At 42.9% G+C, this 135,576-nt stretch overlaps 2 protein-coding genes across 3 annotated transcripts; one reads left to right on the top strand and one right to left on the bottom strand.

Moving 5' to 3' along the window:
- The first annotated feature begins 4,201 nt into the window (after nt 1–4,201).
- ky (kyphoscoliosis peptidase) lies at nt 4,202–11,475 on the top strand. Its single transcript, XM_029725626.1, has 7 exons — nt 4,202–4,305; nt 5,359–6,141; nt 6,413–6,527; nt 7,272–7,389; nt 7,542–7,733; nt 8,458–8,648; nt 8,917–11,475. Exons 2-7 carry the CDS (start codon nt 5,392–5,394, stop codon nt 10,227–10,229), a joined length of 2,679 nt encoding a protein of 892 aa, XP_029581486.1. The 5' UTR covers nt 4,202–4,305; nt 5,359–5,391; the 3' UTR covers nt 10,230–11,475.
- A 37,639-nt stretch (nt 11,476–49,114) lies between these two features.
- gfra4b (GDNF family receptor alpha 4b) lies at nt 49,115–135,359 on the bottom strand. Of its 2 annotated transcripts, XM_029725606.1 has the most exons (8): nt 134,913–135,359; nt 66,745–67,020; nt 65,533–65,613; nt 57,464–57,809; nt 56,553–56,662; nt 55,195–55,329; nt 52,761–52,924; nt 51,054–52,434 (listed from the first exon to the last, which is right to left on the bottom strand). In XM_029725606.1, exons 1-8 carry the CDS (start codon nt 134,953–134,955, stop codon nt 52,294–52,296), a joined length of 1,296 nt encoding a protein of 431 aa, XP_029581466.1. In that variant the 5' UTR covers nt 134,956–135,359; the 3' UTR covers nt 51,054–52,293. The 2 variants fall into 2 exon arrangements, with proteins under 2 accessions (XP_029581474.1, XP_029581466.1); XM_029725614.1 differs by lacking the exons at nt 51,054–52,434; nt 52,761–52,924 and adding an exon at nt 49,115–49,301.
- Between the last annotated feature and the right edge of the window lie 217 nt (nt 135,360–135,576).

The following is a 135,576-nucleotide window of genomic DNA, read 5'->3' as shown; positions in this document are numbered from 1 at the left end:
TGTCTCTGTTATACTAATCCAGTAGTTCCCAACCTTTTTTGGTTACTGTACCACCAACTAAATTTTGCTCTGCCAGAAGTACCCTATAGTACCCCCTCGTGCATTTTACCAGTAGGCCTATGGTCTCTAAACTACCCCCTGTGGATAAGCCAAGTACCCTCAGGGGTCCTAGTACCCTGGTTGGGAACCACTGTACTATAATGAGCCATTAGCTGATCAGTGGGCAACGGCCGGCCCCCCTACCAAGATGGGCCAGCTGAGCTGAGGTTATGCAAACTCAAATACAGCATCAGTAAAGAGACCTGCTGAGCCTCTGTCATCGGAAAGGGTGCCTGTAAACATTGAAAGAGCACATTCTACATTGTCATCTCACTCAAAACGTCCTTTTTGGGAGGCTAAAACCATGATTTGGTCAAACAGTAAAGTGCATTATCCTCCGGATTCCTGTAATGAAAGTGTCTGCCTTGCCCCCTCGCCTCCTCCCCCACCCATGCGCTTGAAAGAAAAATGTGTTCCGATCATGTAACATTTCAAAATGCATTACAGGAAAAAAACAGCTTTGGAAGCTTCGCCCCCTTGTCCCTGTCGAAGAGAGGAGGGCCTCAGCTTTCTGTAGGTATAATTTGCATTTCTCAATATTCAAGTCAATAGCAACTCTTTTACAACCAAGATATTTTATATGGCTTTGAGACACATTATGTCCCAGTCCACCCCTGAACATTCATCAAAATACTCCAAACTCAGTCCATATGTCTTACTTGACTGCTGACAATTAACAAGCTTTCAGAAATAACCCATATTCAGTGTTTCATAGTGTTAATCATCATTGTACTTGAACCATCATCAAGTCGTTGTAGACCGTGAGATACACAATTCTCTCTTACCTTCCAAAACACTACTGGCTGTGATGAGTACGACCCCCGGCTCCTTCTCAGTCTTCATCTCACTGTCAAGGTTGTTGTTTTGTCGTTTTGTCAGTCACTTCAGAGTCAGAGGTTGCTGGACACAGACCAGAAATGCTATGTGAAGCTATGAGACGGTGTGACAGAGACTCGTGAGGCTTTGTGGGATGTGTAGCATGAGTGGTTACTGTCACAAAGCCAGCCAGGCCCCACAGGTAGAGAGGACAAGGGACTATCAATGAATAACATTTCACAGTCTTCTTAACCATTCACAATGGAGTTAGTCACTTATGCTTGAGGTAAGAAGGGGGGGGGTGTCACGACTTCCACTGAAGTCGGCTCCTCTCCATGTTTGGGCGGCGTTCGGCGGTCGATGTCACCGGCTTTCTAGCCATCGCCGCTCCATTTTTCATTTATCCATTAGTTTTGTCTTGTTCCCTGCACACCTGGTTTTCATTCCCCAATCACACTACATGTATTTATTCCTCTGTTCCCCCTCATGTCTTTGTGTGTGATTGTTTCATGTTACGTGTCATTTTTGATGCGCTATTTCTGGTGTGTGTTTATTCCGTGTTTTATATTCACAAGGTATGTTTATTTGTTTGTACTTTATTATTGGGACTGTTTGCGCGTTTTCGCACTTTGGCAAATTGGATGGAGGTTTTGACGCAGTGGCGTCCGTCTGTTGGTTTCTCCTGCCTAAATAAAGTGTGCGCCTGTTCACAACTCTCTGCTCTCCTGCACCTGACTCCGCTCCCAGTACGCACACCATTGACAGGGGGGGCACCTTTGATATTCACATGTTACACTAAATGTTCTGCAATGGACCACCTTGGTTGTGGCTGCAGGACCAACTGCTACAATGGCATTTAGCAGCCTGTGATGTAACAACTCCTAAATTCCATCAAAGACACGCTTTAAAGGGTGGGGTGTGCAGCCATATACACTGCTCAAAAAAATAAAGGGAACACTAAAATAACACATCCTAGATCTGAATGAAATAATCTTATTAAATACTTTTATCTTTACATAGTTGAATGTGCTGACAACAAAATCACACAAAAATAATCAATGGAAATCCAATTTATCAACCCATGGAGGTCTGGATTTGGAGTCACACTCAAAATTAAAGTGGAAAACCACACTACAGGCTGATCCAACTTTGATGTAATGTCCTTAAAACAAGTCAAAATGAGGCTCAGTAGTGTGTGTGGCCTCCACGTGCCTGTATGACCTCCCTACAATGCCTGGGCATGCTCCTGATGAGGTGGCAGATGGTCTCCTGAGGGATCTCCTCCCAGACCTGGACTAAAGCATCTGCCAACTCCTAGACAGTCTGTGGTGCAACGTGGCATTGGTGGATGGAGCGAGACATGATGTCCCAGATGTGCTCAATTGGTTTCAGGTCTGGGGAACGGGTGGGCCAGTCCATAGCATCAATGCCTTCCTCTTGCAGGAACTGCTGACACGCTCCAGCCACATGAGGTCTAGCATTGTCTTGCATTAGGAGGAACCCAGGGCCAACCGCACCAGCATATGGTCTCACAAGGGGTCTGAGGATCTCATCTCGGTACCTAATGGCAGTCAGGCTACCTCTGGCGAGCACATGGAGGGCTGTGCGGCCCCCCAAAGAAATGCCACCCCACACCATGACTCACCCACCGCCAAACCGGTCATGCTGGAGGATGTTGCAGGCAGCAGAACGTTCTCCACGGCGTCTCCAGACTGTCACGTCTGTCACATGTGCTCAGTGTGAACCTGCTTTCATCTGTGAAGAGCACAGGGCGCCAGTGGCGAATTTTCCAATCTTGGTGTTCTCTGGCAAATGCCAAACGTCCTGCACGGTGTTGGGCTGTAAGCACAACCCCCACCTGTGGACGTCGGGCCCTCATACCACCCTCATGGAGTCTGTTTCTGACCGTTTGAGCAAACACATGCACATTTGTGGCCTGCTGGAGGTCATTTTGCAGGGCTCTGGCAGTGCTCCTCCTTGCACAAAGGCGGAGGTAGAGGTTTCTGCTGCTGTGTTGTTGCCCTCCTACGGCCTCCTCCACGTCTCCTGATGTACTGGCCTTTCTCCTGGTAGCGCCTCCATGCTCTGGACACTATGCTGACAGACACAGCAAACCTTCTTGCCACAGCTCGCATTGATGTGCCATCCTGGATGAGCTGCACTACCTGAGCCACTTGTGTGGGTTGTAGACTCCGTCTCATGCTACCACTAGAGTGAAAGCAACGCCAGCATTCAAAAGTGACCAAAACATCAGCCAGGAAGCATAGGAACTGAGAAGTGGTCTGTGGTCACCACCTGCAGAACCACTCCTTTATTGGGGGTGTCTTGCTAATTGCCTATAATTTCCACCTGTTGTCTATTCCATTTGCACAACAGCATGTGAAATGTATTGTCAATCAGTGTTGCTTCCTAAGTGGACAGTTTGATTTCACAGAAGTGTGATTGACTTGGAGTTACATTGTGTTGTTTAAGTGTTCCCTTTATTTTTTTGAGCAGTATACATTGAGCAAACATTAACACCTTCAATGGCAAAGATGGTGCCAACAGATGGCGCCTCGCATCGAGCTGCTAAATAACGTTCTCTTTTTTCTAGTGCTTTTCTCAAATGTTCTTACTCAGTTTGTTTTGTGCATTACTTCATACACCTGGGCAGAAATATTGGAATATGAATCGCTGGATACTCACTGTCCACCCGACTGTAACAAATTCCTGGAGACGGCGGAATAATGGTCACAGTTGTAAATATGTATATATTATAATTATTGTTATTATTATATTATATTTTTTATTTTTCTTGTTTCATTCACACCTCCACTGTTGGAGCTTGGATCTGAAGTATTTCACTGTACACTGCAACTACATCGGCGACCGTGTGCGTGTGACTAAATAAAATCTAATCTAATGCTTTCAACATACTTATGATGCCACCCATGGAGTTTATCTCCCACACGTGAAACCTTTCTCAGATAAAACTACAGCTCTGTCAGCCTAAAATACAGTACTTTCAAATTTACCACAATTGAAGTAAACAAACAAAAAAATTTGTTAGCATGAACCCAGGTCACCTCTAACCTCCCCAAAATCTCACACCTTTCCCAGAGCCCCCCCTGGGCTCCCTTCTGCAGACCTAGACACTCAGCCCACTCCTACCCCTGGAGGGTAGCGCTCGTGGAAAGTTGTGCCATTGGTCTCTATCAGCTGCTTTGTAGTATTTTTAGGTCTGTCATCCCCTCGCCGTGGAAACCCTACACATCCCAGCCCTGAGGAGAGACACACAGAGTATAAAACAGACACAGGTTCGGGAGGTGAGATCTGCCAAGACATAGATGGGGGAGAACACAGACAGACAGCCAGACAGATTTACCATTGCTGACAAAGCATCAACACCAGGTAGGAATATTTTATCTTTATTGGGATCCCCATTAGCTAACACCATGAGGACAGCTAATCGTCCTGGGGTCCATAAACACAACAAAAATACATTACTCTCTTACCAATCCCTTTTTTAGGATTTATTGAGATCATCACTTGAATATGAGGCATGGCGTGTGTGTTTACTTCTGGGCATTATTACGATTAATTTGCAAGTTATTATCTGTATAGTTCAGTTTGAGGTTATCATGAAACTCTGCAAGCTGCTGCGATAAGACAAAGGGCTCAATTCAATCTGTTGCGCTGAAGATCCACTTTATAGTGCGATTGACAAAGGCAATGAAACTGCATTCACGGTAAACGCTGCATATGTCGGCTCAATCGGAAATTACCAATGCATTTGAATGTTGATCTTCCCGGATACCTCGGCGATACGTATTGAATCCAGCCCTAACATAGACTAACATAAGACTAACTGTACAGACTGCCGCTACTGTATATGATTAAGATTGCACACTAAGACAACATCGTCTGCACATAGCACAAATAATCTGCAACTCACATATTGCTGTCACATTTTCAGAAACACACAGAGAAAAAGTTGTATTTTACCTTAATTAACATGTCAAGTGCAATAGCATGGTCTCTCTTCGTAATGACTTCATCTGTCATTTATTTGATGCGTTTACAGAAGTATATTTGTGTGTATAAAGGGCATATGAGTTCAGATGTATGGAGGAAGTAGATATCATAAAGCTACTATTTACCCACACTATCAATAGCAACCATCTGCTTTCAGGTATAATTTGATGCCTATTTTTTTTCTTTAGCAGCATTGCCTTGAGTTAGCCTAGAGTGTGAACCTTCTTTTTTACACCATTGTCTTTTTTGAAGATACCAAGTTTCAGTCTGAATTTAGTATTATTTGCCCTTCACTTCACAGTGCAGAGGTGCAGATTCAAATAACTTTCACTCTTATTGCAGTGTTATTATTTACACCTCTGTGTCCCAGGATCAGTTTTAATTGGTTTAATATTGAGTCTTTAATTAACAGTTACTTTTCTCTCTCAGTTTTCTGGTCCGATATAACCAAAACTGGAAACGATGGGCAATGTTCTTCACATGAGGTCTGTAGAGGTCCCTTTCCCAAAGAGATCCCTCAAACTCTGCAGCATCCATTGCCCCCTCCCTACCAACATTCACCAACAGCACTACTGCTACAACAGCAACAACAGCAACAACACTAAAGTGACCGAGGAGGAGTCCTACCCTCAGGCCACACAGAAGACCTCAGGTCAGGAGGTCAAAACTGGGGAAAGTGGTGAAAAGAAAGCCTCCAAACCCCAAGATGGCCACTCTAAAAACACCTCAAAAACAACGTCAGACGACGAACAAGGTCCGTCGGTTGTCCAGCAAGAGTGGAAGCTGGAGGTTCTGTCACTAAATAACAGCAATATCATGAAAAGCCACAAAACTGTAGAAACCGAAGCAACCAAAACGACAGTGGCAACTGTTGCCGGTGTGGCCCAGTCCAAGACTAGTTCTGTGTTTCAGAAATGGGCTGCCATGGAGTTGGAGGTCCAGAGACCCATGACCAAGCGACAGCTGTCAGATGAGTGCGCTGCCTACTCCCTCAGGGTGGTGAAGAAGAGTACAGTGAGGAGGGAGGAGGGTGACGTACAGAGGGATGTGGAAGGACAAGCCCCGGTGAAGCCCAAACTCCAGCCAAGGCCAAGGCAGAGCTCCAGTTCAGTGAAGAGTGGAAGCGTCTCCAAAAAAAAGCTCAAAAAGGAACTCTTTGCCACCACAGAAGTATTCAGCAGGGTGGATAACCATGCCATCAATACTGGAAAAGTCTGTTTCTAATACTGTATTATGTGTGCGTGTAGGATACTACTGTGTGTGTATGTGTGTCTATGCGTATATTTGTGCATCTTAGCGTGCGTGTGTATATTGTACATGCTTTTGTATATTTGTGCACTTAAATGCTTGTGTGTGTGTGTGTGTGTGTGTGTGTGTGTGTGTGTGTGTGTGTGTGTGTGTGTGTGTGTGTGTGTGTGTGTGTGTGTGTGTGTGTGTGTGCATTTAAGTTTCTTTTTCTCCATAAATCCTGTTTGTTTTGCAGTTGCGCAGTCAAAAGATCTTCTCAGTTCCGACCATCACCCAGACCATCACAGAAGGTGCGCAGAATGAGCTGGAGAAACTGAGAGCCATCTGGATCTGGCTCTGTCACAACATCGGTCAGTAACACACACACACACACACACACACACACACACACACACACACACACACACACACACACACACACACACACACACACACACTTTTAACAGCCGTACACTCCTACACACCTTCTCAATTATCCAACCCACGGCTTACTCACGACAGCGCAGCGACACTGCAGCAAACTGCCAACAACATAACACCACTTAGAACACTGTGCATCAGAGAGCTTTACTCTTGAGCCCCATACTATTCGGTAAGAGTTGGTCTCATTAGGCTCTTTACCATACTAGATATACATCCCAAACTTTCCATCCCTACACAGCTGTCCTAACAATGCTACCCTAAGGTCTTTCCACTGCGTATATACAGGGATCAGCTGTTGGTGGATGGGACCTTGCGGTTCAACCAAACGAGGACAGACGTTCATTAAAATAGACATTCATTCATCTCACTCTGGGTCCACTGGAAATGTTAATGAAATAGCTGCACAGTTTCAGTCTGACGTGATAAGTGGCCTCGTTATCTAATTAAATGGGCAAGCAGTCCCGTGGTTATAGTGGGGGATTAAATCCTTATAATTCAATTTAAGTTACACTGTGTCTTTTTTCATATGTCCCAATGTTAGACATGGAGTCTTTCCAGGGAAGTTGATTGCAGAATACCTTGATAGTGACATTTTGAGTTATGCAAGATAGTGGCATAATTCTTGACATATCCTTCCCTAAATGTTATGGGGTGGGCGGTTCTTTTTGCAGAGTACGACGTGAGTGGCTACCTTGGCCTGACGGACAAGCTGTGCTCCCCAGAAAGGGTCATTGAGACGGGTCGGGGCGTGTGCTGTGGGTACTCCAGCGTCTGCATGCAGATGTGCCAGTAAGACAGCATTTGGTCCATTGAAAAATAATTCGTAAAAATAAAATAAAAACATCAAACACATTGACAATTGAGTGGTCTAAAACTGCATGCATTGTCAGTAATAAACACATCAGGCACTCCCCCCTTACATGTTTCCTGCATCGTTGCAGGGAGGCAGGAATCGAATGCCAAGAGGTGTCTGGCCATGGCAAAGGTATTGGGTACAGGCAAGGCCAGAGCTACCAAAACACCAAGTCCCTCCACATGTGGAACGCAGTGAAACTGGGAGGCCACTGGTATCTACTGGACGCATGTTGGGGAGCAGGGAGAGTAGACATGGACAACAAAGCCTTTATTAAGAGGTGAATATGACTTCCAAGTAAAGCAATTGGCCTACATGATTGGTAACTGTGCTAGCACAGAGTTAAGTACATACTATACTGTTGAGCACAACATTTATTATGTTGACAAGCTGCCAACAGATGCAATTGAATCACTAAGAATAGCAAAGAACTAGTGTCTGATTAGCTATTCTAAAATAAACCCTGTGGGTTATTTGTGCATGGAATGTTAAGAACCGTGTTACTTGATAATGATGAAAACAAGTAATGATGATTGCCACTCATTACAAAAGCTATTTTTGTAATGGACCAATTTTAACAAGGTGGTCCACAGGACCATACATACAACAGTGCTAGTGCCAAATAAGACTGGAATTATCTCACTACAATCATATAAAAATAGAGTTTCAAAAGGGTTCTTCGGCTGTCCCCATATGATAACACTTGGTTCCAGGTAGAACACTTTTTAGTTCCAGATAGAACCCTTTTGGGTTCCTCCTCTGTGGAAAGGGCTCTACATGGAACCTAAAAGAGTTCTACCTGGAACCAAAAAGGGTTCTTCAAGGGGTTCTGCTATGGGAACAGCCCAAAAAAAACTTTTAGGTTGTAGATACCATCTTTTTATCAAAGAGTGTGCTTTGATAAAACATTCTGAAAACTACTGCAACATCTCCCAAACATTGTCACTTTTGATTAGCATTAGCATTAGCTTTTTTGCTATTAAGCCATTCTCCTTGTCGTCCAGGTACGATGACTTCTACTTCCTGACAGACCCTGAGGACTTCATCAACTCCCACTGTCCAGATGAGCAGGAGTGGCAGCTTCTGGACGATCCCATCCCACTGGAGGAGTTTGAGAAGAGGGTTCTAAAGACCTCGGAGTTCTACAGACTGGGTCTGACCCTTCTCCATCCCAAACACTTCCTGCTGGTCACAGGTCAGTCCCGCATCCACATAAAACCGAAATGGCGGCACAGTCCATAAAAACCTGGAGACTAGTGCTCAAGGTTGAATTATACAACATAAATGGTAGGCTAACACTTTGTTGAAAGTGGACACTGTTCACAGCAGTTATTCACAGTTAGTCATAAAGTAGTTGTAGATGAATATGTCACTGAAGAGTTACCATTGAAGAGGTATCATCATTCAGGCCTATACTGTAAAATATGTTGATTTTGCTAATTGCTGTTTCTGTTTCTGTACAGAAAATGGTGAGGCCTCAGTGTCCATGAAGTTCACCAAGCCTGTCGACTTCACATACCAGATCTCTCAGCGGAACGGCTGTGAACCCAAAGCGGTCAACAGCTCATCTGGCCTGCTCACTGTGACCCGGGAGAGCATGAGGTTACGACTGCTGCCCCCTACAGGTGGCACGTATGACGTCATGATCTTTGCCCGGTCAGGCAACAACTCAGGCACGTTCAGCTGGGTGTGCTCTCTCCTGGTGGAGTGTCCAGAACAGAAACCAACTGAAGAACTCCCTGAGAACCCCTTCTTGTCCTGGGGTCTGCAGCGGAGCGCAGAGAGCCTGGGGGTGAAGAAGTGCAGCATCGGGGCAGAGGCTGTGCTGTCGGAGACTGGCTCCTTCGAGCTAGTCCTGCACACCTCCAGACCACTCATGATGCTGTGTGAACTGACCCAGAAAGACCTTGACCCATCCATAGCCAAGAGGTGTCTGGCAACTCAAATCCAATTTGACCGCCTCACCTGTAACGTCCTCTGTCCCTATCTAGGTTACTATCGGCTGTCTGTGTTTGTTCGGAACTACGAGCGGCCCCAAGACAGCTTCCAGAATGGAGGAAACTTCCTCTTGCACTGCACAGGAGGCGCTATCAACGTCAATGAGCTCTTTCCCCCTGCCCTTAGCACTGCTTGTGGGCCTGGCATCCGGACGCAAGACGCTGGCCTCTCCAAGTTCAGCCACACGGGGGCGGTGGTGAGCACCCAGCAAGGCAAATGCAACATTACCTTCCAAAACCAACAAGACCTGGAGCTCCACGCTGTGCTGTTCAAGGAACAACGCAAGAGACTGGGGCTCCCACTCTGCCGGCACGTCTTCTTCACCTACAACAGCAGCAAAGTTACAATCAGCGTGGCCCTACCCGAGGCCGGAGTCTACAAGCTGGGCCTTTATGCCAAAACCTCCACTGACCAGGACTTCAGTCTGCTATGTGACTTTGTGCTGCGCAACAGCTCAGAGAGCAGCTGGCCTCCGTTCCCCTGCACCTACACAGCCTGGCAGAGGGGCAGCGTGCTGTTCGAGCCCCGCGGGGGTCTCCTGGAGCCTCTGTCCTGGGTGCTCTTCAGGGTCAGGGTGCCTGGGGCCCAGAGGGTGAGCGTGGTGGGAGAGCAGCTGATGGAGCTGCAGCTCAGTAAGAGCCGTGTGTGGGAGGGAGAGGTGTTCACCGGGGCCAGCGTGTCCCAGCTCAAACTGGCAGCCAGCGGGGGTGGAGGGGGCTCCACTGACATGGCCATTATCATGTCCTTCGATGTGCTGAGCCAGCAGAATGAAATGTAAAGCGATAAGCAGGTGGGCGGGGAGGCGAGGGATTAATAAGAGACTGTATAAACAGGTATTTTACCATAACCTTGTTGAAGCACAGTAAAGCACGGATGGGTTAGGCTCAAGGAATAAGGTGCTCCATCAGAAATACCTTGGTTTGACAGAGGTACTGAATGCCATAAATGTGAAATCATATGTAGCTTTCGGTGCTGGTTCCGATTTGTTCGTTTGTTTGTTTAGTTCATAAGAAAATTATATCTGACTATGCCTCAAAGTTTCCTTTGCAAGGTGCTGTATGAAACACAAATTCATTCTTCCTATGTATAAATAATTATTAGTATGGACTTTGCTGCTCTGTATAAAAATGCATTTAGAATCATTATTGTTTGTCAGAATCCTATTAAATTAGTGGTAACATGAATTGCTGAACGCTTTATGAGCTATGCAATGATGGATGAAACAATTATTATACTTACAGTACCAGTCAAAAGTTTGGGCACGCCTACTCATTCAAGGGTTTTTGGTTGAGGTCGGGTGATTGTGAAGTCTTCACTATTATTCTACAATGTAGAACATAGTAAAAATGATAGTTATTTTATCCTGTGCAATACTTTGATCCTATATTGTCTGTGCCACGTTATTGACTTGTGTTTACTGCTAAAGAAGGTGCTAGTGGTTAGACTTAGTGTTATCAACTTTTCAAAAGGTTCTGTTCTCTTGAAGGTTAATAAAACCCTTTTAGATTACAAATCATTGTTGTTTCCTTTTTTATTCAAATCTTTTTTTGTCTAGATGGGTGTTTCTCTATATTAGACTCCCGTTGGATAGGATTTTTTTCCATTATTGACAGCTTATATGAGGGTGAAATCAGTGTCTGAAGCCCTTTACACCTTTAGCTTGTACTTGGCCTCTAGTACAGAAACTCATTTCATAATGAACACTATGTATTGATACTGTATGTCTAAGTAATGCAACACTATCTCATATACAGTCTTCTATATAAGCTGTTATGGACCCTGGCTCTGTGTACATTGTCACCACATCACCATCTATTTATTTTTGGTTTTATTTTACATCTGGCCTGTGGATCTCACCTTTTTAACTGTTGTGTCAGTTGCTATGTCAATAGCGAGCTCAGCATATTTTCCATTAGTCAGCCTGCCTGCTAGACGATGTCACGGCCTGGCTAAAGCCAGACATAGTCTTTAGATGTGTAGGATCTTAATTTGAGCCATTTTGCTATACCAGGAATATAATCCTGCAGGAAATGTGAATTATTATGTGGATTATAATAAATTGATATTTTTGTAGGGGTTGATATTTCAATGTGGAAATTAAAAACTTTTTTAAACCTCAAATACACTACATGTTTTAAATGTTTAAAGTTCTACTGCAACAGGGTGATCAAATTAAGATCCTACACTTGTAGGCATGGATCATGTTCATCCCTGTTCGCACCATTCCCTGTACCTGCTGTTCGCTCACGCAAATCAAAGACCATTTTTCCCCTCTTGCACTTCGCTTCACACCTTCAATATTTATACACCAAAGAGAATGACAAACATTTGTTCAGCCAGTCTGTAGTTGTGAGCATTGCTTGGCTACATCAAAGGTAGAGGCTAAGGCAAAGAGTATGAGACTGCATGTTTGAGACCTAGCAAGACACTGATCTCCATGAAATTGCTATTGTGGTACACAAGCAAACCATTCATGTCTAAGGGTGGTCTAGAGTCAAAGCCGCACAGTCTATTGTGATATACATCCAAGACTCGATAACAGCCAATTACAGGAGCAACATGTAATATTTAGTTGCACTTTCTATGAGATTTACACATATAATGCCTTATACAGTAAGTACATTTATAATGCCGTATAATACACTTATAGTTCCATATAATACTCGCTATAATATATCATAATTGCTCATAAGAAGTTATAGTATCATTATAAAACATTGATATGCATTATAAGTGCAGAAAGCATAATTCATTATATCCCTACTGATCGGGAAATTGTATTTTCAACAACATATATTTGGAAAAGCCGACACTTAACTTGCTATCTAATTGTTTGATAGGAGACAGTGAAGGAGGCTAACGAGCTAGCAGAAGCTAATGACACGACTGATGCTAACTATAAGAAAGCTTGCAAGCTGCCACTGCTATTGGGAAAGCAGTCAGTGCGTCTTTTCCAACCGAAGTTGGACACATTAGCCGATGTTGTTAACTTAAAGTAGCAACAGTCAACAAAATTGTTAAAATGTTTTCAAAACAATTCTAATAAATGCAAAAGTTGAACAAAGGATGAAGATACTTTTAATTTATAAATTCATAAACACAAAGGGGTGTAACAGGCCTGCAACCACAAAAACTTCCTCTGGCTAGGCCTACCTGCACCAGAGAGGAAAATGTGAAGCGAGAGGGATAACTGGGCCCAAAATCTGTCTTCTCCTGCAGGTGGCATTTTTTTATGTTGTTTTTTTCACTCACCAAGCAAGGAATTTTTGTATGGAGGTCAATGAGAATGTCTGTTTATATCCAGCTGCCAAAGAGAAGTAGAAAATTGGAAAGTGGTCAGAAATGTCAATGTAAAGTATACCTGTACCAGCCACATTATTCAAAGAATTTGTACAAATATTATCAATAAGGGTAGACCAATAAGACCAATAAGAAAGTTCCAAACCTCTCTGCCAGTAATAGCTGGTTTTCCATTTTCCACTCCCCACTCAGACCACTCCCAGAAAGTCCTAGCGGGGTTCCTGCTTGGGAGATTGCTCTTTGCTAAGAAGCTATTTTGGTTTATTTTTTTACCATCGTAACGTCATAACGTCGCAAAAAACAACAGGCACAAGCAAGAGTATGAAAGAGTCGTAGTAGTAAAATGAAAGCAATCAATCCAGGGAAATGTAAGTGACAAGTGGATCCTCAGATGGGTGGGGCATTGCTACTTAAAGACTGACCTGCCTATGCTAGCTAGCTACATTTTTTATAGTGGAGGGAAATTTGGTGGAAAGATTCATTATAGCCAAAACATGTAAATTAGATTGAACCCCATGGACATCAATAATGTCAGTGAAATTTTGTTCAGTTTTGGAACCAAGCGCAAGCTAGCTAAGTTACCTAACTAATGCCCATCAAGCTCTAGCTAACAGCCACAGCTAATTGACTAGTATTTACCCCCCTCCTGATGTAATAGTGAACTGATTAAACAAGTAAACATATAAATATGATTGATAGAATAAAATGCATCTGATGAGACTTCAATAAAACTCTCTCCACTGCAAGGGACTGAAAACCTGTCCCTTTAACAGACACATACACACCTTATTCAAGATGAGCAGGCGTCTGATTAGTTTTAATACATCCACCTCAATCAGCCGTCCCATTTGAAGTGGCTAGAGCTTCCATTAAAGCCTGATTCAATTGGGGCTCAGTAGTGACCAGCCAGTTGAACCCAGGCAAAGTCTATGTCTGGCTGTGCCATCGAGGGGTGTTGGTCTGCTTGACAATCTTCCACTTGATGGACTGATTATCACCATTCCCCTGAGGGACAGCACATTACACATAACGCAACCTACTATAGCCTACAGCACATAATGGCCTAGTGCTTACGCAATCTTCTATACAGCACGTTCTAGTGGCTATGTACTGTAGCATAAGGTTTGAAACTGTCAATGCTGGACTTTTGGTACCTCTAATGGCTTAAAGCTGGAATCTGCATGAGGGGAAGCAGCGCCACTGTCGGCCCCCCAGCACATCTGTTATTGTTTTTGTTTTGTTGATGAAATGGAGGAGAGGAGTGTCCAGCATCAAGGAGCGTCCAGCATCGTGGTAAAAACATGGCAATACATACTCTGCTGTTCTATCATGTGTGTAATGATGTGCAATGATGTGCAATGTTGTGCAATGATGTGCAATGAAGTGCAATGATGTGCAATGATGTGCAATGATGTGCAATGATTTCAGAGGGGGGAAAATACAGTGTTTGTTGTTTGAAGTAATTTCTTTGTTGTTGTAACATCACAAACGGACATGCTAGTTTCACCATTAAGGATTTAACAGTGGCTTTAAGTATAACTGTGGATATAGTGCTCGCTAAATAGTACACTATTTTGTATTTTGCCTTGTCATATTTCTCTGTTTGAATGAGTTAGAAGTCAATGACTGTCTAACGGTGTAGTACAGAGGGTACCAACATACATATTTAGCCCTTGGTTATGAAGGCATAATGTAAATGAGGACATTATGTGATCAATACATTTCATGTAGATGCATTATGCAGTGTACACATACTTGGTCGTCGTGATACAAATATGCTTGAGTAATACATTTATACTGTAGGGCTTAGCACATGCCCCTGGGATGGTGTTGCTGCCAAATGTTATCTGAACAACACTTGGAGTGTGCTCAAATTACAGTCAATTATGTGATGATACATCCATGTGCCAACGACAAGGATGTCCACACGCTGAGAGTATTACCTATTCTCCTCCTATTTCATCACTGACAATCACATTATTTAGATGATTATGTTATGACACAGATGTGTCCTCTTGTATATTGGGGTCCTCTGTATTAGAAAAGGACGGCGTGAATACGGGTGTATTTATCATCACAATTAGTGTCACTCACTTCAGTTGAATACAAGTACCCACAGCTGTCACTGCATGGTTGAGTTAAGCAATGTGAGAGACAATATAATCCAAAGCAGGTTCTAGATAATAAGGTCTATTGTTGCATCCATTCACCACAGAAAGGTTGTGCCGATATAAAGCAAAACAACTTTTAATGTGTGCATATCACACATCCAAAAACAGACTGAGAAAGAAAAAGGTGTAACTAGGTGTTCTTTTGTTAAAGATAATCTGTGTATAATTTCTGAAATCGTGCCAGTAAATTCAAAAGAAATTATAATAGAAATTGAGGTGCCTGATGAGCTCAGATAAATAGCATAACAATTGCCAATATATTTTACATGGAGATATCATTTCCCAATCAACGTATCATTGTTAAAATTCATTTTAGGATACTCTTGTCTCACACATAGCCTATACAATATCTTTGTCACTTTCTGGTGGATACACAGGCATACAACTAATGGTAAGTCTGTTTCTAAACGGTTGGTAAAGTCTGTTTCTAAACGGTTGGTAAAGTCTTTTTATAAACTAATGATAAAGTTTGTTTATAAACAGTTAGTATAGTCTTTATTAACGGTTGGTAAAGTCTGTTTATAAACGGTTGATAAAGTCTGTTTATAAACGGTTGGTAAAGTATTTTTATAAACTAATGATAAAGTTTGTTTATAAACAGTTAGTATAGTCTTTATTAACGGTTGGTAAAGTCTGTTTATAAACGGTTGATAAAGTCTGTTTATAAACGGTTGATATAGTATGTTAATAAACAGTTGGTAAAGTCTTTAGAAGCGGTTGGTAAACCATTACAGACATAGTTTGTTGACCATTCATACAGTTTGTAGAAATGTGTAAAGATGTTTGTCCTAATTTGTAAACAAATGTATTATGTGTTAACCATTTATTACAGGGTCCTGTAATCATATATGCATGAACAACAGGACTTAGTACACATATTAGCAAAAGTATAGTCATTTACACTGATCGTACAAAACATTAAGAACTCTTTCCATAATGTAGACTGACCAGGTGAATCCAGTGAAAGCTATGATCTCTTATTGATGTCACTAGTTAAATTCACATCAATCAATGAAGGGGAGGAGACAGGTTATATAAAGATTTTCAAGCCTTGAGACAATTGTGACATGGATTATGTATGTGTGCCATTCAGAGGGCGAAAGGGCAAGACAGAAGATTTAAGTGCCTTTAAACAGGGTGTGGTAGTGCATCGGTTTGTGTCAAGAACTGCAACGCCAATGTGTTTTTCACGCTCAACAGTTTCCAGTGTGTATCAAGAATGGTCCACCACCCAAAGGACTTCCAGCCAACTTGAGACAACTGTGGGAAGCATTTGAGTCAACATGGGTCAGAATCCCTGTGGAATGCTTTCAACACCTTGTAGAGTCCAAGCTCCGACTAATTGAGACCAAAATTCGTTGGGTATACTCAGTGTAAACAAGAAGTTGTTAAGCGGAAAGTCTTAGAACTCAATATTAGGAAGGTGTTCCTAATGTTTGCTATACTCAGTGTACACTAGCAGTTGTAAAGTGGAAAGGTTTACCACTTTCTTGTACGGTATTTTTAAGACGAACCCAAGGCCTAAAACACACTCCAGCACACACAATTACGTAATTACAACATAGACTTATATAATAATACCTCCCAAGATGAAAACTTTCAACAGTCTGAGAAATAACATTGTATTCATTTGATAAGCAGAACTTAGTCACAAACAATAACTTCACATTTGACCATGTGTGGCTTGGATGCGGCTTGGCAGAGTGAATGAACAAAACCATGGTCTCTTGAAGACAAACAGACATTTGGGTAAAGGTCAGCTGCACTATAAATAGCCCCAGTTCCCCATGTCCCAGGCTGGAGACAAATTACTAGGCAACCTCCCACTCAGAGAGAGGTGATTATTACACCACACTATCAGTTACTGTTTCACTCATTGTGGTTCACTCCCTGGATTGGCTGTTGATACCTAGCACTACCTAGCATGCTTGTTTGAGCGCACACGAGGGCTAAGCTAGTGGCTATCCAAATGATCATGCTATGTGGAAATCATCTTTAAGACAGATGTGAACAGACCTAGGGCTAGATTCAGTCCTGCACACTTCAAGGAGTAGGGCATTTAATGAATTGGTCTGATGGTCAAATGTGATGTCATCGGCCTTGCTTGAAGAACAATAGAGGAGCAATAGAGAACAAATAGGCATGTACAACAAACTGCAAGTGACAACCAAGTTAGCTTAGCTTGTAAGGAGACAAGTGACAGCCAGGTTAGCATTGCTGTAAGGAGACATGGTCCTGGGATTGCCCATGTAAATGTTAAACAAGTGAAATCTAACATCAAGTCCTGGTCTAAGCTAACATATGGAATTGTTTTAAGATGTTCATACCACGGACAATTTAGCTATTTGATTTCAAATTTTAGGTATCCAACAAAAAATGTCAATAAAATGTGCCCATAGAAACACATTGAATAACACATTCATAAATAGCAAAACAAGACAGTGAAAAAAATGATAAAGAATAAGGTTTTGAAGTGTCTGTCCTATGACATATAAAAAAGCACAGGAAATATGGCACAGTTTTGTCAAGTTGGCTGGATGTAGTTCTTGACACAAACCGGTGTGACTGGCACCTACTACCATTCCCCGTTCAAAGCCACTTAAATATTTTTCTTGCCCATTCACCCTCTGAATGGCACACATGCACAATCCATGTCTCAATTGTCTCAAGGGTCAACACTTATTTAACCCGTCTCCTCCCCTTCATCTACACTGATTCAAGTGGATTTAACACGTGACGTCAATAAGTGATCATAGCTTTCACCTGGATTCAACTGGTCAGTCTCTGTCATGGAACGAGCACGTGTTCATAATGCTTTGTACACTCACAGTGCATATTTAAGCAGGGTCAAGTAAAACGTTATGCTGTGGATGATGTATTGAACCACCCAGACAGATCAAAGATACAGTCATCCTTCTAAACTGAGCTGCAGGACAGGAATGAAACTGCTCAGGGATGCCACAATGAGGCCATTGATGATTTTAAAACAGCTACAATGGCTGTGAAGGGAGAAAACTGAGGATGGATCAAAAACATTGTAGTCGCTCCACAATAATGACCTAAATGACAGAGTGAATAGAATAATACAAATATACAGAATAAAATATTTCCAAAACATCCATCCTGTTTGCAACAAGGCAATAAAGTAATACTGAAGTTTTAAAAAAAAACACTGCAAAGGAATAAACTTTTTGGCCTAAATGCAAAGCCTTATGTTTAAAATCCAACACAACACATCACTGAGTAACTGCCTCTTTATTTTCAAGAATGTTGGTGGCTGCATCATGGTATGGGTATACTTGGTATGGGTATGGGTATACACACCTACTTATTCAAGGGATTTTCTTTATTTTTACTATCTTCTACATTGTAGAATATTAGTGAAGACATCAAAACTATGAAATAACACATATGGAATCGTGTAGTAACCAAACAAGTTTTAAACAAATCAAAATATATTTTAGATTTAAGATTCTTCGAAGTAGCCACCCTTTGCCTTGATGACAGCTTTGCACACTCTTCGCATTCTCTCAACCAGTTTCACCTGGAATGCTTTACAAACACTTGAAGAAATTCCCACATATGCTGAGCACTTGTTGGATGCTTGTCCAAGCAAAGCACCCCCACACCATCATACCTCCTCCTCCATGTTTCACGGTGGGAACCACACACGTGGAGCTCATCCATTCACCTACTCTGCGTCTCACAAAGACACAGGGATTGGAACCAAAAATCTCAAATTTGGATTCATCACACCAAAGGACAGATTTCCACTCTGGGTCTTCTTTTCCTGTGGCGTTCCACATGAGTGCCAGTTTCATCATAGTGCTTGATGGTTTTTTCGACTGCACTTGAAAAAACTTTCAAAGTTCTTGACATTTTCCTTATTGACTGACCTTCATGTCTTAAAGTAATGATGGACTGTCATTTCTCTTTGCTAATTTGAGCTGTTCTTGCCATAATATGGATTTTGTCTTTCACCAAATAGGGCAATCTTCCCTATATGTCCCCTACCTTGTCATAACACAACTGATTGGCTAAAACGCATTAAGAAGGAAAGAAATTACACAAATGAACTTTTAATAAGGTACACCTGTTAATTGAAATGTATTCCAGGGGACTACCTCGTAAAGCTGGTTGAGAGAATGCCAAGAGTGTGTAAAGCTGTAATCATGTCAAGGGGTGGCTACTTTGAAGAATCTCAAATATAAAATATATTTGGATTTGTTTAACACTTTTTTGGTTACTACACGATTCCCTATGTCTTATTTCATAGTTTTAATGTCTTCACTATTATTCTACAATGTAAAAAATTGTAAAATAAATAAAAACCCCTTGAATGAGTATGTGTGTCCAAACTTTTGACTGGTGCTGTATACAAATCTGTACTGAAACTTTCTGTTTCCATCACAGCTGTCATTATTTTTGTTTTATACGGTATGACTTTACATGCATAAAAACTGTGGGTGGAAATGTGGTAATGACAAAAAAAATCATAATTAAATTTATGTCAACCCCACTTTGTAACTCAACATAATGTGAAAATATCCAAGGGGGGCGGATACTTATGATACCCACTGTGAAAACTCAGAGTTTGAGACAGTGTAATTTATATTCAATTTATGTACAGCTCGAAAGGTTTGTATTGACAGTGGAGCACTATATCCTTATTGATGATGCACAGCCACGCACTTACACACAGCTATGCATCAAGAGGCTTTCAGCGTGTGCCCCATTGGCTGCTTTCCAGACAGGCTCACTGACAGCAGCGCTGGAGGTTCTGGGAAGGAACACAATGTACTCAACCAGGGAGGGAGGCCTTTAAGTAGCTATGACACAAATGTAACACATTATGAACCTGAATACATATTGGAGAGGACACTCACGTGGGAGATGTGTTGTGATCATGACAGAAACTAAACTAACTAATGAGAGTGATATAAGTCGGATTTTGTTGCTCACTATCTAGTGACTTTTTAATTATTTTGTATGTTTTTTAATTATTATTATCATTATTATTATTAAGTCATGAGATACTGAACTTAAGCTGGATTCAAAGAACCCACACTGCGCCGACATCGCACTGCACTTGACATTTAAAGGCAATTTCCCAGACGTTTGCGCGCCATTATATTTGCTGTTAACACTTGCAACGCCAGGATAGTGGGTTCAATTCCCGGGACCACCCATACGTAAAATGTATGCACGTATTACTGTAAGTGGCTTTGGATAAAAGAGTCCGCTAAATAGCATATATTATTATTATTGATATTAAAAGTCAGGTGCGATCGATGTTGGCACAATGCAGTTTGTTTGAATGAATTCTAGAAAAACATCTACTTTGATTTTCTTATTATGTTCAATGAAAATCTCTCAATCTTTCTCCCATCATGTCAGTCCTTTTTCTCCCATCACTTTCAGCGTCGTCTTTGAATTAAGACCTGCTCCCTTGCCAGCTCTATCCATGCGACTTCCATTCCAGTGGAATATTACAGGCAGTCGTACAGTAGGTGTCAATTGTCTGTAGCGAGCCAGGGTCCTGTGTCCAGATTAGTCAGCTGAGGTGTGTGTCTGCAAGCCGTCTGATCACTAGTCCTGACAGTGTGGGAAAGACCAAATAGCCTACTAACTGTAGCTGGGCAATCACATGATCTTGGAAGAGAAGAGTGGCAATGCATTAACAGGGTTGAACAAGTATTTTCAGTAAAACTTATGTAGTCCCTAGTCTACAGTCTGGACTGTGTGTAAAACTACATTACACAGCAATTAACCGTATACTGTAAGTCACGTTAAAGTTATAGCTAAGCCAAATGACAAATTCACATATTTGTTTCCGTTCCTTAAAGCAGATTTAGTCATGATATCCAACACAGAGATATTAGTGGTTGGAGGCAGTTTAACTAAACTAAAATGTGCATTACTGCCTTTATTTGTCCATAGACTGCTTTTAAGGTAAAGAAACAAATGTACACTTTGACTGAACTATCCCTTTAATAAGCAATATAAACAGTAGAGCTAATATTCTGACATGAAGAGTACGTAACATCCCATTCAATAGGACATTAGCACGTTAGCAAATGCCTCAGTAGAGGTAGTTGGCCAACTGGAGTGATGCCTTTATTAGCAGAACCAGTGGGTGAGTGGTGAAAGGGCATAATACTAGTGGTACACACGTGGCAGAGTCCAACTCTATAATCAGTGCTCATTAGTGTTAGAGGACTGAACCAGGACAAGGGGTTGCCAATCCTGCTACTGACCTGACTTGTACCTGACCTGTACCTGACCTGCACCTGACAAGTACCTGAGCTGACCTAACCTGTACCTGACCTGTACCTGACCAGTGCCAGTACCTGACCTGTACCTGACCTGTACCTGACCTGAGCTGACCTGTACTTGACTAGGTCCAGTACCTGACCTGACCTGTATCTGACCAGTGCCAGTACCTTACCTGTACCTGACCTGAGTTGACCTGTACTTGACTAGGTCCAGTACCTGACCTGACCTGTATCTGACCAGTGCCTGTACCTGACCTGTACCTGACCTGTACTTGACTAGGTCCAGTACCTGACCTGACCTGTATCTGACCAGTGCCAGTACCTGACCTGTACCTGACCTGTACCTGACCTGTACTTGACTAGGTCCAGTACCTGACCTGACCTGTATCTGACCAGTGCCAGTACCTGACCTGTACCTGACCTGAGCTGACCTGTACTTGACTAGGTCTAGTACCTGACCTGACCTGTATCTGACCAGTGCCAGTACCTGTCCTGTACCTGACCTGAGCTGACCTGTACCTGTACCTGACTAGGTCCAGTACCTGACCTGACCTGACCTGTACCTGACCAGTGCCAGTACCTGACCTGTACCTGACCTGAGCTGACCTGTACCTGTACCTGACTAGGTCCAGTACCTGACTTGACCTGTACCTGACCTGACCAGTGCCAGTACCTGACCTGACCTGTACCTGACTAGGTCCAGTACCTGACTTGACCAGTACCTGACCTGACCTGACTTGACCTGTACCTAACCAGTGCCAGTACCGGACCTGACCTGACCTGACCTGTCTAGGTCCAGTCCCTGACTTGACCAGTACCTGACCTGACCTGACCTGACCTGACCTGACCTGACCTGTACCTGACCTGTACCTGACCTGACCAATACCAATACCTGACCTGTATCTGACCAGTGCCAGTACCTGACCTGACCTGACCTGTACCTGACTAGGTCCAGTACCTGACCTGACCTGTACCTGACTAGGTCCAGTACCTGACCTGACCTGACCTGACCTGTACCTGACCTGTACCTGACTAGGTCCAGTACCTGACTTGACCAGTACCTGACCTTACATGACCTGTACCTGACTAGGTCCAGTCCCTGACTTGACCAGTACCTGACCTGACCTGTACCTGACCTGACCTGACCTGTGCCTGACCTGACCTGACTAGGTCCAGTACCTGACTTGACCAGTACCAGACCTGACCTGTACCTGACTAGATCCAGTACCTGACTTGACCAGTACCTGACCTGACCTGACCTGTACCTGACCTGTACCTGACTAGGTCCAGTACCTGACTTGATCAGTACCTAGCCTGACCTGGCCCATTCTTTTTAGTCCAGGACGAGGCTTAATCTAGGTTTGGGAAACCGGCCCATGAAGTGCTACCCAAACCTTTTTTCAGAATGCCATCAGTTGGCTTGCTGGAACAGGTCTATGTAACTGTTACAAAGAGGTATCAAATGTCTTTACGAGTTAATGAGAGAGGATGAGATAATCAGTGACTCAGGTTTGCTGAATTGTGCAGAGAATGGAGGTCTCCTTGGTGGCTGGTTAAAGGCCCAGTGCTGCCAAAAACATACATTTCTTGTGTTTTAAATATATTTGCACACTATGAGTTTGGAATAATACTGTGAAATTGTACAAATGATGATAATGGCCTGTTTGAAAAGATATGTTTGAAAAGACAGCCTAAAATTTTAGAGTTCCTAAACGCTCTGCAAATAACAGCTAGTTTTCAGTTTTCCCCTCCCCACACAGACTACTCCCATACAGTCCTAGGTACTTCATTGTAACCCATAAATTATTTGATACTGAGATTTAAAATAGGCTGCATTGGACCTTTAAAGCAAGACAATTGACGTGAATTGGGGTGAGTTGTGGACTGTGAGCTCTCAGAGACCTGAGGACATGATGTGACACAAAGGTGACATATTTGCTGAACTAGCAGGCCCAGCGCTGTGAAGCAGCACTAATGAGGCGACTGGAGGAACTCTTATCACTGCAGTTCAACCACACATCTGACCATTCATTCTCAAATGCACTGAACCGAGACTGATTGTTTCTGTTGGGATGATCATGAGTGTCATTCGGATAACTTTGACACGTATCATAACATTTGAAAATAAAACATATGACATTAGGATCAATCCAAAAAGGACAGTGGTGTGAGGTAAAGGCACAACATAAGGGAGTGAGCTTTATTTATAATAAGGGTTACATGGAGAAAGACAGACATCTCTGAATTGAAAATGGATGTCCCTCCCTTTAGCAAGATATATGTACAGTACTAGTCAAAAGTTTGGACACCTACTCATTGCAAGGTTTTTCTTTATTATTACTATTTTCCACATTGTAGAATAATAGTGAAGATATCAAAACTATGAAATAACACAGATGGAATCATGTAGTTGGCAAAAAAAGTGTTCAACAAATCAAAATATAAAACACCAGTCTCAACATCAACAGTGGAGAGGTGACTCCGGGGTGCTGGCAGAGTTCCTCTGTCCAGTGTCTGTGTTCTTTTGCCCATCTTAATCTTTTTTTATATTGGCCAGTCTGAGATATGACTTTTTCTTTGCAACTCTGCCTAGAAGGCAAGCATCCCGGAGTCGCCTCTTCACTGTTGACGTTGACACTGGTGGTTTGTGGGTACTGTTTAATTAAGCTGCCAGTTGAGGACTTGTGAGGCGTCTGTTCTCAAACTAGACATTCTAATGTACTTGTCCTCTTGCTCAGTTGTGCACCGGGGCCTCCCACTCCTATTTATATTCTGGTTAGAGCCAGTTTGTTCTGTTCTGTGAAGGGAGTAGTACACAGCGTTGTATGAGATCTTCAGTTTCTTGGCAATTTATCGCATGGAATAGCCTTCATTTCTCAGAACAAGAATAAACTGATGATTTTCAGAAGAAAGTTCTTTGTCTCTGGCCATTTTGAGCCTGTAATCGAACCCACAAATGCTGATGCTCTAGATACTCAACTAGTCTAAAGAAGGACAGTTTTATTGCTTCTTTAATCAGAACAACAGCTTTCAGCTGTGCTAACATAATCGCAAAAGGGTTTTCTAATGATCAGTTAGCCTTTTAAAATGATAAACTTGGATTAGCTAACACAACATGCCATTGGAACACAGGAGTGATGGTTGCTGATAATGGGCCTCTCTACGCGTATGTTGATATTCCATTACAAATCAGACTTTTCCAGCTACAATAGTCATTTACAACATTAAGTGCAAGCGAGAGGGATTGTTAATTGCACTACCGAACTGCCCCTAATCAAAACAAAACAAAACGGCCTAAACCTAGCTGTCAGAAAACAGAAAATGTAACTTTTTCAATGTGTCAATCCCTCTTGAGTCATCTGGGACCCACGAGCTAAGCCCAAGGGACTACTAGAGGGCACTTGAACATTCGTAGTGTCATTCCAAAAAGTGATCAAATTCAACATCTTCTCACAGACTCCAACCTTGACTTCCTCTTCCTTTCAGAGACATGGCTCCATAAAAACTCTTCATATGCTACTTTGATTGTGCCTGGCTACAATGTTTTCAGGAGAGACAGGATTGAAGGAAGAGGAGGGGTTCTGATGATTTACATTAAAGAACATACCCGATGTAAACAAATTAAGTGGTCATGTGATAATGAACTAGAATGTATTGGCCTGAACGTTACACTGTATCCCCAAATGTCTTATATCCTTATTGGAATGTACAGACCACCTTCCACCAAAAGTGTGTTTTTTTAACAATTTAATAACATGCTTAGGGAATGTGATTTTGGGAAAGAGGTCATCTTGTAGGAAAAGATCACTAATACCTTTGACCTTACACAGCTAGTTAAAGGGCCAACCAGGGTGACTTGTTGCTCTAAAACACAGACTGATTTGGTGTTCAGTAATAAACCAGAGAGTGACTAAATCATTCAATATGGTTACTGGGCTATCTGATCATAATCTTACACTTATAGCCTGTCACGTCCTGACCATAGTAAGATGTGATTTTCTATGGTAAAGTAGGTCAGGGCATGACAGGGGGTGTTTTGTGTTTTTCTATGTTTTCTATTTCTATGTTTAAGTTCTAGTTTTTCTATTTCTATGTTTTTTGGGGCGTTGATCTCCAATTGGAGACAGCTGGTCCTCGTTACCTCTGATTGGAGATCATATTGAAGTAGGGGTTTTTCTTCCTGGGTTTTGTGGGTGATTATGTTTGTGTAGTGTTTGTTCTCCTCTGCATCACGGTTTGTTTGTTTTTTTGTCTATTCAGTTATTTTTATGTATTGCATGAGTTTCACAGAGTAAATAAAATGTGGAACTATCAACACGCTGCACTTTGGTCCACTCTTTTAGACAGCTGTGTCATAGCCAGAAAGCTTTCTAAGAACAGGTTTAACCTCACTACTGTTTGAAATCCTGATCAACTCAGAATACCTAAGAGTGAATTACATTATTTTGAAAACGCAATTAAGGGACTTAACTGGAATGATCTCTTGTCCTTTCCAGATGTGGAAGCTGAGAGTCAGGTTTTTCTATCCACAATCCAGACTACAATAAATGGCTTCCTAAAGAAAATCAAATCCAAACCTGGCAAAAATAGCACTCTTCCTTGGCTAAATGGAGAAATCTGGAAACTGTGGAAAGAACGAGATTATGCTCTTAAAAACAGCCCTGAAGTCCAAATTAGAGCATGACAGATGTAGGTTTACCATGATGAGAAATAAGGTGATGAAAGAAATCAGACAGGCCAAGGCAAACCTTTTTATTAACATAGTTGGTGAAGCAAAGGGAAATTCTAAATTGATCTGGGAGAATCTAAAAAGTTAACAGGGAAAGACCATAGCAACACTGCAAAAAGACTAGAAATCAAAGTGAATGACAATCTAACACAGTATGCAGTCGAAATAGCAATAGCCTTCAATTCCTACTTTATTGACTCTGTCAGGGAACTGACACAGAACCCCTCCACTGGTTTATTGGGCTCAGTGCTAGTGAATGACACTCAACCTGTCTTCATTATAAGGGAGGTTTCTGAGTCAGTGGTGAACAAGGTGATTAACTCACTAAAGAACTCTAAAGCCAAAGATGTGTTTGGGCTGGACTCTACTTTTCTTAAAAACTACAAAGAGTCACTCATTGGCCCCATTACTAAGGTCACCAACACATATACTGGTGGGGGGTGTTTCCAAGGGTATGGAAGTCGGCCATAATAACGGCCATCTTTGAATCGGTTGACCCTGCTGACGTGAGTAACTACAGGCCCATTAGTATACTACCTGTGGTGTCGAAGGTTGCTGGAAAGTGTGTAGCAGAGCAACTGAATGCCCACATCAACAACAGCCCCTTCACTTTACACTCCATGCAGTTTGGCTTCAGAGCAAAACACTCCACAGAAATGGCCAACTGCTTCTTCTGGAAAATGTGAAGTCCAAGATGGACAAAGGGGGCGTTGTTGGCGCTGTGTTTCTGGACCTACGGAAGGCTTTTGATACTGTTAACCATGAGGTACTCATCACAAAATTGTCCAAGTTCAACTTTTTCCCCGATGCCTTGCGATGGATGAAATCATACCTTGAAGGCAGAACTTACTGTGTCAGAGTGAGCAATGAGCTGTCACCCACTCTTAGCTATGATGTGGGCGTGCCCCAAGGGTCAATACTGGGGCCCCTCCTGTTCAGCCTGTACTGGGTCTGAAGTTCAAATGTATGCAGATGATACAGTGATATATGTGCATGCAAAGAGCAAACAACAAGCTGCACAAGAACTCACTACTGTAATGGTCCAGGTTACAAAGTGGCTCAGTGACTCATGTTTGCATCTCAATGTGAAAAAAAACTATCTGCATGTTCTTCACAAAGAGAGCAACTGATGCTACTGAGCCAGATGTCTATGTGTCAGGGGAAAAGCTCCAGGTGGTATCTGATTTTAAGTACCTTGGCATCATACTTGATTCCAACCTCTCTTTTTAAAAGCAGGTGAAAAAGGTAATTCAAGTAACCAAATTCAACCTAGCTAATTTCCGATTTATACAAAATTGTTTGACTACAGAGGTAGCAAAACTGTACTTCAAATCTATGGTACTCCCCCACTTAACATACTGCTTGACTAGTTGGGCCCAAGCTTGCTGTACAACATTAAAACCCATTCAGTCGTCTACAAACAGGCTCTCAAAGTGCTTGATAGGAAGCCCAATAGCCATCATCACCGTTACATCCTCAGACAGTATGTGCTCCTGAGTTGGAAAAATCTTGTGCAATTCACCAATGCATTTCTTGTATTCAAGATCCTAAATGGCCTGGATCCCCCTCCACTCAGTTCTTTTTTAAACAAAAAACCCAAACATATGGCAGCAGATCCACAAGGTCTGCCATGAGAGGTGACTGTATAGTTCCCTTAAGGAAATGTACCTTTAGTCAATCTGCTTTCTCTGTGAGAGCTTCCCATGTTTGAAATACACTGCCATCAGACACACATAACTGCACCACCAATCACACTTTCACAAAAAACATGAAGACATGGCTAAAGGCCAATTAGATTTGTGAACAGTTTTGTATTGCTGCTTTCCATTTTGTCTGTAGCTTGTGAGGTGTGGAAACATTTTGTTGCTTTTATGGATTTTGTCTTGTTGCTTTGTGTGTGCTCACTGCTCAATGATTGTCTATATTGTTAATGTAATTGTTTTTAATAACCTGCCCAGGGACTGCGGTTGAAAATTAGCCGGCTGGCTAAAACCGGCACTTTTACTGAAATGTTGATTAATGTGCACTGTCCTTGTAAAAATAAAAATAAACTCAAACTCAAACAATGTCTACACTGTATTTTTTATCAATTTGATGTTATTTTAATGGACCAAAAATGTGCTTTTCTTTCAAAAACAAGAACATTTCTAAGTGACCCCAAACTTTTGAACGGTAATGTATAAACAGTGCATTCGTAAAGTATTCAGACCCCTTCACTTTTTCAGCATTTTGTTACGTTACAGCCTTATTTAAAAATTGCTGATTTTTTTTCCCTTGATCAATCTACACACAGTACCCCATAATGACGAACCAAAAACTGAAATATCACATTTACATAAATATTCAGCCCCTTGACTCAGTACTTTGTTGATGCACCTTTGACAGCGATTATAGCCTCGAGTCGTCTTGGGTATGATGCTACAAGCTTGGCACACCTGTATTTGAGGAATTTCTCCCATTTTTCTCTGCAGATCCTCTCAAGCCATCAGGTTGGATGGGGAGCGTGACTGGACAGCTATTTGTACGAGATCTTCTCTCCAGAGATGTTTGATTGGGTTCAAGTCCGGGCTCTGGCTGGGCCACTCAAGGACATTCAGAGACTTCTCCCAAAGCTGCTCGTGTGTTGTCTTGGATGTGTGCTTAGGGTCGTTGTCCTGTTGGAAGGTGAACCTTTGCCCCCAAATCTGAGGTCCTGAGCACTCTGGAGAAGGTTTTCATCAAGGATATTGCTGTACTTTGCTCCATTCATCTTTCCCAAAGTCCTGACCAATCTCCCAGTCCCTGCCACTGAAAACCATCCCAACAGCATGATGCTGCCGCCACCATGCTTCACCGTAGGGATGGTACTAGGTTTTCTCCAGACGTGACGCTTGGCATTCTGGCCAAAGAGTTCAATCTTGGTTTCATCAGACCAGAGAATCTTTCATCTTTATCTTTAGTTGCCTTTTGGCAAACTCCTAGCAGGCTGCCATGTGCCTTTTACTGAGGAGTGGCTTCTGTCTGGCTACTTTACCATAAAGGCCTGAATGGTGGAGTGCTGCAGAAATGGTTGTCCTTCAGGAAGGCTCTCCCATCTCCACAGAGGAACTTTGGAGCTCTGTCAGCATGACCATTGCCCTCTTGGTCACCTCCCTGGAGGCCACTGTGTTCTTGGGGACCTTCAATGCTGCAAAAATGTTTTGGTACCCTACCCCAGATCTGTGCCTCGACACAATGCTGTCTCAGAGCTCTACAGAGAATTCTTTCAACCTCATGGCTTGGTTTTTGCTCTGACATGCACTGTCAACTGTGGAAACTTATATAGACAGGTGTGTGCCTTTACAAATCATGTTGTCGTGTCTTTGGCATCATTACAACTGAAGACATGTTTATCAAATAACTCTCTGTAATTATTATTACGCGATTAAACTGATTAATCGTGTAACGGTAATTAACTAGGAAGTCGGGGCACCAAGGAAAATATTCAGATTACAAAGTTATAATTTTCCTAATATAACTTTCAGATATTATAATATCTGATATATTAGTCTTCTGATTAATGACGTATTAGTTACCTCGTCAGTCTCATTCCAAACGTCGTAAATTGTTGGTTACCTGCACGAACCCAGTCTTCGCTATGAGTCATCCATACATCAATTGTCTTAAAATCATTTATTTACTAACTAAGTAATTCACAGAAATGCATAACAAACAGATATTGTTACAAGGAAATGATAGAAGAATGTGCCCTAGTGGGCTAAACCGGCATGGCGGCTTGTTAGACAAAAGGGGAGTTGGGTCAGCGGAGAAGACACTACAGAGTTGATAAATATTAACAATTGAAATGTTAATCCTTTGCACATGAACGGTCACTCATTCGGGAACAATTGCAATCAATATATATATTTACGCTCAGTGTGTCGTCGGGATCTTTGTTGAAAATGTGTTTCTGTTGGAGAGTCTGTCCGCCCTCTCTCTTTCTCTCTCTCTCTCTCTCGGTTAGAATGGATATTTCAAAGTGACATTCATTAATGTTGTTATAGGACAGATGTTTCGTCGGTCTTCGCGTTCAATGATATCGAATTCCTAGCTGCAGACTAGTAATTAATATCAAAGACTTGTTATTATTCTGTCGGTATCAATAGTATAAGAGTTTAACCACGTGGTATGGTTAAAGTTCAGAACGAGGAATGCATGGTCAAACCTTTAGCCACTCGTAATGGAGGTAAGCTCGGTCTCATGATAGAAAATCTGGGTGGGGGTTATATTCGGAACATAGAAAAGGCTGTCTCATGACGCCAGGTCTCGTCTGGTCATGGGGGCGTGCCGATGACTTGGTGGGCTGTGCGGCCCACCAAGCATATGGTCTCACAAGGGTCTCACAAGGGGTCTGAGGATCTCATCTCGGTACCTAATGGCAGTCAGGCTACCTCTGGTGAGCACATGGAGGGCTGTGCGGCCCCCCAAAGAAATGCCACCCCACACCATGACTCACCCACTGCCAAACCGGTCATGCTGGAGGATGTTGCAGGCAGCAGAACGTTCTCCACGGCGTCTCCAGACTCTGTCACGTCTGTCACATGTGCTCAGTGTGAACCTGCTTTCATCTGTGAAGAGCACAGGGCGTCAGTGGCGAATTTGCCAATCTTGGTGTTCTCTGGCAAATGCCAAACGTCCTGCACGGTGTTGGGCTGTAAGCACAACCCCCACCTGTGGACGTCGGGCCCTCATACCACCCGCATGGAGTCTGTTTCTGACCATTTGAGCAGACACATGCACATTTGTGGCCTGCTGGAGGTCATTTTGCATGGCTCTGGCAGTGCTTCTCCTGCTCCTCCTTGCACAAAGGCGGAGGTAGCGGTCCTGCTGCTGGGTTGTTGCCCTCCTACGGCCTCCTCCACGTCTCCTGATGTACTGGCCTGTCTGCTGGTAGCGCCTCCATGCTCTGGACACTACGCTGACAGACACATCAAGCCTTCTTGCCACAGCTCGCATTGATGTGCCATCCTGGATGAGCTGCACTACCTGAGCCACTTGTGTGGGTTGTAGACTCCATCTCATGCTACCACTAGAGTGAAAGCACCGCCAGCATTCAAAAATGACCAAAACATCAGCCAGGAAGCATAGGAACTGAGAAGTGGTCTGTGGTTAACACCTGCAGAACCACTCCTTTATTGGGGGTGTCTTGCTAATTGCCTATTATTTCCACCTGTTGTCTATTCCATTTGCACAACAGCATGTGAAATGTATTGTCAATCAGTGTTGCTTCCCAAGTGGACAGTTTGATTTCACAGAAGTGTGATTGACTTGGAGTTACATTGTGTTGTTTAAGTGTTCCCTTTATTTTTTGGAGCAGTGTATATATATACACCCAAAATAATAATTAAAACAAAGTGGATAGCAGAGAACATGTCTACGGTTTCCCCTCACTACTAGGATAGACCAGATACTTAGATAGGCAGTTTTAGAAACTGTTCTTCGCGCTGTGATCACTTACATGGTAATACAGGACTTTTGATAGTGTACAGGACTGCGGGCCAGAAGATTGCAGGTTCGCAGACCACCATGGACAAGAGTAGGGGTGGAAAGATCTCCTTTATAGTAAAAGCATTCCATGAAACTATCATCGTATTTGCGGGTCCAATAAAACATAGCATAAAATATTTAATACAATTCTACATCCTTTTACAGGACTGGAGAATTTAGCAGAATATGTTTTAATACCACACACATGTTTTTAATTACAGACTAAGAATGGACAGAGAGATAGACCTATGCGTTCATCTTATCGTATTTCTCCATTTCCAAATCAGTGTGTCTTGTTTGCCACAAAACTGTCCCGGTTGGCAAAAAATGTAATCTGAAACATTATGAATCTGAGCATGGTACTTTCAAAAGTTAGGCCTACTCTTCCACCCCAGACAGAGTAGGCCAACCAACACAGAATAACGTAAGCTTTATCTGCTGGCTACTCTGCTTAACCCAACGAGAGAAGGTCACAAGTGTTTCCCTAAAAGCTGTCTGGGTTTAAACATCTTCTATTGTACAGAAAGTGAATAGCTTAATTAATTGATAGTGACAGAAATATATTACTTCCCAAGCAAAGTACATTTTTTGTCTCCTCGGCTATAGAAGGTTGTCAAAGAAACGAAACAATGATATCCCCATATGCATTGGAGTCACGGTCTTTCTAGAATAAAGCATCACGGACAAAAGTGCTCTTATAGATCCCTTTATATAATCAATCTGTTTAATTGTCTTCAAAATCTTAAGCTAAAAAGGGGTAGGTCTATGCTTTTTTCCATTTTCTGTAATAAAAGGTAGGCCTATAGCATACCCTCTCATACCCACTCAATTCGAGTCCTGGTTTTAACCTAATAGCCCTTCACTGACACTGGGCTAGGATATTATAGAGTGCATGGTAGGTGGAATTGGCCGACAAATCTATAGATAGCAGCCTATAGCCTAATTTTGTCTGTCAAACAAGTATAAGAAGAAATAGGCTTCAACACAAAGCCCTCTTGTTGCTAGTAAAGACAATTTAAAATTAAGACGGTTGAAATGAATTATGCATACTCGAATGTGCCTTCTTTTGCTACATATTCGTCGCCAAACCCACTGGCTCCAGGTCATCCACAAGTCTTTGCTAGGTAAAGCTCCGCCTTATCTCAACTCACTGGTCACCATAGCAACACCCACCCGTAGCATGCACTCCAGCAGGTATATCTCACTGGTCATCCCCAAAGCCAACACGTCCTTTGGCCGCCTTTCCTTCCAGTTCTCTGCTGCTAATGACTGGAACGAATTGCAAAAATCACTGAAGTTGGAGACTTATATCTCCCTCAACTTCAAGGATCGGCTGTCAGAGCAGCTTACCAATTGCTGCAGCTGTACACAGCCCATCTGTAAATAGCCCATCCAACCAACTACCTACCTCATCCCCATATTTGTTTTTTGTTTTTTCTGCTCTTTTGCACACCAGTATTTCTACTTGCACATCCTCATCTGCACATCAATCACTCCAGTGTCAATTGCTAAATTATAATTACTTTGCCACTATGGCTATTTATTGCCTTACCTCCTTGCTTCATTTGCACACACTGTATACAGATTTTCTATTGTGTTATTGACTGTACGTTTGTTTATCCCATGTGTAACTCTGTGTTGTTGTTTTTGTCACACTGCTTTGCTGTAACGCCCTGGCCATAGAGAGGGGTTTTTTGTTCTTTATTTTGGTTAGGCCAGGGTGTTACATTGGGTGGGCGTTCTATGTTCTTTTTCTATGTTTTTGTATTTCTTTGTTTTGGGCCGTGTGTGGCTCCCAATCAGGCACAGCTGAAGTTCGTTGTGGTTGATTGGGAGTCACACTTAAGTGCATGTTTTTCCGTTGGGGTTATGTGGGTAATTGTTTCTGTCATTGTGTTTCACCTGACAGGACTGTTTGGTTGTCGGTTTTTTCTTGTTTTGTTTGTATAGTGTTCTTCCTTAAATAAATATGACGAACACTAACTCCGCTGCGTTTTGGTCCACTCTCTCTCACGACAGCTGTTACAGAATTACCCACCACAAAAGGACCAAGCAGCGGAGGAAGGAGCAGCACCAGGAGAGCAGCATGATGGACTCATGGACGTGGGAACAAATACTGGACGGAGAGGGACCATGGACTCAGGCTGGGGATTATCGCCTCCCGCAGTGGGAGATCGAAGCGGCGAGAGCGGAGAGGCGATGGTATGAGGAGAGAGAGCGCAACAGGTACGAGAGGCAGCCCCAAGATTTTTTTGGGGGAGCACACGGGACAGTCGGCGGTGCCGAGGTCGGAACCAGAGCCAGTCGGGTTGACGTTGGAGGTGAGCGAAGGGTGGAAAGCAGAGACAGTGAAGGAGTTGATGGGGAGATTGGAGGAGAGAGAGATGAGAGACCTGCTGGTTTGGTGCATAAGGCACGGCATTCGCCCTACGGAGCGTGTCAGTGAATTGATGTCACCTGAGTCAGTTCTCCATACTCGTCCTGAGGTGCGTGCTGGCCGTCTGTTGAAGACTGTGCCTGCGCCCAGAAACAGCCCTCCAGTGGGTTTCCCCATCTTGGTTAAGCCTGTGCCTCCTCCTCGGACCAGGCCTCCAGTGGGTCTCCCCATCCTGGTTAAGCCTGTGCCTCCTCCTAGGACCAGGCCACCAGTGGGTCTCCCCATCCTGGTCCGTCCGGTGCCACCTCCCAGGACTAGGCCTCCAGAGTGGCCCGCCTGTTCGGAGCTGCCAGAGTGGCCCACCTGTTCGGGGCTGCCAGAGTGGCCCGCCTGTTCGGAGCTGCCAGAGTGGTCCGCCTGTTCGGAGCTGCCAGAGTGGCCCGCCTGTTCAGAGCTGCCAGAGTGGCCCGCCTGTTCGGAGCTGCCAGAGTGGCCCGCCTGTTCGGAGCTGCCAGAGTGGCCCGCCTGTTCGGAGCTGCCAGAGTGGCCCGCCTGTTCGGAGCTGCCAGAGTGGCCCGCCTGTTCGGAGCTGCCAGAGTGGCCCGCCTGTTCGGAGCTGCCAGAGTGGCCCGCCTGTTCGGAGCTGCCAGAGTGGCCCGCCGTGCCGGATCTGCCAGAGTGGCCCGCCGTGCCGGATCTGCCAGAGTGGCCCGCCGTGCCGGATCTGCCAGAGTGACCCGTCGTGCCGGATCTGCCAGAGTTGCCCGCCGTGCCGGACCTGCCAGGGTCGTCTGCCAGCCGGGCGCAACAAGGGACACCCGCCAGCCAGGCGCAGCCAGGGTCGTCCGCCAGCCGGGCGCAATAAGGATCGCCCGCCAGCCGGGCGAAGTCAGGGTCGCCCACCAGACCTTCGGCGCGGCCAGGTGCGCCACCTAAGAGGGCGACGCCAAGGGTGGGGCAGAGGCCACGTCCCGCACCTGAGCCGCCGCCGTAAGAAGGCCCACCCCAGGCGGGCCACTCAGGTTTTGCGGCCGGAGTCCACACCTTGGGGTGGGGGGGGGTACTGTAACGCCCTGGCCATAGAGAGGGTTTTTTTGTTCTTTATTTTGGTTAGGCCAGGGTGTTACATTGGGTGGGAGTTCTATGTTCTTTTTCTATGTTTTTGTATTTCTTTGTTTTTGGGCCGTGTGTGGCTCCCAATCAGGCACAGCTGAAGTTTGTTGTGGTTGATTGGGAGTCACACATAAGTGCATGATTTTCCGTTGGGGTTTTGTGGGTAATTGTTTCTGTCATTGTGTTTCACCTGACAGGACTGTTTGGCTGTCGGTTTTTTCTTGTTTTGTTTGTATAGTGTTCTTCCTTAAATAAATATGACGAACACTAACTCCGCTGTGTTTTGGTCCACTCTCTCTCACGACAGCTGTTACATTTGCTTTATCTTGGCCAGGTCGCAGTTGTAAATGACAACTTGTTCTCAACTGGCCTACCTGGTTAAATAAAGGTGAAATAAAATACAAAATGTAAAAACATGCGCTGTCCATTTCCAAATGATTGTGCTGCGGATGCCACTTCAAGTTTCAGCACCACTATGTACAGTAAGTTACTCAAATCTGGCTTATTGTGAGATCAATAACTCTGATAAATACATAATGGACAAGAAACATATTCTTTTTAATAAAATCTATTATAGTAGTAGCAAGTCATCAAAGTTGACCTCTGGTCCTCCTTCTCATCATCGCTCTATCCTTTCCAAACTGAACAGAACATGTGCACAATATTGACGTTTTTTGACTAGGTCTAATCAAAAATTATTTTTGTGAAGAAGCCTTGGACTTCTCCTGAACTGCCATTATAGGCCTACACAGTACAGACAATGATTAGGTAGCACAAAACACATTTTTGATCAACAAAAGCAGAGCAGGCGACGGTTACGGGTTGGAATATCCATTGAAGTGTGTAATGCAGCCTAGTTTTATTTACACCATACCAGCAGTGCAAAATACTTGGAAAGGAAGTATATTTTCTTAGAAATATAACTTTGCTCTGTGCTTCTCCGAGCATGCCCTTCGTAGTACTAAATCATACTACAATAAATAGCCTGTAAGCTCACTTGATATTGCACGCCCAGCAGAGAATCAGAGATGAGGGATGGCATCGGGCACACATTGATATGTAGCCTAATAAGCAACTAATTCAAAAAATGCTTTTATCAATTACAAATTACATGACCCTCCCCTGGACTAGATTAAAAAAATACTAAACCCTCCCCTTAACTGAAATTGAAAAAGCATAACCCTCCCCCTATTATGTACAGGTCCCCATTGTGTAAATTTCAAACCATCCCTTAAGCATCCCTTTCAAGTACTTGTGCCAGCTGAAGAACAATATTCAAGCCCCATACTCTCAGCCCCCTAAACCACACTTTCAGCTTCATAGCTAGTAACCTGGAGGTAATGTCTGTCAGGTTGCCTAAGAGCTGGAGGCCAAGGTCAGTGAGGCCAAGGTCAGTGAGGTTACGAGCAGTACAGAGTCCCATGTGATTCTGCTCCCACAGGGATCAGTGATAGTAAAGTAATAGCCCCAGCATGTGGCTTTCCCTCCTTCCCTCCTTCCCTCCCTCCACACTGCTGTACATACTGGGATAGTGTTCAGTGCCCTCTCCCACTCCACACCCCCAGATCAGAAGGTGAGTGCTGAGATTTAAGTGGCATGGCATTGTTGGTACACTCCAGCTGGTGCTGGGTGTACAACTAGTGATGCCACAACTTACAACAGTACCACAGTGCCATCTTGATGGTACTCCAGCAGGCCACTCCAGGATTACAATTCTTATACTTTCCAAAATCTGATTAGGATATCAGTGTTCTCTGATACTTTGTGTTGGTTCAAAAATGAATACATTTTCTGCATTAACTCAATTTTGAAGATTTACTTTATTTTACCAGGTAGGTTGGTTTAGGACTCATCCTCATTTACAACAACAACCAGAGTAACATGTGAAGAGAAGAGAAGAGAAGAGAAGAGAAGAGAAGAGAAGAGAAAAGAGGGGTCAAGCAGAGGTTTATCAGATAGCCATGGTAGTATCCAGGTTAGGAATTCCACTTGTGCACTGGGGTTAACGACGCTACTCTTGCGATATGTGCAATAAACTCTAAATGACCACTGATAGTCACACTCAGTGGTCGCACAATTTGCCAATCAGTGTTTCCCATTACTTTAACACTACTTCCCAGATGTCCCAGATGTCAGTATCAACTTCTGGTCCAGGCTTGCTTCTAATAAAAGCTATCAGAGCATTGTTTATGGTGACTGAAATGTACCACAAGAGAAATGCGTAATTTATTTCCATGAGATTACCTGGAAGTTCTATTCTAATAAGTGCAGTTTGCCATTTGCAGATATCAACCTTTGGTGGCCTGCATTAAACTTGACATTTCTTGATATGAGTGTCTGACCACCTGTGAAGGATGTCCTCTCTCCACCCCCTGGGTTACCATGACAGCAGTGAGGCTGATTGGCCACCTGCTGCCTAGCCCTAGAGTGTGCTTATTACAGACCTCTAATGTAAAAAAGCTACAGGGACTATTCCATAACCTTGTAATGAACAAATGACACACTGTGGTCAGCCGAGTCCATTCCAAGTAATTATGTTTTGAAATTTTCGAACTAAGTGATAAAAGAAAGCAAAATCCTTCTGAACTGGAGTGAACCCGGATTCAAAGTTATTATTGACTCACTTCTGTATACCATTGAATGCGATAGTTTGTTGGAGTAGGTCTGCAGTGCACTTTCTAAACAGAAGGGGGCAGTCTAGCAACAGCCTCGTTTTCTCCACAAACAGCTCCAGGGCTCTGTCGCAATAATTCCTCTCCTCGCCTCTCCTTCAACACTCCCATCTAAAGGAACTGACCAGGTGAAAGCTAACCTTATGAGCTTCCACTACATTGTTTTCACCTGTCCAGTCTTGATTAGGGGGAGGAGATGAGGAGAGGATGGATTTTCAAGCATCTGAGACAGAACACAAGTGTGTTATTCATATGAGTCACCCAAGCAAGAGCTCCTACCCTGTCTCCCTCTGTTTCTTCCTCCTTTTGTTAACTAAGGTCTTGCCTTTGAATAAGAGAGCATGGAAATTAGATTGTTGCCTGGGTATCTCAGCAAACAGCAGTAGCCTAAAGCGGACCTGTGTTGCTAAAGCGTTTAATGACCTATATCAGGGTTTGATTGTCTAAGGTACTCTACTGATTGCCTGTTCCGTGTGTTTTGATTGCTAATTGCACCCTGCCTGTGTTCTAACAAAAGTTCACGCCACCTGAACTTAGCTTAGCTGCGGATCATAATTACAATCATACAATTGAAAACATACAATGAGTATTGCCTTGCATCTTGACAAAAATATTGGCAAGCCAAAAGCATTTGTCATCTGTATACTGCACAAATCTGTAAAAAGAAGAAACAAACAATCTGATAAGGATTCAACACAATCAAATACAATCGGAAAAGTTTGCTTTTGGGGACCGGAAACGTGTTATTTTTACTAGGCTATCATCTTTAACATTAAGCTCGGTAATAGGTCATGAGTTGATATCAAGGCAGTTGGTTTCATTGTGTTGTGTAATGTCATTCTGGCTCTTGTTAGGTATAGAGCAGACACATCTGTTTAGCTAACCCTGTTTTCATTGTTAGCTCTAGGTGAGCCTGGGTCAGGCTCTTTATACATTACAGACAGGTGCTGGCTTTGGCTTGCAGCTGGAGCCATATGGATGGAAATACACGGCAGTGATTGATGTCTGTCTCAGAATGTAGAAGAGGGCGAGCGACAGAGTCAACATGCCAACCCCCAGCCCATATCTTTACCTATCCAGAGTCTTCGCCCTGGGCAAAATACTATGCCGGCTCCACTCAGCACAGCTTCCCTCATAACAATACTGACCAAGCGAGGACATCCAGGGGATGTCATGCGAACTGACATCCCCGTGCACTGACCTCACCAGCCTGTTGCGTTCAGAATGTCTTATTTCGCAACCAACCAGAAATGCACAAACAAAGCTCAAAAGAGATTTACGGTCAGCGAATCGTTTCGAGTCAAGACATTGAAACCGAAACAAAGGCTCTTTCTCAATTCATCTTTCCTTGATACCTCGTATTCTCTCTCCTTACCTCCTTATTAAAACGCATTGGAGAAGAATGTCCGAGGGGAGGGACCTGGGACCTTCAATTCAAGAGGCATGGCGATTATGCGATTGACTGTACTTGAATTCAGCCTGAACACATCAGTATTGAGTACCAGAACCTCACATTGTTTACTCCTTAAGTTCCCTATATAGATTGAAAATATTATAACAAATGTATAAATAGTGCAAGCACTGGCGATCAAGGAATCGTGGAGAGATGAATTGAGATTGAGCCACAGACTGAGAACTAGGTTAGTTATTTCTCTCTTTTCAAGCAGGAATAGCTCAAAGCCCACTGTTGATCTGTCAAGAGAGACGACAGATGTAGATTAAGCGATGAATTACTTGAGAAACTTCAAAGTAATTTCCCAATGAAGTATTCTAATGGTGGCTGGAAATCTCGACTTCCCACTTGAGAGTTGTGTAAAGTCAAGGGGTTTCTCAGCTTCGTCAGCCAATTAATGGGAGTCTGGGGCTTTTTCAACTGTCAAGCACGCTGTTGACATTCTGCTTCTCTATTCTTATGCTCAATTTGATGATACCGTGGTGCTTTCCAATTTAAATGTGCAAAACTGGAAGTCCATATTATCTGGAACAGAGCTCTTCAACACCCATCAAGGGTGTATTGACCCCTACTTTCGTCTTCTGTGAGATGAGAATTCCTGCGACGTGTCTCTATTCAGTCTGTTTATTGATTTGTTCGCACTCTTCTCGCTGGTTATTACAGTGCAAGCGTATGTTACCTTGGACCGGCTTAATTAGAGTGCACCCTTTCAGTGACACAGGTTTGACACATATTGCTATGCGCCTGTAAGCAACTCTTCTGAGGCAGAGTCAACGGTGGGAAAACAAGCAATACATATAATACAGAAGTCTCCAAGGACGTGAGGGTGGGAGTTGTGTTGATGTGTCGTTGGGCCTTTTGTCCTCTCCTGTACACAATGCAAACCAGCTATACGGAGCCATAGAGCAGAAATCTCACACTGTCGATGTGTTGTACCAGAATTCAGATGTCACTTTAATATGCACTACCGTGCCTTCTCGCCATGTCTTCACTCACAAAGACTTCACAAGTCTGGATTAAGGAAACAGCATCAATGTAAAACATTATTGCCACCCATTTCCAGGTAGCCATGCAATAGCTACATAGAAGCCTCATGAGTCTGGATGGTGATACTGTATTAACTGTACAGTGTCATGAGTCTGGATGGTGATACTGTATTAACTGTACAGTGTTCATGAGTCTGGATGGTAATACTGTATTAACTGCACAGTGTCATGAGTATGGATGGTAATACTGTATTAACTGTACGGTGTTCATGAGTCTGGATGGTGATACTGTATTAACTGTACGGTGTCATGAGTCTGGATGGTGATACTGTATTAACTGTACAGTATCATGAGTCTGGATGGTGATACTGTATTAACTGTACAGTGTCATGAGTCTGGATGGTGATACTGTATTAACTGTACAGTGTCATGAGTCTGGATGGTAATACTGTATTAACTGTACAGTATCATGAGTCTGGATGGTGATACTGTATTAACTGTACAGTGTCATGAGTCTGGATGGTGATACTGTATTAACTGTACAGTGTCATGAGTCTGGATGGTGATACTGTATTAACTGTACAGTGTTCATGAGTCTGGATGGTGATACTGTATTAACTGTACAGTGTTCATGAGTATGGATGGTAATACTGTATTAACTGTACAGTGTTCATGAGTCTGGATGGTGATACTGTATTAACTGTACAGTGCCATGAGTCTGGATGGTGATACTGTATTAACTGTACAGTGCCATGAGTCTGGATGGTGATACTGTATTAACTGTACGGTGTTCATGAGTCTGGATGGTGATACTGTATTAACTGTACAGTGTTCATGAGTCTGGATGGTAATACTGTATTAACTGTACGGTGTTCATGAGTCTGGATGGTGATACTGTATTAACTGTACAGTGTTCATGAGTCTGGATGGTGATACTGTATTAACTGTACAGTGTTCATGAGTCTGGATGGTAATACTGTATTAACTGCACAGTGCGTCACAAGGGCACCATGACATCACATGTCATGATTAATGAATGTACTGTAACCCAAAAGAGCGACAGTTTCTGGCTAAATGGCCCCTTGCAGGCAGAGTTTTATGTCTTGGGCTAGCCTGGTCGGCCCCCAGGGAGTCTCTAGTCTCAGATGGAGGGCTCAGGGGTAGTGTGAGTGGGGCCCCACAGGGACCAATGGGCCAGCAGAGAGAGAGGAAGAGGGAGTGGGCAGCCAACCCAGTCCAGCTGATCCCCCCCATGACTCCTCTCTGTTCAGGGACATAAGTGCATCTGCCACACTGCAGCCGCTGGCCGCTGTGATAAGAGCACCAGACACACGAATGCATGCATGCACGCACGCACACACACACACACACACACACACACACACACACACACACACACACACACACACACACACACACAGAGAGAGAGGGGAGAGAGATTGATAAACACAAGATATGCATGTGCATACACACCCACTGCCGGACACACACACAAGCATGTGCTCATATGGAGCCACTCTGACCCATTTGCTGAACCCCCACTGTAACCTGTGTGTGACTTTTCAACTTCTCACAGAAAGCCAGCTGGGAGACAGGAGACAGGAGACAGCCAAAAACACACACAAACATGGAGATCAGGGCTGCAAGACACACACACGCACGCACGCACGCACACACACACACACACACACACACACACACACACACACACACACACACACACACACATACAGTTGTTATTCATGAATGATGGATTTTATTGCCATACATGGGGGAGCACAGAAAGATTGATTATTTCACATACCCTAAACTTCATAGTCTTCCACTGACATGCACTTGTATTGAATACAATCTCTGTATTTGAGATGAGATTGACTTATCTTGGAGTTTGTACTTTGGGGACTCTTCCATTGGTTCCATTGCATCGGGCAAACCTGTCACATTGGCATGAAGGATCGGGAGACAGGCGCAGGAATGCGTAATAGGGGTTAAGCCCAAATTACGACGTGCCGTGTAAAGGCACGGGGACGAAAACCAAACAAACACGAAACAAAAACACAGGGTTGAAACCTAAACAAAAGAGCGAGGAGTACACTGAATAAATACACACACGCGCACGATGATTAACACACGGGATGAGACCCATAATCATCTGCGCAATCCAAAAGGCATGAAAGCCCAAAACACACAGCACAGATACTCACACGCACCAACGGACATTGTAGCAATAATCGCCAAGACCATGGAAACCAAAGGGCACAACTTATACAAGTACTAATCAGTGGGAATAGGGGACAGGTGTGCAAAATGAAAGTTCCGGAGAGATCCGTGACAGTACCCCCCCCCATGCGCTGCAATGACACCGGCCTCGAGGACGATCACAGGAATGTAGTGCGGGTCGATCAGGACCCGATGCAGCTGCAAAGTTGCGTAGTCGTTGGACAGACCAGTTGCCGCTGCCGAAGTTGCGGCGGCGTCAGACGGACCAGTAGCAGTGGCGTCGGACGGACCCGTTGTTGCGGCATCGGACGGGCTAGTTGCAGCTGCAGAAGTTGCAGCCGCGCCGGATGGACCAGTCGCAGCATCGTCGGATGGGCCATTCCCGCTGTCTCCCTTAATGGTCGATTATTCTGTCACGTTGGTATGAATGATTCGGGAGACAGGCGCAGAAATGCGTAATATGATTTTTTATTTAGCCCAAATTACGGCGTGCCATGTAAAGGCACAGGGACCAAACAAACACGTAACAAAAACACAGGGTTGAAAACCAAACAAAAGAGCGAGGAGTACACTGAATAAGTAACACATGCACACAATGATTAACACAGGACAAGACCCGTAATCATCTGTGCACTCCACAATGGCACAAAAGCCAAAACAACAAGGCACATGTACTCACACGACCAACGGACATTGTAACAATAATCGACAGCCCAATGGTGAAACAAAGGGCACATTTATACAAATACAATCAGTGGGAATAGGGGACAGGTGTGCGTAATGAAAGTTCCAGAGGGATCCGTGACAAAACCAAATCAAGCTCAGCACAAATATTTGAACATGCTTGACATGCATGTGACCCAGGTCGACTACAGTAGGCTGATGTTCCAAAAATACTTTGTTTCAAATGTCATTGAATGCTAGTTGATTGTTCCAGACTGTGCAGTGCAGTGACAGGTTTGCATTAGCCTCAACCCAGTCAGTGTTGAGGACTGAGCTAGAGCAGAGATGAAGCTCCTGCTTGGGAAACAGCAATGCCCTTCAGACAGATTATTAACACTGAGTTGGACTGATTAAAGCCAAACTGTGCAAACAGACTACAGTATGTGGATTACATTTTCAACCAAATAAAGCTCAAACACAAAGGCACAGCTTTACTCTGCGTGTCCTCCTTAGACAACTAGAGAAAATAGTTATCATAATTTATGATGAAAGCTGTGCAAAACACATAAAACTCACACCTTCTCAATGAAGTTCAATTAGTTATTTGAGTGTATGATGGAAATTTGATAAACTGTGCGAAGCAAACAGAACTCTCACCCATCTCAATGGACGACAATGAAAACAGGGGCATGGTTTTGAATGTGTTTTTTTTGTGTACGTACAAGGTCAATATAGTATTACCTTTCCCCAATTTCCAAATTGAGAGTAAATACTAAGTTGATGTGAGCATTTGTCACAGGCTTTAGAGAAGGCAAGCAATGGGGTTTACCTCTGTGTTTTATTGTTAGGGGTTGAACTCATAAAATGGCTACAAACAAGACATTACTCAGGAGAGTAGAGCTCAGAGAAAATTAAGTTGACATGTTTCATGAACACAGGCTCTACTTTGTTGCAGTGTTTACAGCAATGAGCTGGGCCAAATCGATCCCAATTCTCCTTTGCAAAGGCGGGCTTTAGAAGGTAATGGAAAAAGCAAGCAACTCCTTGGAATTCAAAAATATGATTGGTAAAAAACTCTGGGTAGATATTTGCAGGTGAACTCAGGACTCTGCAATAAATGGCAAAGGGTTGCAAGACTCCCAGGGCAATACTCGATTGTTTCCAATGATGGTGTCTGAATTCGAAACCGTCATTGGGTAGAAATTGAGGTGAATCGGGCATTGGCCCAACTGATAGTCCCAAAGGTCCCTGCAGCTTTTGGGGGGAATACATGTATATTGGAAGCAAGGGAATGGCAGAGGGAAAAAGTCAGGTACAAATAATTACTGTTATTTTCTTTCACCTAGCTGTTTATTATGTCAGTCTTCAATTTGTATTCTTATTTGTAATTCTAGATGGCTGCTTGGAACATGAAAGATTGAAGACGGTGGCTTGGAACACGAAAGATTGAAAGAGGATGGCTTGGAACATGAAAGATTGCGACCCCATTAGCTTTATTATTGTTCAAAATATTTTTCATCCCATCATCCTCTGGAAATTTGTAGGTCACTAGCTGCCACTGAGTTTCATCACTGTTGGGCAAAAACAAGTGCTGTGGCAATATTCACTCATCCTGTAGAGTACTGTATATAGGTTGTATCTTCTTGCAGAGGGTCATGTCATCACCATGTGGTACCTAAATCATAAAATATTAGACCCATCTTAAAGGGAGGCCAGAGCAGTGTCTCTGCACTGTCTGGTAATAAGTACTTGAGGGATTCCATGTGCAGCAAAATCAATCCATAACTGAAGTCATACCATGAATTGTCCATTAATTGCACATTCCTTTGGAGCTTTTACATGGGAGATAGCATAACCATTTCAATTACTTGTGAAGTTTGTAAGCCCCCAACAGACTTTGATTGCAGTTTTGCAGCTATCCAATTAGTTAAACTCTGCCCATATTGTTGTATTTCAGGTAACTCTTTAAAAATGTTTTTCCATATTGGACAAAAGAAATATGATACAGTGAATGTTTCATAGGATTCTTGGCTACACAAAACTACATATTCTGGTTTGGGAATCTTGGGATGAGTAATGTCTATCAAATTATATTTAAAAAAAGCAAGCATACATTTGATATTTGTTTACAGTTGTATATCCCAATGAATATTAAGCAATTTCAATGTCAATATGAATTGATTCTTTTATTTTAAAGTAAAAGTCTACTTTCGGCGACTTCCAACCAAGTTTTTATGTTGGTTCTATGGTTCTACGGCAGCGCTTTCAGTAAGTTCTCAGGGTTCAAAGACTACTCTTATCTCCTCCTCCCCTGACGTTTTTGTGCATTTGTGTTTGCAACGGAAGCTGAAAGTAAAACGGATCCACAAAAATAAATGGGAAACAGCCTATTCACATTCTCAGAGGACGGCTATTACTTCTGTAGTCTTTAAATGTCAAAAGCAATTTTCTGCTCAGTAAAAAAAAAATTGAGGCCTAGACTCATCATAAAAATTATAAATGTTCCTTTTATATTTCCTCTGATGTTGTGGGCTTTCTTCATTCTTTATCACGCCATACATGTTTTCTTGGGCTAATCAAAAGCATTGTCAGAGAGGATAGTGAAAGAAATGCCGACGCATACCTGGGAGTGCAGCCAAGTCCAGTGGTGTACGGTGATACAAACCTGGCAGCGCTGATATCCTCTCAACACCACACTTCCAATATTACTATCAGCCACATTCAGAATCATAGCCACACCATTGTTCTATTTTGTGGTGTGTTATGGCCGCATGGCATGATACACCACAATGAAAGGTCAGTGTAATTCTTTTTTTGAAAGAGAGAGAGACCTCTTTTCTGGGATACAAAATCCATTGAATACAATTGTAGCCAGGTCATTCGAGGTAAGCCATGTGGACCTGTTCCATGTTTTTCTCACGGAACGTTAAATTAAAAGCCATCAGTCATGCTATGTGAGGATTTGAGTATACAGTCGCACCAAGCCAATACATCCCTCTCACTGGAAATCATCCGAACCACTCCAACTGAGTATTCATATTGATTACTACAATCTGTTTCACATCAACAAAGTAGGCCTACAAATGCAAATATGGGTTTTCCCCGTAGTACTGTCTTTTGGAAGTCACCTCTTGAGAATGGTTAAACCGCTGATACCCTTGCCACAATCTCACATTGACGTAAACAAGGTATCCTTGATTTAGGGCTCTATCTAATCTGGATCGCTGAAGCGTTACAGATTGAGTGATAGAAGAGTAAGGTCATTTCCGATTGAGACGACATCTCGTTCCTCGTCTTCTTCAACGCGTCATTCTCCGCCAATGCCACCTGACTCTCCGCCGATGACGAGTGACTCTCTGCCAATACCACCTGGCTCTGGACCAATGCATCAGATGATTCATTTTACAATCATGGCTAAAGCGATTTAATTAAGGGTTTCAGTTAGGAAAATATGGCGCTGTACAGCGGGACCGGTCGGGAGTAGGCCTAAGCTACTAAGTGACTGCAAAAAAGGGCAAAATTATCCTAACATTTTCAAATAAAAATTAAATAAAGATTGATTTATCAAGACCAGTCCCCATGCTCTGTCATTCAGTAATATGTATTCCCTATTATCCTACTGATAGTTGAAACAAACATCTGCATTTTGAAAGAGTATTTTTATCATTACGTTATTAATGAAAGCATAAATACTGTACAGTATATTTATCATCTGACATTGGGGCGACAGCGTAGCACAGTGGTTAGAGCGTTGGACTAGTAACCGAAAGGTTGCAAGTTTGAATCTCTGAGCTGAAAAAGTACAAATCTGTCATTCTGCCCCTGAACAAGGCAGTTAAACTACTGTTCCTAGGCTGTCATTGAAAATAAGAATTTGATCTTAACTGACTTGCCTAGTTAAATAAACTTGAGGTTTGGAGTTAGAAATGTAAAACTTTAGAGTACATTGCAAGTTGGGGGTATTTTTTTTCACTCCTACAGTAGCCGAGCTATTCGATTATCCTTTTGTAAAGTTTGAAGACTCTATTATCCTGCTAATAGCCCATACTGGAAATGTTTTTTGCAGAATTCACAGCCTGCTACGCTTGTGAAAAACAAAATGCCTCCAGCTGTCCATCACTACTGTAAATAAAAACACAGACTATCTAAGGGGCTTTTATATAATTATACTGCAGGGTTAATAATAATAATAATTGTTGGATAACAGATCGGCTCTCGGAACTCAATAAGAGGCGGCTTCTATCTTCAATATAATCATTAATTCAGAAGGTTAAACCCATAGGTTTTTGGCCTGCAGTAGGTTATAATAAACGGAACATTGCGTGTCAATTCATAAACCATGTGCCATGGAATCGGTACATCGAAAATCTCTTCCCAACCATTCTGCAATCTATATGGCACAGCTGTCCATTTTTTGGTCCTTAAATGAAACTGGTATATATTTTTATTTATCACAATTTTCTTAAACCAATTTTGGTCTTTAATTGAGGGCCGACAGTTAAGTCGTCCGTTTTTCCCCCTTCCACTTGATAAAGGTTCCAATTGATAAAGTTTTTTCTTTATCAATTAGTATATTTGAGTTTAACCACAATATTTGTTGTATTATGTGTTTTGTCTTTTCTGGTGGATTAAACTGAATTTGCAACCAACATTCTATGGCTTGTTTAAAAAAGAATGATATTTTGGAGATGATTTCATTTTCAAATAACCAAAAGTGAGCGGTTGTAATCTTAATTAATAAAGGGAAAAAGGCCATTATTGAACATGGGGTGAGACATTCTTACTAATTTGTAAATAAAGGCAGTTCGTTATTTAGAAGGATTTTTTTCTGTTTTTAGAAGGAGAAAAACCAAAAGCCCACCGTGCCTATTTTTCAAAAATCATCAGTCCACATGTCAAGTGTAATTCCCCCATTGTATTTAAACAAGTTCTCTCTTAAAACTCCAGGATCGCCGACAGTTTCTGTTGTTGTTGCCTGATGCAGGAATCCAGTGCCAGAGAAGAGAGACTCTCAGACTTAAAATGCCTCCATTCCTTTACAAAAAGATAGTCAATTTGTGCCACAGTTTATACTATCAATAGATCAGCGCTCTAACTCCCCCTTGTGATAGTGTGGTGCAATAACAGAATGCCACCATCTACAACTAACGGTTGCGGCACAAGCTCGTAACTTTTAAAGGAAGAACCCTTGTATGCAGCGTTAACCGTGAATGCAGTCTCCGACAGAGTATGTGAGCGGAACTAGAGCAGAGCGAGGAACGGAGCAAGCCCAATTTGACTGGAGCGTGTCGGCCTTCTCGCCAACTCCAATTTCGCTCCAGTACCGCTTACTTCACGAGCTCAGGGCATGCCCGACCCAGCATGCATTTGTAGTGTACTTGTGTGCCGCTATAGCCCCTTGCTTCAGCTACTGTCTCGGAGTTCGCGAAATAGCATTATGGTGTACTTACTACGTGCACATGCTAACAGAAAGGAACGAGGTTGGTAGCTAACTAAGTTCATCATTGTATTTATAAATAAAAAATCTGATCTCTTAAAAGTTTAGTTAATTTTTGTTCTATTATCTATACAATAGGCCATAATTGATTTTGGCCCAATAGGCTTGACATCCCTGAGCAAGGCATACTGTTCCCCGGGCACCAATGACGTGGGTGACGATTAAGGCAGCTGATTCAGAGGGGTTGGGTTAAATGTGGAAGACACATTTCAGTTGAATGCATTCAGTTGTACAACTGACTAGGTATCCCCTTCCCTTTCCCTTTATTCCTACTTTCAAGGAGCTTTCCATTTTGATCGGGTTATACCTTTAGGTGTTTAGCATCCCCAGTGGCTCTGCAAGCATAGAGAGGATATTCTCAGCTGCTGGCCTGCTCTCTAGACACCATCGCATGAGCTTCAAGCCACAGACTCTGGCCAAACTCGTGTTTCTACAAATTAATTCAAAGGCACTGTAGACTGAGCCTAATAAGGCATTTTTTGTTTCATTTGTATTTCATTCTAAGTGACTATAATGATTTAATACAATGAAATGTTGAACTCCCTATGGTTGAGTTGATGTCCGTGCCTCCGTGGAAATCTAATTAGTATAATAATAATTAAAAAACATATAAATCTGTCAATTTAAACTAGAGATATCTGTTTTTTTTTGCAGACTCAGACCAGAAAACAGGGATGAATGAACCAAGATATTTATTGTAACAGGGAGAGATGAAGTGCGGATCCAGGGAAGTTCAGATGAGTTGTAGGAAACCAGATGTGGAGGCTGGGACAGGGTAAACAGGTCCGGAGGGGAATCCAGGGGAGTGATGGTGAGCTGAATCCAGAACAGGGTAGCAGGATGGTGAGATGTGGAACAGGAGACAGGAACCAGAGTCAGAGCAGCAAGACTGTAGTGAGAGGAGAAACAGTGTTAGGAAAGGAAACAGGGAACGCAGGATACAGGATCTTAAATAATAAAAAATAGCTAGAAGCATGACTGACTGAACGGAAATTACGATCTGGCAGAGTGGAAGTGGCAGGACTGAGTATTTGTAAAGGTCTTGATTATGGAATGGGTTGCAGCTGGTGGGGAACTGCTCTGACTCCAGCACACCTGTCTCCAACCACACAATCACACACAGAGAGGGAGAACTAGGGGAATGGCTGCAGGTCAAGGAGACATCAGATGTCCACTAGGGGGTATGGCAGGAGCAGATGTGACAACCTCCGCATCTGCGGTGAAATGTGGTTCAGATCATGAGACATCCCAAAAATCGGTCTTCTCACAAAATCATCTATAGCGTCCGAACGGTTTGGCCTTCAAACTATTATAACCCCTCTACGGATAGATGAGACTCCCACGAACACGATGGTGTTCTCTGTTTTGCTCTACGACTCATTTGAAGTTGGTACAGGCGATCTGCCAACTTCCGTCTCTAGCATCCAAACAGTTTGGGCTACACACTAATATGTCCCCTCTGTGTAAAGATGAGACTCTCACGAACACATATATGTTGGTTGTTTTGCTCTACACATGTCTAAAGGTCCCCTGGTACCAGTCGAAATTATGGAAGTATATATGGAGACTGTTTAGTGACAGAAATAAGGGGTTAAATACATGTAAATAAAATATATCCAGTATATGTTTCCTGATGTTTCTTATATCTCTCAGATATAGAATAGACACTTCAGAAAAAACTTCCTTTAGATTACCAGCCTAGTGTCGCACTCGCAAATGCTTCACAATGTATTTCTTTGTAGGCTATTGCCTTGAAATAATAGGCTCCCTGTCTGGTTCCTGACCTATTTTGAGTGTTTATATGCTGTTTAATATGATATGAAATGACGAGCGCTTCTTACATTCACCTTTTCATGTTGATTAAAATACTTTTGATTCATATGATATGGTTTTGTTTCAGAACTTCAAAACCAAATGGTAGTTCCAGGTAGTCACAAAAATAGATTGTTAAATTGTGATTTTAATGAATGGAGCGAATTCGGAGCAGCAGTTTTTTTTCATGTGAGCGCGGAGCGGTTTAAAAGGATGTGGAGTGCCGGAGCGTTCACACCGCTCCATTAGCGATGAGTGGGATTGTCTTTAAATTTCAATCACGCTGTAACCGTGAATTTCCGTGATACGGATAGAGCCCTTGCTTACAGTAGTAATACACAATGCCAACAACAAACCACAATGCCCTGGTTTCCAAATAATTTTTCATAGAAGAGCTGGCCACCAGACGGTTGTTTTTGAGAGTGAAACGGCTTGCATTCACCTGACTGATTCTACCTCACAGCTACTTCTCTGTTTATTTTCTAATCATGGCGCTCTCCAAGGCATCCTTCTCTTCCATTATTGAAATGTGCAGAATACTCAGAGTTGTCATTAGTGTTCTTTGCGTATACTGTGCCTGACAAGACCTCAACTTTTCAACTTTAATTAATCAAGCCGTTAATTGCGTCCAACCCATACCCCTATGGTCCAATTAATATTCGAACAAACATAAACAAATACACATATTACTGTACTCAGCAAAAGCTCTACGGGCTAGAAATCTGCTTGAAACGTCATAATCTAATTGCTTGTTTGAAGAACTGATAAGGATGTTTATTGTCCAATCACTGAACAGGACATTTACTGTATATTAGGAAAGAGAGAAGCATTGGATTTTCTGATAGCTTTTATTGGCAGCAATTCAAATGATTCCTATGACATTGGAAAATTTCCGTCCTCCCCATAACATCATTCATGACCATATTTTATTATGAACAGGTAACATATACCACGTTTCACACTATTGTGCTGACCCAAACTGTACTCTGCTATTGGCTCTGGCATTTTCTTTTCACATTGTGCATTCCAGCATGGTTTCAGCAACTATGGTGGCTGTGTAACAAGGCCAGCACAGTACAGCTCGGCTTCTCTTGGCTAGGCTCAGTAGTGTGAAAAGGGTCAAATTTAGCCCGAAATGTTGAGACACAAGTCCTTCTTCCTATATGGCACACCGATTCCGACACCCTTTAAACAATGTCCATCTACACAATGAGGAACAGAGGGCAGTGCTTCCACACAAACGCAGAACAATGGTACTGTACACATAAAGATAATCTGTTTGCTCATACAGTAACTTAATTTCAACAAAGGAGAAGAAAGTGTTTTATAATGAACACTTAGCTAATCATTAGCGAGAACAAATGAACTGGCAGTAGACAAAGAGCCCAATCTTCACTGCGGGCATGATAATCATTAGGTCCAGGTATTCTGAGGTGTCCACATCTCTTGCAGCCGACAGCACTCGGAATGATCTGAGTCAGTGTATTTGTCCAGAATGGCTGAATAAGCCATAGCTCCATTGTCCATCTCTACCATTCCAGTATTGATTAGAAATAATGTTCCTCCTTCAGTCAAGTCAAAGCGAACTGTATTAAAGCACTTATATCCTCAAGGGTCTTTTCCAATCAGTTTGTGCAGTTGAGTACCAAATAAAGACAAAGTTCGCAGTTCATTGACAACATTTTAGGTAAGAGCTTTCCATTTATATATAGATCTTAAAGGATAACCGAGTAGTTTCCAATGGTGCTTTTTAAATTCACTCTTGAAAACAATGGATGTGCTTGGATAGCTGGATGGTAGGTTAGTCCACATAAAAAGTACTTTTATCTTGACTTGAAGCGATAACAATGTACAAGTGTACAGATTGGTTTCAATCTGTCTCAGTCCCTCTCTGTACACTTAAAGGGCTCGCAGATGCAGTTGAACCACTAAGACACAAAAATATAAAAACGACTATGCTGTACATGTTTCGGAGGAAGAGAAGCCTATTGGCCAAAGAGTCAAATTTCTCTAGAGCCAACAAATCATCCCATCTGCTCTATGGGTGGTCCTTGACAGTGCTTCCTCCTTTACTGTCCATATAAGAGCAGAGGTAGGAGCACAAGGCCGGTAAAGACCGTTGGAGGCAGAAGGCCAAGTGCGGGGGCAGAGTTTGGGAGCCCATCCAATGGGAGGGTAGAATCTCCCCACAGTCGGTCATTTCCGCTGGCCTAAGGGTGAGAAAGAGAAATCAATGTTGACCAAAAAACATTGAAGCCCACATGGTTAGCCTGAAACAAAACAGAACAAAACTAGGGAGGTATTATTCACTGTCGAGGGCCAAATCTAAGATATGCTCCCTCATTCTGATTCAAATTTCAAAGGTCAAAGGTGATCAGGTGGGAGTACTGTAAATATGCAACTGTAACCTCCCTGAACTTAACTGGCAAAGGTTTCAACTCTTGGCAAATCAAAAAAAAAAAATTATACTGTACAAACAACTGAACATCTATTTTATCCCATTCTAGCTCTGACCCTGATGAAACAATCACCACACCTGTGTTGGTATAATTGGGTCCGGAACATTCCGTGTGGTCTCCACGGTAGCAGGCAGAGGGGTGGTGGCATGGTTCTCTCTGCCTGCGGCAGGGCTGAGCAGTCCCGATAGACTGGGAGTGGGCGCCATATCTGTCCCGCTCCCAAACGCCAGGAGGGCATTCCCTGTTTAACAAGATGACAACAGGCACAGTTTGAGAAGAGACAATTTGACTCAAAGCTCCCGAAATGGACCTGACACGTCTTCATCAATTTCCAATCACGCCCACATTCAGTTACTGCACAGTCAGGACCCATTCTGCATTCTGCCTGAGCGGCTTGGCTCGGGCAAGTTTGGATTTGCTCGGTGGAGAAGAAAAGGCGAATACTCAGTATTCTCTTCAGGTTTCCCCAACTGCACCTGCCTCTCCACATCCTCTCATTAACTCACAGATGAGTGGCATTGGCCAAACAAGCCTGGAACCTCACTCTGTGTCCTTTTTTTGTCATGGAGAGAAGAGGCCACCAAGGAGAGGAGAGGCCACTGAGGAGAGGAGAGGCGAGTAGAAGAGAGGAGCGGCGAAGCGAGGAAAGGAGAGGCCACCAAGGAGAGGAGACGATGAGGAGAGGAGAAGGAGAGGCCACCAAGGAGAGGAGAGGAGAGGAGAGGAGAGGAGAGGAGAGGAGAGGAGAGGAGAGGAGAGGAGAGGCTATCAGATGGCTTTAGAGTAACTGGTCGTCACTGTTTACCACAGTCACAAAGTCATAAAGCCTGCCTATTTCTACAATTTAATTTTAAACCTAACCTTAACCATAACCTTATCCATACTTCAAACCTTATGTCTATCTCTAACCTTAAATGAAGACCAAAAAGCACATTTTTACTTTGTGCCCATACTATCTAGTGGAAACCAGATTTACCGCGCTCTCCGGGAGGAAGATAGCCCGTCTGTTTAAACAGGTCAGATGAAAAACACTGTAGCAAAGTCAATAATAAGGACAATTAAGTATTCACTACATAGAAAGGGCATAAGCAAAATTGGAATAGAGATGGAAGACCATTAGGGTGAGAGAGAAAAAATCTCAGGGAAATGTGTGTACTGAGTCACGGTGCTGAGACAGGATGCTCCTGAAATAAAGCTGAAAGTGAAGGTCTGGTTCATGTGGTTGAAAGCACTCTTCATCTTCTACAAGGGATCATAAACATATCGCACAAGCACCATATTGTCTTTCATCCTTGTTTCCCTCTCTGTAAACCATCAGAAGGTGGAACTAGCTTGTCTCCCATCATGTGAGGTGATATTACATTTATTACATGTAATAACGCAATTATTACTGTGTCATTATGGGTTAAGTCTATAGGTTGAGTCTTCTATGCCAATATTTACATCAACTGTTAAAACAGGAATAAATGCACAAGCCATTAAGACGGAGAGGGTGAAATCATAAATAAGTGATTACTTTAGAATCCCAGGGATAACCTATTTCCTTTTCACTCGGGGAAGGCACTGTGAACACCCAGGTGGAATTACCAAGGATACAGCAGGTATTCATCAATGAAAATAGGCTAGGTTCAACAAGGAGTAACATCATCCCTTATTTCCATCATCAAGAAAAAACAAGTTGAATAATTCCAAAGGCATTGTTGCGCAGACCAATTATTGTAATAGAAAACCATAGTGTTGGATGAATCATTCCTCAGAGAGAAAATAAATCTAAGCAAAAATCTAAATCAAGTATAGTAAATACATTTACCAGTACATAGTTTGAAAAATAGGTGCTATCTAGAACCTAACACTTTTGGTTCCATGTAGAACCCTATCCCTAGAGGGTTCTACATGGAACCCAAAATAGTTCTACCTGGGACCAAAAAGGGTTCTCCTATGGGGACAGCCGAAGAACCATTTGGAACGCTTTTTTTCAAAGAGTGTAGGCTACCGCACATGAGACATGACAAAACACTGACAGGCAAAATCCCCAGAACTCATGGAGTTCTGATTTATCTCCTAAAACCTGCTACAGATGTCACACATTCACGCTAACAATCACTATGGCTATTCAACTGTAAATTATCACTACCTTCCATGAAACCGCCCCATATCATGTACCATTAGAACATAAGGAACAATACTTTATAGAAATAGCGCTTTTTGAGATACAAGATGATGTTGCTCTTGTTCTTTCCCAGTCTAAACCTTGCAAACATGTTCATTAGGGAACACCGTAGCAAAATGTTTCAAAATGTTTCCAAACGTTGAGATAGTACTTTGGGCTGTTTTCCTTCATTTCATGCCTAGTGAACACAACCCTACACTAAGGCTGCATCCCATATTAAACCCTATTCCCTATATAGTGCATTACTTTTGACCAGAGCCCTATGGAACCTCCAGCCTAAGTCACTGGAGACTGCTTTCAGTGATGACTTGATGGATTAGGAGCCATTGGGAGCCACTCACTGAGACAGACGTTGTCGGTGAAGTATTCCAGGAAGTCGGAGCACTCTTCTCTCTGGTTCCCACTGGCAGAGCAGGAGCACCATGGGGCCACGCTAGACGTGGAGTTATCCACATAGTTGGGAGTTATCGAGCTGCCTGTAGAAACAATGTGTGCTCAGTTCAGTATCAAATATTTATTCCCTCCAAAGACCGATTGTTACAAGACTGTTTTTACAATGTTATACAAACTAAAACATTTATGAACAGTATTTGCAATTCACAGTTCACTCGCACAATGTAAGGTGGAATACTGTTCAAGACATTAGCAGAAATGCAAGTGTGTTGAGGGTAATTCTTGCCAGTTATCTGTTGCTTGTTTTTATGAAGTCAAAGATGCTTCAATTTGTGCTTCCTTTGAAAACGTTTAAAAGTGTTTGTTGTGCCATTTCTCTCCCAAGTTCTGAAATGGAGTGGAAAGTTTTCAAGTGCTTAATAAATACAGGCCAGGAATGAAAATGCCAAGTGTTTGTTTGTGCTAGAGGGCACCATAGGAAGCTCTTGAAATGCATTAGGTCGCTATGTGCTCTTTTGAAGAGCATGAAAAAGAAACGGCCGTTCTTTGAGCGAGTGCATAAAACAAAGCTAATAGCTTAATCACTGATCAAGCAACGTTATGGACTAAACTTTGAAATCCTGTTGCTGCAGGATTGTTTTTCTACGACAATACGGTTCAAATTAAGATCCGACATCTGTACTGATTTAAACCTCCACAAATAAGATCTACTCAAATCCTACTCATACTCATTTATTATAGGCCTACAGTATTAAAGAAGGTACATCTAGCATTTCAACGTGCAAATAGCAAATAGTTTCCGTGTAGGTACATGCATCAGCATCTTCCTGTTTCATGATTGGTTCTCGTTCGTAAGGTTGCAAACATAAACAACATAACATTACGCCCATGCAGCAGATGTAATTTGGGTTATGATAAGGTCAGAAAGCTATTTATGCTATTTCTAAGATATACTTTGAAAACCACAAGGGAATCTGAATTATTGCTAAATTGTTACATGTAGCTCCTTTAAACAGCAACTTTCATTTCCCCTCCAAAGTAATAATTTCCTTTCACTATTTCTCCTGTTCTTTATTCATTAGTTTACATTTTCTATCCTTCCCCCACTCCTCATTTCCCCTGTATCTAACTGTTTTCTCCATTTCAGTACACTGTAGGCTAGTTACATTTCCTCCACTCACATTCTGTATGTTAAACACTTAATTTTCTCTTTCTCCTGTTCTTTATTCATCGATTTACCCTCTCCTCCACATGTTCGGCTTTCTCCCATCCGTTTCACATTCGCTCTCTCCATCTCTGTACCCACCTATCAGGCCTGTGTAGGCGAGTAGACAGGCTCCATAGTTCCCCTGCTTGCAACCGTTGGCAGACGACTCGGCTGGTTGGCAGTCGTACTGGAACTGAGCCAGGCGGGACCTATACAGAGCCAATACAACTAGTACTGTTTAGCAGTGAGCAAGGGCCGGACACCAATTACAATGATGGCATACCGTAAAGATAGCATGTTTTATTGAATGGTTTTCACTGGAGGAAGAGAGGGTTTCGCTATCTCTATGTGCTATAGATTTGGTACAACACTCGTATGTTTAAGGCTATGTGGCAAACTGCAGTGAGGGGCATTGGTTTATTTTATTTGTTTCATTCCACAAGCCAGAATCATTAGTTCAGCCCCAGAGCAGTAAAAGGGGTGGTGAAAATAATGTTCATGACCAACGATTGCAATGAGCGATAACTCTAATCCATCTTATGTTTTATCTGTGTTAAATATTTGATGTGTTATTGCAGCACACTCTCCAGGGGGTTTGGGGGTAGAATATTGAACCATTTTGTTGATTGAGTGGTTTGCTTGTTCTGTTTTGTGTGCTGATAGAGGGGTGGTTCCCAAATAATGGGTCATGGCCCTACTGGTTGGTCACAGCTGGTACTGTCTGGGTCAGGACTAAAGAATGTCTTTGGTTGAGTTGGTGGGTCACAAGATAATACAAACAACTACATTTTTCTTTCAAAGTGATAACAAGTTTGGAAGCCACTGTTAAACACCTTACACTGAGAGTAGAAGAATGGAAGAGATGAGCTGGCAGAGATCTACCTCTCTGGGAGCGAGCTGAGGCACAACTTGACCAAGAACAGAAAGAAGTGGTACAGTAGCAGCTCATTGTGCTCTATGTCCCAAAGGATATAAGTCATGATGTTGTGTTATTGGAGCGTCTCACTCACCTGCACACATAGTCAGCCTTGCAAATACGCATCTGTGTCAGGCAGCTGGGTTTTTCCGAGCCCTCGAAGGAGCAGCCGGGAACTATGGTCTGCCTGCGTCGCTCTGCGCACGCCGTGTCCGTGCAGGGGCAGAAGAGTAGCTCATGCGTGTAGTCTGGAGGGATGCGATCAAAGAACCGGCGTAAGGCCTTGTTGCACTTGGCCTTGTTGCAGAGGCCAGACTTGGCAGAGGGCTTGATGCAGGCAGATACGTACTCTGTGCGGAGCTTCTGGCACAGGTCGTCGACATTACACGCCTTGGCTGCATCCAGGCAGCGGTTCACCGTCACCATGCCAGCCTCGGAGTCTGTTAGCGGAAGGGGAAGGAGGGATCAGAGAACCATACAATAACAAGAGAAAGACAGAGAAATTATTTTTGGGTAAATGGTATATCACCTATCAGTGATACAGTGCCTTCAGAAATGTGACTTTCTCCACATTTTGTTGTGATACCGCGTGAACTTAAAATTGATTTCATTTAGATTTTTTGGTGCACTGCCCTATAATGTCAAAGTGGAATCATGTTTTTATTTATTTTTTACAAATGAATTAAAAATGAAAAGCTGAAATGACTTGAGTCAATAAGTATTTGACACTTTTGTTATGGTATTCCTAAATAAGTTCAGGACTAAAATGTGCTTAGCAAGTCACATAATAAGTTGCATGGACTCACTCTGTGTGAAATAATAGTGTTTAACACTATTTTTGAATGACTACCTCATCTCTGCATCCTACACATACAATTATTTGTAAGATCCCTCAGTCGAGCAGTGAATTTCAAACGCAGATTCAACCACAAAGACCAGGGAGGTTTTCCAATGCCTCACAAAGAAGGGCACCTATGGTAGATGGGTACAAATAAAACAAACAAAAAAGCAGATATTGAATATCTATTTGAGCATGGTGAAGTTATGAATTACATTTTGGATGGAGTATCAATACACCCAGTCACTACAAAGATACAGGCGTCCTTCCTTCCTAATACAGGCGTCCTTCCAACTTCCTAGTTGCCAGAGGAAGGAAACCGCTCAGGGATTTCACCATGAGCCCAATGATGACTTTAAAACAGTTACAGAGTTCAATGGCTGTGATAGGAGAAAGCTGCTGATGGATCAACAACATTGTAGTTACTCCACAATACCAACCTAATTGACAGAGTGAACACAATAAAATAAGGGTTGAAAAACATGCATCCTGTTTGCAACAAGGCACTAAAGTAATACTGCAAAAAATGTGGCAAAGCAATTCACTTTTTGTCCTGAATACAAAGTGTTATGTTTGCGGCAAATCCAATACAACATATTACTGAGTACAACTCCATATTTTCAAGCATAGTGGTAGCTGCATTATGTTACGGCTATTGTTGTAATCGTTAAGGACTGGAGCTAAGCACAGGCAAAATCCTAGATTTTGAGTTGGACCGCAGAGTGTAGAGGAAAACCTGGTTCAGTCTGCTTTCCACAGGACACTGGGAGATGAGTTCACCTTTAAGCAGGACCATAACTTAAAACACAAGGCCAAATCTACACTGGAGTTGCTTACCAAGAACACAGTGAATGTTTGAGTGGCCGAGTTACAGTTTTGATTTAAATCTACGGCAGGTCCTGAAAATCGTTGTCTAGCAATGATCAACAACCAATTTGACAGAGCTTGAAGTATTTTGAAAAGAATACTGGGCAAATGTTACACAATCAAGATGTGAAATGTTCTTAAAGACCTACCCAGAAAGCCTCACAGCTGTAATCGCTGCCAAAGGTGCATTTACTTACAGTACCAGTCAAAAGTTTGGACACACCTACTCATTCAAGGGTTTTTCTTTATTTTAAAAATGTTTTACATTGCAGAATAATAGTAAAAACATCAAAACTATGAAATAACACATATGGAATCATGTAGTAACCCAAAAAGTTTTAAACAAATCAAAATATATATTAGATTCTTCAAAGTAGCCACCCTTTCCCTTGATGACAGCTTTGTACACTCTTGGCATTCTTTCAACCAGCTTCACCTGGAATGCTTTTCCAACAGTCTTGAAGGAGTTCCCACATATACTGAGCACATGTTGTGTCACGTATACTCCCTCTCTGGCCTCTAGGTCAACAGGTTGCTTGTTATGGCGCACACCTGTCACCATCATTACGCGCACCAGCGCGTGCCTGATTACCTGCCCTATAATGTCACTCCCTTTGCTTCCTTCCCCAGGCGTTATTGTTTCTCTTTCAGTTTCCTGTCTGTGTGTTGTTCGTGTTTCCTGTTTTGTATTATGTTTCATTTATTTATTAACTTATTCACTCCCTGATCTTGCTTCAAGACTCCCTGCGCATGTTGGCTGCTTTTCCTTCACTCTGCGGTCCAACTCATCCCAAACCATCTCAATTGGGTTGAGGTCGGGTGATTGGGGAGGCCAGGTCATCTGATGCAGCACTCCATCCCTCTCCTTGGTCAAATAGCCCTTACAGAGCCTGGAGATGTGTTGGGTCATTGTCCTGTTGAAAAACAAATGATAGTCCTACTAAGCGCAAACCAGATGGGATGGAGTCTCGCTGCAGAATGGTGTGGTAGCCATGCTGGTTAAGTGTGCCTTCAATTCTAAATAAATCACAGGGTCACACTTCCTCCTCCATGCTTCACAGTGGGAACCACACATGCGGAGATCATCCGTTCACCTAATCTGTGTCTCACAGACACGGCAGTTGGAACCAAAAATCTCAAATTTGGACTCATCAAACCAAATGATAGATTTACACCCGTCTAATGTCCATTGCTCGTGTTTCTTGGCCGAAGCAAGTCTCTTCTTCTTATTGGTGTGCTTTAGTAGTGGTTTCTTTGCAGCAACACGACCATGAAGGCCTGATTCACGCAGTTGATGTTGAGATGTGTCTGTTACTTTGAACTCTGTGAAGCATTTATTTGGGCTGCTATCTGAGGCTGCTAACTGTAATGAATTTATCCTCTGCAGCAGAGGTAACTCTGGGTCTTCCTTTCCTGTGGCGGTCCTCATGAGAGCCAGTTTCATCATCGTGCTTGATGGTGTTTGCGACAGCACTTGAAGAAACTTTCAAAGTTATTGAAATTTTCCAGATTGACTGACCTTCATGTCTTAAAGTAATGATGGACTGTCATTTGTCTTTGCTTATTTGAGCTGTTCTTGACATCAAATCCAATCAAATCAAATTGTATTTGTCACATGCGCCCAATACAACAGGTAGACCTTACAGTGACATGTTTACTTACAAGCCCTTAACCAACAATGCAGTTTTTAGAAAATACCAACAACAAAAAAAGTAAGAGATAAGAATAACAAATAATTAAAGAGCAGCAGTGAATAACAATAGCGGGGAGCTACATACAGGGGGTACCGGTACAGAGTCAGCGTTGAGGTAATTGAGGTAATATGTACATGTATAGGTAGAGTTATTAAAGAGTGACTACACATAGATAATAACAGAGAGTAGCAGCAGCGATCCGGGGGGGGGGGGTGCAATGCAAATAGTCTGGGTAGCCATTTGATTAGCTGTTCAGGAGTCTTATGGCTTGGGGGCTTTGGACCTGGACTTGGTGCTCTGGTACCACTTGCCATGCGGTAGCAGAGAGAGCAGTCTATGACTAGGGTGGCTGGAGTCTTTGACAACTTTTAGGGCCTTCCTCTGACACCGCCTGGTATAGATGTCCTGGATGGCAGGAAGCTTGGCCCCAGTGATGTACTGGGCCATACACACTACCCTCTGTAGTGCCTTGTGGTCAGAGGCCGAGCAGTTGCCATACCAGGCAGTGATGCAAGCAGTCAATATGCTCTCGATGGTGCAGCTGTAAAACCTTTTGAGGATCTGAGGACCCATGCCAAATCTTTTCAGTCTCCTGAGGGGGGATAGGTTTTGTCGTGCCCTCTTCACGTCTGTCTTGGTGTGCTTGTACCATTTTAGTTTGTTGGTGATGTGGACGCCAAGGAACTTGAAGCTCTCAACCTGCTCCACTACAGCCCCGTCGATGAGAATGGGGGCATGCTCAGTCCTCCTTTTCCTGTACTCCACAATCATCTTCTTTGTCTTGATCACGTTGAGGGAGAGGTTGATATCTTTGCACCACATGGTCAGGTCTCTGACCTCCCTATAGGCTGTCTCATCGTTGTCGGTGATCAGGCCTACCACTGTTGTGTCATCATCAAACTTAATGACGGTATTGGAGTCGTGCCTGGCCGTGCAGTCATGGGTGAACAGGGAGTACAGGAGGGGGCTGAGCTCGCACACCTGAGGGGCCTCCGTGTTGAGGATCAGCATGGCGGATGTGTTGTTACCTACCCTTACCACCTGGGGGCAGCCCGTCAGGAAGTCCAGGATCCAGTTTCAGAGTGAGGTGTTTCGTCCCAGGGTCCTTAGCTTAGTGATGAGCTTTGAGGGAACTATGGTGTTGAACTCTGAGCTGTAGTCAAGGAATAGCATTCTTACATAGGTGTTCCTTTTGTCCAGGTGTGAAAGGGCAGTGTGGAGTGCAATAGAGATTGCATCATCTGTGAATATGTTCGTGCGGTATGCAAATTGGAGTGGGTCTAGGGTTTCTGGGATAATGGTGTAGATGTGAGCCATGACCAGCCTTTCAGAGCATTTCATGGCTACAGACGTGAGCGCTACGGGTCGGTAGTCATTTAGGCAGGTTACCTTAGTGTTCTTGGGGACAGGGACTATGGTAGTCTGCTTGAAACATGTTGGTATTACAGACTCAGATAGTGAAGACACTTGCCAGTTGGTCAGTGCATGCTCGAAGTACACATCCTGGTAATCCGTCTGGACCAGCGGTCTTATGAATGCTGACCTGTTTGAAGGTCTTACTCACATCAGCTGTGGAGAGCGTGATCACACAGTCGTCCGGAACAGCTGATGCTCTCATGCATGTTTCAGTGTTACTTGCCTCGAAGCGAGCATAGAAGTTATTTAGCTCGTCTGGTAGGTTTGTGTCACTGGGCAGTAGTACGATTCGATCTTAGTCCTGTATTGATCTTTGCCTGTTTGATGGTTTGTTGGAGGGCATAGAGGGATTTCTTATCAGCTTCCGGGTTAGAGTCCCGCTACCCTTTAGCTCAGTGCGAATGTTGCCTGTAATCCATGGTTTCGGGTTGGGGTATGTACATACAGTCACAGTGGGGACGACATCCTCGATGCACTTATTGATAAAGCCAGTGACTGATCTGGTGTACTCCTCAATGCCATCAGAAGAATCCCGGAACATATTCCAGTCTATGCTAGCAAAGCAGTCCTGTAGTTTAGCATCTGCTTCATCTGACCACTTTTTTATAGACCGAGTCACTGGTACTTCCTGCTTTAATTTTTGCTTGTAAGCAGGAATCAGGAGGATAGAATTATGGTCAGATTTGCCAAATGGAGGGAGAGGGAGAGCTTTGTACGCATCTCTGTGTGTGTAGTAAAGGTGGTCTAGAAATGTTTTCCCGCTGGTTGCACATTTAACATGCTGATAGAAATCAGGTAAAACTTATTTAACTTTCCCTGCATTAATCTGTTATGACTAGGGGGCAGTATTTTCACGGCCGGATAAAAACGTACCAGATTTAATCTGATTATTACTCCTGCCCAGAAACTAGAATATGCATATAATTATTAGCTTTGGATAGAAAACACTCCAACGTTTCTAAAACTGTTTGAATGGTGTCTGTGAGTATAACAGAACTAATTTGGCAGGCCAAAACCTGAGAAGATTCCAAACAGGAAGTACCCTGTCTGCCCATTTCTTGGCCTTCTTGATTATCTCTATCCAATACAGGGGATCTCTGCTGTTACGTGACACTTCCTACGGCTCCCATGGGCTCTCAGAAGGCGGCAAAAAGCTGAATCGTGGCTTTGCAGGCTCTGGCTGAAAAACATTAGCGCGTTTGGATAGTGGCCGGTCACAGTACTATGAGACTAAGGCTCGTGCACGAGTCGACTCCATGTTTACTTTCTCTCTCTCTTTGAACGAAAACCACCACTCCCGGTCGGAATATTATCGCTTTTTTACGAGAAAATTGGCATAAAAATTGATTTTAAACAGCGGTTGACATGCTTCGAAGTACGGTAATGGAATATTTAGAATTTTTTTGTCACGAAATGCGTCGTGCTCGTCACCCTTCTTTACCATTCGGATAGTGTCTTGAACGCACGAACAAAACGCCGCTGTTTGGATATAGCTATGGATTATTTGGGACCAAACCAACATTTGTTATTGAAGTAGAAGTCCTGGGAGTGCATTCTGACGAAGAACAGCAAAGATAATAACATTTTTCTTATAGTAAATCTGACTTTGGTGAGTGCTAAACTTGCTGGGTGTCTAAATAGCTAGCCATGATGGCTGGGCTATCTACTGAGAATATTGCAAAATGTGCTTTCACCGAAAAGCTATTTTAAAATCGGACATAGCGAGTGCATAGAGGAGTTCTGTATCTATAATTCTTAAAATTATTGTTATGCTTTTTGTGAACGTTTATCGTGAGTAATTTAGTAAATTCACCGGAAGTTTGCGGGGGGTATGCTAGTTCTGAACGTCACATGCTAATGTAAAAAGCTGTTTTTTGATATAAATATGAACTTTATTGAATAAAACATGCATGTATTGTATAACATAATGTCCTAGGGGTGTCATCTGATGAAGATCATCAAAGGTTAGTGCTGCATTTAGCTGTGGTTTGGATTTATGTGACATTATATGCTAGCTTGAAAAATGGGTGTCTGATTATTTCTGGCTGGGTACTCTGCTGACATAATCTAATGTTTTGCTTTCGTTGTAAAGCCTTTTTGAAATCGGACAGTGTGGTTAGATAAAGAAGAGTCTTGTCATTAAAATGGTGTAAAATAGTCATATGTTTGAAAAATTGAAGTTTTTGTATTTTTGAGGAATTTGTAATTCGCGCCATGCCCATCATTGGCTATTGGAGCAGGTGTTCCGCTAGCGGAACGTCTAGATGTAAGAGGTTTTAAAGACCCCGGCCACTAGGATCTCCCCCTCTGAATAAGCGTTTTCCTGTTTGCTTATGGCCTTATACAGCTCATTGAGCGCGTTTTTAGTTCCAGCCAGAGACCGATGTTTGTGGTGATATGTAGACAGCTACAAAAAATACAGATGAAAACTCTCTAGATAGATAGTGAGGTCTAAAGCTTATCATTAGGTACTCTACCTCAGGCGAGCAAAAGATAATATGGACTTGGTCTTTTACCAAATAGGGCTATCTTCTGTATACCACCAGTACTTTGTACACAACTGATTGGCTCAAACACATTAAGAAGGAAATAAATTCCACAAATTAACTTTTAACAAGGCACACCCGTTTAATTTAAATACATTCCAGGTGACTACCTCATGAAGCTGGTCGAGAGAATGCCAAGAGTGTGCAAAGCTGTCATCAAGGCAAAGGTGGATATAAAATAGATTTTGATTTGTTTAACACTTTTTTGGTTACTACATTATTCCATGTGTTGTTTCATAGTTTTGATGTCTTCACTATTATTCTGAAATGTAGAAAATAGTAAAAAAATAAAGAAAAACCCTGGAATGAATAGGTGTGTCCAAACTTTTGACTGGTACCGTATGTAAATGTAATATTTCAGTATTTCATTCTCAATAAATTTGTAATAATTTCTAAAAACATGTTTTCACTTTGTCATTATGTAATCTAATTTGAATTCAGGCTGTAACACAACAAAACGTGGAAAAGTGAAGCGGTATGAATAATTTCTAATCTAGTTCCTCTATTGGTCTGGTTCATTTTTCTTCTGTACTTGTCTTCCTCAAAATGAAATGATAAATCAGATGTAAATGAGGGTCTTTGAAATGAACATATAATTTGTAATATTGCTAATTGTGTTCAGACTCTTGGAAAATGTTTTCATTTTTAAGCATGCCTCCAGGACACAATGTGGACTATTCTATGCCTAAGGCTGCCTTCCAGGGGACCTAAACGATACAAGACGGGTTCTTTCTTTCTTTTCTTTCCTTTGGTTCATGGTGAAAAGGTTGAGATCAAAATGAACCGAGGTCACTGTACTTACCAGCCGTGATGGAGGCCAGACGAACGTAGTCGTAGTCTCTCTCCATGGCTTCATAAGGGTAACTCTCTACCAGGTTGAGTCCTGAGAGAATATGGAATGACACATTGCATGACACGGTAATGACACATTATCCCTTTGGAGCTAATGAACAGGATTCACACTAGGATTGGATGGTATACGGTATATACCGTATACCGGGTATTTGGAATAAGCCATGGTATGGTTTTTCAATACCGTCAATACCATTGAAACTATTTCTTTGAATTTTGTTTTTGACATTTGAATATTTGTAGCTACTTTTTAAATAAATACCTGCAGTCAACTTGTGCAATAGGAGCGAAAGAACATTGTGTTCTTAATTTCACCAGTCATTATTATGAAGCTTACGGTAGTCCCCAGTCACGTAGGGTTGAGACTAGAGACCGGAACCTTGTGAGTCACTCACCGTTGTGCAGCACCAGGTGATATAATTAAAGTATGGAATTCCCTACTAAATGTTTGCCAGCTGGATATCGTAGAACTATTAAGTTAACTGTCTAAAATGTGCTTAATCTCTGCAGTTGTGCATTTGACTTGCTAATTTAGTAGCTAGTTAGCTATCTAGCTAAGTGGTTAGCTTCTTCCAACAGCAGAGAATCCCCTCCTGGATCAAGAGCCTAGCTGGCTAATATTTATTTGGTGCGTGCAGCAAACTGTGAGTAGCATTTTTGAGTTACTTGTATAGTTTAGGTCAGAAACTGTACAAAATATTCGCAATGCGCTCATTAACATTTAGTTAGCATTCTCTATGGGATTTTACATGTAGTTGTTGGCATTGCTAACCTTCGGATTACAGAGTATCAATGGGGTTTGAAAATAGGGCTGGTATTACTGAATATCCCGGTATTGCGCAAGGTCAGTATGAAGGCATGACACTCTGGATAATGGCCAAGCCTAATTCACACATTATTAATTTCCTGTAGACGTTTACTAGCTCTCGTGCAGGTTAATACAGAAAAAAATACCCCTCTCCAAGGACCTTCAGTCAATTATTCCACAGTGACACCAGGTGTAGTGACTGATAGCTGACTGTTTGCCAGGCATCATGACTCAGCTGCATCAGCCACATTATGTTCTGGGTAGAGAGTTAAATCTGTAACCTGTGTTACATAAATGGACTTGGCCGCTGTCCCATCCAATACAAATGACTGAGCACCTGGCTAAATTGCTCACCGTGTATGACAGACTGATGGAGACTCCAGTAGATGCTGAGGCAGTTCTTCTCCTTCTTCATGCCTCGCTTGCACTGGCAACCGTGCAGGGGGCTGGAGAGCAGGGCCGACACGGCGTTGGCGCACTGGCTCCGGGCCCCGGGGCCCAGCTTCATGCTACCATTGCCCGCTACACACTGACGCAGGGTCCGCAGACGTGGGCTGCAGGTCTCATCGCTGGAGCACGAGTCCCCAGCCACCAGACAGTCTCTGCCTGCTGACAGAACTACCTGCAGGGCTACAGGTCAGAGGAAGGGAGAGGGAGGGTGGAGGGGAAGAAAGTCGGGGACAATTAAGATGTACTTTATAGATATGGTAAGAATAAGTCTTGATCTGAAACTGCTGTAGAGGAATAAAAAGACTAATCGAACGTTCAGTGCCAGTTCATAATGATACACTTATCGTAACAGATTATTTCAGGTCGCTGTTAATTTGGGAAACCTCATTTATCATTATGCAGATCACCCAATCCATCAACAAAATCATCGGTGATTACCTTGTATAATCCAATTAAATGAAAAGTCTGACGCTCGTGAAAACGTCTTGTAGAAAATATGTGGCTACAACTAAAGGCTGCAGTATATGTTGGTGTTTGTTGGTCTATTGCAACCAAAACCCTTTCTCTGTTGGTCTACTGTATTACCAAAAGACCCCTTTCTCTGTTGGTCTACTGTAATACCACCACAACCCTTTCTCGGTGGGTCTGTTGTAACATCACAGGAACCCTTTCTCTTTTGGTCTACTGTATAACCAGCAGAACCCTTTCTCTGATGGTCTACTGTATAACCACCAGAACCCTTTCCCTGTTGGTCTATTACCACCAGAACCTTTTCACTGTTGGTCATCTGTATTACCACCAGACCCCTTTCTCTGTTGGGCTACTGTATTAACCCGGAATCCTTTCTCTGTTGGTCTATTACCACCGGAAACCTTTCTCTGTTGGGCTACTATATTACCACCAGAACCCTTTCTCTGTTGATTTACTGAATTTTCACCGGAACCCTTTTTCTGACGGTCTACTGTATTACCAGCAGAACCCATCTCTCTGTTGGTCTACAGTATTACTACCAGAAAACCTTTCTCTGTTGGTCTATTACCACCAGAACCCTTTCTCTGTGGGTCTACTGTATAACCACCGGAACCCTTCCTCTGTTGGTCTATTACCACTGGAACCCTTTCTCTGTTGGGTCTACTGTATTACCAGCAGAACAATTTCTCTGTTGTTCTACCGTATTACCACCAGACCCCTTTCTCTGTTGGGCTACTGTATAACCACCAGAATCCTTTCTCTGGATCTATTATCAAAGGAACCCTTTCTCTGTTGGTCTACTCTATAACCAGCGAAAACCTTTCTCTGATGGTCGACTGTATTACCACCAGAACCCATTCACTGTTGATAATCTGTATTACCACCGGAAATCTTCCTCTGTTGGTCTATTACCACCGGAAACCTTTCTCTTTTGGGCTACTGTAATACCACCAGAACCCTTTCTCTGTTGGTCTACTGTACTACTAGCAGAACCCTTTCTCTGTTAGTCTACTGTATTACCACCAAATCCCTTTCTCTGTTGGCCTACTGTAATACCACCGGAACCCTTTCTATGTTGGTCTGTTACCACCAGAACCCTTTCTCGTTTGGTCTACTGTATTACCAGCGGAACACTTTCTCTGTTGGTCTATTACCACCGGAACCCTATCTCTGTTGGTCTAATGAATTACCACCGGAACCCTTTCTCTGTTGGTCTATTACCACCGGAACCCTTTCTCTGTGGGTCTACTGTAATACCACTGGACCCCTTTGTCTGTTGGTCTATTATCACCGGAACCCTTTCTCTGTTGGGCTATGACATTACCAATGGAAACCTTTCTCTGTTGGTCTACCGTATTACTAGCGGAACCCTTTCTCTGTTAGTCTACTGTACTACCACAAGACCCATTTCTCTGTTGGTCTACTGTAATACCACTGGAACCCTTTCTCTGTTGGTCTGTTACCACCAGAACCCTTACTCATTTGGTCTGCTGTATTACCACCGGACCCCTTTCTCTGTTGGACTATTACCACCGGAACCATTTCTCTGTTGGGTCTACTGTATTACCAGCGTAATCATTTCTCTGTTGGTCTACCGTATTAGCACCAGACCCCTTTCTCTGTTATGCTAATGTATAACCACCTGTACCCTATCTCTGTTGGTTTTTTACCAAAGGAACCCTTTCTCTGATGGTCTACTGTAGAACCAGCGGAAACCTTTCTCTGATGGTCTACTGTATTACCACCGGAACCCTTTCCCTTTTGGTCTATCACCAGCAGAACCCTTTCACTGTTGGTGATCTGCATTACCACAGGAAATCTTTCTCTGTTGGTCTTTTACCACCATAAACCTTTCTCTGTTTGGCTACTGTAACACCAGCTTAACCCTTTCTCTGTTGGGCTACTGTATTACCCCCAGAACCCTTTCTCTGTTGGTCTACTGTATTACCACTGGAACCATTTCTCTGTCAGTCTACTGTATTACATGCAGAACCCTTTCTCTGTTGGTCTACTGTATTAACACCGGAAAACCTTTCTCTGTTGGTCTATTACCACCGGAACCATTTCTCTGTTGGGTCTACTGTATTACCAGCGGAATCATTTCTCTGTTGGTCTACCATATTACCACCAGACCCCTTTCTCTGTTGTGCTAATGTATAACCACCTGTATCCTTTCTCTGTTGTTTTTTACCAAAGGAACCCTTTCTCTGCAGTCTACTGTATTACATGCAGAACCCTTTCTCTGTTGGTCTACTGTATTAACACCGGAAAACCTTTCTCTGTTGGTCTATTACCACCAGAACTCTTTCTCTGTTGGTCTACTGTAAAACCACTGGAACCCGTTCTCTGTTGGTCTATTACCACCGGAAATTTTTCTCTGTTGGTGTACTGTATTACCACCAGACCCCTTTCTCTGTTGGTCTACTATATTACCTCCGGAACCCTTTCCCTGTTGGTCTATTACCACCACAACCCTTTCTCTGTTGGGCTACTACATTACCACCGGAACCCTTTCACTGTTGGTCTACTGTACTACCACCAGCACCCTTTCTCTGTTGGTCTACGGTATTACCACTGGAACCCTTTCTCTGTTGGTCGATTACCACCGGAACCCTTTCTCTGTTGGTTTACTGTATTACCACCTGAACCCTTTCTCTGCTGGTGTACCGTATTATCATAGAAAAGCTTTCTCCGTTGGTCTACTTTAATACAACCGGAACCCTTTCACTGTTGGTCTATTACAACCAGATCCCTTTCTCTGTTGGTCTACTGTATTACCACCGTAACCCTTTATCTGTTGGTCTATTTCCAACAGAACCCTTTCTCTGTTGGGCTACTATAGGAACCATTTCTCTGTTGGTCTACTGTATTACCACCAGAACCCTTTGTCTTTTGGTTTATTACCACCAGAACCCTTTCTCTGTTGGACTACTGTACTACCGCTGGAACCCTTTCTCTGTTTGTCTATTAGCCCCAGCATTCTTTCTCTGCTGGTCTAATGTATTACCACCGTAAAACTTTCTCTGTTGGTCTACTGTTTTACCAGGGTAACCCTTTCTCTGTTGGTCTAATGTATTACCACCGGAACTCTTTCTCTGTTGGTCTATTAGCCCCAGCACTCTTTCTCTGCTGGTCTACTGTATTACCACCGGAACAATTTCTCTGTTGGACTAATACCGCCGGAACCCTTTCTCTGTTGGTCTATTACCACCAGAACCCTTTCTCTGTTGGTCTATTACCACCGGAACTCTTTCTCTGTTGGTGTACTGTATTACCACCGGAACCCTTTCCCTGTTGGTCCACTGTATTACCACCAGACCACTTTCTCTGTTGGTCTAATGTATTACCACAGGAACCCTTTCTCTGTTGGTCTATTACCACCGGAATCCTTTCTCTGTTGGTCTATAACCAACAGAACCCTTTCTCTGTTGGTGTACTCTATAATCAGCGAAACCCTTTCTCTGATGGTCTACTGTATTACCACCGGAACCATTTCCCTGTTGATCTACAGTATTACCACCGGAAAACCATTCTCTGTTGGTCTATTACCACCAGAGCCCTTTCTCTGTGGGTCTACTGTAATACCACTGGAACCATTTCTCTGTTGTTCTATTACCACCGGAACCCTTTCTCTGTTTGTCTACTGTAATACCACTGGAACCCTTTCTCTGTTGGTCTATTAAGATCGGAACTCTTTCTCTGCTGGTCTACTGTATTTCTACGGGTACCCTTTCCCTGTTGGTCTACAGTATTACCACCAGACCCCTTTCTCTGTTGGTCTACTGTATTACCACCGGAAGCCATTCTCTGTTGATCTATTACCACCGGAACCCAATCTCTGTTGGTCTACCATATTACCGGCGGAACCCTTTCTATGTTGTTTTACTGTATTACCACCGGAACCCTTTCTCTCTTCATTCAAATATTTTTTATTGAACACATACACAAGAATGGTGTATAGGTATAAAATACAAGTTTACAGTTCTTATCTAAACATAAGAGAACAGACATTAACCAAAAGACCCAGAGTTCTGGGCACAAAACAAATATTACAAAACAAGACATACCAAACAAGGACAGGTAGAAAAAAAAAGGGTCGATGTAGCCCCCCCAATTATACCCCACTTTATCCCCCCTTATTCCACCCTATTCCCCTCCCAACTGCTCGGGTGGCGGGGCCAGCACACGCTGCCCAAAGGTAGATTACCGTATGACAACTGAGAGTGCGTTAAGAGCAAATTCACAGCGCCGCCTGGTCCAAGTAAGAGAGGAAAGGCTGCCAGATTTGATCAAATGTTGATAATTTATTGTTCAAAATATATCTAATTCTTTCTAAGTGTACAGTGTTTGCCAATTCGCTGAGCCATAATTTGGTAGAGGGCGCTTCCCTCTTTTTCCAAAACAACAAGATTAATTTTTTTGCCGAAATGAGACTGTAAGAGATGAGTTTTTTGGGGGAGTTGGTTAATCCGTTTAGGGAATCGGACACTCCCAGGATTATCAGAAGCGGGTCTGGGTCTATTGAAGTCTCCAGAACTTCAGAGAGGACCCCAAAAATTCCACACCAATACCCATACAAGTTAGAGCATAGGGCAAAGCAGTGGAGTAGTGTACCCTGCTCAGCCTGACATTTATCACACATAGGGGATGTACCAGGAAATATCCTATGCAGTTTGGTTTTGGAATAGTGTAATCTGTGTAATACCTTGAATTGTATGAGACGATGTCTGGAGTTAATGGAGCAGGTGTGGATAGACACCAAGCTATCTTCCCAGTCTGCCACCGAAATGTCAGTCCCTAGTTCTTCCTCCCATTTTGCCTTAATGGCATCAGTAGAGGGTGCGCTAACAGATTGAAAAGCATCCTATATACAAGATATCAGTTTGTCTGAGGTGGGGCATATTTTTATGCATCCGTCAAACGTGGAAGGTTTAGCATTCCCAAATGTTAGGAGGTATTTTCTAACATAGTCTCTAATCTGTAGGTATCTGAAAAAGTTACTACTGGGAAGATTATAAATTTCCCTCAGCGATTCAAAGGAAGCAAAGGTTCCCCCTATATATAAATCCCCTATGGTACTTATCCCCAACTCTCCCCACCGCTCAAAGGTGTTATCAAGGTTAGAGGGGGCAAAGGAGGGATTCCTGGCAACAGGAAGCATGAATGATATTGGTCTAAGATCAAAGTGGACTTTAATTTGCTTCCAGATTCGGACTGTGCTATGTATAATAGGATTGTTACGGTAAAGTGACATCTCCAGATTGACAGGTGACAAAATCACAGCACCAATAGAGAAGGGGTGGCACTCCTCTTGCTCCATACTAAGCCAGCTGGATGGCGGGTGTGCGTCATCCAGCAGAAACGTAACAGCGCGGAGGTTGGCGGCCCAGTAGTAAAATATAAAGTTTGGGAGAGACAATCCTCCTTCCATCTTGGATTTACAGAGGTGTTTTTTACCTATCCTGTGTGTTTTATAATCCCAGATGAAAGGATTGATAATAGAGTCCAGTTGTTTATGAAAGGATTTAGGTATGAATATTGGGATGTTCTGGTATAGGTAGAGCAGTTGTGGGAGGAAGACCATTTTAATGGCATTAATTCTTCCGAGCAGAGAAATTGGGAGAGTTCTCCAAAATTGTATGTTTGCCTTAAGTTTTTGCATCAGAGAGGGGAAATTCTCTTTAAATAGTAAGGAGTATTGTTTGGTAACTACAATTCCAAGGTAGGTAAATTTATCTGAAGATAGCTTAACTGGAAGATGTTCTAGCCAGGAGGTGTTTTGCAACCGAATGGGCATTAATTCACTCTTGTTCCAATTTATTCTGTATCCCGAGAAGGTACCAAACAAATTAATCACCTCCAGAATAGCTGGAATACTATCTTGGGGTTCTGTTACATAGAGGAGAATGTCATCTGCGTTTAGGGAAATCTTATTTAGAGTATGTTTAGTATTATAGCCGTGTATTGCTGCATGAGATCTGATCGCTTGAGCGAGAGGTTCAATAATTATGGCGAAGAGCATAGGCGACAGCGCACAACCCTGCCTTGTCCCTCTGTGAAGGTTAAATCGGGGCGACAATGATTGGTTAGTGAGTATTCTCGCACAGGGGTTCCTATTTAAAAGCTGGATCCACTTTATGAACCCATCTCCAATATTACATTTCTGTAGGACCTTGAATAGATAGGGCCACTCAACTTGGTCAAAGGCCTTTTCAGCGTCAAGAGATATAACGGCTAGGTCCACGTTAGGTAACCTCTGAGAATACATAATGTTGAATAGGCGCCTGAGATTGAAGAATGAGTTTCTGTTAGGGATAAAGCCGGTCTGGTCTGAATGGACCAATTTGCCAATTAAAGTGCTCAGCCTGTTAGCCAAAGTTTTTGCTAAAATCTTTTGGTCTGTATTAACCTATTAGGGCTAGGGGGCAGTATTTACACGGCAGGATAAAAAACGTACCCGATTTAATCTGGTTACTACTCCTGCCCAGTAACTAGAATATGCATATAATTATTGGCTTTGGATAGAAAACACCCTAAAGTTTCTAAAACTGTTTGAATGGTGTCTGTGAGTATAACAGAACTCATATGGCAGGCAAAAACCTGAGAAGATTTCATGCAGGAAGTGGCCTGTCTGACAAGTTGTTGTTGTTCTTGCCTCTGTTTATTGAAGACTGAGGATCTTAGCTGTAACGTGACACTTCCTACGGCTCCCATAGGCTCTCAGAGCCCGGGAAAAAGCTGAAGGATATCGAGGCAGCCTCTGGCTGAAACACATTATCGCCTTTGACAAGTGGCCAATCAGAGGACAAAGGGCTTAGGCGTGTGCCCGAGTCGACCCCATGCTTTATTTTCTTTCGTCTGTTTACCTAATTGCAGATTCCCGGTCGGAATATTATCGCTTTTTTACGAGAAAAATGGCATAAAAATTGATTTTAAACAGCGATTGACATGCTTCGAAGTACGGTAATGAAATATTTAGAAATCTTTTGTCACGAGATGCGCCGTGCGCGTAACCCTTATTTACCATTCGGATAGTGTCTTGAACGCACAAACAAAACGCCGCTGTTGGAACATAACTATGGATTATTTGGGACCAAACCAACATTTGTTATTGAAGTAGAAGTCCTGGGAGTGCATTCTGACGAAGAACACCAAAGGTAATCAAACTTTTCTAATAGTAAATCGGAGTTTGGTGAAGGCTAAACTTGCTGGGTGTCTAAATAGCTAGCCCTGTGATGCCGGGCCATCTACTGAGAATATTGCAAAATGTGCTTTCACCGAAAAGCTATTTTAAAATCGGACATATCGAGTGCATAGAGGAGTTCTGTATCTATAATTCTTAAAATAATTGTTATGCTTTTTGTGAACGTTTATCGTGAGTAATTTAGTAAATTGTTAGTAAATTCGCCGGAAGTTTGCGGGGGGTATGCTAGTTCTGAACGTCACATGCTAATGTAAAAAGCTGGTTTTTGATATAAATATGAACTTGATTGAACAAAACATGCATGTATTGTATAACATAATGTCCTAGGGTTGTCATCTGATGAAGATCATCAAAGGTTAGTGCTGCATTTAGCTATCTTCTGGGTTTATGTGACATTATGTGCTAGCTTGAAAAATGGGTGTCTGATTATTTCTGGCTGGGTACTCTGCTGACATAATCTAATGTTTTGCTTTCGTTGTAAAGCCTTTTTGAAATCGGACAGTGTGGTTAGATTAACGAGAGTCTTGTCTTTAAAATGCTGTAAAATAGTCATATGTTTGAGAAATTGAAGTAATAGCATTTCTAAGATATTTGAATAACGCGCCACAGGATTCCACTGGCTGTTACGTAGGTGGGACGATTTGGTGCCACCTACACTAGAGAGGTTAAGGAGGGATATTGGTCTGTATGACCCTACCTCTTCCGGATCCTTACCCTTCTTATGTATAACTGTAATAAACGCCTCATCCAAAGTGGATGGGAGCGCTCCATCCTCGTTGGCCTGAACCAACATTTTGTGTAGGTAGGGAGAGAGCATGTTGCTGAATGTTTTGTAGAATTCACTCGGGTATCCATCTGGGCCCGGGGTCTTGCCACTCTTTAGAGATTTTATTGTTTCTCTAATTTCTTCAAGAGATATTTCCTTATTCAGGAAGTTAGTGTCTTCCTGGTTCAGGGCAGGAAGATTACAGTCCTCCAAAAAGTTTTGCATAATTAAGGGGTTAGGGTCCGCTTTAGATGTATATAAAGTCTCATAAAACTGACGGAATCTGCCATTTATGTCTTTGGGGGAAGAGAGTAATTCCCCAGATGCAGATTTAACTTTGTGAATCATTCGGTCACTCACATTCTTACGAAGTTGTCTGGCGAGTAGTTTGTGTGGTTTGTCACCAAACTCAAAATATTTTTGCTTGGCATAGAGAAAAGATTTAGCAATTTTAGCAGAGAGGATCTGATTGTATTTACATTTTAAAGACATAATTTGTTTATGTTTCTCCCTAGATGGGTGTCTAGCATTCTCCCTATCCAGTAAGTGAATTTGTCCCTCCAGTTCTACCAATTCTCTTCTGTTTTGCCTACTCCTGGCAGTCTGAAAGGAGATGATACAGCCTCTCAAATAAGCCTTCAGTGTTTCCCACAATAATGCTGGGGAAGTCTCTGTGTTGTCATTGGTATCAAAGAAAAATGTAATTTGATCTTTAAGATGTTCACAGAATGTTGGTTCTGTGAGGAGCTGAGGATTCAACCTCCAGACCCTCTCGTTTGGTACGATGTCACCCAATCTCAGGGAGAAGGTTAGTGGACTGTGGTCAGAGATTATAATATCATGATACCTCACATTACAGGTATAGGGGAGTAGTTTAGCATCAACCAAAAAGTAGTCAATTCGAGTATAAACATTGTAAACATGAGAGTAAAAGGAGTATTCCCTACCCGTAGGGTTAGAGATCCTCCATATATCAAATAAGTTCAAATTTTTTATGTAGGTATTCAAGAATTCTCTTGAATAGGAGGTAGGGGTTCGCCGGGTAGAGGATCTATCCAAATATTGGTCTAGCACACAGTTGAGGTCCCCTCCAATGACCAGGTTAGTATGGGAGATATCTGGAATCAGGGCAAGGACTCTTTTGAAAAAAGAGGGGTTATCAATGTTTGGCCTATAGATATTAAGTAGAGTTACAGAAGTAGAGTGGATCTCTCCTATTACGATCACATAACGACCCTCTTTGTCCACAATAGTGGTTTTATGTTGAAAGGGAATTCCTTTCCGTACCAGAATCGCTGTGCCTCTCGTTTTGGCAGAGAAGTTAGAGTGATAATTAGAACATTCATATAGCATACACAGACAAATAAATCATTGCTCCTTAAATAGATGTACACACAAAAATAATAGTTTAAAAAGAAACCATTAAAAAGTTCCTATCAAGCAACTGTAGTGAGAGTTAACTGAGCAAAACCTGCTGAGAGAGTTAAAACCAGATACTTACATTTAAGTCTGTTATGAGAATTGTTTTTCAGATGGGTTTCTTGCAAAAATATAATATCAGACGAGAGAGCTTTCAAGTGGGCTAGGACCTTGCTTCTCTTAATTGGTTCATTTAAACCCTTGACATTCCAGGAAGTGAATGTAAGCCCCGCCCTCCTCTCATTTGTAGTTCCTATGGTGGCCTGCATAGCATGTAAGTTACTAAAAAGGTAAGAAAGCGCACCAAACCATCACGATCAGCATATGTAGCACCTACACCCGAGCAGTATCCAACCCACCCCCCCCCCTGCAAGCACCTTTACTCTCCACCCTATTCCCCTACTTTCCCCAACATTTACCCCTCCCATCAACCCACATTTAACAGGCATACACAAAAAGGAGAGAAAAAAACATGAAAATAAAAATAATAAACACATTGTCTGGCCGATGCCAAAAAAGCACGGCGCGACCTCGAACAAGAGGTAAAACAAAAATAAAATCCCAACTGTACGTTCACCTCTCACTATCCTAGAACTTCTACTAACATCTGAACTGAGGAGGCTCCCGCGATTAAAGTGTTCAATTAGCATCTATTAAACCTAAACAGAATAAGTTGCAACTTAAACATATTGTGCACTTAAGCTTCATCTTGGGTCAATCCCTGAGATAAGCAAGATATAGCATCACAAGATTACATTGCTAAGCAATGCCGATCTAAACATAAACCATCAGCAACCGACATAGACAGCAGTACAATTACATATTGTGGGTTAGGAGATGGGAACAAGGATTTCGATAAATTGAACGTACCCCCCAATCAATTTTTTTTTTTTAATAATAATACAAATTTTAAAAAATACATTTTTTCCCCCTTCTAAATAAAATGTTTTAAATTATCTTTTTAATAACTAAAAAAACAATAGTGATATATATATATACACATACATATATATATACATACACACATACATACCTATATACACACATATACACACACACATACACACACACACACATATACACACACATATACACACATATACATACACACACACGCATACACACACATACATCCATACACATACACACACATGTACATATACATACATACATCCATACACATACACACACATGTACATATACATACATACATACATACACACACAGGCACATATATACACACACACACGTGCATACCTACCTACACACACCCATGCGCAAGTATATACACGCATACCCACATACGTACACACGTGCATACACATACACACACACATACGCACATACACATCTACGTACACATACACACACATCCAAAAATATATACTTATAGAAATAAATATTTAAAAAAATATATATACAGATACACACACACACACATCTACACCCCAGAATAGTTATATACACTAATTTCAAATATACACATTCCTAATAATAAAATGCTAAGAGAAAATAATAATAAAGTACACATAGTAATTATATGTACGCACACCTACACAGACACAAGCACCACAGAGGGCTGGTGGGAATCTAATCGTGAGAGCGGGCCAGGCTATGACAAAGGCAGAGCAGCACAAAACATGAACTTGCTATCCAGAGCCAGCCTCTATCCCCTCTGCCAGCCCAACAACGCGAAGGTTGTGACGTCTGGATCGGCCCTCCAGGTCGACCACTTTCACAGAACTATCCTGCAATGACGTGCATAGCTTCTCTAACTCGTCGATCCTACCAGCGTTGAATTCAGAGGCTTTCTCAAGGTCCACAATACTCTGGCCCTGCGAGGCGACCGTTCGAATGGTGCTCTCAATTTTAGTGGCCAGTTCAGCAATAGTAGCCTTAAGATCCTCAGCTATAGCAACACGTAGTTCTCCCAAAGCCCGGGTAAGTTCTGTAAGTGTCACGTTGTTACCTGCGCCTTCCGCCATGTCTGTCTCGTTGTTTGGTGGGGAGTAGGCCTCCGAAGTGGATTTATTGTCCTTTGGTCGCTTATTACTCGGCATTTTCACATAGAAAGTTACAATATTGTATTAGAAAGAAACGTTTGTTGTAAAAAGTGCTATAAAGTAGGTTAAGTTAGATTATTTCGCAAAATAGTTGCAGGAGCCTCTCACACACAGCCGTTCACCGAACCCTTTCTCTCTTGATCTATTACCACCGGAACCCTTTCTCTGTTAGTCTATTACTATCGGAACTCTTTCTCTGTTGGTCTACTGTATTTCTACCGGAACCCTTTCCCTGTTGGTCTACTGTATTACCACCAGACCCCTTTCTCTGTTGGTCTACTGTATTACCATCGGAACCCTTTCTCTGTTGAACTATTACCACCGGAACCCTTTCTCTGTGGGTCTACTGTATTATCACCTGAAACCTTTCTCTTCTGGTCTACCGTATTACAACCAGACCTCTTTCTCTGTTGTTCTACTGTATTACCACCGGAACCATTTCTCTGCTGGTCTACTATATAACCACTGGAAACCTTTCTATGTTGGTCTATTACGACCGGAAACCTTTCTCTTTTGGTCTTCTGTGATACCACCGGAACCATTTCTCTGTTGGTCTACTGTATTACCAGAGGAACCCTTTCTCTGTTGGTCTACTGTATTATCACCGGAACCCTTTCCCTGTTGCTCAATTACCACCGGAACCCTTTCATTGTTCGTTTATTGTATTACCAGCAGAACCCTTTCTCTGTTCTTCTACTGTATTACCACCGGAAGCCTTTCTCTGTTGATCTATTACCACCGGAACCCAATCTCTGTTGGTCTACCGTATTACCAGTGGAACCATTTCTATGTTGTTTTACTGTATTACCACCGGAACCCTTTCTCTCTTGATCTATTACCACCGGAACCCTTTCTATGTTAGTCTATTACTATCGGAACTCTTTCTCTGTTGGTCTACTGTATTTCTACTGGAACCCATTCCCTGTTGGTCTACTTGTAACGCCCTGGCCATAGAGGGGTTTTTGGTCTTTATTTTGGTTAGGCCAGGGTGTTACATTGGGTGGGCGTTCTATGTGCATTTTTCTATGTTGGTTTGTTTCGTTGATTTTGGCCGTGTGCCTTCCAATCAGGCACAGCTGTAGAGAGTTGTTGCTGATTGGGAGTCACACAAGTGCCTGTATTTCCGTTGGGGTTTTGTGGGTAATTGTTTCTGTTTCTGTTTAGAGTAATTTCCAACACGACTGTTCTGCTGTCGTGTATTTGTTATTTTTTGTAGTGTTCTCTTCGTTGTAATTAAAATTCAAGATGAACACTAACTCCGCTGCACCTTGGTCAACTCTCTCTCCCGACAGCCGTTACAGAATTACCCACCAAAAACGGACCAAGCAGCGGAGGAAGGAGAGGCACCAGGAGAAGGACTCGTGGACTTTGGAGAAGATGGAGAGGAACGTTCAGGATTCCTGGAGATGAAAGGAATTAATGGACGGAAAGGGACCATGGGCTCCAGCTGGGGAGTATCGCCGCCCGCAGTGGGAGATCGAGGCGGCGAGAGCTGAGAGGCGCTGGTATGAGGAGAGGGAGCGCAACAGGCACGAGAGGCAGCCCCCCAATTTTTTTGGGGGGGGGGGCACACAGGGAGTGTGGCGGAACCAGGAAGGAATTCTGGGCCAACTCCCAGTGCTTACAGGAGGCAGTGTAGTACTGGTCAGACACCATATTATGCGGTAAAGCGCACGGTGTCCCCAGTACGCGTTCAAAGCCCGATGCGCTACATACCAGCCCCCCGCAAGTGCCATGCGAGGACAGGCATCGAGCCAGGACGGGTTGTGCCAGCTCAGCGCGTCTGGTCTCCAGTGCGCCTTTTCGGGCCAGGGTATCCTGCAACGGCTTTGCGCACTGTGTACCCTGTATTACCACCAGACCACTTTCTCTGTTGGTCTAATGTATTACCACAGGAACCCTTTCTCTGTTGGTCTATTACCAACAGAATCCTTTCAATGTTGGTCGATAACCAACAGAACCCTTTCTCTGTTGGTCTACTGTATAATCAGCGGAACCCTTTCTCTGATGGACTACTGTATTACCACAGGAACCATTTCCATGTTGAACTACAGTATTACCACCGGAAAACCATTCTCTGTTGGTCTATTACCACCAGAACCCTTTCTCTGTTCGTCTACTGTCTAACCAGCAGAACCCTTTCTCTGATTGTCTACTTTATTACCAATGGAACACTTTCCTGGTTCGTGTACTACCACCAGAACCCTTTCACTGTTGGTCATCTGTTTTACCACCTCAAATATTTCTCTGTTGGTCTATTACCACTGGAAACAATGCTCTGTTGGGATACTGTATTACCACCTAAACACTTTTTCTGTTGGTCTACTGTATTACCACCAAAACCCTTTCTCTGCTGTTCTACCGTATTACAAGCAGGACCCTTTCTCTGTTTGTCTACTGTATTACCACCGGAAAACCTTTCTCTGTCGGCCAATTACAACCAGAACCCTTTCTCTGTTGGTCTATTACCACCTCTCACAGTTCTGGGTGACTTTAACCTCCCCACGTCTACCTTTGACTCATTCCTCTCTGCCTCCTTCTTTCCACTCCTCTCCTCTTTTGACCTTCCCCCTCTCACCTTCCCCCCCCTACTCACAAGGCAGGCAATACGCTTGACCTCATCTTTACTAGATGCTGTTCTTCCATTAATCTCATTGCAACTCCCCTCCAAGTCTCCGACCACTACCTTGTATCCTTTTCCCTCTCGCTCTCATCCAACACTTCTCACTCTGCCCCTACTCGGATGGTATTGCGCTGTCCCATCCTTCGCTCTCTCTCTCCCGCTACTCTCTCCTCTTCCATCCTATCATCTCTTCCCTCTGCTCATACCTTCTCCAACCTATCTCCTGATTCTGCCTCCTCAACCCTCCTCTCCTCCCTTTCTACATCCTTTGATTTTCTCTGTCCCCTATCCTCCAGGCCGGCTCGGTCCTTCCCTCCTGCTCCGTGGCTCGACGACTCACTGCGAGCTCACAGAACAGGGCTCCGGGCAGCCGAGCGGAAATGGAGGAAAACTCGCCTCCCTGCGGACCTGGCATCCTTTCACTACCTCCTCTCTACATTTTCCTCTTCTGTCTCTGCTGCTAAAGCCACTTTCTACCACTCTAAATTCCAAGCATCTGCCTCTAACCCTAGGAAGCTCTTTGCTACCTTCTCCTCCCTCCTGAATCCTCCTCCCCCTCCCCCCCTCCTCCCTCTCTGCGGATGACTTCGTCAACCATTTTGAAAAGAAGGTTGACGACATCCGATCCTCGTTTGCTAAGTCAAACGACACCGCTGGTCCTGCTCACACTGCCCTACCCTGTGCTTTGACCTCTTTCTCCCCTCTCTCTCCAGATGAAATCTCGTGTCTTGTGACGGCCGGCCGCCCAACAACCTGCCCACTTGACCCTATCCCCTCCTCTCTTCTCCAGACCATTTCCGGAGACCTTCTCCCCTACCTCACCTCGCTCATCAACTCATCCTTGACCGCTGGCTACGTCCCTTCCGTCTTCAAGAGAGCGAGAGTTGCACCCCTTCTGAAAAAACCTACACTCGATCCCTCCGATGTCAACAACTACAGACCAGTATCCCTTCTTTCTTTTCTCTCCAAAACTCTTGAACGTGCCGTCCTTGGCCAGCTCTCCTGCTATCTCTCTCAGAATGACCTTCTTGATCCTAATCAGTCAGGTTTCAAGACTGGGCATTCAACTGAGACTGCTCTTCTCTGTGTCACGGAGGCTCTCCGCACTGCTAAAGCTAACTCTCTCTCCTCTGCTCTCATCCTTCTAGACCTATCTGCTGCCTTTGATACTGTGAACCATCAGATCCTCCTCTCCACCCTCTCCGAGCTGGGCATCTCCGGCGCGGCCCACGCTTGGATTGCCTCCTACCTGACAGGTCGCTCCTACCAGGTGGCGTGGCAAGAATCTGTCTCCGCACCACGTGCTCTCACCACTGGTGTCCCCCAGGGCTCTGTTCTAGGCCCTCTCCTATTCTCACTATACACCAAGTCACTTGGCTCTGTCATATCCTCACATGGTCTCTCCTATCATTGCTATGCAGACGACACAATTAATCTTCTCCTTTCCCCCTTCTGATAACCAGGTGGCGAATCGCATCTCTGCATGTCTGGCAGACATATCAGTGTGGATGACGGATCACCACCTCAAGCTGAACCTCGGCAAGACGGAGCTGCTCTTCCTCCCGGGGAAGGACTGCCCGTTCCATGATCTCGCCATCACGGTTGACAACTCCCTTGTGTCCTCCTCCCAGAGTGCTAAGAACCTTGGCGTGACCCTGGACAACACCCTGTCGTTCTCCACTAACATCAAGGCGGTGACCCGATCCTGTAGGTTCATGCTCTACAACATTCGCAGAGTACGACCCTGCCTCACACAGGAAGCGGTGCAGGTCCTAATCCAGGCACTTGTCATCTCCCGTCTGGATTACTGCAACTCGCTGTTGGCTGGGCTCCCTGCCTGTGCCATTAAACCCCTACAACTCATCCAGAACACCGCAGCCCGTCTGGTGTTCAACCTTCCCAAGTTCTCTCACGTCACCCCGCTCCTCCGCTCTCTCCACTGGCTTCCAGTTGAAGCTAGCATCCGCTACAAGACCATGGTGCTTGCCTACGGAGCTGTGAGGGGAACGGCACCTCCGTACCTTCAGGCTCTGATCAGGCCCTACACCCAAACAAGGGCACTGCGTTCATCCACCTCTGGCCTGCTCGCCTCCCTACCTCTGAGGAAGCACAGTTCCCGCTCAGCCCAGTAAAACTGTTCGCTGCTCTGGCACCCCAATGGTGGAACAAGCTCCCTCACAACGCCAGGACAGCGGAGTCAATCACCACCTTCCGGAGACACCTGAAACCCCACCTCTTTAAGGAATACCTGGGATAGGATAAAGTAATCCTTCTAACTGCCCCCCCCCCTTAAAAGATATAGATGTACTATTGCAAAGTGGTTGTTACACTGGATATCATAATTTGTAAGATGCTCTGGATAAGAGCGTCTGCTAAATGACTTAAATTTAAATGTAAATGGAACCCTTTCTCTGTCGGTCCACTGTATTACCACCGGAACCCTTTCACTGTTGGTCTATTACCACCGGAAACCTTTCTCTTTTGGTCTATAACCACCGGAACCCTTTCTCTGTTGGATTACTGTATTACCACCTGAATCCTTTCTCTGCTGGTGTACTGGATTATCACAGAACACCTTTCTCTGTTGGTCTACTGTAATACCACCGGAAAACCTTTCTCTTTCGGTCATTTACAACCAGAACCCTTTCTCTGTTGGTCTACTGTAATACCACCGGAACCATTTCTCTGTTGGTCTGTTACCACTAGAACCCTTTCTCTATTGGTCCACTGTATTACCACCGGAACGCTTTCTCTGTTGGTCTATTACCACCGGAACCCTTTCTCTGTTGGTCCACTGTATTACCACCGGAACCCTTTCACTGTTGGTCTATTACCACCGGAAACCTTTCTCTGTTGGTCTACTGTTTTAACAAGGGAAACCTTTCTCTGTTGGTCTACTGTATTACCACCGGAACTCTTTCTCTGTTGGTCTATTACCACCGGAACCATTTCTCTGTTGGGCTAATGAATTTCCACCGGAATCCTTTCTCTGTTGGTTTACTGTATTACCACCAGACCCCTTTCTCTGTTGGGCTACTGTATTAAAACCTGAATAATTTCTCTGTTGGTCTATAACCACCGGAACCCTTTCTCTGTTGGAGAACTGTATTACCACCTGAATCCTTTCTCTGCTGGTATACTGGATTATTACAGAAAACCTTTCTCTGTTGGTCTACTGTAATACCACCGGAAACCTTTAACTGTTGGTCTATTACAACCCTAACCATTTCTCTGTTGGGCTAATATATTTCCACCGGAATCCTATCTCTGTTGGTTTACTGTATTACCACCGGAACCCTTTCTCTGTTGGTCTACCGTAATACCACCAGACCCCTATCTCTTTTGGGCAACTGTATTACCATCGGAATACTTTCTCTGCTGGTCTATTTCCACCAGAACCCTTTCACTGTTGGTCTACTTTATAACCACCGGAACCATTTCTCTGTTGGTCTACTGTAATAACACTAGAACCCTTTCTCTGTTGGTCTATTACTAAAGGAACTGTTTCTCAGTTGGTCTACTGTATTACAACCGGAAACCTTTCTCTTTTGGTCTACCGTATTACCATCAGACCTCTTTCTCTGTTGGTCAACTGTATTACCACCTCAAACCTTTCTCTGCTGGTCTATTACCACCGGAATTCTTTCTCTGTTGGTCTACTTTATAACCACCGGAACCATTTCTCTGTTGGTCTACTGTAATAACACTAGAACCCTTTCTCTGTTGGTCTATTACTAAAGGAACTGTTTCTCAGTTGGTCTACTGTATTACAACCGGAAACCTTTCTCTTTTGGTCTACCATATTACCAACAGACCTCTTTCTCTGTTGGTCAACTGTATTACCACCGGAAACCTTTCTCTGTTGGTCTATTACCACCGGAAACCTTTCTCTGTTGGTCTACTTTATAACCACCGGAACCATTTCTCTGTTGGTCTACTGTAATAACACTAGAACCCTTTCTCTGTTGGTCTATTACTAAAGGAACTGTTTCTCAGTTGGTCTACTGTATTACAACCGGAAACCTTTCTCTGCTGGTCTACTGTATTACCACCGGAACCCTTTCTCTGTTGGACTATTACCACCGGACCCCTTTCATTTTTGGTCTACTATATTACCACAATAAACTTTTCTCTGTTGGTCTACTGTATTACTAGCGGAACCCTTTCTCTGTTGGTCTACTGTATTACCACCGGAACCCTTTCTCTGTTGGTCTATTACCATCAGAACCCTTTCTCTGTTGTTCTACTGTATTACCACAGAAACCCTTTCTCTGTTGGTCTACTGTATTACCACTGGAACCTTTTCTCTGTTGGTCTATTACAACTAGAACCCTTTCTCTGTTGGTCTATTACTATCGGAACTCTTTCTCTGTTGGTCTACTGTATTTCTACCAGAACCCTTTCCCTGTTGGTCTACTGTATTACCACCAGCCCCTTTCCCTGTTGCTCTACTGTATTACCACCAGAACCCTTTCTCTGTTGGTCTATTACCACCAGAACCCTTTCTCTGTTGGTCTACTGTAATAACACTTGAACCATTTCTGTGTTGGTCTATTACTAAAATAAATCTTTCTCTGTTGGTCTAATGTATTACCACCGGAAACCTTTCTCTGTTGGTCTGTTTCCAACAGAACCCTTTCTTTTGGTCTACTGTAATACCACAGGAACCCTTTCTCTGTTGGTTTATCACTATCGGAACTCTTTCTCTGTTGGTCTACTGTATTTCTACCGGCATCCTTTCCCTGTTGGCCCACTGTATTACCACCAGACCCCTTTCTCTGTTGGTCTACTGTATTACCATCGGAAAACTTTCTCTGTTGGTCTACCGTATTACCACCAGCCCCCTTTCTCTATTGGTTTACTGTATTACCACCGGAACCCTTTCTCATTTGGTCTGTTACCACCGGAACCCTTTCTCAGTTGGGCTACAGTATAACCACCGGAACCCTTTCTTTGTTGGTCTACTGTATAACCACCGGAACCCTTTCTCTGTTGGTCTACTGTCATACTACCGGAATCCTTTCTCTGTTGGTCGATTACCACCGGAACCCTTTCTCTGTGGGTCTACCGTATTACAAGAAGAACCCTTTCTCTGATGGTCTACTCTATTACTACCAGAACCCATTCTCTGATTGTCTACAGTACTACCACCAGAACCATTTCTCTGTTGGTCTACTGTATTACCACCGGAACCATTTCTCTGTTGGTCTACCGTATTATCACCGGTAACCTTTCTCTGTTGGTCAATTACCACCGGAAACCATTCTCTGTAGATCTACTGTGATACCACCGGAACCATTTCTCAGTTGGTCTACTATATTACCACCGGAACCCTTTCTCTGTTGTTCAACTGTATTACCAACGGAACCATTTCTCTGTTGGTCTACCGTATTACAACTAGACCTCTTTCTCTGTTGGTCTATTACTATCGGAACTGTTTCTCTGTTGGTCTACTGTATTACCACCGGAACCCCTTCTCTGCTGATCTATTACTACCGGAACTCTTTCTCTGTTGGTCTACTTTATTACCACCAGACCCCTGTCTCTGTTGGTCTAGGGTATTAACACCGGAACACTTTCTCTGTTGGTCTATTACCACCAGAACCCTTTCTCTGTTGTTCTACTGCATTACCACCGGAACCATTTCTCTGTTGGTCTACTGTATTATCACCTGAACCCTTTCTCTGTTGGTCTACTGTATTACCACCGGAACCTTCTCTCTGTTGGTCTATTACCACTGGAACCCTTTCTCTGTTGGTCTATTACCACCAGCTCCCTGTCTCTGTTGGTCTATGGTTTTGACAACGGAACCCTTATTCTGTTGGTCTATTACCACCAGCACTATTACTCTGTTTGTCAACTGTATTACCACCGGAACCCTTTCTGTGTTGGTCTATTACTAAAGGAACTCTTTCTCTGTTGGTCTACTGTATTAGCACCGGAAACCTTTCTCTGTTGGTCTATTACCAACAGAAACCTTTCTCTGTTGGCCTTCTGTGATACCACCGGAACCCTTTCCCTGTTGGTCTACTGTATTACCAGCGGAACCCTTTCTCTGTTGGTCTACTGTATTACCACCAGACCCCTTTCCCTGATGGTCTACTGTATTACCACTGGAACCCTTTCTCTGTTGGTCTATTACCATCAGAACCCTTTCTCTGTTGGTCTACTTTAATAACACTGGAAACCTTTCTCAGTTAGTCTATTACCACCGGAAACCTTTCTCTGCTGATCTACTGAATTACCACTGGAACCCTTTCTCTGTTGGACTATTACCACCGGAACGCTTTCTCTGTGGGTCTACTGTATTAGCACCAGTAACCGTTCTCTTTTTGCTCTACCGTATTACCACCAGACCTTTTTCTCTGTTGGTCTACTGTATTACCATCGGAAAACTTTCTCTGTTGGTCTACCGTATTACCACCAGCCCCCTTTCTCTATTGGTTTACTGTATTACCACCGGAACCCTTTCTCATTTGGTCTGTTACCACCGGAACCCTTTCTCAGTTGGGCTACAGTATAACCACCGGAACCCTTTCTTTGTTGGTCTACTGTATAACCACCGGAACCCTTTCTCTGTTGGTCTACTGTCATACTACCGGAATCCTTTCTCTGTTGGTCGATTACCACCGGAACCCTTTCTCTGTGGGTCTACCGTAGTACCAGAAGAACCCTTTCTCTGATGGTCTACTCTATTACCACCAGAACCCATTCTCTGATGGTCTAAAGTACTACCACCAGAACCCTTTCTCTGTTGGTCTACTGTAATACCACTGGAACCCTTTCTCTGTTGTTCTATTACTATCGGAACTCTTTCTCTGTTGGTCTACTGTATTACCACCAGACCCCTTTCCCTGTTGGTCTACTGTATTACCACCGGAACCCTTTCTCTGTTGATATTTTACCATCAGAACCCTTTCTCTGTTGGTCTACTTTAATAACACTGGAACCCTTTCTCTGTTGGTCTATTACTAAAGGTACTCTTTCTCTGTTATTCTACTGTATTTCCACCGGAAACCTTTCTCTGTTGGTCTATTACAACCGGAAACCATTCTCTGTTGGTCTACTGTGATACCACCGGAACCCCTTCTCAGTTGGTGAATTACCACCGGAAACCTTTCTCTGCTGATCTACTGAATTAACCCTGGAACCCTTTCTCTGTTGGACTATTACCACCGGAACCCTTTCTCTGTGGGTCTACTGTATTATCACCTGAAACCGTTCTCTTTTTGTCAACCGTATCACCACCAGACCTCTTTCTCTGTTGTTCTACTGTATTACCACCGGAAACCTTTCTCTGTTGGTCTACTTTATTACCACCGGAACCCTTTCACTGTTGGTCTACTGTATTACCACCAGCACCCTTTCTTTGTTGGTGTACCATATTACCACCGGAACCCTTTCTCTGTTGGGCTACTGTATAACCAGCGTAACCCTTTCACTGTTGGGCTACTGTATTAACACCTGAAATGATTACCTGATGCCTACTGTATTACCAACGGAATCCGTTCTCTGATGGTCTACTGTATTACCACCGGAACCCTTTCTCTGTTGGACTATTACCACCGGAACCCTTTCTCTGAGGGTCTACTGTATTATCACCTGAAACCTTTCTCTTTTGGTGTACCGTATTACCACCAGACCTCTTTCTCTGTTGGTCTACTGTATTACCACCAGAAACCTTTCTCTGTTGATCTATTACCATTGGAACCCTTTCTCTATTGGTCTACTGTATTACCAGCTGAACACTTTCTCTGTTGGTCTACTGTATTACCACCAGCCCCCTTTCTTTGTTGGTCTACTGTATTACCACCGGAACCCTTTCTCCGTTGGTCTGTCCACCAGAACCCTTTCATTGTTGGTTTACTGTATTACCAGCCGAACATTTTCTCTGTTGGTCTACTATGTTACCACCGGAAGCCTTTCTTTGTTCATCTATTAGCACCGGAACCCTTTACCTGTTGGTTTACTGTATTACCACTGGAACCATTTCTCTATTTTCTACTGTATTATCACCCTTTCCCTGCAGGTCTACTGTATTACCGCTAAACCCCTGTATCTGTTGGTCTATGGTATTAACACCGGAACACTATCTCTGTTGGTCTATTACCACCAGCACTATTTTTCTGTCGGTCTACTGTATTAACAACGGAACCCTTTTTTGTTGGTATACTGTATTACCACCGGAACGATTTTTCTGTTGGTCAAATGTAATGACACTGGAACCTTTCTCTTTTGGTCTACCGTATTACCACCAGACAACTTTCTCTGTTGGTCTACTGTATTACCACCAGCCCCCTTTCTTTGTTGGTCTACTATATTACCACCGGAACCCTTTCTCTGTGGGTCTACCATACTATCACCTGAAACCTTTCTCTTTGGTCTACCTTATTACCAGAAGAACCCTTTCTCTGCTGGGCTACCGTACTACCACCGGAAACCTTTCTCTGGAGGGCTACTGAATTACCACCAGAACCCTTTCCCTGTTGGTCTACTTTAATAACACTGGAACCCTTTCTCTGATGGTCTACTGTATTACCAGCGGAACCCTTTCTCTGTTGGTCTGTTACCACCGGAATCCTTTCTCTGTTGGGCTACTACCACAGGAACCCTTTCATTGATGGTTTACTGTATTACCAGCGGAACCCTTTCTCTGTTGGTCTACTGTATTTCCACCGGAAGCCTTTCTCTGTTGATCTATTACCAACGGAACCCTTTCTCTGTTGGGCTACTGTATTACCACCGGAACGCTTTCTCTCTTGGTCTATTACCACCAGAACCCTTTCTCTGTTGGTCTACTGTAATACCACTAGAACAGTTTCTCTGTTGGTCTATTACCCCCAGCACTCTTTCTCTGCTGGTCTACTGTATTACCACAGGAACAATTTCTCTGTTGGACTAATACCACCGGAACACTTTATCTGTGGGTCTACCATACTATCACCGGAACCCTTTCTCTGTTGGTCTATTACCACCAGAACCCTTTCTCTGTTGGTCTACTGTGATACCACCGGAACCCTTTCTCTGTTGGTCTACTGTATTACCACCGGATCCCTTTCTCTGTTGGTCTATTACCACCGGAATCCTTTCTCTGTTGGGCTACTACCACAGGAACCCTTTCACTGATGGTTTACTGTATTACCAGCGGAACCCTTTCTCTGTTGGTCTACTGTATTTCCACCGGAAGCCTTTCTCTGTTGGGCTACTACCACAGGAACCCTTTCATTGATGGTTTACTGTATTACCAGCGGAACCCTTTCTCTGTTGGTCTACTGTATTTCCACCGGAAGCCTTTCTCTGTTGATCTATTACCAACGGAACCCTTTCTCTGTTGGGCTACTGTATTACCACCGGAACGCTTTCTCTCTTGGTCTATTACCACCAGAACCCTTTCTCTGTTGGTCTACTGTAATACCACTAGAACAGTTTCTCTGTTGGTCTATTACCCCCAGCACTCTTTCTCTGCTGGTCTACTGTATTACCACAGGAACAATTTCTCTGTTGGACTAATACCACCGGAACACTTTATCTGTGGGTCTACCATACTATCACCGGAACCCTTTCTCTGTTGGTCTATTACCACCAGAACCCTTTCTCTGTTGGTCTACTGTGATACCACCGGAACCCTTTCTCTGTTGGTCTACTGTATTACCACCGGATCCCTTTCTCTGTTGGTCTATTACCACCGGAATCCTTTCTCTGTTGGGCTACTACCACAGGAACCCTTTCATTGATGGTTTACTGTATTACCAGCGGAACCCTTTCTCTGTTGGTCTACTGTATTTCCACCGGAAGCCTTTCTCTGTTGATCTATTACCAACGGAACACTTTCTCTGTTGGGCTACTGTATTACCACCAGCCCCTTTTCTTTGTTGGTCTACTGTATTACCACCGGAACGCTTTCTCTCTTGGTCTATTACCACCAGAACCCTTTCTCTGTTGGTCTACTGTAATACCACTAGAACCGTTTCTCTGTTGGTCTATTACCCCCAGCACTCTTTCTCTGCTGGTCTACTGTATTACCACCGGAACAATTTCTCTGTTGGACTAATACCACCGGAACACTTTATCTGTGGGTCTACCATACTATCACCTGAAACCTTCTCTTTTGGTCTACCGTATTACCACCAGACCTCTTTCTCTGTTGGTCTACTGTATTACCACCGGAACCCTTTCTCTGTTGGTCTATTACCACCAGACCCCTTTCTCTGTTGGTCTACTGTGATACCACCGGAACCCTTTCTCTGTTGGTCTACTGTATTACCACCGGAACCCTTTCTCGGCTGGTCTATTACCACCAGAACACTTTCTCTGTTGTTCTACTGTTTTACCACTGGAACCATTTCTCTGTTGGTCTACTGTATTATCAATGGAACCCTTTCTCTGTTGGTCTACTGCATTACAACCGGAACCCTTTCTCTGTTGGTCTACTGTATTACCACCGGAACCATTTCTCTGTTGGTCTACTGTATTATCAATGGAACCCTTTCTCTGTTGGTCTACTGCATTACCACCGGAACCCTTTCTCTGTTGGTCTGTTACCACCGGAATCCTTTCTCTGTTGGGCTACTACCACAGGAACCCTTTCATTGATTGTTTTCCTGTATTACCAGCGGAACCCTTTCTCTGTTGGTCTACTGTATTTCCACCGGAAACATTTCTCTGTTGATCTATTACCAACGGAACCCTTTCTCTGTTGGGCTACTGTATTACCTCCAGACCTCTTTCTCTGTTGGTCTACCGTATTACCACCAACCCCTTTCTTTGTTGGTCTACTATATTACCACCGGAACCCTTTCTCTGTTGGTCTATTACCACCAGAACCCTTTCTCTGTTGTTCTACTGTATAACTACCGGAACCATTTCTCTGTTGGCCTACTGTATTATAACCGAAACCCTTTCTCTGTTGGTCTACTGTATTACCACCAGAACCGTTTCTCTGTTGTTTTACTGTATTACCACCGGAACCCTTTCTCTGTTGGTCTATTACCACTGGAACCCTTTCTCTGTTGGTCTATTATCACCGGAACGCTTTCATTGTTGGTTTACGGTATTACCAGCGGAACCCTTTCTCTGTTGGTCTACTGTATTACCACCGGAAGCTTTTCTCTGTTGATCTATTACCACCGGAACCCTTTTTCAGTTGGTTTACTGTATTACCACCGGAACCCTTTCTCTGTTGGTCTATTACCACCAGACCCCTTTCTCTGTTGGTCTACTGTATTACCACCGGAACCCTTTCCCTGTTGGTCTACTGTATTACCACCGGAACCCTTTCTCTGTTGGTCTACTGTGATACCACCGGAACACTTTCTCTGTTGGTCTACTGTATTATCACCGGAACCCTCTCTCTGTTGGTCTATTACTAAACAAACTCTTTCTCTGTTGGTCTACTGTATTAACACCGGAAACATTTCTCTGTTGGTCTACTGTGATACCACCGGAACACTTTCTCTGTTGGTCTACTGTATTATCACCGGAACCCTCTCTCTGTTGGTCTATTACCACCAGACCCCTTTCTCTGTTGGTCTACTGTATTACCACCGGAACCCTTTCTCGGCAGGTCTATTACCACCAGAACCCTTTCTCTGTTCTTCTACTGTTTTACCACCGGAACCATGTCTCTGTTTGTCTACTGTATTATCAATGGAACCCTTTCTCTGTTGGTCTACTGCATTACAACCGGAACCCTTTCTCTGTTGGTCTACTGTATTACCACCGGAACCATTTCTCTGTTGGTCTACTGTATTATCAATGGAACCCTTTCTCTGTTGGTCTACTGTATTACCACCGGAACCCTTTCTCTGTTGGTCTGTTACCACCGGAATGCTTTCTCTGTTGGTCTACTGTATTACCACCAGCCCCTTTTCTTTGTTGGTCTACTGTATTACCACCGGAACGCTTTCTCTCTTGGTCTATTACAACCGGAACCCTTTCTCTGTTGGTCTACTGTATTACCACCGGAACCATTTCTCTGTTGGTCTACTGTATTATCAATGGAACCCTTTCTCTGTTGGTCTACTGTATTACCACCGGAACCCTCTCTCTGTTGGTCTATTACCACCAGACCCCTTTCTCTGTTGGTCTACTGTATTACCACCGGAACCCTTTCTCGGCAGGTCTATTACCACCAGAACCCTTTCTCTGTTGTTCTACTGTTTTACCACCGGAACCATTTCTCTGTTTGTCTACTGTATTATCAATGGAACCCTTTCTCTGTTGGTCTACTGTATTACCACCGGAACCCTTTCTCTGTTGGTCTATTACCAGCGGAACCCTTTCTCTTTTGGTCTGTTTCCACTTGAACCCTTTCTCTGTTAGGGTACTGTATTACCACCAGCCCCCTATCTTTGTTGGTCTACTGTATTACCACCGGAACCCTTTCTCTGTTGGACTAATACCACCGGATCCCTTTCTCTGTGGGTCTACCGTATTATCACCTGAAAACGTTCTCTTTTGGTCCACCGTAATACCAGAAGAACCCTATCTTTGTTGGGCTACCGTACTACCATCGAAAACCTTTCTCTGGTGGGCTACTGTATTACCAGCGTAACCCTTTCTCTGTTGGGCTACTGTATTAACACCAGAAACCATTCTCTGATGGACTACTGTATTACCACCAGAACCTTTTCTCTGATGGTCTACTGTATTACCACCGGAACCCTTTCTCTGTTGGTCTATTACCACCAGAACCCTTTCTCTGTTGGTCAACTGTAATAACACTGGAATCCTTTCTGTGTTGGTCTATTACTAAAGGAACTCTTTCTCTGTTGGTCTACAGTATTACCACCGGAAACATTTCTCTGTTGGTCTACTGTGATACCACCGGAACCCTTTCTCTATTGGTCTACTGTGATACCACCGGAACCCTTTCTCGGCTGGTCTATTACCACCAGAACCCTTTCTCTGTTGTTCTACTGTTTTACCACTGGAACCATTTCTCTGTTGGTCTACTGTATTATCAATGGAACCCTTTCTCTGTTGGTCTACTGCATTACAACCGGAACCCTTTCTCTGTTGGTCTACTGTATTACCATCGGAACCACTTCTCTGTTGGTCTACTGTATTATCAATGGAACCCTTTCTCTGTTGGTCTACTGTATTACCACCGGAACCCTTTCTCTGTTGGTCTGTTACCACCGGAATCCTTTCTCTGTTGGGCTACTACCACAGGAACCCTTTCATTGATGGTTTACTGTATTACCAGCGGAACCCTTTCTCTGTTGGTCTACTGTATTTCCACCGGAAGCCTTTTTTTGTTGATCTATTGCCAACGGAACCCTTTCTCTGTTGGGCTACTGTATTACCACCAGCCCCTTTTCTTTGTTGGTCTACTGTATTACCACCGGAACGCTTTCTCTCTTGGTCTATTACCACCAGAACCCTTTCTCTGTTGGTCTACTGTAATACCACTAGAACCGTTTCTCTGTTGGTCTATTACCCCCAGCACTCGTTCTCTGCTGGTCTACTGTATTACCACCGGAACAATTTCTCTGTTGGACTAATACCACCGGAACACTTTCTCTGTGGGTCTACCATACTATCACCTGAAACCTTTCTCTTTTGGTCTACCTTATTACCAGAAGAACCCTTTCTCTGCTGGGCTACCATACTACCACCGGAAACCTTTCTCTGTTGGGCTACTGAATTAACACCAGAAACCATTCTCTAATGGTGTACTGTATTACCACCAGAACCCTTTCTCTGTTGGTCTACTTTAATAACACTGGAACCCTTTCTCTGATGGTATATTACTAAAGGAACTCTTTCTCTGTTGGTCTACTGTATTACCACCGGAAACATTTCTCTGTTGGTCTATTACCACCGGAAACCTTTCTCTGCTGGTCTACTGTATTACCACCGAAACCCTTTCTCTGTTGGACTACTACCACCGGAACCCTTTCTCTGTGGGTCTACTGTATTATCACCTGAAACCTTTCTCTTTTGGTCTACCGTATTACCACCAGACCACTTTCTCTGTTGGTCTACTGTATTACCACCAGCCCCCTTTCTTTGTTGGTCTATTTCCACCAGAACCCTTTCTCTGTTGTTCTACTGTATTACCACCGGAACCGTTTCTCTGTTGGTCTACTGTATTATCACCGGAACCCTTTCTCTGTTGGTCTACTGTAGTACCACCAGAACCCTTTCTCTGTTGGTTTACTGTATTACCACCGGAACCCTTTCTCTGTTGGTCTAATACCACTGGAACCCTTTCTCTGTTGGTCTATTATCACCGGAACGCTTTCATTGTTGGTTTACTGTATTACCAGCGGAACCCTTTCTCTGTTGGGCTACTGTATTACCAGCGGAACCCTTTCTCTGTTGGTCTACTGTATTTCCACCAGACCCCTTTCTCTGTTAGTCTACTGTATTACCACCAGTACCCTTTCTCTGCTGGTTGGTCTATTACCACCGGAACCCTACATCTGTTTGGAAAGAGCTTTGAGGCTGAATCAATCAAGTCTATTTATGAGGTATTCTTCACCTCTAACACATATTCAAGTGCTGTATTTTCATAGTCCTCTGCTCTATTCTCACTCTGAATTTCTCTCTGGCAATGTAAGCCACCCAGATTTAATATGTCTCTGTTAGAGCTATTTGACACTGTCCCTGACTCTCCGATTGAACCGGGCTGAAACGTTAGGACACTAGTGGATGTTGGGGTTGACAACCGTTTTGTGCGGAGCATTCAAAGGACATAATGACTATAGCAGCACTGTATATGTTATTAAAAACAAAAAAACTATAGTTTGAAACTTAAGCAACCTGCATACACATTGTACACAAGTTCAACAGACCAAAATATCTACTGTAGTAGGTCAAAACTGTGTGCTGGAAAACCTTGGTAGAGCATAGGTGGAGTAGGCATTGTGATGCTCATGTGAATTTCCTTTATTTTTTTGTTTCAGACCAATGCCTACTTCTCACTTAAAACGTAGCTTTTTGTTTTTAATTTCCATGGATTTTACACCGGAAGGTGATTATGCAATTTTTTTATACAACAGCATAACAGCAATACAAGTTAAGTAAAAGTAAACAATAATGACAAATGGCAACATAAATAATGTAGTTATTAGAAATGATTTAATATTAATAGCTGATTTTCCAGAGGGAAGACAAAAAACAGAAACCCCTTCAAGCCAATATGGAGTAAAACTGGAAAACATTTCCCTGATCTTGTTTAACAGGCAATCAACAAAGCTCCTGGAAAATACACAAATAATCAACATGTAGCCTACCCATTAACTATGTACATACATTATTGACTGTCACATTAGATCGCTCAGTGAGCAAGGCATGAAATGGAACAAACTGCTCGGTGTTCTGGGCCAGCAGAGGGCCTGTGCTGCTTCTCCCCCTGACATCTTAGTCATCCACCTCGGTAGAAACGACTTGGAATACACCAAGCGGTCAGCACGGGTGCGTCCGTTGTGTGGATTTAGAGGTGGTCATCCGAATGTTTCCTGGGACAACAGTGGTCTTCTCTGACATCACGCAGAGGTGCTAGATGCTCCAGTGGGACCATTAGATAAACAAATGCATAGAGAGGGCCCGGCACGCCGTCAATCAGCCAGTGTATGCATTTCAGGGAATTCTTCACCCTGACATTAAGAAGTGTGTCCCTGGGATGTACCGTAGGGGTGGAGTGCATCTGACGGAAGAGGGCAATGACGTATTCCTTGAGAGATGAGAGTTGGTATCTCCATTCTCCACCGTTCATGCGTGACTGGGAGAGGGGTGTCAAAACAATGGTCAAAATATCTCCTCCAAGAGGCAAACCATGGATCTTCTGATTCCATGGTGGTGACGTTAACGCTTATGCTACGAACACTGTCATGAACGCATTATCTGGAGACAGTCTGGTGATGACAGGAAGCTTTTCTTGTTGTTCAGTACTGACTGAACATTTCTTTCTTTTGCTTGCCAATTTTTTCGGGACTGAAACAGTTGATGTGTTGAAAACAGTCATATAGCTAACCAAGTTATTTTGATTGGGCAAAGATCAGGCAAGCAAGCAATGATGTTGGTGTTGTTTAACCTGGCTGCCCCTGCACCCCCCTGGCTACCTTTCACTTGGAAGGCAACTTCAGGTTTTCAGGAATACATTGAATAGTATCTTCACACTGTGTTAATCAGTCAGCGCATATGTGGATTATAAAGACCAGAAAAAAATGCATTGACAGATGGGAATGGACTGAATCAATGCATAAGGTAAGGGCTGTAATGTTAGCTTGCTACATTGCTAAGCAAGCCAGGTTGATTAGCATATGGAGAAACGTTAGCTAACGTTAACGCTAGATGAGCAATGCCCATTGCATGTATTATACACTAGGAGCGTGGCAGATTCCCAAAGTTTGGTGTTGACTATGAACTTTACTTAGCTAGCTTGCTAGCAACTAGCTGTAATCTGTGGAAGAATGTGGGAGATGTTGTAAATATTGAGTTGTGCCAGTGCATCGCGATCTGTCCATACAGCTAATGTTACAGCCTTGTTGGCTTGTAGCTAGCTAACTGGCATTAGCAGCCAAGGACGTTCGCCATCTTATCTGTGCTTATTTGGTTGTGCTCTGATTACACGGAAGTGTCAAGGCCAACAGTTAACACAGATGACTTCAGCAATGGGAAAAAGCTTCCATAGCCAAATATTGCTAGCTTCCTATGCTTGTAGCTTGCCTCTCATTTTACTGGTGTTAGCTAGCTACTAGCTCTGTTGCTGCACAACCCAAGTGCTTTTGTCTGGTTTTAGAAATCTGAGATTCCGTTGAATTTGTTTTAGCCTTGTCAGAAATGCTACAAAAAGGTAGCATACATTTGGTTCTTAACGGACAGAAATGAGTACGTGAGAGTGATAAATTATACATTTAATCAAAACTGTTGCCCCTACAAACTTATTCAGTCCGAAAGGTGGCAAGTCTAATGGTTACTTTATGGACGCCTAGATATTTCCTAATGCTAACAACCTTGTTGAAAATCCGGTATGTGTCTCTCTGTAATGGCCGAGAGGCAGGGAGTGTGTTGTGTACCTCCAATCAAATTTTCATCGACCCTGGTGTCATATTGGCTTACATATGGTAGGGTGATTTGAATTTAAGCTTCAGCCAATGCATATACTATTGTGGGGCCAACTCCCCCATAACAATCTATCTCTGCTTTGGGGAGCCTGTCCCAAGTCCTTTTACAGCTCTCTATCTGTCTCAATACAACGACATGACAGCTGGCAAAATTAGGCTTCTATCTTCTTCGAGTGTTCTTCTGAATCTGCTGTTTCGTTACACTCTTTGAAAAAAGGGTTCCAAAATGGTTATTCGGCTGTCCCCATAGGAGAACACATTTTGGTTCCAGGTAGAACCCTTTTGGGTTCCATGTAGAGCCCTCTGTGGAAATGGTTCTACATAAAACACAAAAGGATTGTACCTGGAACCAAAAGGGTTCTACTTGGAACCAAATAGAGTTATTTAAAGGGTTCTTCTATGAGGACAGCTAAAGTACCCTTTTAGGTTCTGATAACACCTTTTTTTCTAAGAGTGTAGAGGATTAAGGAGGGATAACTGTATTTGATACAACCCTGGCCGGTTGTGCGCTCATCAAATGAAACATGATGAGACAATGCATTATTTATACCCGACTTCCTCATTCCCTCTCTATTCCACACTCATATTAATGAGGGATTTTCAAATACAATCATTAACCTACTCTTCATACTCTTTTAATTTGTATTTCTCTGTCTAATTTAAGAGTAGCCTTTGTCGGGGTTTTGAAAGGTTTTTTTCAGGGAGCCTTGTGCTGATAGATGAGGAGAAGGACTGTCATGACTGAACATGGTTGATGTAGATGGGCACTCATTGCTGAGGCTTTTACAAACAGTAGTGAAGTGCAGGGGTCTTCATGCTGAGTATGCCAAGATAAGATAATGATCAAATGATGGCGCTGGATGGTAAGCATTTCACTGTAAGGGCTACACCTGTTGTATTCGGTGCACGTGACAAATACACTTTGATTTGGTGGAAGTAAGTGGGGAAATAACGGCAAGAGGCTAGAGCAGCGTTTCTCAATCTCGGTCCCAGTGGTGGAAAAAGTACCCAATTGTCATACTTGAGTGAAGGTAAAGACACCTTAATAGAAAATGATCCAAGTAAAAGTGAAAGTCACCCAGTAAAATACTAAAAGTATTTGGTTTAACATATACTTAAGTATCAAAAGTAAATGTAATTGCTAAAGTATACTTAAGTATCAAAAGTAAAAGTTTAAATCATTTCAAATTCTTTATATTAAGCAAACCAGACAGCACCCTTTTCTTCTCTGTTTTTTATTTACGGATAGATATGTGCACTCTCCAACACTCAAACATAATTTACAAACAAAGCATGTGTGTTTACTGATTCCACCAAATTATCAGTAGGGATGACCAGGGATGTTCTCTTGATAAGTGTGTGAATTGGACCATTTTCATGTCCTGCTAAGCATGAAACATTTTACGAGTACTTTTGTCAGGGAAAATGTATAGAGTAAAAAGTACATTATTTCTTTAGGAATGTAGTGAAGTAAAATTACAAGTTATCAAAAATGTAAATAGTAAAGTAAATTACAGATCCCCCCAAAAAACGACTTAAGTAGTACTTTCAAGTAACCAAAAAAGGGTTCTTCAAAGGGTTCTCCTATGGGGACAGTCGAAGAGCCATTTTAGGTTCTAGATGGCACAATTCTTTCTAAGAGTGCAGGCTTTAGTTCCCTGAGCTCATGCCTTTAGTTCCCTGAGCTCATGCCTAGGCTTTAGCTCAGCTGGCGAACACAAGACCCTGTGCCTTGACCCAGATGATTCTCTGTGAAGTGGAGGTCAATGGGGGGGTGAAGGGTAACCCAGATGGTTCCCTGTGAAATGGAGGTCAAAGGGGGGTGAAGGGTAACCCAGATGGTTCCCTGTGAAATGGAGGTCAAAGGGGGGTGAAGGGTAACCCATATGATTCTCTGTGAAATGGAGGTCAAAGGGGGGTGAAGGGTAACCCAGATGGTTCCCTGTGAAATGGAGGTCAAAGGGGGGTGAAGGGTAACCCAGATGGTTCTCTGTGAAGTGGAGGTCAACGGGGGGTGAAGGGTAACCCAGATGGTCCTCTGTGAAGTGGAGGTTAACTATGGGTGAAGGGTGACCCAGATGGTTCCCTGTGAAGTGGAGGTCAACGGGGGGTGAAGGGTAACCCAGATGGTTCTCTGTGAAGTGGAGGTTAACGGTGGGTGAAGGGTGACCCAGATGGTTCCCTGTGAAGTGGAGGTCAACGGGGGGTGAAGGGTAACCCAGATGGTTCTCTGTGAAGTGGAGGTTAACGGTGGGTGAAGGGTGACCCAGATGGTTCTCTGTGAAATGAAGGTCAAATGGGGGTGAAGGGGAACCCAGGTGGTACTGTGTTGCTGGAGACCTGAAGAATTGGGTTAGCTCCCCGACCTAACGTCTAGTCATTCATTTAGCAGACTTACAAAGTCTTGTGGCATACAGATATCAAGTTGAACCCAGTCAGTCACGAAAGCTCCACATCCTTCATAGAGGTTCTATGGATACCAAATCTATAGAGAAACATGTAGTTTTAGATGATGAGTTTGTTACATTGTTAAATAAATAATTAGTTTTGTCTCTCCAAGAAAAGTTTACCTCATGCTCTCAAGGCATGTGAGACAGCTTGTGTGGAACTACAGTAACTTCCTGAGATGACAAGAGATGCCACAACAATAACACCACCTACACTACATGACCAAAAGTATGTTGACACCTGCTCGTCAAACATCTCATTCCAAAATCATGGGCATTAATATGGAGTTGGTCCCATCTTTGCAGCTATAACAGCCTCCACTCTTCTGGGAAGGCTTTCCACTAGATGTTGGATCATTGCTGTAGGGACTTGCTTCCATTCAGCCACAAGAGCATTAGTGAGGTCGGGCACTGATGTTTGGCTATAGAAACCCATTTCATGAAGCTCCCGATGAACAGTTCTTGTGCTAACGTTGCTTCCAGAGGCAGTTTGGAACTCGGTAGTGAGTGTTGCAACCGAGGACAGAAAATGTTTACGCGCTACGTGCTTCAGCACTCGGCGATCCCATTCTGTGAGCTTGTGTGGCCTACCACTTCACAGCTGAGCCATTGTTGCTCCTAGACGTTTCCACAATAACAGCACTTACAGTTGACCGGGGCAACTCTAGCAGGGCAGAAATTTGACGAACTGACTTGGCTGTGTGCTCGATTTTATACACCTGTCAACAACAATGCTCCATTTGAACATGCTGCTGGACTTCCTCCCATTCTACACGGTGGGTAATTGTGGAGCAAAATTGCACCATGAGAGTTCTATCGATTTTTGAACAACACACTGTTCAATGAAGGACACCTAAAACGGTCAGGTGTAAGTGTAACAACACCGTTCCCCTATAAGAGTATCGACCCTGAGTCATAGCATGGATACTCCCAACACTTGTCCTCTATTCAACCCAAGTCAACTAAGTTCATTGGACAGAGGGATGTCAGTCCTTGTTGCAACAAAAAAACTTGAAATCTCAAAAGTGAGCCAACATCTCAGTAGGACAGATGCGCAGTTGCAAATTTCAGGCAGAACTCCCAGCCTTTCTCTATAGTTTGTGTCAATTTGTGTTCCTGGGCAGAAGCTGGAATAGACACTATACATCAGGAATGCAAATGAGGCGCTTGATTTGACATTTCCAATAATCCCGTCTCAATGTACCAGTGGGTTTAGCCAATTAACCATGTCAGTAATCAATGCCTTCGGAGCCTTGGTTAAGTCCTCAGTTTGTCTGCCACATAAATCATTGGGAGATTAGCCGATCAGTTACCCAGATGCATTTAATGGCCCACTTCAGAAGAGATAAAATGGAAAATGAAGCTTAATGAACTCTGGTGGAATGTTAAGCCTAGCCTATCCCTCTTTACAATATACCTGCAAGGCAGTAAGGCTGTGAGGAAGAGGTAATGCATCAGTGTACTTAATGCCTATCAGAAAGAGTTTCAACACTCTGAATATACAATTACCGACTTTGACATAAAGTACCAGTGAGATAAATATTTCATCACCATCCAAATGCAAATAAACAATGTTGGATCTGTGTGTCATTTTATTTCATTTAATTTACCGTTATGTCATGTCACGTGTGAATATCTGACGTCACGAAAAGTCAACGTTTTTTTTTAACCTTTATTTATCCAGGAAGTCCCATTGAGGTCAGAAGACAAATGAGATCTTAACGATAGCGATGGAATTTAGGCTGACTAGTGTTTTAACAATTCATCTTTCCTACAACAGCCGAAGTCCCTACATGTGTTTCCCAAAACACCATGCAGAGAGAACGGTCGCTAAATACGTCGTTGGAGCATGTGTCGATACTGATAGGATCAAAAGAAAAGAGAGCGCTGCTCTTGGATCAGCTTTCTCTATTCAAATCTTAGAATTATTTCACAATACTGATGACGGATCAACTCCTCGAGAGATTCTTTTACCTACTACGGCTGCAAATATTGAGGCGGCTTATCCTAATGCTTATCCTATTATATTGCACCACATCAAGATTTGGCACATCATTGCTCACGTTAGACTACACATCATGAAATATATTGATACAAATACAGACAGTAGCCTACAAGTAGCAACATATAACTAAATTGATTGAACATGAAATGTATTTCAATGTGATTGAAATAGGCCTATAGCCTACTGTTTATTTTAATGCAGTCATCTAGGTTTTCATCTGAAGCATATTTTTATACTTTGCTTGTTTGAATCATTTGCAAAGACATTGGCAACTTTGTATTGTAGTCATCGGCGGTCACAAAGATGGATAAACCATGTGATTCTATGTTTAGCGGAGATCGTCTGTGTATAAAGTGACACGGGATGGCAAAAAATAATCAATGGACACGATTAGCTGTTCTACGAGTGGTCTCGTTAAAATACGAGCGTTTTCTAGTACAATGCATGTCTGTCCTGTGTAGCTCAGTTGGTTGAGCATGGTGCTTGCAACGCCAGGGTTTTGGTTTCCATTCCCACAGGGGACCTGTATGAAAATGTATGCACTCACTACTGTAAGTAGAGTGTCTGCTAAATGACAAAAAATAGGTTAATAGTATAGTTTTGCGAAACAGCTGGGAGACTTGACGATGGTTGTAACAATAAACTTAGCCTTAAGATGCTTTTTGGAAACCGGGCCCTGACAAATTAGATTTTGATCAGAGGAAGCACAGCTAAGACCGGAAGTTACTTTTTCGTAGCAGGTTAGAGAATTTACTCAGCAGGTTAGGATAATTAACATGGCAGGTTAGGAGGCTTAGGTTAAGGTTAGGAAAAGGGTTAGGGATAGCTAAAATGCTATCCTAACCTGCTACGAAAAGTCACTTCCGGTTGCTGTCACAACCGGCAAATGCAGTATGATTATAATGGCAAGGGGTAGAAGTACTTAGTAGACTTTTCATCAATCCAACTTCAGATTTCCTGCTGGTCTTATTGAAGTCCTTAATAATAATAGTATTAAGCCACTGGAAAGACAAATTAAAGTACTTGAGTGACTGATGATGAATCTTACAAAGGTTATTGAGCTTTCCCAGAATGCTTTGAGCTTAAAGGCATCTAATCATGGGTACCATCATCTACAATTATATCCACAAGCACCACTTCAGATTCCTGAGATATTTAGCTATGTGCCTTCTGACATGTGTCTAACTTAGAGAACTGGAAGCATCTGTGAGGGGTCTACCTGATATCAGTTCCTGAATCCATTTGGTGATGCTAACTCGCAATGGTGCTGCATGTTTGATTGAATCATTCATTTGCTTTTTGTTTGAATTCCCCATGAATGTAATCTGCAGAGATTGTTAAAAATAAAACCTTGCATTAAGGACACCTGCTCTTTCCATGGCATAAACTGACAAGGGAAACCCAGGTGAAAGCTATGATCCCTTATTGAAGCCAATTGTTAAATCTACTTCAGTCAGTGTAGATGAAGGAGGAGAATGTGCAAGACAAAATATGTGCCTTTGAACGGGGTATGGTAGTATGTGCCAGGGGCACCGGTTTGAGTGTGTCAAGAATGGCAACACTGCTGGGTTTTTCATGCTCAACAGTTTCCCGTGGACATCCAGCCAGCCAACTTAACACAATTGTGGGAAGCATTGGAGTCAACATGGGCCAGCGTCCCGGTACGCTTTCGACACCTTGTAGAGTCCATGCCCTGACAAATTGAGGCTGTTCTGGGGGAAAAAGGGGGTGCAACTCAATATTAGGAAGGTATTCTTAATGTTTAGTACACACAGTGTATTAACCCTTTGTGGCCAAAAAGACTTCAGCCTTTATTGTGTTGTGTTTGTGTCCTTGCTAATTTTTTATGTATGCAATGTTGTCTTCAGGCTGGAGTAACATACTACTTTTTAATTATTTAATGAATTCAATGAATCAATCAGGATTCACTTCTACTTTACAGTAAAGAGGTGCTGCAAAAAAAAATAATTACTTAATGCGTAGAGTTTTCTGCACCTCCTCTCTACCGTAAAGTACTATGATACTGTCTGGCCACAAAGGGTTCACTTGGGGGGGGGTTGTATCTTGTAAATTAAGTCTTGTGAATTAGCGCACAGGATAAGACAACAATATTTGCATTTCTGGCACAAAAAAACATGAATTACAGACATCAAAGGCAAATAGATTGATGTTGGAGAACTGAGACAGCAAAATACTGAAGTTCTCTTAAAAAGGAGGCAATGTCAGCTCTCCTCAATCTTCATATTCAACATCAAACATATTCTGGTATGAGAGAGGTAGGAAAGACAGATTAACCTGGCATTGTTTTTACAGAGAAGCAATTATTTTTCACGCTGACTTTCAGGGAGAAATGTGTTCTCATGCGACATTACACAGCAGATTTGCGAAAAAGCTCTTTGTCAACTGTAACATTGCTTAGTTTCTTGAAAAAAATGATGCACTCATAAAGTATAGCCATTCAATGGTGCTGTGACTTTCAGCATTGCTACTATGCTTTTGATCTCGTACAAAGGCAATCCAGAAATGAAGGATGACTGTGTGATGGGCATGGACAGCCATATGAATCAAAGCGATTGAACATCTGAAAATGAAATGGTACTGTAGTCCATGCAATCTAGAAGTTTGAGATCATGGGCCCATTTGAAAGATGGCAGCTTGAGACATCGTAACAACACACGCACATACTCACACGAACGCGCCAGGACGCGGACTCTCACACATACCCCCACAGACAACCCCAACACTGCCGATGAAGAATAAGAGGCATTGAAAGATCTTGATTCCCCTAATTGACAGTTTACACTCCACCTTGATAAGATCATCATGTCAAGAATGGCGACTGTGTAGGTCTCTGCTAATCTCTGTTCTCTAGCTCCAGTCTTTGCTGAGAGGTGCTTTCATTTGAAAGGCAATGGTTTTGTCAATAGGAAGCGGACCTGAAACACACACAGCGTTCATATCTCCAAACGTTACCTTCGAGTCTGCAGAAAGGAGTACTATGGAAGAGCAGACAAGCACAATCCCTGGGTGTGTGCAGCTGTGTTACATTACCTTGGGGTATTCAAGTCCTTCCATAATAAGCAATATTGAAAATGCACAATACTGCACATCCATGTAATGATTTGGTAATAAAAACCAAGTAGCAGGGAATGAACCGCCGTCCTGCCCCCTTCCACTCCTTTAATTCTGTTCATGCTCTTATGTCTTTTCCCCACAGCTTTCTGGCATTGACAAACATGGTCCTAGTTATTAATCATGGTCCGTCACTGGAGGCAGGAGCATGTCGTTGCCATAATCTCATGCTACCATTACAAGGACTCGATACATACAGACTAGGCTCTTCTAGGACCAGGAGAAAACACCTGTACCTCGCTATCTTTTCCTGTTGATTTCCTACATGGCATGCTTTCCCTGATAAGATTCAACAAATTCCACATTTCAGACCCCAGTGCACATTGAAAAATGCCTATAAATTGCTTTGCAATGCCCTGGCTGCTTTGAAATTGTGTGAATGTAAACAAAATATTATATTGAGAGACACTCTTGAGATGTTGGTTATTATTCCGCCTGAACTGTGTGCTTCAAACAAGCATCCATGTCAGCTTGATCCAAACGCTAGATTATGAATGATTGACGCTGTTGCCGTGTAACCGGCCTCATGCACGGCTAGTTGGAGTGTTTGTAGAGTCTGCCATTTGTGCACACAAGTAACAACCTGTGTGCCCAAGCCTTAACCCCCGGTTCCCCTTCAGGTGTTTTCCAAAGGTCTCCGAACTGTCAGGGGCTTATATCACAGGCTGGCTGCTCCTGGTCAGGGTGCCCTGGGCTTGTTGCCAAACAGAGTCAAACACAGCACAGGACAACTCACACAAGCACATCAGCAAACCGAGCCTTCATTCTGAGATGATAGGCTAATAACTCTCGGAACCACCTTCGCTTTTATTGACCTGTAAGGAAGACTCCGGTCTCCATGGAATAGGCACACTGGACCCTGTATATACAATTAACAACAGACAATTTGCTACCTAGAAGGGTGAGACAACGAGCTACATTCACAGCCATTTTGCTAAAGCTAATAGGTAGGAGGTTGGACTGTGACAGCAAACATTTATCTCCCCCGTCTTAAAGGCACACATGAGGCGATGAGAGGACAGAGCAGGTGCGCACAATGGCTCAATGGTTTATGTACTGTACTAGAGAATGGTACATGAGAGCATTACGTGGCATGGCAGAGCCCGTCAATGCAAAGGAAGCGTCTGAATTAGCAATGCAATGCGGAGAACAGAGAAAGATGCATGAAACAGTTAATCGAGATACATGTATTTGAGGGACAAAATGGAAGAAAAGAAAACAAATAAATGTCACATAATAATAAAGCTGAGGGTGTTTCTTCTCATGAGATATTGGAGGAGTATTGTGTGAAGCTAGCATGCTATCTTTGGCCCTTGATTAGAGATTCATTCAAGCCCTGTTGATTTGTTAACAGGAACATATTCAGAGAACATCTAGAACAACAGTACAGATGTAAGATATTAATCTGATCACCCTGTTGTAGGAGAAATTTCCTACAATGCAGGAAATGTAAAACGTGTAGTGTATTTGAGGTTTAAAAAGGCTTCTGAAGTTTGTGATTTCCTCGTAGAAATATCAGACTTGATTTTCCCTTACAAAAAATGTATCAACCCCTACAAAAATGTCCATTAATTATAATCCACATAATAATTTACATTTCCTGTTGCTGCAGGATTATTTTCCTGCTGTAGCAAACTGGCTTAAATTAAAATCCTATATCTGTAATTGCTACCTGGATCCTTTCACATTGTAACTCCCCTTTAAAGCAGAAACAGCTGCTGACATTTTATTAACGAGGAGACACAACTAATCGTTAATGAGAATGTGAAAGCATGGAAGCATACATTTTTCTATGCAAAATAGAGCATGTTTTCTTCAGATTTTAATTTGATTCATTTTGTCAGATTTATTTAAAAAACGACAGTGATATAAAAAATGTCTGATGGCAGAAAGTGAAGGCCAACTCTTATGCTGTGTGTGTGATGGCTTGTCAAGTTCAGTCTCAATGTCACGCCACAAAGGCACTTTATCTCAAGACGGGAACAGTGACATTATAACAGCGTAGTCTATTGGTTCGTAATGGTCGCAATTAACTTATCAGCGTATCGTCCTTCGCTCGTGAGGGTGAGAGCGTGACTCACCGCATTTCTTCCTGTTAAAGTACTGAACGCCCACCAGCACAAAACAGAGGGACACATGCTATCCAGAGCACCAGTTATTTGGACTGCCAAGATGAAGGCTTTCGGAATCTGACGTTCACACTAACCCTGAATCATCAATAGAGCATTTGCACATATTAACATACAGTAAACGGAGGGCAATTAACACCCACATTTATAATGAGACCGCTATGTTTCCTCACTAAAATATGCCACAAGTGATCTTTGTCTATATCATTAATCATTCCATTAGGAGTAGCCTAATCACTATTCACTTCCGACCTGGGTCTCTAATGGGTCTTCTGAATGACACTCATAAAATAACCTTTCACGATTTAAACAGTTATAGATTTAGTCTAACATCATTTGCGCTAAATTGGTAAATTGCTTTCACCCTGTGTGTGATGTGACAGGAACAGTGCAGAGAAAGTCACACTTTTTCAATCACATCCAAGAAGAACCATGATTTAGTTAATGTCACAGGTTGTGACACACAAACACACACAAAAAAAGCTCAGTCCTGAGTTCTCCAATACGAGTGATGACCTCCTGGTCTGTGATGTGTCAAGACAGAGCAATCGTGGCCTCCAGCTGCGGCTGCAGTGGGAGGGAGGAGCCAGACACCATTACATCTTGCTGATGAGACTCTTAACTTTGCGCCGCCATAGCCCTATGTGGTCCCCTGGCCACTGAGCATGCTGGGTAAAGGGCCCGCAAGCTATGGAACCGGCAGCAGGCATAATGTGATGGTGGGGTGGGGGAAACAATCGGGCCACTCACATGGATCTTGAGATAGGGCTTTTCAGTTGATTGCCTCGACTTATATCCATTTAGATAAAAAGGTGCAACCAGGGTAATACCTGTACGTTTGTGTGTTTGGGGTAAAAAGAGAGAGGGACAATTGCGATACTCTTCATTTATGAGGCTTGATGACACTCAGCTTTAATTGAGGTCAGGCAATGTAGAATCTGGCTTGATCTGGTTCAGTCTGAAAGCTCAAAGATATTCCAGGGCCTTAATATTCACTCATAGCACCATTGCTTTATTCCTATTCTCATGTCCCCCACTGTCTATCTAACAAGCCACTGTTACTGTACAACACCACGTCATCCCTATATAACAACCCTATTGTGCACAGGGAGCTTCAACTTGGGACTTTGTTTAGTATCATTTCCAACTGGGTCAACACCAGGACGCGGTAAAAAAAAAAAGATAATTGACCAGTTAGACGGCATGAGAGTTGTCCAATCACTGGAGGAAACAATGTCTCCCTAAGTGTGTGAGGTCATCCAGTGGAGGGCATATAGAGGAAGAGATTGTCCATCACGGGGGCCCTCTGGGGTCTCTTGTGATTCACTGCATTAGAGCTCCCCACGGAAAGGGTCAAGCACTGATCGCAGGGCCAATACAACTTTAGCCTCAAGATCAAAAAGGAAGTACTTCACTGAGTCAATACGAGCTGGAATCAGAGGTCAGAGAAGTTGAGTCAGAGTAGCTTTTGTACAAAACATTCTAAACTCTTCTTTAAAGTCTGGCCAAGAGGAGGTCAGTCAATCGGGCTGTTTGATCAAACAGATTATTTAATGTGGTGCGGTATCATAAGGTGCAGTTAAGGAATGAAAGATAACCGATTCTATTATTTAAGGAGGAAAACATGAATCTCATTCAGGAGTGACAATTTGTTTTGTAACACAGAGAGTTAAACATAAAAGCATGCTGAGACACAGAATCATAAACTGGCTCAGGGAGAAAATGGAGTCCAAAGTTTCCCCTCTCCTCATTAGCATAATATGAAAGTGATTCATAACATGGAGATGTGACAGAAGCCACCTGGTCACTGTGGGTTTTAGACAGGTGGTAAGTTACTGTTCCTCTATGTATTTTCGGTGCATTTTGTTGGGATGAAAAGCTAACGACTAGTTTCAGGATCATTTCCTACGCATATCATTATTCCTCCTTTTTTTATATGAAAAAGATAATTGACATTTCTCAGAATTATATACATGATAAATCAAAATTATCGAACTGGCCTCTGAAAGTGAACCATTCAAGTAAAAACGAAAGGAGAGGGTAGTTTTTTTTATCTTCTGGCTCTGGATTGATTTTCAATTTTAATCTCACAGTTACTTTATAGTCTGTTGTAAACACAAAGTATCGATCCAACTATGCAGCCATGCATTCACATGCCAAGGCCCAATTATATGTTTTGCGAAAAGTCTAGAATCACCAACAATACAGAAAATTAACAACTTTTGTTTGTTGTTGTTTTTTAACTCACTGCAATATACTTCAACATGGAACTAGCTATATATTTTACCTCTTTGCTCTCTAACTGGGGCTTCCTTCGTCAAAAAAACGAAATAATGTCAAACAGCAAGGAGCAGACAAGGAGTGTTGCCTTCTAATAATAAAGAGAATGAAAAATAAAGCATAGTACCTGGAGCTCAGCTATATAATGGTACCAGGAGCTCAGCTATATAATGGTACCAGGAGCTCAGCTATATAATGGTATCAGGAGCTCAGCTATATAATGGTACCTGGAGCTCAGCTATATAATGGTATCAGGAGCTCAGCTATATAATGGTATCAGGAGCTCAGCTATATAATGGTACCAGGAGCTCAGCTATATAATGGTATCAGGAGCTCAGCTATATAATGGTATCAGGAGCTCAGCTATATAATGGTACCAGGAGCTCAGCTATATAATGGTATCAGGAGCTCAGCTATATAATGGTATCAGGAGCTCAGCTATATAATGGTATCAGGAGCTCAGCTATATAATGGTACCTGGAGCGCAGCTATATAATGGTATCAGGAGCTCAGCTATATAATGGTACCAGGAGCTCAGCTATATAATGGTACCTGGAGCTCAGCTATATAATGGTATCAGGAGCTCAGCTATATAATGGTATCAGGAGCTCAGCTATATAATGGTACCAGGAGCTCAGCTATATAATGGTATCAGGAGCTCAGCTATATAATGGTATCAGGAGCTCAGCTATATAATGGTATCAGGAGCTCAGCTATATAATGGTACCAGGAGCTCAGCTATATAATGGTATCAGGAGCTCAGCTATATAATGGTACCAGGAGCTCAGCTATATAATGGTATCAGGAGCTCAGCTATATAATGGTACCTGGAGCTCAGCTATATAATGGTACCAGGAGCTCAGCTATATAATGGTACCAGGAGCTCAGCTATATAATGGTACCTGGAGCTCAGCTATATAATGGTACCAGGAGCTCAGCTATATAATGGTATCAGGAGCTCAGCTATATAATGGTATCAGGAGCTCAGCTATATAATGGTATCAGGAGCTCAGCTATATAATGGTATCAGGAGCTCAGCTATATAATGGTATCAGGAGCTCAGCTATATAATGGTATCAGGAGCTCAGCTATATAATGGTACCAGGAGCTCAGCTATATAATGGTACGAGGAGCTCAGCTATATAATGGTACCAGGAGCTCAGCTATATAATGGTACCAGGAGCTCAGCTATATAATGGTATCAGGAGCTCAGCTATATAATGGTACCTGGAGCTCAGCTATATAATGGTACCAGGAGCTCAGCTATATAATGGTATCAGGAGCTCAGCTATATAATGGTATCAGGAGCTCAGCTATATAATGGTACCTGGAGCTCAGCTATATAATGGTACCAGGAGCTCAGCTATATAATGGTACCTGGAGCTCAGCTATATAATGGTACCTGGAACGCAGCTATATAATGGTACCAGGAGCTCAGCTATATAATGGTACCTGGAGCGCAGTTATATAATGGTACCAGGAGCTCAGCTATATAATGGTGCCAGAAGCTCAGCTATATAATGGTACCTGGAGCTCAGCTATATAATGGTACCTGGAGCGCAGCTATATAATGGTACCAGGAGCTCAGCTATATAATGGTACCAGGAACTCAGCTATATAATGGTACTTGGAGCTCAACTATGTAATGGTACCTGGAGCTCAGCTATATAATGGTAGGCGGTTCACATTATCTACATTGTAGCTTAAAATAACTTTTTACCATAAGCAGATACCGTAAGTGGTTGGATTAACGCTATCAATGTGTTTTGGTAGAGGCCAAGATAAGATATTGAAAAATCATCCAGTGGTAGACTAATTATAGTGTTTGCACCAGAATGGCAAAATGAAACCAGATATCTTTGTGAATGCCCAGAAAAGGACAGTTAAATGAACAGAAAAGCATCAAACAATTGTTTCATAACAAGCCTCAACTCCTCACCACCCCTTTGTGATCCGGGTGAATTGCTGAGTTAATGTTATAGTCAGTTTTTCTGTTTTAGTGTGTGTGTGTGTGTGTGTGTGTATATCTGTGTGTGTAGCTGTATGTGTATCTGTGTGTGTGTGTGTGTGTGTGTGTGTGTGTGTGTGTGTGTGTGTGTGTGTGTGTGTGTGTGTGTGTGTGTATTTTAGAGAGAGAAATGCACCATTGTTAACATCACTAAAGCCTAACCAGATGTATTTACCTGTCAGTCCCATTTTGATGTACTGTAGCTTTCACCTGGATCCAACTGGTCAGTGTTTGTCAAGGAAAAATCGAATAAAATCAAATAAAATGTTATTTGTCACATGCACCGAATACAACAGGTGTAGACTTTACAGTGAAATGATTACTTACAAGCCTTTAACCAACAATGCAGTTTAATAAAAAAATATATATATATAATTGAAATATAACTAATAACAATTAATAAAATAACAATAAAATAACAGTAGCAAGGCTATACAGGGGGTTCCTGTACAGAGTCAATGTGCGGGGGTAATTGAGGTAATATGTACAGTACATGTAGGTAGAGGTAAAGTGACTATGCATGGATAATAAACAGAGAGTAGCAGCAGCATAAAAATAGGAGCTGGGGTGGGAACAATGCAAATAGTCCGGGTAGCCATTTTATTAACTGTTCAAGAGTCTTATGGCTTGGGGGTAGAAGCTGTTAAGAAGCCCTTTTGACCTAGACTTGAAGCTCCGGTAACACTTGCCGTGCAGTAGCAGAGAGAACAGTCCATGACTATGGTGGCTGGAGTCTTGGACATTTTTTTGGGCCTTCCTCTGACACCGCCTGGTATTGTGGTCCTGGATGGCAGGAAGCTTGGCCCCAGTGATGTACTGGGCCGTACGCCCTACCCTCTGTAGTGCCTTGTGGTCGGAGGCCGAGCAGTTGCCATACCAGGCGGCGATGCAACCAGTCAGGATGCTCTTGATGGTGCAGCTGTAGAACTTTTTGAGGATCTGAGAACCCATGCCAAATCTTTTCAGTCTCCTGAGGGGGAATAGGTGTTGTAGTGCGCTCTTCATGACTGTCTTGGTGTGTTTGGACCATGATGGTTTGTTGGTGATGTGGACACCAAGGAACTTGAAGCTCTCAACCTGCTCCACTACAGCCCTGTTGATGAGAATGGGGGCGTGCTCGGTCCTCCTTCTTCTGTAATCCACAATCATCTCTTTCGTCTTGATCACATTGAGGGAGAGGTTGTTATCCTGGCACCACCCACTGGATATCATAAGGTGAATGCACCAATTTGTAAGTCGCTCTGGATAAGAGCGTCTGCAAAATGACTTAAATGTAAATGTAATGTAATGTAAATGTAATGTAAATGTCTCTGACCTCCTCCCTATAGGCTGTCTCATCATTGTCAGTGATCAGGCCTACCACTATTGTGTTGTCGGCAAACTTAATGATAGTGTTGTTGTGCTTGGCAATGCAGTCATGGGTGAACAGGGAGTACATGAGGGCACTGAACACGCATCCCTGAGGGGCCCCTGTGATGAGGATCAGCGTGGCGGATGTGCTGTTACCTACCCTTACCACCTGGGGGAGCCCGTCAGGAAGTCCAGGATCCAGTTGCAGAGGGAGGTGTTTAGTCCCAGGGTCCTTAGCTTAGTGATGAGCTTTGAGGGCACTATGGTGTTGAACGCTGAGCTGTAGTCAATGTATAGCATTCTCACATAGGTGTTCCTTTTGTCCAGGTGGGAAAGGGCAGTGTGGAGAGCAAAAGAGATTGCATCATCTGTGGATCTGTTGGGGCGGTATGCAAATTGGAGTGGGTCTAATGGTGTTGATGTGACCCATGACCAGCCTTTCAGCACTTCATTGCTACAGACGTAGGCAGGTTATCTTGGTGTTCTTGGGCACAGGGACTATGATGGTCTGCTTGAAACATGTAGGTATTACAGACACGGTCAGGGACAGGATGAAAATGTCAGTGAAGATACTTGCCAGTTGGTCAGCGCAGGCCCGGAGTACACGTCCTGGTAATCCGTCTCGCCCTGCGACCTTGTGAATGTTGACCTGTTTAAAGGTCTTACTCACATTGGCAACGGAGAGCGTGATCACACAGTCGTCCGGAACAGCTGATGCTCTCATGCATTCTTCAGTGCTGCTTACCTCGAAATGAGCATAGAAGTTATTTAGCTCATCTGGTAGGCTCGTGTTACTGGGCAGCTCGCGGCTGTGCTTCCCTTTGTAGTCCGTAATAGTTTGCAAGCCCTGCCACAGCCGAGGAGAGTCGGAGCCGGTGTAGTACAATTCAATCTTAGTCCTGTATTGACGCTTTGCCTGTTTGATGGTTCGTTGGAGGGCTGGATTTCTTATAGGGCTGGATTTCTTATAAGCAGGTGTTCATATTGTTTTGTACAATCAGTGTAGATGTAGATGCATATATTATGATGTCATAATCAACATCTGAAGTGACCAGATAAGAGTTGCTTGGAAAGTACAGTATCAGTCAAAAGTTTGGACAGACCTACTCATTTCAGGCTTTTTCTTTATTTTACTATTTTCTACACTGTAGACTAACAGTGAAGACATTAAAACTCTGAAATAAATCATGTAGTAACCAAAAAAGTGTTAAACAAATCAAAATATATTTTATATTTGAGATTATTCAAAGTACGCACCCTTTGCCTTGATGACAGCTTTGCTTGGCATTCTCTCAACCAGCTTCATAAGGTAGTCACCTGGAATGCATTTCAATTAACAGGTGTGCCTTGTTAAAAGTGTTTTTTGTGGAATTTCTTTCCTTCTTAATGCGTTTGAGCCAATCAGTTGTGTTGTGACAAGGTAGGGGTGGTATTCAGAAGATTTGGTAAAAGACCAAGTCCATATTATGGCAAGAACAGTGCAAATAAAGAAAGAGAAACGACAGTCCATCATTACTTTAAGACATGCAGGTCAGTCAATACGGAACATTTCAAGAACTTTAAAGTTTCTTCAAGTGCAGTCGCAAAAACCATCAAGCGCTCTCATGAGGACCGCCACAGGAAAGGAAGACCCAGAGTTATCTTTACTGCAGAGGATAAGTTCATTAGTTACTAGCCTCAGACTGCAGCCAAAATAAATGCTTCAAGTAACATACACATCTCAACATCAGCTGTTCAGAGGAAACTGGGTGAATCAAGCCTTCATGGTCGAATTACTGCAAATAAACCACTACTAAAGGACACAAATAAGAAGTCTGATGAGTCCAAATTTGAGATTTTTGGTTCCAACCACTGTCTTTGTGAGACGCAGAGTAGGAGAACGGATTATCTCCGCATGTGTGGTTCCAACTGTGAAGCATGGAGGAGGAGGTGTGACGGTGCTTTGTTGGTGACACTATCAGTGATTTATTTACAATTCAAGGCACACTTAACCCTCATGGCTACCACAGCATTCTGCAGTGATACACCATCCCATCTGGTTTGCGCTTAGTGGGATTATCATTTGTTTTTCAACAGGACAATGACCCAAAACACCTCCAGGCTGTGTAAGAGCTATTTGACAAAGAAGGAGAGTGATGGAGTGCTGCATCAGATGACCTGGCCTCCACAATCATCCAACCTCAACTCAATTGAGATGGTTTTGGATGTGTTGGACCGCAGAGTGAAGGAAAAGCAGCCAACAAGTGCTCAGCATATGTGGGAACTCCTTCAAGACTGTTGGAAAAGCATTCCAGGTGAAGCTGGTTGAGAAAATGCCAAGAGTGTGCAAATCTGTCATCAAGGCAAAGAGTGTCTACTTTGAAGAATGTCAAATATAAAATATATTTTTTGGTAACTACATGATTACATACAGTTGAAGTCGAAAGTTTACACTTAGGTTGGAGTCATTAAAACTCGTTTTTCAACCACTCCACAAATTTCTTGTTAACAAACTATAGTTTTGGCAAGTCGGTTAAGACGGTTAACTCAGTGCCTCTCTGCTTGACATCTAGGGAAAATCAATAGAAATCAGCCAAGACCTCAGAAAAAAATGGTAGACCTCAACAAGTCTGGTTCATCAATAGTACACAAGTATAAACACCATGGGACAGACGCAGCCGTCATACTGCTCAGGAAGGAGACGTGTTCTGTCTCCTAGAGATGAACGTACTTTGGTACGAAAAGTGCAAATAAATCCCAGAACAACAGCAAAGGACCTTGTGAAGATGCTGGAGAAAACAGGTACAAAAGTATCTATATCCACAGTAAAAACGAGTCTTATATCGACATAACCTGAAAGGCTGCTCAGCAAGGAAGAAGCCACTGCTCCAAAACCGCCATAAAAAAGCCAGACTACGGTTTGCAACTGCACATGGGGACAAAGATCGCACTTTTTGGAGAAATGTCCTCTGGTCTGATGAAACAAAAATAGAACTGTTTGGCCTTAACGACCATTGTTATGTTTGGAGGAAAAAGGGGGAGGCTTGCAAGCCGAATAACACCATCCCAACCGTGAGGCATGGGGTGGTAGCATCATGTTGTGGGGGTGCTTTGCTGCACGAGGGACTGGTGCACTTCACAAAATAGATGGCTTCATGAGGTAGGAAAATTATGTGGATATATTGAAGCGACATCTCAAGACATCAGTCAGGAAGTTAAAGCTTGGTCGCAAATGGGTCTTCCAAATGGACAATGATCCCAAGTATACTTCCAAAGTTGTGTCAAAATGGCTTAAGAAAAACAAAGTCAAGGTATTGGAGTGGCCATCACAATGCCCTGACCTCAATCCTATGGAAAACATTTGTGGGCAGAACTGAAAAAGCGTGTGCGAGCAAGGTGGCCTACAAACCTGACTCAGTTACAGCAGCTCTGTCAGGAGGAATTGGCCAAAATTCACCCAACTTATTGTGGGAAGCTTGTGGTAGGCTACCCAAAACGTTTGACCCAAGTTAAACAATTTAAAGGCAATGCTACCAAATATTAATTGACTGTATGTAAACTTCTGACCCACTGGGAATGTGATGAAAGAAATATAAGCTGAAATAAATCATTCTCTCTACTATTATTCTGACATTTCACATTCTTAAAATAAAGTGGTGAACCTAACTGACATGAGACAGGGAATTTTTACTAGGATTAAATGTCAGGAATGGTGAAAAACTGAGTTTAAATGTATTTGGCAAAGGAGTATGTAAACTTCCGACTTCAACTGTATGTCGTCCTCTGTATGTGTTATTTCATAGTATTGATGTCTTCATTATTATTCTACAATGTAGAAAATAGTCAAAATAAAGAAAAACCCTGAAATGAGTAGGTGTGTCCAAACTTATGACTGGTACTATACTTTCCAAACAACTCTTATACAATGAAAATATATGTAAATGTGGTCTTCTATTCAAATTAAATCTATAAAATAGTATTTTGTACTTCAGCCGACAGGTTAGTTGGTTTAATTTAATTTGCCTCTATATTACAATTTTTATGATAATCACAGATTGCTTTCCCGCATGGGTTCTTTGTCCATGAATACAGAGGCTGCCAAGGCTATAGCTCATAATTATTTGAGGCCTCTGCAGCCTTTCAAGGATTCTGGGCATTGAAACTTGAATGTACATGAGGGTTCTAAGTTATCTGTGTATATAATACTATTTTATATGGTCCTCCTTCATTTGATACTTTTTAATGATGTAAAGGATGTGTTGTCAATTAAAATTCAAACAGATAATCCTATTATTATGTGAAACCTTTTGTAACCTTCAACTCTTCTTGATGTAAGTATCAGAATAAGTATTGTTGTCCGTTAGTATACTCCAATCAGGGTAGGGGTGGTGGGGGGGTCTAGATTTTAAAAATATATATATATATATAAACAAAATAACTCCTCCTGATGTATTTTCAACTCTTCATCCTTGGGTATGGAAAAAAACATAAAAAATGTATGTAGTGTTCATACTGTAGCAGTGCATTCCGGTTTTCCCATAATTTATAACCCTTTACTATAACTTATAACCCTTTACTATAACTTAGAACCTTTTACTAGGCAGTTCTATAAAATTATAAAATGGGTAGTTTGGGTCCTGGATGCTGAATTGGCTGAAAGCTGTGGAATATCAAACATTATAAACTGGGCGGTTCAAGCCCTGAATGCTGATTGGCTGACATCCGTGGTATATCATACCGTATACCACGGGAATGACAAAACATTGAATACACCATGGGTATGATGAAAAAAGACTTGTTTAGTATTATATTTATGATGGCAACCAGTTCATAATAGCAAAAAGGCACCTCTAGGGTTTTGTGGTATATGGCCAATATACCACGGCTAAAGTCTGTATCCAGGCACTCCGCTTCGCGCCGTGCATAAGAACAATCCTCAGCCTTGATATAATGGCCATTATAAACTGGGTGGTTTGAGTCCTGAATTCTGATTGGCTGAAAGCCATGGTTTATCTGACCGTATACCATGTGTATGACAAAACATTTAGTTTTACTGCTCTAATTACGTTGGTAACCAGTTTATAATAGCAATAATGCACCTCGGGGATTTGTGCCTAAGAACAGCCCTTGGCCGTGGTGTATTGGCCATATACCACACCCCCTCGGACCTTATTGCTTAACTACACCACAACACGGGTGTGATATGGCTCCCCGAAATGATGCCGAAGCGTAACCCAAAATGGTTGCCTTTATTTGTATATAATTGCACAGCCCGGAGTTGATTATAACTCAGCTACTTGCAGCAGAAGACAATACTAACACACACACATTTTATTCACTGGAGAGAAAACTCATGTTTAGCTTGCTTTGTGCACCTCTGCAGCTAGCAAGGCAGGTAGGTCACTAGCTAACTCAAGGATCTCTCACCAATATAGTTGTTTTCCACCTAACCTTGGAAACAGCAGGTCAAACCAGGAACATATGGGACTATTTCACTTGTTTTAGTTTTGCCACTTGCGTAATGACTGCATCATTGTAACAGACTAGATAAATGAATGTCCATCTCTGCCCACAGCGAGTCATCAAATGAGGTAAAGCAAGAGCTTTCAGCAAGAATCTAAGCAAACACTAGCTAGCCAGCAACCTACATTTACACATTTCTCCCTGTTATTAGACCTGCGTCATAAAATGATGGTAAACAGCAAGCAACTCTTAAATAGCTATTCTTAACTTTTGGACTTGTTTGTTTGTTTTCTTACATCGACCAAGAATGCTGAACTTTCTCTCAGGAGCAGGAACACCAGTCTGCAAGGTTTGCTGCTTCACCAATGGCCTTACAGAAAAGGGAGAAAGCTTAAGCAATTTCAACATGACCTTTTGTTTCGCACAACACTGCCATATGTTGTCTCTAACCTCAAACAGGTGATTCTCAGGTTCGAAGGGCATGTACAAGACTACTGAGGCAGGTAATCTCAAGCAGCAGCCGGTTTTCCGCATCCATACTGCTGCCTTCCTCCAACATGGCTCATCTACACTGCTGCCTTCCCCCAACATGGCTCATCTACACTGCTGGCTTCCTCCAACATGGCTCATCTACACTGCTGCCTTCCTCCAACATGGCTCATCCACACTGCTGCCTCCCCCCAACATGGCTCATCTACACTGCTGCCGCCCTCCAACATGGCTCATCTACACTGCTGCCTCCCTCCAACATGGCTCATCTACACTGCTGCCTTCCTCCAACATTGCTCATCTACACTGCTGCCTTCCTCCAACATGGCTCATCTACACTGCTGCCTCCCTCCAACATGGCTCATCTACACTGCTGCCTTCCTCCAACATGGCTCATCTACACTGCTGCCTCCCTCCAACATGGCTCATCTACACTGCTGCCTCCCTCCAACATGGCTCATCTACACTGCTGCCTTCCTCCAACATGGCTCATCTACACTTCTGCCTTCCTCCAACATGGCTCATCTACACTGCTGCCTCCCTCCAACATGGCTCATCTACACTGCTGCCTCCCTCCAACATGGCTCATCTACACTGCTGCCTCCCTCCAACATGGCTCATCTACACTGCTGCCTCCCTCCAACATGGCTCATCTACACTGCTGCCTTCCTCCAACATGGCACATCTACACTGCTGCCTCCCTCCAACATGGCTCATCTACACTGCTGCCTTCCTACAACATGGCTCATCTACACTGCTGCCTCCCTCCAACATGGCTCATCTACACTACTGCCTTCCTCCAACATGGCTCATCTACACTGCTGCCTTCCTCCAACATGGCTCATCTACACTGCTGCCTTCCTCCAACATGGCTCATCTACACTGCTGCCTCCCTCCAACATGGCTCATCTACACTGCTGCCTCCCTCCAACATGGCTCATCTACACTGCTGCCTCCCTCCAACATGGCTCATCTACACTGCTGCCTCCCTCCAACATGGCTCATCTACACTACTGCCTTCCTCCAACATGGCTCATCTACACTGCTGCCTTCCTCCAACATGGCTCATCTACACTGCTGCCTCCCTCCAACACGGCTCATCTACACTGCTGCCTCCCTCCAACATGGCTCATCTACACTGCTGCCTTCCTCCAACACGGCTCATCTACACTGCTGCCTTCCTCCAACATTGCTCATCTACACTGCTGCCTTCCTCCAACATGGCTCATCTACACTACTGCCTTCCTCCAACATGGCTCATCTACACTGCTGCCTTCCTCCAACATGGCTCATCTACACTGCTGCCTCCCTCCAACATGGCTCATCTACACTGCTGCCTCCCTCCAACAAGGCTCAGGCTCTGCTGCCTTCCTCCAACATGGCTCATCTACACTGCTGCCTCCCTCCAACATGGCTCATCTACACTGCTGCCTCCCTCCAACATGGCTCATCTACACTGCTGCCTCCCTCCAACATGGCTCATCTACACTGCTGCCTCCCTCCAACATGGCTCATCTACACTGCTGCCTCCCTCCAACAAGGCTCAGGCTCTGCTGCCTTCCTCCAACATGGCTCATCTACACTGCTGCCTTCCTCCAACATTGCTCATCTACACTGCTGCCTTCCTCCAACATGGCTCATCTACACTGTTGCCTTCCTCCAACATTGCTCATCTACACTGCTGCCTTCCTCCAACATGGCTCATCTACACTACTGCCTTCCTCCAACATGGCTCATCTACACTGCTGCCTTCCTCCAACATGGCTCATCTACACTGCTGCCTCCCTCCAACATGGCTCATCTACACTGCTGCCTTCCTCCAACATGGCTCATCTACACTGCTGCCTTCCTCCAACATGGCTCATCTACACTGCTGCCTCCCTCCAACAAGGCTCAGGCTCTGCTGCCTTCCTCCAACATGGCTCATCTACACTGCTGCCTCCCTCCAACATGGCTCATCTACACTGCTGCCTCCCTCCAACATGGCTCATCTACACTGCTGCCTCCCTCCAACATGGCTCATCTACACTGCTGCCTCCCTCCAACATGGCTCATCTACACTGCTGTCTCCCTCCAACAAGGCTCAGGCTCTGCTGCCTTCCTCCAACATGGCTCATCTACACTGCTGCCTCCCTCCAACAAGGCTCAGGCTCTGCTGCCTCCCTCCAACATGGCTCATCTACACTGCTGCCTCCCTCCAACAAGGCTCAGGCACTGCTGCCTCCCTCCAACATGGCTCATCTACACTGCTGCCTCCCTCCAACAAGGCTCAGGCACTGCACGCCCTTTTTTCCCTGAGTGTGATGCTGTGAGCTGGAATATGAGGCGCAGACTCATTACAATGCAGGGCAATGGATCAACCCCCGCAAAGAAATAACAAAGCTGCCAAAAACTTGGACTGAGACTCAGGCTCTTGTAGTTTCCACTGCCCATTTTTGGGAGGCTGATGAAAGGATTGGTTGCCGAAGGCTTTTCCCCACATGATGTCACAGCTCCTACCGGTAATGTTATCGAGTCTAACTCGGTGGCTGACCCAGGCTGGCACGAGGGCCTCCCAAACTTCCTCAGCTACTGCCTTATATGGATGGATGCCATGCACTGTATATGGATCATAGGATTGGTCACGCATGGCTTACTCCCAATCTGTGAAATGTCATTCCTCCTCACGTCTTTCGAGAAGATCAGAAGCACTGACTGTACAGTGCAATTAAAGTATACATTTGTGCAAAATCACACAATCTGTAGAACTTTATCAACAAACTTTGTTCTTGCATGAAAAAAGCCTACAGTATCTGCCCTCTAATATTACCATCATTATGACCAGTCATCCAGACCATAATTGTTGATACCTATATCGCAAGCCAGTCATGAAAGTCATTAGCAAACTAAGTGCGGTTGGTGCTGCTTCATTTGACTGGTTAACACGAAATCTGTGTTATATCCCCTGCCTCTGAGAAAGAGAGTCAATGGGCCTAATATGGAGTGATCTTCTCCAGGGGCAGAACCCTGGTAGTGGGCCTGTGTTCTTAGCCGCCACTCACACAGACCTGTCAAATGCTTACTGACATTCTCTCAATCCAATTAATTAGGGCCTAACAAGCTATGGGAATGGGTGGGATTGGGTACAGAGCGATGGCAGAGGCACAACCCTTTTACAGATCCAACCGTCAGCATTTCAGAGGATGCCCAGTAATGAGGTGGCTGAAGGAACTTGGTGGCTCGTGTCCTGTGCCTTGGCTCACCTAGAGGATACATTTGCTGGTGACGTCTGTGGGAAATCTGGGCTTTCTCCCCCTGTAATACTTTGGTAGAGTGCTTAAATTTCAAATCACAGTTATAGTAATGCTGTGAACGCACTGCATGGCTTTGTGAAACAGTCACCAAACTGAAACAAAGAGCACAGCTGCGACATAATAATTTTGAATGTAAGACCAAATGTGTATTTGTTATGGATCCCCATTAGCTGCTGCCTTGGTAGCAACTACTCTTCCTGGGGTCTAGCAAAATTAAGGTAGTTTATACAATAATAAAATACATTACAATACATTCACAGACTGTGTGCCCTTAGGCCCCTACTCCACCACTACCACATATATACAGTACAAAATCTATGTGTATGTGTGTGTGTAGTGCGTATGTTATCGTATGTGTCTGTGCCTATGTTTGTGTTGCTTCAGTCCCAGCTGTTCCATAAGGTGTTTTTTATATCTGTTTTTAAATCTAATTTTACTGCTTGCATGAGTTACTTTATGTGGAATAGAGTTCCATGTAGTCATGGCTCTATTTAGTACTGTACGCCTTCCATAGTCTGTTCTGGACTTGGGGACTGTGAAGAGACCTCTTGTGGGATGTCTTGAGGGGTATGCATGGGTGTCCGAGCTGTGCGCCAGTAGTTCAAACAGACAGCTCGGTGCCTTCAACATGTCAATACCTCTCATAACTACAAGCCGTGATGGAGTCAATCTCTCCTCCACTTTGAGCCAGGAGAGATTGACATGCATATTATTAATGTTAGCTCTCTGTGTACATCCAAGGGCCAGCCGTGCTGCCCTGTTCTGAATCAATTGCAATTTTCCTTTTTTGTGGCACCTGACCACACGACTGAACAGTAGTCCAGGTACGACAAAACTAGGGCCTGTAGGACCTGCCTTGTTGACAGTGCTGTCAAGAAGGTAGAGCACCGCCTTATCATGGACATACTTCTCCCCATTTTATCAATTGTTGTATCAATATGTTTTGGCCATGACAGTTCACAATCCAGGGTAGCTCCAAGCAGTTTAGTCACCTCAACTTGCTCAATTTCCACATGATTTATTAAAAGATTTAGTTGAGGTTTAGGGTTTAGTGAATGATTTGTCCCAAATACAATGCTTTAGTTTTAGAAATATTTAGGACACATCCCAATGATGAACAAGGGGAAGACTTGTTCTGTGCATAGAGGATTTGCAATTACAGTTTGCCTCCTCTTCCCTGAGTCTGAAATAATGAATCAAGTAGCGGTGAGCGGAGGTGGCAGCCTCTCCTGCATGGACCAGATGTTGTAAATCCACGGAATCTTCCAGAGACAGGTGCCCTCCAGCCGGTTCCTGTCTGCTGCCTTGGTAATGGTTTGTTTCCTTTCCTGGAACACTGGAGAAATCAGGCAGCACCACTCCAACCTCTATCATCTCCACATTACAAGGTTATACAGCATTTCCAATGCTGGCAGTGGTGTCCTATGACTCTGCTTTATAACGGCTACAATTACTGAGTGGCCAGAGTAAAGACAGTTCGGCCTGTGGGGTCAAAGGATTACCGGTATGTCTGTCTCTTGTTGCCATTATGCCATTTCCTGTATTTGGGCTGCTGTCAAGCAAAGATCTCTGATTTCTTGGTACAGGCCAGACAGTACTGATACGATTTATTACTTGGAGACAAACATTTCAGATCAGACTTTATATCAACAACGACAATGAGGCCACTAGACTGGTTTAATGGATTTGATTAACTGAAGAGCCCCTCATGAAAATAAACGTCACTGGATTCATTTCGGCAAAAAACGATTCGGTGCCATGGCCTGACTGGTATTCTGGCTGTGCCTACTGATTAGACTGGATTTTATTGGGTTGCTGAATTGCAGTGTAATTCACTTCACTGTGCATGTAGGCAAATATTTAAATGGCCCCATAGTAATTACATGCCATGGAGATTGAGGCCACATTTATGTTTAATAAAATAATAACAAACCAAATAATACATGCATAGTGATGGATATAAAACCTGTTCAGTTAGTGGATCCCATTCATCCTGCCTGTCATAAAAGCTGTGTTGCGACCACAATGAAATTAGACAGCTACATCCATCACGGCTTTGCCAGCGATGTCTTCTTAGAGCTCACTCCCGGGCTCTATCTCCCGTTTTTCAATTATGTATTTTGTGTACTCTTTCCCCTGTTTCCTCAGTTTCTTTGGCTTACATCTCCAAAATTTCAGGGATTAAAAAGGGATGAAGAAAGGATGAATACTGTCATAAATCGTTTTAGATTTTCTGGTAGTAAAGATGAGAGGGATACCTGGTGAAAACAAATATTTCATCCTAAAGATACCAACTGTACACAGCACCTCTCATGTTTACTGATGCAAGAGAAGTTAAAAGGAACGTGAAACAAAAATAACTCCATTAAAACAACACTATGATGAAAGTTATCAAAAGAGTCCATATTTATCCTAGCAGGAACAGAAAGAGGTCCATGGTTTCACCTCCAATCTCGCCTTTTTTAAACCAGTAACAGTCTGCAATTTCAAGTCTGACATTTAATTAAATAAATTATTTCTCTGAGGATCTTACAAAACTATAGTGGACCACAGGTCCGCAGCTCTGTTTCCGATTGACGCAGGTAAACCGGCTGCTGATGTCACATCTGAAGGGGAGTCAGTCTTCCTTGAAACACTTCCTCACATTTCCTCTTCATCACAGATGGAATATTAGGTAAACATACTCATTCTCACTCAAAGACCATATTGACTGTATTAGGTGCAATCTGTGCAATCTAAATATACATTTCACAGCTTACTACAGGAACTTTGAAATATAAGTCCTTGGACAATTGACGGCCATTCTCTTTCCAACAAACCTATCTACCTAAATAAAACTTCAGTCAGTCATCCCAAGATAGCTATGTCCCAGAAACACAGTGGCAGACAGGGTAGCTATTTGGTAGCCGAGCTTAAGCCCTCCATTTGAAGTTGTGTCACAAAGGAGCTGTGTCTACCTGTCTGGAACAGGCTTTCTCTCTGGATAACCGCCGACAGACTCCGAACTAATGAGGCTCTGTTTGGCCCTTGGAGGCCACTGTATGTCTATAACCCCAGAGCCATCTCCTGAATTTCTTAACAGGCCTGGTGAGGGGAGAGCCACAGCTTTTAGCCCTACCAAGAGCCCTACTTTTAACAAGTACCATTTCAGTCCAACTTCGCATTTTTAGCTCCGGTATCAACAGTAATTTCCAAATGACCACAAAGATGAATCCTGAGCCAAGGACCTCAGGAGTTCTTCAACTGTGACTCGCTCCTAACTCCTTACATGATGTGTTGTCTGGAGCTAGTAGGGTTTAATATTGTAGGCAGATGATTACGTGTAGTATTGAATAATGTCAGGAGGAAAGGTCAAAGCCATCAAGCTGATTGACACTAGATGAATGGCAAAGTTCCAGGCAGCAAGGTTTAAAGCATCTATTAGGCCCAGACAAAAGGGTTTAAAGCATCTATTAGGCCCAGACAAAAGGGTTTAAAGCATCTATTAGGCCCAGACAATAGGGTTTAAAGCATCTATTAGGCCCAGACAAAAGGGTTTAAAGCATCTATTAGGCCCAGACAATAGGGTTTAAAGCATCTATTAGGCCCAGACAATAGGGTTTAAAGCATCTATAAGGCCCAGACAATAGGGTTTAAAGCATCTATAAGGCCCAGACAATAGGGTTTAAAGCATCTATAAGGCCCAGACAATAGGGTTTAAAGCATCTACAAGGCCCAGACAATAGGGTTTAAAGCATCTATAAGGCCCAGACAATAGGGTTTAAAGCATCTATTAGGCCCAGACAATAGGGTTTAAAGCATCTATAAGGCCCAGACAATAGGGTTTAAAGCATCTATAAGGCCCAGACAATAGGGTTTAAAGCATCTACAAGGCCCAGACAATAGGGTTTAAAGCATCTATAAGGCCCAGACAATAGGGTTTAAAGCATCTACAAGGCCCAGACAATAGGGTTTAAAGCATCTATAAGGCCCAGACAATAGGGTTTAAAGCATCTACAAGGCCCAGACAATAGGGTTTAAAGCATCTATAAGGCCCAGACAATAGGGTTTAAAGCATCTATTAGGCCCAGACAATAGGGTTTAAAGCATCTATAAGGCCCAGACAAAAGGGTTTACAGCATCTATAAGGCCCAGACAATAGGGTTTAAAGTATCTATTAGGCCCAGACAATAGGGTTTAAAACATCTATTAGGCCCAGACAATAGGGTTTAAAGCATCTACAAGGCCCAGACAATAGGGTTTAAAGCATCTATAAGGCCCAGACAATAGGGTTTAAAGCATCTATAAGGCCCAGACAATAGGGTTTAAAGCATCTATAAGGCCCAGAAAATAGGGTTTAAAGCATCTATAAGGCCCAGACAATAGCAAGGGAACAGAGGCAGCTAACAGCTTTTAATGTCAGGTTCTACCAGGAAGAACATCATGATGATCACATCTCAAACACTAATGACTGGGTCTGGATGGATGGATAACTAGGTGGATGCTACAGTATGTGTCCTTTTGATTAATTTATTTTTATTCAGGGGATGAAATGGCAACGGTACTTAACTGAAATGATACAAGTCTGAGGAGGAAATTGTTTCCACTACTGTATAAAAACAAGATCTGAATGAAATCTGTTCATGTGACCTACTCAAAGACTTGTGACAATAGTATAATATTGTTATATTGGTTATTATAGGCATTATAATCCAATATTGAAATTGATTGCTTCCTAATATTTCTTTATAATGTGAAGATCAGTTGCAGTGATGTATTTTCTATTGTTCTACCTCACAAGAACAAAGGGTCACACTTACTCCTGAGGACAAGTCTTATTATGAAGAGAACAATAACATTTTTTATTTATTTTTTATCATCAACAATGATACATATGAGCATCTGATGTGATTGTAATGACTTGGCCATTTCTCCCACATGAGAAACCGTGCACATCTGCTATATGCTCATCATGGGTAATACCTGCCTCAAATGAGATTTGTGACAAATCCCTTACAAGAGCACAGCCAATATGCTTGGTTATAGCATGCTTGGTGGTGGCTTATCTGTCTCCATTAAAGACACAGGTCATGCCCCACAATGTCAAAACCCTTAAACATCACATTGCCTATGATAGAATAGTGAGGTACCCATTGAATCCATAAAATAGTGAGAAACCTATTGAGATCATTAAAATAGTGAGGAACCCATTGACTCCATTAGAATAGTCAGGAACCCATTGACTCCATTAGAATAGTGAGGAACCCATTGACTCCATTAGAATAGTCAGGAACCCATTGACTGCATTAGAATAGTGAGGAACCCATTGACTCCATTAGAATAGTCAGGAACCCATTGACTCCATTAGAATAGTGAGGAACCCATTGACTCCATTAGAATAGTCAGGAACCCATTGACTCCATTAGAATAGTCAGGAACCCATTGACTCCATTAGAATAGTCAGGAACCCATTGACTCCATTACAATAGTCAGGAACCCATTGACTCCATTAGAATAGTAAGGAACCCATTGACTCCATTAGAATAGTCAGGAACCCATTGACTCCATTACAATAGTCAGGAACCCATTGACTCCATTAGAATAGTCAGGAACCCATTGACTCCATTAGAATAGTAAGGAAGCCATTGACTCCATTTGAATAGTCAGGAACCCATTGACTCCATTAGAATAGTCAAGAACCCATTGACTCCATTAGAATAGTCAGGAACCCATTGACTCCATTAGAATAGTAAGGAACCCATTGACTCCATTAGAATAGTAAGGAACCCATTGACTCCATTAGAATAGTGAGGAACCCATTGACTCCATTAGAATAGTCAGGAACCCATTGACTGCATTAGAATAGTAAGGAAGCCATTGACTCCATTAGAATAGTCAGGAACCCATTGACTCCATTAGAATAGTAAGGAACCCATTGACTCCATTAGAATAGTCAGGAACCCATTGACTCCATTAGAATAGTCAGGAACCCATTGACTCCATTAGAATAGTAAGGAACCCATTGACTCCATTAGAATAGTCAGGAACCCATTGACTCCATTAGAAAAGTAAGGAAGCCATTGACTCCATTAGAATAGTCAGGAACCCATTGACTGCATTAGAATAGTAAGGAACCCATTGACTCCATTAGAATAGTAAGGAAGCCATTGACTCCATTAGAATAGTCAGGAACCCATTGACTCCATTAGAATAGTAAGGAACCCATTGACTCCATTAGAAAAGTAAGGAACCCATTGACTCCATTAGAATAGTCAGGAACACATTGACTCCATTAGAATAGTCTTCCCTGTGGCTCAGTTGGTAGAGCATGGTGTTTGCAATGCCAGCATGGTGTGTGCAACGCCAGGGTTGTGGGTTCGATTCCCACGGGGGGCCAGTACAACAACAACAACAAAAATGCATGAAATGTATACATTCACTACAGTAAGTCGCTCTGGATAAGAGTGTCTGCTAAATGACTAAAATGTAAATGTAGAATAGTCAGGAATCTGTTGAATCCGTTAGAATAGTAAGGATTCCATTGAAATAGTAAGGAACCTGTTGATTCCATTAGGATAGTGAGGAACCCATTGACTCTGTTAGAAGTGATTCTGTCTGCATTTTGGTTTGTCTGACTCGTACTGAAATACAGACAGAATCGGGTGTGAACATTACACACTGTAAAAGTGCTCATTTATCTGTGATTAGTGCCTGTTGTATTTTTCTAAAGCAGAAATGTCATAAGTTTGATAGCGTTAAAAGCTCATTTTCAGCCATTAGATTAATCCCTATCAATTCAAAACTCTCACTCCTGCTGTGGAGTAGTTGTCAATCATTTTCAAATTGAAATGGTTCCTAGTCTCAATGCCACCAGAGATCATTTCTTACCCATTCAATATGAACCAATAATATTCAACGCAATCACCTTGCGCTACAGTTGGACTTGGCTCCTTGATATCAAATGGTAGTGATCTGACTGATGTACCATAGATGGTATCTCTAAGTTAACATGGTGGGCGAATAAATAGAAAAACCAAAAAGGGAACATTGCATTGCACAAACGTATTCAATCCTGTATCGTTTTGGCCCCCATATGGATCTGTCAAAGGCAAACCTTGTGCACATTCATCATGCAGATACGATCAATGCTTGGACAGTCTCTTCTGGCTTTTCAAATTCTTCTCCTTTCTCATTGGGGTGGACAAGGTGGTTATTCACACTGAGCTCCAACTCATCTGAATGCAGTATCTGGCCTTCCTGTTAGATGAATGTCTTCTTGGAGACCCTAGGCCCTGGACGGAAGATCATCATCCCTCTTGGTCTACATCTCTCTCGAACCCAAAGAGGTAGAGATTACTGTAGTTTCACAAAACCAGCTAGTCTTAATGAGTAATCACTGAGGTTTACAGCAACCTAACATACGGTATTTCGATATATATATACATACATACACACACACACACACACACACACACACACACACACACACACACACACACACACACACACACACACACACACACACACACACACACACACACACACACACACACACACACACACACACAGTGCCTTCAGAAAGTATTCACACACTTCTTGACTTTTCCGAATTTTGCTGTGTTACAAATTTCAAATTGATTAAATTGATATTTTGTGTCACTGATCTACACACAATACTGCATAATGTTGAAGAGGAATTATGTTTTTAGAAATGTTTACAACTTAATTAGAAATGAAATGTCTTGAGTCAAAAAGTATTCAACCTTTTTGTTATGGCAAGCCTAAATAAGTTCAGGAGTAAAAATATGCTTAACAAGTCACATAATGAGTTGCATGGATTTAACTTTTGTGCAATAATAGTGTTTAACATGATTTTTAAATGACTATCCCATCTCTGTACCCCACACATACAGATAATTGTAAGGTCCCTAAATCGAGCAGTGCATTTCAAGCACACAACCACAAAATCGAGCAGTGAATTTCAAGCACACAACCACAAAGACCAGGGAGGTTTTTGTATGGTTCGCAAAGAAGGACACCTGACATTGAATATCCCTTTGATCATGGTGCAGTTATTAATTTTACATTTTGGATGGTGTATCAATACACCCAGTCACTACAAAGATACATGCGTCCTTCCTAACTCATTTGCTGGAGAGAAAGGAAACCGCTCAGGGATTTATACATGAAGCCAATGGTGACTTTAAAACTGTTACAGAGTTTAATGGCTGTGATAAGAGAAAAATGATGATGCATCAACAACATTGTAGTTACTACACAATACTAACATAAATGACAGAGTGAAAAGAAGGAAGCCAGTACAGAATAAAAATATTATAAAACATATAATACAAGTAATACTGCAAAACATTTGTCAAAGCTGAGTGTACAGAACATTTGGAACATCTTCCTAATATTGACTTGCACCCCCTTTTGCCCTCATAACAGCCTCAATTTGTAGGGGCATGGACTCGAGAAGTTGTCGAAACCGTTCCACAGGGACTCTGGCCCATGTTGACTCCAATGCTTCCGACAGTTATGTCAAGTTGGCTGGAGGTCCTTTGGGTGGTGGACCATTCTTCATACACACGGGAAACTGTTGAGCGTGAAAATCACAGCAGCGTTTCAGTTCTTGACACACTCAAACAGGTGCGCCTGGCACCTACTAACATACCCTGTATATTTTGTCTTGCCCATTCATCTTCTAAATGGCACACATACACAATCCATGTCTCAATTGTCTCAAGGCTTAAAAATCCTTCTTTAACCTGTCTCCTCCCCTTCATCTACACTGATTGAAGTGGATTTAACAAGCGACATCAATAAGGGATCATAGCTTTCACCTGGTCAGTCTGTCATCGAAAGAGCAGGTATTCTTAATGTATTGTACACTCAGTGTATATTCAGCTGTAGAATATTCTTCTATATTTAACCATATATTCTCACAATGCTCTCCATAGAAAGATGGTAATATGTGTAGGTCTATTTCTTACAGATGGTCACTGATTCCATCCCAGACTGAGTGTTTCCTTTTGTACAGTATGTGCTCTTTTATTGCATTCCTGGAAATTGACATCATTATGAATCCCCAGTGTTATCGATGTGCAATGGGAGCAGTTTGATCAAACAGGCTGTTCTATCTATATGCTGTTGTTTGACATGGTTATGTGAGTTAAACCCCAGTCGTATCAACCACACTGCTGCCTCGTCAGTAGGCCACATAAATGCATAATGTCATCTACAGAAATTGTGATCTATGTACACTGTGCCTTCGTTGTTCTGATGGATTGAATTGTTGCCTGTGCTCATTAGTTTGGACAAGTGGCTCAACAACACTGCAATTACCTCAGAAATGTGCCAATGTAAATACAAAACACCTATAATACTGCAAGTTTGTGTGAGAACAAAAGACAATGATTGAATACTTAAGCTGGAAAATTGCACCATTATGCTTCTGTTGAGGTAAAGCTAGTTATGGATGCATAGCAGCAAGATCCATCCGTTATTGATGACAACTGCAAACACCTAACTCAGAGAAGAAAATGGCAGACCATCCAATTGGCTTAAACAGACCTCTTCTCCACCTTATGCCAATTGAATAGACATTGAATCATATCATGTTATGATTCTCAATGCATAACTGTACTCATTTCCTTTCAGAATTCCCCACCTCCAACCCCTTCATTTCTCTAATGAAAACAGTCCTGGAGTTGCTGAAGAGAATATCAATACTGAGTGTAAATGTCTGTTCTCCTGTTAGCCAGCTGTTGATGAGTTGGGAATGCCAGTTCCCAATTGAGATAGGAATTATCAACTCTGATGTCATGGCCGTGTCAATAACCATAATGGTATTATCCCCGCCTTGCAACAAGGTCAGGATTAACATGTCAGTGTTGTCTTGACTAATAGACATTGATAGTTTACAACTTGCGGCTCTCCTTTCTCACTTGCACGCATCAGTGGCAAAAAATCAATAGCGACTTCATCCAATCACACTGAGAGCGTCTGTCATTCAACAATGATGACGAAGCCACCCAGGTACCGCTGTGAAATTGGTTGAAATTATTAATATGGGGGAATGTGTCACCTTTTCTATACTGTTACTCTGAAATCAGTCAAACGATCAGTAGAACAGTTCTATGCAGTGGCAGTCAAACGATCAGTAGAACAGTTCAATGCAGTGGCAGTCAAACGATCAGTAGAACAGTTCAGTGCAGTGGCAGTCAAACGATCAGTAGAACAGTTCAATGCAGTGGCAGTCAAACGATCAGTAGAACAGTTCAATGCAGTGGCAGTCAAACGATCAGTAGAACAGTTCAATGCAGTGGCAGTCAAACGATCAGTAGAACAGTTCTATGCAGTGGCAGCCAAACGATCAGTAGAACAGTTCTATGCAGTGGCAGTCAAACGATCAGTAGAACAGTTCAATGCAGTGGCAGTAAATGAGGGTACCAGTAAATTGTGAAGGTTTCACCAGCACCACTCATAAAGTGAAGGAAAAACGTGATGTATCTTGTTGAATTGAGTAAATATATGCCCAAGTAGGATTAGACAGAATGATATCCACTAGAGTCCTATGACTGCTACAGCTAGATTGGACAAGACTCGTATCCCCGTGGACCAGTTTGTACATTAAACATTCTCCATTCAGGCTACAAAGGCTTCGATTGCCTCCTTAACTCGATTGAATGGCGAGAATACAGAAAAAAATGGAAAAATATGCTTTCTTTATGAAACACCATTTTCAACCATAATGATAGAGTGGCTAATGCCTAGGAATGATAGCACAGGATGTTGCGTATTGCGTTCAGCCAATCAAGTTGCAATGGTCTGTTGTTTACCCCTGGCTGAAAGTGGGCACAAAATCTGGAAGTAGCATTAGCCACTCTTGCATGGTGGTGGAAAATGGTGTTTCATAAAAAAAAAGTGTGCAAATTTTCCCATTTTTTCCCCAACCATTAAATCAAGTTGTGGTATTAAAAAACATTCAGTTAATGTGTACTGTCATGTACATGAGGTAGAATTGCATGAAATGCGTTTTTTTTAAATCAGATTTTTATTATGGCTTTATTATAAAGTGGCTATTTCTTCAACAGTAAATGTACTTACTACCCATCGAATTGCATTTTGATGCATGGATTTGTTTACAGGGGTTGTGGTCAGGCAATTTCTTCATCTGGCCCTGTTTGAATGCTAAAATGAAACAAGTCATTATCATCATGTGCAGGTCTTTGGGCTAGGTTGTAGCCTAATGTTGTCAGAGAGTAGTTGATGTACACGCACGTACACACACAATTTCAATGAGTTCCTACAATAGCCCACATGTTGACAATATCCCGTGATAATGGTGTATGCGGATTATTGGGCCATATAAATGATTTATATAGGTATCAGGACACCATAGAACACTTATGAAGTGCTAGTCAGTCACTTAATTTCGACCTCATATTGAGATTCAATGTGGCATACATTGCAAGGAAGTAATCGCAGATTCTCCAAATGGCGTAAACATAATATCCGACAACTAAAATGTAGACTAAATTATTGCGCGGCAACAACTAAATCACTCCTCATAATTTCTACCATAAAATCAACTTCCACCGAAATGTATTATTGTGCTAGTGGGAACTTGGTTTTATTGAAATATACATAGGTCAGTGATATAAAATAAAAGCATACTTCATTTTCCTAAATGTACTTTGGTAGCCTATTTGCTCAACATAAAGAGTTATCCAAATATGCGGGTTTTCTGCATATTGCGAACAGGTTGCAAAACTGAAAATCTCCTTGGTTTGTGTATCCCATTAAATCTTTATCAGAGGAACGTGTCTATCATTACTCAATAGTTGCAATATCTCGTAGGGCAGTACAGGTAGAAAATACGCCTGTTTACTTACCGAAGAAGACGAGATGAAATAGGTAAACTCCCCAAAGATCCATTTTGATTTCCGATGTAAAATTCTGTTTAAATGATTCCAGGTAACGCACCACTACACCTACACCTTTGAAATTACACTCAAATACATCCTCCTGTACAAGTGGACTGAATCGTTACAAAGGGATTGATAACCAAAATAACTCCTTGTTCACTAAATGTTTCAGAATTCCATAAGTTTCCCGAAAGTGGATGGATTAATCAAATGTCATGGACATAAATAAATAAAAATACGGGCGTAATCGTTATGTAAAACGAACATGTAAAACGTGTTATAGACCCTGAAAAGTTATCTAGGCTACATCTAGGATCAGGTATGTGAGAGTTTGTGGTTGCCCGCCGCTGTTCTTTCTCCGCCGAAAGCAAGTCCTCTTCGAACGTATTTTCTGTTGGTAAGTGGGAAAGAGAGTGGCTCGGATGGACTAACTGCTGAGAGCGACGTAGGTGAGCATGAGGGAATGGGAGAGGGTGGGGGAGCAAAAGGGGTTACGTAGAGTGGAAGGGACAGTGACACATGACATGCAATGCTCGTGTAAAAAAAATCACGCAGCATAATATCGCCTCTACAATCCAACAGGCATATAGGTCAAGTTATATTGTACTATTTGTTTCCCAATCTTTCTCAG

Source organism: Salmo trutta, chromosome 3, assembly GCF_901001165.1.
Source record: "Salmo trutta chromosome 3, fSalTru1.1, whole genome shotgun sequence".
Classification (NCBI taxonomy): Eukaryota; Metazoa; Chordata; class Actinopteri; order Salmoniformes; family Salmonidae; genus Salmo; species Salmo trutta.
The sequence above is the reverse complement of the archived record's forward strand: the minus strand, read 5'-3'. Positions and strand labels throughout refer to the sequence as shown.

What these genes read in the sequence shown, in the direction of transcription:
- ky (XM_029725626.1), top strand. Translation starts at nt 5,392, where the DNA reads ATGGGCAATGTTCTTCACATGAGGTCTGTAGAGGTCCCTTTCCCAAAG. An exon ending in ATGCCATCAATACTGGAAAA is followed by an intron (nt 6,142 to 6,412) that starts GTCTGTTTCTAA and finishes TTTGTTTTGCAG; the next exon opens with TTGCGCAGTCAAAAGATCTT. An exon ending in ACACTTCCTGCTGGTCACAG is followed by an intron (nt 8,649 to 8,916) that starts GTCAGTCCCGCA and finishes GTTTCTGTACAG; the next exon opens with AAAATGGTGAGGCCTCAGTG.
- gfra4b (XM_029725606.1), bottom strand. Translation starts at nt 134,955, where the DNA reads ATGGATCTTTGGGGAGTTTACCTATTTCATCTCGTCTTCTTCG. An exon ending in AAGGCTGACTATGTGTGCAG is followed by an intron (nt 56,663 to 57,463) that starts GTGAGTGAGACG and finishes GGCTCTGTATAG; the next exon opens with GTCCCGCCTGGCTCAGTTCC. An exon ending in CACCGACAACGTCTGTCTCA is followed by an intron (nt 52,925 to 55,194) that starts GTGAGTGGCTCC and finishes CTTGTTAAACAG; the next exon opens with GGAATGCCCTCCTGGCGTTT.